General features: G+C 46.4%; 1 protein-coding gene across 1 annotated transcript; it reads left to right on the top strand.

The window, feature by feature from the left end:
- The first annotated feature begins 22,280 nt into the window (after positions 1-22,280).
- On the top strand, positions 22,281-114,319 carry SLC44A3 (solute carrier family 44 member 3). The gene is made up of 17 exons (XM_075002485.1): positions 22,281-22,389; positions 23,296-23,403; positions 34,062-34,204; positions 34,702-34,838; positions 44,372-44,465; positions 46,489-46,658; positions 49,042-49,131; positions 49,815-49,939; positions 51,206-51,392; positions 63,079-63,244; positions 76,067-76,223; positions 81,495-81,578; positions 98,656-98,793; positions 99,397-99,633; positions 102,616-102,714; positions 113,514-113,595; positions 114,267-114,319. Exons 1-16 carry the CDS (start codon positions 22,363-22,365, stop codon positions 113,592-113,594), a joined length of 2,043 nt encoding a protein of 680 aa, XP_074858586.1. The 5' UTR covers positions 22,281-22,362; the 3' UTR covers position 113,595; positions 114,267-114,319.
- The last annotated feature ends 10,107 nt before the right edge of the window (positions 114,320-124,426 follow it).

Raw genomic sequence — 124,426 nt, forward strand, 5'->3', positions numbered from 1 at the left:
CATGTAGATGCACTGCAGGCCCTTATTTTTTGAATGATCAATCCTCGAATCAATCCTGGGGCCTGATTTTAAGATCCCAGGCCCATTCTTTTGAAAGACTGGGGGCTGTGTACATGCTCTTTTGATCTGCTTTTTTGTGTGTGGGTGCACTCTTTTGAAAGAAGTTCTTTTGGAACAGATCTTCCAGAAGGGCTTCTTTCAAAAGATTTTTGTAGTGTAGACATAGCCCTTATGTTTTGAGGGTGACTGTATCCAGGAGTTTATTTACTCTATAACATAGATAGGGGCCAATTTCAAAATTCACATACGGGCCTATATTTGGACTCTAAACCACCTGGAATGTTTGCCCAGAGTCAGATCAGAGTTTTTAGCTTTGGCTTCTCCTCCATCTGAAACATTCCAAAACAGCCTGGGAAAAATACAACATCTGTTAATTTAATTGGAAACTAATCAGTCGGCCTCACAAACCATGAATCATAAATCAACACCAGCCTGGAGGCTAACACAACAACCAACATGTGTGCCTTACAAAGCCAACAGCTGCTGGTTCCCATGATTTGGGGAATTAGAAGTGCTGTAAGTGTATGCCTCTAGACATGTGCATTGCTGCCTTGCTCTCGGTGTCTAGATGCGTACGCCCCTGAACAATATACAAACCAGGAGAAACTAGGCAGAGGAAGTTGCCTGTGGGGCCAATAGGCAGGGCTGTACCTAAGGAGAAATGGATCCAAGGGCAACAGCCCAACCAGTGCCCCACTCATGGAGCCAGGAGCAATCCCCCTGCCTCTGCTCCAACTCCACCCCATGTTCATTCTGCTACTTCCTCTAAGCTCCCCTCCCCTAGCTTGGCAGCGGCCCCCTCCTCCAACTGACAAGAGCTGGGGGTTACCTGGGAGCCTGGAATGGGAAAGCAGTGCTTGTTACCTTCCTTGGCCCCTGCACTCACAGTGTTGGTGGGAACAAAACTGACCTGGCAGCCTACTGTGCCCTGTCCTGATGCCCATGTCCTAGCCCACTGCACTCTGCTTCTCTGTGCCCCAAGACACGGGGCCTGGCGCAACTCCGACCCATTCAATGGATGGGATGGCTCTGACAATAGGTGTGCTGTGCACGTATCTGCTGGATTCGGCCCATTCAGAATCAAGGAGATGATAACTTCTTATAACTGTTAGCTCGGTGGTTATTGGAGCACTTGTCTTTGATATGGAAGGTGTCCCCTCTGCCTGATGGGGAGCAAGAGTTATACCAAGATCTCCCACCTCCCAAGCAAGCACCTTAACTTAATCACCAGGCTAATGTATAGTGTAATTTCTCTCTCTGGCCTAGTGACTAAGTATTTATTCAAAGTACAATAGCCACAATTACCTACTCCTCCATGCCATTAGTGCATGACTCTGCATTGTTCTTGCAGATACAGGCTAACGTGACTAGGCTACACCTGAGTCTTAAGTGTGTAGTTAGATACCTACCTCATTCCTGCACAAAAGAGCTTCTGTACCTGAACTACCTGACTCCAAGAGAAGAGTTCCCAACTCTTGTTCACAGGCAGAGATACGTGCCTTCCTGTCCTGTGGATTTAGGCACCTAACTTCTGTGGGAAGGGCAGAACTTCGTACATACCCCTTTCATTTGTATCTTCCATTGGCTATCTTAGGGGGCTCCTCACATAGTGTGCTGGCTTTGGTGGGTGGCATTCGTAGGCACCTGTCTCTGCATACAATGTGTAGGGAGTCCACATGCCTACTGCCACCAGCTTTGTGGCTCCCAGTGTTGTTTCAGTAATTTCGTAGGCACCTAAAAATTTAGTATTGTAATACTGAGCACTGCCCCATCCAGGTCCCTTTGTGGAGAAGCACATGAGCACATACATCAGCACAGCAAGTAGGGATGCTGAGTCTGCTCTCATTACATCTCTAGAGCTTCTGATTTAAGGTCATAAAACCAAGAATACTTCAGTGAGCCAATGGTGAAGCAGACAGACTTCTCCCAGAATAGCTTAGGACAGGGGTCAGGAACCAAAATAGCAAGAAGAACCATTTTTTTCGAATCCATTAAAAAGTCAATAATTCAACAGCCACAATGCATGTGAATAAGACTTTATTAGCAACACAATCAAAACACTGATCCAGTATCCTATCCCACAATACACTCCGCATATGAAAGGGAGAGTTAGCCAACATTTTGAGATCACATAATTTTTGCTATTTAGATATGAATTGTTCATAGTTGGGCTTTTAGATGTTCATCGTTTATTGAAAATAATCAAGGGTTTTTTTTCTTTGCAATTATAGCATTGAGAGCTATAAAAAAATCCTCAAAGAACCACATGCGGCTCCGGAGCTGCAGGTTGCAGACCCCTGGCTCTGTAGCATCCTGAAGTTAAATAGGTAGAAAAATCTTGAAGAGTCAAAAAAAAATAGTGCATGTCCAAGTGTCAATGCACCTGTAAGATTTTAGGGGGCAAGCAGTCAGATCAGCAAAAGGTTGCATCACTCCTTGCCCTGTAGCCCTGGATACCAATACTCTGCTGCTGTGGCTCACATCCATGATACCAACAGCCAACTATCAAGCATGCAGTTCAGTGAGTGCCTGTGTGCTGTGCAGACCTGGCACAGGGTTCTGATCCCAGCAGCCTATATGCAATACAACAGTTTCAGTCTGTTCTCCACCAGCCAACTTGCTACTTGCATGTTGATTCCAATACAGCTCCAGTCCTTAATTTCCCCCAAATTATCTACCCTGAAATGCCCAGCCCTCTGCTGGAACACTCTGGCTGAATCTACACTTGCCCCCAACTTCAAAGGGGGCATGGTAATCAGGGCCATGGGAGATTACTAATGAAGTGCTGCAGTGAATACGTAGCACTTCATTAGGCTAATTTTCCCCCATGGCATCTTTGAAACATCGAACTTCGAAGTGCCAGCATGCATGTAGCCACAGGGGAATCTCCCATGTAATCTCCGATAGCCCTGTTTACCATGCCCCCTATGAAGTTGGAGGGCAAGTGTAGACAAGCCTTCACAGAAATAACAAAGCTTGCTGCTCCTTTAGGCTACATCTGCAGTAGAGCACTACTTCGAAGTAGCATTTTTCAAAGTAGCGACATCAAAATATGCTACTTCGACACGTAGTGTCTACACTCTTGCTGGGCCTGGTGCCATCAATGTAGCGATGTGGTACATCGAAAGGGGCCACCCTGGACACAGAAAGGGAGCATCTACACATGCAAACGGCTCCTTTCGAAATAAGGGGCCAGGAAAGCCTGAAGATGGGGTCACAGTGTGGACGAGCCCTTCTGGGGCAACAGCTACCCACTCCTTTAAAGGGCCCCTCCCAAATGCACTCGGCCTGCACAGCACGAGTCCTGCATTGGTGACACTAGCCTCGCAGACCCAGTGCCCACAGATATGGATCCCCAGCAGCAGCAGCAGCAGCAGCAGCTGGAAGCCCTTCAAGCTGTCACCTGCAGGGCAGGTGCCCTGCTAGATGCTGCACAGGTGGCTACCCAGCAGCTCCTGGCAGGGGAGCCCTCCCCAGGAGTAGAAGGGGATGCCCCAGACCATTGGACCCTCCTGGTCCCCACCGCCGGGTGCTCCGCCGGCTCTGGAGCTACCTCACCAGCTCTGAGTGGTGGGAGCACCTGCTCATGGGGGAGTGGGATGATGACCAGTGGCTGCAGAACTTCTGCATGTGGCGGAAGACCTTTATGGGGCTCTGCCAGCGGCTGACCCCCCCCCCGGCCTAAGGCACCAGCACACACAGATGCGGCCCACCCTCACCGTCGAGAAGAGGGAAACAAATGCTGTCTGGAAGCTGGCCACTCCAGACAGCTACTGCTCCGTGGGTCACCAATTTGGTGTAGGCAAGGCCACAGTTTGGGCCATCATGATGGAGGTAAGAAGGCCTGGGCATGGACCCACTGGGGGGGGGCTGGGGAGGGAGGAAGTTGGGGCAGGGCTGGGTGCACCCTGCATACACTCACGGGTGCCTGTGTCCCGTCCCTGCAGGTGATCCATGCGCTCAATGCCCTGCTGTTCCAGAGGATCGTCTTGAGTCGGGGACCTGGACATGGCCATTGCAGGCTTCGTCGCAATGGGGTTCCCGAATTGCTTCGGGGCCCTTGATGGGACCCACATCCCTAGCCTCACCCTGGAGCACAGTGGCAGATGCTTTATAAACAGGAAGGGCTACCACTCTGTGGCCCTGCAGGCCATGGTGGACCACCAGGGCTGGTTCCAGGACATGTATGTGGGCTGTCCCGGCTGCATCCATGATGCCTGTGTGTTCCAGAACTCAGGCCTGTGCCATCGGTTGGAGGCAGGGACCTGCATCCCCCAGAGGAAGATCCCACTGGGGAACAGCTCTGTGCCCTCTTCCTCATGGCAGATGCAGCATACCCGCTCCAGCACTGGCTCATGTGTCCCTACACAGGCCACCTCAATGCCAACCAGGAGCGCTACAATGCCCAGCTGAACCACCCCCAGCAGGTGGTTGAGTGGACCTTCGGGTGCCTCAAAGGCTGGTGGCGCTGCCTTCTTACCTGCCTTGATGTGGACCTCCTGAACATCCTCCAGGTTGTGCGTGCCTGCTGCATTCTCCACAACCTGGTGGAAAGCAAGGGGGAGACCTTCATGCAGGGATGGGCGGTCGAGGCTGGAATGAGCTACCTGCAGCCAGCTGCTGCCCCTAGCTACCAGGCCCACCAGGAGGGGGTCCGGGTCTGGGTCTGGGAGGCCCTACAGGCATATTTTGATCAGAGGGCCCAGTGAGTGCCTCCCTGGCCATCCCTGGTGGGCCTCCTGCACACTGCACCCACCACCCGCACACCGCCGTCACCACCTGCACACTGTCCCCCCCAACAAGGACATATCACACAGGGGTGTGGGAAAAATAAAATTTTGAATGATTGATAACTGTTAACTTTTGACTATGATTTCTGCACAACAAATCAGAACCATATACATGGGGGAGATAACTATATACATGGGGATGTATATAGCTATATATGTGAACAGGCTGGTCGTCGGCCCATCACTCCGGGGCGGGGGTGGGTGTGCACAACCCCCACTGGGTCCAGGTCACGAGCCGCCCTGCCCCGCCCCCCATCCAGAATCCCCATCAAGGCCAGCTGGGAGGATGGGGAGGTATGGGTGGGGTGGGTTCTTAGCCCAGCCATCAGCCCCAGCATGCTCCTGCTCTAGGGGGCTGGTGGGAGGGCAGCAGGTGGAGCAGCGGTTGAGACAGCAGGTGGGGCAGTGGTTGGGACAGCAGGTGGGACAGCAAAGAGGGCTGCAGGGGATGGCAGCCAGGCCACCAGCTCCTCAAAGGAGGTGGCCACCTAGTTAAAAGTGGTCAGGAAGTACTGCCAGGCCTCCCGGCACCAGGCGGCCTCCTGCTCCTCAAACCCACCATTGGCTCCATGATGTCCATCTGGCACCAGAGGACGGCAACCACCTCTGGGTCCAGGGTAGTACATGGCTAGCCTCAGCGGAGACAAGCCCATCCTGGCACAAACGGTGCCCTAGACAGTCACAGTCCAGGGATCTGGGGGTGCTGTCTGGGACAACAGATGGTGCCACGCTGTCCTGGCCCTCACATGGTGTGGCTGCGGAAACGGGGGAAGAAAGAGGGAGGCCGTGAGTACTGAACCCTGCCCTGTGGCCCATGGCCCTCATGCCCCCTGGGCATCGAATCCCCATCCCGTCCGTCATCCCTGCATGCAGTCTCCCTTGAGGCAGCCCCTTTCTGTGGCTTGCCCACCCCCACCCCTCATCCTGGGGCTGGGCACGGCACTGTGCATGAGTGGGGTGCTGACGGGCTCGAGCAGCCATGCTGCTGTTCTAGGGCTGTGGTCTGCCCGGGCCCTGGCGAGTTGGGGTCTGCTGGGGATTTGGGGGGCCCCTGGTCACATATGGTGCCCTTGCCCCGGGGGTGTGTACCCTGTGCGGTATGTACCTGACGGTCCAGTGCCAAGGTCGGGAGAGGCCCATTGGGCAGATGCCTGGTTGGAGCTGCAGGAGGAGTTGTCTAGCACCAGCTCCCCCTCCCCACTGGACCACTCGGGTGGTGGCGCGAATGGTCCCAGCTCTGGCCCTGGGGGCACGGGGTTGGCCTCCGGTCCTGACTCTGGCTCCATGTCCTGCTGCAGCTCCTTGGCCATGATGTCGAGGATGACCGGGGGGAGGAGGTGTCCTGGAGTCCCAGGATGGCCCTGAGCTCCTGGTAATAGGGGCAAGCAGTGGGGGCAGCCCCCAAATGGCTGGCTGAGTCCCACGCCTGGACGTAACCCTGCCGCAACTCCTTGACCTTACTCCTGACATGGTCACAGAATCACAGAATCACAGAATCACAGGGCTGGAAGGGACCTCAGGAGGTCATCTAGTTCAGCCCCTTGCTTCAAGCAGGATCAACCCCCACTAAGTCATCCCAGCCAGGACTTAAAAACCTCAAGGGATGGAGAATCCACCACCTCTCTAGGCAACGCATTCTAATGCTTCAGCACCCTCCTGGTGAAGTAGTTTTTCCTAATATCTAACCTACACCTCTCCCTCTTCAACTTCAGACCATTACTCCTTGTTCTGCCATCTGACACCACTGAGAACAGTTTCTCACCCTCCTTTTTAGAGCTCCCCTTCAGGAAGCTGAAGGCTGCTATTAAGTCACCTCTAAGTCTTCTCTTCTGTAAACTAAACAAGCCCAAATCCCTCAGCCTGTCCTCATAGGTCTTGTGCTCCAGACCCTTAATCATTTTGGTTGCCCTTCGCTGAACCTGCTCCAGCAAATCCACATCCTTTTTACACTGGGGGGCCCAAAACTGGACACAGTATTCCAGATGTGGCCTCACCAGTGCCGAACAGAGCGGAATAGCTACTTCTCTAGATCTGCTTGAAGTGCTCCTCCTAATGCACCCTACTATGCCATTAGCCTTCTTGGCTGCAAGGGCACACTGTTTACTCATATCCAGCCTTTCATCCACCATAACCCCTAGGTCCCTTTCCATTGTCCTGCTGCTGAGCCAGTCAGTCCCCAGCCTGTAACCATGCTTGGGAGTCTTCCGCCCCAGGTGCAGGACCCTACACTTCTCCTTACTGAACCGCATCAGATTTCTTTTGGCCCAGTCCTCCAATTTATCCAGGTCCCTCTGGATTCTCTCTCTACCCTCAAACAAATCTACCTCTCCCCCTAGTTTTTTGTCATCTGCAAACTTGCTGAGGCTGCAATCCAGTCCCTCATCCAGGTCATTAATAAAGATGTTGAATAACACAGGGCCCAGAACTCAGGCTTCTGGCACTCTGCTTGAAACAGACCGCCATCCAGATATTGAGCCATTGACTACTACCCATTGGACCCGACCATCAAGCCAGCTTTCTATCCATCTTATAGTCCAAGGATCCAATCCATATTTCCTTAACTTATGGACAAGAATGTTGTGGGAGACCGTATCAAAAGCTTTGCTGAAGTCAAGGTATATCACATCCACTGACTTCCCCATGTCCACAGAGCTTGTTACCTCATCATAGAAGCTAATCAGATTGGTCAGGCAAGACTTGCCCCTGCTGAATCCATGTTGGCTACTTTTGACCACTTTCCCCTCTTCCAAGTGCTCCAAAACAGATTCCTTGAGGATTCCCTCCATTATTTTCCCAGGGATTGAGGTAAGGCTGATGGTTCTATAGTTCCCTGGATTGTCCTTCTTTCCTTTTTTAAAGACGGGCACTACGTTTTCCTTCTTCCAGTCATCTGGTATCTCCCCTAATCTCCAAGAGTCTTCAAGGATAATGGCCAAAGGTTCAGCAATGACCTCTGCCAATTCCCTCAGTACCCTGGGGTGCATTAAATCCAGACTCATGGACTTGTGCACATCTAGTTTTTCTAGATAGCTCAGAACTTGTTTCTTCCCCACAGATGGCTGGCCTCCACCTTCCCATATGGCATTGTCTAGGACCGTCATGTAGAAGTTGACTTTGTTCATGAAGACTGAGGCAAGAAAAGCATTGAGTACTTCAGCTTTTCCTGCATCATCTGTCACTAGGTTACCTCCCTCATCCAGTAATGGCCCCACACCTTCTCTGATAACCTGTTTATTGTTCACATGCCTGTAGAAACCCTTGTTACTCTTCACATCCCTGGCCAGCTGCAGTCCCAATTGTGCTTTCACTTTCCTGATTACTGCCTGGCATTCTCCAGCCGTATGTTTATACTCCTCCTTAGCCAACTGTCCACATTTCCATTTCTTGTATGCATCCTTTTTGAATTTAAGCTGACTAAGAATTTCCCTGTTAAGCCAAGCTGGTTTCCTACCATGTTTGCCTTTCTTACTATGAAGCGGGATTGTTTGTTCCTGTGCCTTCAGTAAGACTTCTTTAAAATACTGCCAATTCTCTTCAATTCTTTTCCCCTTCATCTTCGTTTCCCAAGGGATCCTGCTCATCTGTTCTCTCAGGGAGTCCAAGTCTGCTCTTCTGAAATCAAGGGTCTGTATGTTACTGCTCACCTTTCTTACTTTTGTCCGGATCATGAAATCTACGGTCTCATGGTCGCTGCAGCCCAGGTTCCCTCCCACTTCTATTTCTTCAACTAGTTCTTCCCTGTTTGTGAGCAGTAGGTTAAGTTGCGCACAGCCCCTGGTGGGTTCCTTCTGCGCTTACACCAAGAAGTTATCCCCAACATTCTCCAAAAACTTCCTGGATTGTCTGTGTGCTGATGTATTGGTCTCCCAACAAATGTCCGGATGATTAAAGTCTCCCATGAGAACCAGGACCTGTGATTTGGAAGCTTCACTTAGCTGCCTGAAGAAAGCCTCATCTATCTCATCTCCCTGATCTGGCGGTCTATGACAGACACCAACTACAACATCACGTCTGTTACTTCCACCTCTAAACTTAACCCAAAGACACTCAACTGGATTTTCTCCTTCCTCATACTGGAGCTCTGAGCAATCATACCGCTCCCTCACATAGAGCGCAACTCCTCCTCCTTTTCTCCCGTCTGTCCTTCCTAACCAATTCATAACCTTCCATGACCGTGGTCCAGTTATGTGAATCGTCCCACCAAGTCTCCATTATTCCAACCACCTCATACTTGTTTGATTGTGTCAGGGCCTCTAATTCTTCCTGTTTGTTCCCTAGGCTTCTGGCATTTGTGTACAAGCATCTTAGAGAAGGGGCCGATTGCCCCACTTTCTCCTCTTCACCAAGGAAACCCACTTCATTGTTCCCTCCTCCTTCCCCACTTACCTCAGGGCTTGTGTCACCTTCCCCCGACAAACCTAGTTTAAAGTCCTCCTCACTAGGTTAGCAAGCCTGCCTGCAAAGATGCTCTTTCCTCTTTTAGTGAGGTGGATCCCGTCTCTTCTCAGCAATCCCTGTTCACAAAACAGAATCCCATGGTGAAAGAAACCAAATCCTTCCCTGCTACACCACCTACGCAATCATGCATTTACCTCTGTGATTCAACGACCCCTACGCAGACCCCTTCCTTCCACAGGGAGGATAGATGAGAAGACCACTTGTGCTCTGTATTCCTTGATCTTCTTTCCTAGGGTTACGTAATCTGCCGTGATCTCGTCAAAGTTGTTCTTGGCTGTATCATTGGTTCCTACATGAAGAAGTAGGAAGGGGTAATAGTCTACAGGTTTGAGAATTTTTGGCAGCGCCTCTGTAATATCCTGAATTCTAGCTCCAGGCAAGCAGCAAACTTGCCGGGATTCTAGGTCCAGGCAGCAGATGGATGACTCCGTCCCTCTTAGGAGGGAGTCCCCAACTATCACCACTCGTCTTTTTCTCTTTGGGGTGGTGGTCATAGAACTCCCATCCCTAGGACTGCGTATCCCATGCCTTCTAAACCATGGGGACTCTTTAAGATACTTCACAGGGATTGTATTAGCCCCAATTATGTCTGCTGTATCACCTGTGGAGAGAGGTTGAAAGCGGTTACTTAACTCCGCTGGAATTGGAGAGACTTGAACTGGTTTTCTCCTCCTGTAGGTTACATGCTTCCAGTTCTCCTCCTTGTTTTGAGCAGCCTGCTGTTCCTGCAGTATTATCTGTTGCCTTCTATCCAGAAAGTCTTCACCCTCTCTGATGGACCTGAGGGTTGATATTTGTGCCACAAGTCCTTAACCTTCTCTTCTAAAATGGCTACCAGCTTGCACTTGGTACATAGAAAATCCTTTCTATTGTTCAGGAGGAAGACAAACATGGCACATGACATGCAGGTCACAACAACAGACCTCTCACCAGCCATATCACTCTCCATTTTTTCCCTTTACAGAGATCCCTTATTTGTTTCTAGTGCTGCCTTGAAAGGCACAAGAGAAACACCGTATGAGGAGTGTGGGCATGGTGACCCTGGGCGGTCAGGCCCTCGGCCAGCCAGGTGAATGCATCCACGTTCTGTTGCTTTCTCCCCATTACGTGGAGCACCTCCTCCTCACCCCAGAGCCCCAACAGGTCACAGAGTGGTGTCAGTCCAGGAGGGGCCCTGCTTCCTGTCCCACTGGGTGGAGGCCTGGGAGACATGGGATGGCCCAGAGGGGGAGCCCTGGGGGCGCTCGGGGGATGTCTGGCTGTCATGGCTTGCCTCTGGGCCATGCAGGAGCAGTGCATGGCACAGCTGCTGCCTGCACAGTCTCAGCTTCCTGCTGCAGGGTTTCTGGGTCCGTGCAGCTTTAAGAGCTGCTGGGCGCAGAGATCACAGAGCCCCGCAGGGGCTGGATTGCACGTCTCCGCATCCCAGCTGATTGTCACCATGGCGGACCCCTGCTATTTTGAAGTAGCAGGAAGCAGATTGTCTACACACGTCCTACTTCAACGTTAGGCGTTGAAGTAGGACACTATTCCCATCTTCTCATAGGGATAGTGGTTTCAACATCTCCATGCCTAACGTGATTTCAACTTCAAAGTATCATGCGGCACGTGTACACAAGGCATGTGCTATTTCGACATTGCGCCCACGACTTCGACATTGTGCTCTAACACAGATGCACCTTTAAGCTACGTCTACACGTGAAGCCTACTTCAAAGTAGCCTATTTCGATGTGGAGACATCGAAATAGGCTATTTCGATGAATAACGTCTACATGTCCTCCACAGCTGGCAACGTCGATGGTCAACATCGACATTGCGCAGCACCACATTGAAATAGGCGCTGCGAGGGAACGTCTACACGCCAAAGTAGCACACATCGAAATAGGGATGCCAGACACAGCTGCAGACAGGGTCACAGGGCGGACTAGCGCTTCCGGGGCAACAGCTAGCCGCTCCCTTAAAGGGCCCCTCCCAGACACACTCAGCCTGCACAGCACGTGGTCTAAAGAGCCATAGGCACACAGACCTTGGGCGACGCAGTCATGGACCCCCAGCAGCAGCAGCAGAAGCAGCAGCAGCAGCAGCCGCAGCAGCAGCAGCAGCAGCAGCAGCAGCCAGAGGTCCACCCAGCCCTCCCTGCAGGAGCAGGGCTCGCCCTGATCCATGCCATGCGGGAGGCAGCTGAGCACCTCCTTGCCACACCGGAGGAGGAGTGGCCTGCAGGGGAGCAGGACTCAACCCCCAACCGTGCAGCACCCCAACCCCCCCCCACCTCACACCACGACTGGTGGGAGCGGCTGGTGCTTGAGGAGTGGGACAACGACCGCTGGCTCAGGAATTTTAGGATGAGCTGGCACACATTTATGGAGCTGTGCCAGTGGCTCACCCCCGCACTCAGGCACCAGGACACCGCCATGCGGCGTGCCCTCCCAGTGGAGAAATGGGTCGGCATTGCTGTCTGGAAGCTGGCCACTCCAGACAGCTACCGATCCGTAGGCCAGCAGTTTGGCGTCAGCAAGGCCACCATCGGGGCTGTCCTCATGGAGGTAAGAGGACCGATGCGGGGGGGCAGGGCAGGGCAGGGGAGGGGAGGGCAGGGGGGGCCCGGGCAGGGCAGGGCCATGCACACCCTGCTCACCCCTCATTGGTGCTCTCCCATGTGCTTCCCCTGCAGGTCATGCGCGCCATCAACGCCATGCTCCTCCACAGGCTCGTGAGGCTGGGGGACCCAGATGCCACCATCGCGGGCTTTGCCACACTGGGCTTCCCCAATTGCTTCAGGGCTCTGGATGGGACTCACATCCCCATCCGCGCCCTGCAACACAGTGGAGGACGCTACATAAACCGCAAGGGCTACCACTCAGTGGTCCTCCAGGCCTTGGTGGACAGCCGGGGCCGTTTCCAGGACGTTTATGTGGGCTGGCCTGGCAGCACCCAAGACGCCCGGGTTTTCCGGAACTCGGGCCTGTGCCGCCGGCTGGAGGCGGGGACCTACATCCCCCAGCGGGAGATCCCTGTGGGGGACACCACCATGCCCCTCTGTGTCATCGCAGATGCGGCATACCCCCTCCGGCCCTGGCTCATGCACCCGTACACGGGCCATCTCTCTGCCAGCCAGGAGCGCTTCAACCAGCGCCTGAACCACGTGCGCCAGGTGGTGGAGGGCTCATTTGGCCGCCTCAAAGGGCGCTGGAGATGTCTCCTGACCCGCTTGGATGCGGGCCCCAACAACATCCCCCAGATTGTGGGTGCCTGCTGTGCCCTACACAATCTGGTGGAGAGCAAGGGGGAGGCCTTTTTTCAGGGCTGGGCTGTGGAGGCCGGCAGGGCCGACGTCCAGCCACCTGCTGCCCCCAGTCGCCAGGTGGACCCCGAAGGGACCCGGGTCCGGGAGGCCCTGCGGGCCCACTTCGATGAGGCTGCGGGGTGAACTCTGCCAGGCCCCCCACTGCCTCCCCCCCTTCCTCCACAACACTCCCTGCCCCTACGCCCACACCACGGAGCACCCAACAGCACACCCCACCCCCACTTTTCCTGGACAAATAAAAGCATGCACTTGTTGGTAAAATGAAACTGGTTTTCTCTGAACTGTTTTTTTAACTAATAACAACAAACTATATACAAGACCTTCTAACTAAACTATTATATAAGCGAATAATAAAAAAGTTTGCATATATTATATGTACAAAAAACAGAAAACCAGGGATTACAAGGAAGGGGAGAACTATTTACATGGCGGGGGATGGGGCAAACGGGGGGCACAAATAAATAAGTCCCAAAACTATATACAAGGGGGGGGCCACGTCCTGGGCCCCACACCCCTATAGTCTGGCACTGGGGGTGGGCGGCCGGGAGCCCCGCCTCGTCCGCAGCCCTGTCCGGGGCTGGCTGGGGGCCGGGCGGACCGGAAGATATGTCCGGCGAGTCTCAGCTGGCCCCAGGTGTCCCTCGGCGGTCCGGCCCTCGGTGGCGGGTGACGGGGCGACGGCGGCCGGCACGGCGACGAGCGGAGCAACGGGTGGCGCGGTGGATGGAGCACTCAGGGCGGGCACAGCGGCGGCCGGCGTGGCATGGGGGGCCAGGTAGTCCACGAGGCGGTTGAACGTATCCATGTAGGCCCCCCATGCCTCTTGGCGCCAGGCCAGTGCCCGCTCCTGGAGGTGGAGGCGGCGTTGCTCCACCCGCAGACGCTGCTCCGTGACCCCCAGCTGCCGACGATGGATGGCCAGCAGCTGGGGGTCCATCGCCGGCATGTGGTATTGCTGGGTCCGCTGTCTTGCCCACCGTGGGGCCGGTTGGTCCTCCGCCGAGGGGCTTGCCTGGAGCGATGGCCCCAGAGGGGTTTCCGGGACCACTGAAGCCTCGCCAGTGCTCTCCGGTCCTTCCGATGGTGCAGCTGCGGAACACAGGACGGGGGGAAGAAGAGTGGAGACAGGCGTTAGTGTGGGCCCTGAGCCATGGCCCTTGTCCCCCCACCCCTGTGCTGCAGGTTCCCCATCCCCGTTCCCGGGAGATGCTGCTGTGATGGGGTTCATGGGTCCCCCTGCACTGCACCCCGTCCCCTGGCGGGAGCGACTCTTACTTCACTCAGCAGGGTCTGACAGGAGAGGTTTCTTAGGCCACAGATGCCCAGTTTCTCCCAGGAGTGACAGTACAGCAGTCAGAGACAGTCCTTCCAACCCGTCCTGGGGAGAAGACCCCAAGGGGTGCCCCTCTGGGGTGTAGCTTTCCCCCTCCTCAGGCTGGCTGCCTTCCAGCTCTCCCTTCCCCTAGCCTCTACCTGCGGCGCCCCCATTCAAAGCCAGCTCGGCTCCTCCCTCCTCTTTGTTCAGGGCAGAGGTGTCACCTGCCAGTTGTAGCCCCAGGATCATCCTTTGCCCCTGGCAGCTATTCAGCTTGTTGCTCATATCTAGCCTGAGTCTCGCTTTCGCACTCCCCCCACTCCATCACATGCTGCTGCGGCTGCTGCTGCTGCTGCTGCTGCAGGGTGTCCCACCCCCTACTCCCGGGGGACCCTAGAGGTTCCGCTCCCCCCTGCCCCGGGGATGGGGCATGGCACTGTCGTGCTGTGGGAGAGGGGCAGGGGCTGATGCACTCCTGTGAGGGACATGGCACTGTTGTCCTTGGGGCCATGGCCATCTGGGCATGTGGAGGGCCCTGGCCACATAGCTATTACCCCCGCTCCTCAACCCCAGGGCTGTACACCGGGGGGGGTACATACCTGTAGGTCCACTCCCACAGTCCGGGGTCACCCGGGGGGCAGACGCCCGGCTGCTGCTCCGGGATGGGAGGAGGATGTGCAGCCCCGTCTCAGCGGAGGAGGAGTCCCCCTCCTCCTCCTCCTGCTGCGATGCCCTGGGGGTGGGCTCCGGGGGCGCCCCCGGGGTGCGGGGCTTACCTCCGGGGCGGACTCCGCCTCCGGGGCCTGCTGGGGCTCCTCAGCCGAGGTGTCAAGAGTGGCCGGAGGGGAGGAGGTGTGCCGGGGGCCCAGGATGGCCCTGAGCTCCCTGTAAAAGGGGCAAGTGATGGGGGCGGCCCCAGATCGGCTGGCCGCATCCCGGGCCTGGGCGTAACCCTGCCGCAGCTCTTTGACTTTACTCCGGACATGGTTCGGAGTGCGGGCAGGGTGACCCCGGGCGGCCAGGCCCTCGGCCAGCCGAGCGAACGCATCCGCGTTCCGCCTCTTGCTCCCCATTACCTGGAGCACCTCCTCCTCGCTCCAGAGCCACAGCAGGTCCCGAAGCTCGGCCTCCGTCCAGGAGGGGCCCCGCTGCCGCTTGCCGGCCTGGCTGCCAGCCTGGTTGCCCTGGCTCCCCTTGGGGGGGGTCCCCTGGGGGCGCTGGGGTGGCTGCCGGGCAGCCATCGGTGCACTGGGGGGTTCTTGGGGCTGCTGAAGAGCATGCAGGCTGGCCGCGTGTTACTGCTGCTGCCTGCACGCTCTCTCAGCTTCCTGCACAGAAAGGGAGGGGGCAGGGACCTTTAAGGGGCCGCTCCACGCGGCCACCATTGAGCTGAGGGGCTGTAGAGAGCGTCTCTCAACCCCTCAGCTGATGGCCGCCTTGGAGGACCCCGCAATTTCGATGTTGTGGGACGCGCAACGACTACACGGTCCCTCCTTCGACATTGAACGTCGAAGTAGGGCGCTATTCCTATCCCTTCATGGGGTTAGCGGCTTCGACGTCTCGCCGCCTAACATCGATGTTAACATCAAAATAGCGCCCTACACGTGTAGCCGTGACGGGCGCTATTTTGAAGTTAGTGCTGCTACTTCGAAGTAGCGTGCACATGTAGGCTACGTCTACACATGCAGCCAACATCGAAATAGCTTATTTCGATGTTGCGACATCGAAATAGTCTATTTCGATGAATAACATCTACACGTCCTCCAGGGCCGGCAACGTCGATGTTCAACTTCGACGTTGCTCAGCCCAACATCGAAATAGGCGCTGCGAGGGAACGTCTACACGTCAAAGTAGCACACATCGAAATAGGGATGCCAGGCACAGCTGCAGACAGGGTCACAGGGCGGACTCAACAGCCAGCCGCTCCCTTAAAGGGCCCCTCCCAGACACAGTTGCACTAAACAACACAAGATACACAGAGCTGACAACTGGTTGCAGACCTTGTGCCTGCAGCATAGATCCCCAGCTGCCGCAGAAGCAGCCAGAAGCCCTGGGCTAAGGGCTGCTGCCCACGGTGACCATAGAGCCCCGCAGGGGCTGGAGAGAGAGCATCTCTCAACCCCCCAGCTGATGGCCGCCATGGAGGACCCAGCAATTTCGACGTTGCGGGACGCGGATCGTCTACACGTTCCCTACTTCGACGTTGAACGTCGAAGTAGGGCGCTATTCCTATCTCCTCATGAGGTTAGCAACTTCGACGTCTTGCCGCCTAACGTCGAAGTTGGTGCCGCTACTTCGAAGTAGCGTGCACGTGTAGACGCAGCTGTAGACACGGCTTTAGAGAGATAAAAGCACAGCTTATTATCAGAGGTGGGGAAACCTGTGGGGAAGGGGAGTAAACCCTCACATTTACCAGACTATGGGGAAAAAGGGACAGTCCTTTTACTTCATTAAATGGAGGAATTACAGTACTAGTGGGAGCCAGAACATTGACCAGGGCTGCTGCGCTGTCAGTTTCCTGGGTCCCCCAAGCTGCTGCTCCTGGCTCAGAATGCGGGCAGAGGGAACTATGGGATAGGTTCCCATAATGCACTGCTGCAACAGTCAATGTTTGGTGATTTCAATGTTGAAGCAATGTGTCGAATTTGTTGGGAGCCTGTGGGAAGTGAGGATACTCAAACTTGAATTTAGAAAAAACAGCATTATAAAACTAATTTTAATAAATTCAAATTTATCTTATAGTGTAGACGTAGCCTCAGTCTCCTGTGTCCCTCTGGAGTGCAGGAGCCATATTAATTTTCTGTCATGGGGACTAGGTTGACCACTGCACCTCCCTCGCCCAATGAGCTAGTGGCCCAGAGGGTTGGCCAGCCACAGTGGGGTCCCCGCACAGGTGGTGGGCGATCCAACACCAGCCAGGCCCTCCCTGGGGCCTCCCTGCCCACATACACACAGCCTGCAGCACTGTCCGCAGGGGCGGGTGATGACTGTCACCTGTGGGCATCCCTGGCAGCAGATGGTCACGCTCCTCAGTGGCATGTCTGGGTTTGGCATGCCATCAAATCTGCAGCTGGCCTGTTCCCAGTCGTGTCAGGGCTCCCAGGTTCCTGGGGCTTGTGTGGCCACCGGTGGCACTGGCAGTGGGCTGGTGCCCGTGCCTGGGGGCTGCCTGCTGGGTGGGGGTAGGATGCTCTGCCATGTACTTGAGTGCATGACCCATGCCCATGGCATGGGTTCCCTCCCAAGCCATCCTGGCGAGGCCCACAGCACACCCCATCTGCACCCCCACCCCAGGGTTCACGACCTGTCGGGTACTCACCAGACAGTGCTGCAAATAGATACAGAGAGAGCCATGCCAATGTCGTGGGACTGGAGAGGCCTGAGTACAGGGCTATCATTAGGGTCCCCAGGCTGGACTTGGGGTCTGAGGGTGACTCCTGCAGCAGGTCCAGCAGGGCTCCTGGGTCCTGGGACACCGTGTGCATTGGGTTGAGGGGGGATCCTCCCTGGTGTCCAGGGTCTCGCAGATGGGGTGCCATTGTTGTCCCCTAAGAGCTGCTCCAACTCCTTATAATAGGGGCAGGTGACTGTCCTTGCCCCCAACCTCCTCTGGGCATCTGAGGCATGCGCAGAGCCCAGGAGGAGCTCCTTCACCTCATCCTGCACCTGCTCCAGGGTGTGGGCAGGTAGCCACACTCCACAAGGGCTCTGGCAAGATGGGCGTAGCCCAGCATGGTTCAGCTCTTCCCTGGGGGGAGCACAGCCTCGGCACCCCAGAGGTCCAGCAGGTCCAGGCTAGACCATGACAGGGACCAATTTCTGGACCCCTGGGATGGGTCATGAGTCCCCTCCCCAGTGTCCCACAAGAGGCCAGGAGGTCTTAGGCAGCCTCAGCTATTTTTTGTCACCCTGAGGTGTGGCTGCAGGGGTGTGGTGCTGAACATGTGCTGCCAGCTTGCACGCATGCCCTCAGCTTCCTGCACAGGGTTTCCAGGGCTCCCTGTGCCTATAAAAGCAGCCAGAGGCCCAGATCTTAGAGTTTTGATTGTGGTGGGGAGGGCACCTCCCCGCTCCAGCTGGCTGGCGCCATGGAGGACTCCTCTCATGACAAAAGGGGCCCTGGAACATTTACATGCCTTTTTTGTTGACAGAAAACTGTTCACAAAGGCGTTATACCTGAACACAGAGACACACAACGCTGCTGGCAGATGTCCTGGGTTTTGTTGGCAGTCTGTCAACAAAGCGCATTTTGCGTGTAGACACTCCATGGTTTTTTCCAGAAAAAACCCAGTTCTGTTGGGAAAACCCTCTTGTGTAGATATAGCCATTAATCCTTGGGAAGTATCATTGTGAATTAATTCAAAGTTAGCTCTCCAGAACTGCACTGCATTTCCAATACCCAACCATCAGGCAGCCGGTTAGTTACTTGCACTGAAATAACATAACAAGCTTCTTGCTGTAAACAGCCCTCCAATTTCTAATGGTTACCACATGGACTACTACAGCATATCATATTGAGACTGAATTGTAACTCTGCAACTTTATCAGCATACTTTTAACATAAACTGGTCCAGAATGCTGCAATGAGCTAATTTCTCACATACGGGCTACGTCTACACGTGAAGCCTACATCGAAATAGCTTATTTCGATGTAGCGACATCGAAATAGGCTATTTTGATGAATAACGTCTACACGTCCTCCAGGGCTGGCAACGTCGATGTTCAACTTCGACGTTGCGCAGCACCACATCGAAATAGGCGCTGCGAGGGAACGTCTACATGCCAAAGTGGCACACATTGAAATAAGGGTGCCAGGCACAGCTGCAGACAGGGTCACAGGGTGGACTCAACAGCAAGCCGCTCCCTTAAAGGGCCCCTCCCAGACATAGTTGCACTAAACAACACAAGATACACAGAGCCGACAACTGGTTGCAGACCCTGTGCCTGCAGCATGGATCCCCAGCTGCCGCAGCAGCAGCCAGAAGCCCTGGGCTAAGGGCTGCTGCCCACGGTGACCATAGAGCCCCGCAGGGGCTCAAGAGAGAGCGTCTCTCAACCCCTCAGCTGATGGCTGCCATGGTGGACCCCACTATTTCGATGTTGCGGGACGTGCAATGACTACACGGTCCCTACTTTGACGTTGAACGTCGAAGTAGGGCGCTATCCCCATCTCCTGATGAGGATAGTGACTTCGACGTCTCGCCGCCTAACGTTGAAGTTAACTTCGAAATAGCGCCCGACGCGTGTAGCCGTGACGGGCGCTATTTCGAAGTTAGTGCCGCTACTTCGAAGTAGCGTGCACGTGTAGACACGGCTATGCTGAAATGTCATATTTGAATATCAAATTGGACACTGGATTTGGACACTGTTGAGATAAGGTTGGACTGTGAACCTCCCTTGCTAAATAAATTTTTTAAAGGATTCTTCTCAATGTCTTTTCACTAATCAAAGAAGTAATTTGATTTATTGAGGGTTTGCAAAAGTGAAATATTCCTTTGCTATTCTGAAAGGATTTGGGAAATTGCCCACACTTTTCCTTCTCAAATAGGCATATTTTTCCTTTCATTCCTTTCCTTTCATTTCCTTTCATAATCTGCTTATCCCGACTCCACTTACATGATGCAGTATCATGTGGATATCAGCTCAGTTGCAGCAGTCTCTCTCTTATGAGAAATGAATAGTCAGGCTCTATATTGAATGGCATGTTCTTTGGTATTATAGCTATGCAACAGTTAAAGTGATAGCCATCTCATTGGGGCTGGATATCTTAACTCCTTAGCTATTATTCCTGTTGTTTATTTTGTGAACATCTGTCAATTATATTGATACTTATATAGACAAAACAATGCAAAGGGGATTTTCTGAGGACCTGTTTACATCTTTCTTGTTCCATTACTAGTGAGATCTGCTTTTGCAAACTGGGGAATAGGCTATACAACCTGGCTATTTGCAACAACCTGTGCCTCTGTACAAGCGCTGGTTTGTGTTCCCATAAGACCCTGATGATGTGTGAGTTCTGTGGTAAGAAAATACAATACAGCAATAGCAGTATAATATGAGTAGACAGAATATAATTAAGTTGAATTTTAATCAGGCTGCTGGGACTCCTCATGTGGATGGGTGTTTTCAGGATCAGGCCTTTAAATGTTTTATTGAGGGTACTACATTATGTTGTTAAAAGGATTTATTCATTAGGAGACCCAGGTTAGTTACAGGTTGCTAGGCAATACAAGTCCCATTACCTGAGTTATTTAATCTTGAATCTTATCCTAGTAGTTCTGTGCATATGTGCATTTGACTGTAATATCTGGAAAATACCCTTCCTTGCTCACTTTCCCTCTAACAATACAGTTATAAAATTTAGTTCTAGTTTTACAGACAAAAGGTACAATTTTATTTTAATAACTGAATACTTTTATCATGTAATACCAATGGAAATTGTAAAACAAAGGAATATTATTTAACAAGTGGACAAACTCCATTTATGTGAGAATAGTACAGTGTGGGGCTGACTTCTCACCAGAAAGCAAGTTCATTTCATAATCTTATCCTTAAATATTTTCATCTGTCCATAAATTTGTCAGTTTCCATGCAGCACTGGTAGGTGAAGTAAATCTCTTTAACTATTTCCTTGATAGACTTGTCAGCATTAATCAAGGTTTCTAGGTACACATAAGATTCCCTTCTATGACTTCACTACTACTGCATTTTATCACTTTGTCTATTGTCCTTCTTCCAAGATTTCATCTTTATGGCACTTATTCTGTACAAGTCAACTTCACCAATTCTTCATGATAGCACATAGTATCATTAATTCAGAAAAGTCTGTCAGTTGAACGATGTCATCTGTATAATTTTTTTTTCTGGAGTTAAGTTTGTTTACATTTGGTACCAAAGTAAAAAATTACCAAACCAATGTTTTAACAGATTAGTGTATGGTCTGGGAGTAGCTGCAGTAAATGAAACAAACATCCAAAGGCAGGAGGTGATAGAGATGAAAGTTGTTCAACAGATGGAAAGTTTAAAGGGGAATGACTTTAAGGCAAGTGAAGAAGTTAGAAGAAAAGAAGGATGTGAAATCAGTATGGGATTGGCTACAATCAAAAAATATTGCAGAAGACAAACAGATGTTACAGTGCCAAAGAAAATAGTGCAAACATAGCCAATGTCAGCCTGAGTAAGAGGATGATAGCAGAGACAGCCTAAGGAGGGACATGACTGGGTTTGGCTTAATGGAAGAACAGGTCATGAACCGCTCTTACTGAGGGTGCTGCACTACTCCCCATAACTGCAAAAATGCAGTGAAATGAAGAAAAGAATAATTCTTCAGTGATTTTTCATTTTAAAATTTAACTGATTTTCAGAAATCTTTTACACCTGGCCATACCACCACTTTCGGGCAGACATAGAGAAACATATGAAAACTGACAAATCAATTTTCTATGCCTTTTAAACAAACATGCACATGAAAATAGTCATGCCCCGTCTGACTTCAAAACAGAGGTCGTCCCAATGCACCCAGAGTACCAAGCTGTCTTGTCTAGTTCTACATATCAACTTCTACCTCTTTAAACTGCTTAGTTAAACCATTCGTGCAAACTCCTGTGTTGACACTTATTTCAGCTGAAAAGTGACTTATTTTGGTTTAGTTTTGCCTGAAAGTTTACTAAGGAAAGCTAAACTAATATAAGCCTGCTTTAAACTAGGCTTGTCCAAAGACAGCTTTTACAGTGATGTATCTGTACGGTGTAAGTGACTTTAGAAACCATTATAGTGAAAGAGTTCTGTTATACTGAAGCCAGCACGCACACACACCTCCCCCTTGTGCAGATGCGGTAGTGCTGCTACAGAAGAATTTATAAATTCTAGGTTTGTTTTGATCCGCGGTAAGAGGTTGCACTGCTCTATCGTTTCTAACCGGATTCAACACCACCATGTAGACCGGGCTGGAGAGGTCCTTTGGACCGGTGTAAGTACCCCAATGTAACACCCCTCTCATCTTTGAGTGAGCGCCGCTCCCAGAGGAGCACGCGCGGCTGTACCGGGGTCCTGGTGCAGCTGGACCTCCTGCGCCACTCACACCGCGCGCCAGGGGAGTCAGCGCTGGCCGCCCATGGCCGCGTTCCCGCCCCGCGGGGGCTCGGCACCTGTGCAGCTCGGCTCTGACACGGGGCCCCGGGGTAGGTGCGCGCGCGAACGGCCCGGCTGGGGGTGGGTCCGGCAGCGGCCCTGCTCGAGGCGAGGCCCTGCCGGGCCCGCCCCGCCCCGCCCCGCCCCGCCCCGGGCTCGGAGCGGGGGAAGGGGCCGTACCTGCGTCCCACACCACCGCCGCGGGAGGGAGTTGCAGGCGGGCTGCTGGGCTCTGCACTTCCTGCACCGCTGCGGGCGGGCGGACCGAGCCGGGCTGTGCACGGCACGGCGGGGCCCGGAGCATGGCGTGCTGCTGGGGCGAGTATCAGGTAGGACGGCAGCGGCGGCGGGAACCCAGCGCCTCGGCGGGACGCCCCGGGGGCCTGGGCTTCGCGACCGGCTGCAGCCCCGTGGAGGAGCTGTCGGCTGCGCGGCCGCGGGAGGGAAAGTGTCGCCCCCTGACTTGTCGGGGGAGCGCCACCTCCACGCCGGCCTCCCCTCAGGCGACTGTGGCAGAGGCAGAAGCTCCCGCTCGTGAGGAGCGAGGATGGGACTCGCTTACTCCGTGCACGCGCTGCCTCGCTTGGCTCTGCGGCGGCCCTCGGGACCTCAGGGTCTTGGGGTGGCTTCGCCCCCCAGCGCTCTCACCTCCTCGCCAGCAGCGAGAAACGGGAAAGGCCTGTCAGGAGGAGAGCTTGGTGCGCGCTGCTACAGCCCTGGCTGTCCAGAGTGACTCCATGGGCGCCGCAGCGAGGGAGCTCAAAGGCTGGCCCTAATTCAGGTCCCTCCTGTTGCCACAGGCCTAACCTGACTGATTTGACACTTGAATCCAAAGGGGTAAGAAGCGGCCAAGTTGCCCGTTCTGTCCGGGGCACAACACTTACGAAACGGAGGCGGGAAGGGGCTAGTTCACAGTTGTTTGACTGTTGTTCTTTGCCCAGAAGAGTCACATGCTAGTACTCAGTGAACAAGATCTTGTGCTGGTGTGGGGTCTCCAGATGTTAGGGTCAGTGAATAGCTACTGTTTAGCTGAATGTGCCCCAGTTTCCCTGCACTCATGATTTGGAGGACAATTAGGTTACTTAATATAGTAGTATCGTGCACTATATACATTGTGTTTTTAAAATTACACAAATTAACAAACATCTGACGTGTGCATGCTAAGTTACTCTTTCAGTGCTGTTCAGATCTTGAAGCTATCTTTAACTGCACTTAATATTTATGTTTCATTTTAGGTTTCCGTAGATGGGATTTCTGGACAAAGAGAATGGAGACCTCTACTTTATAGAAGATGTACAGATGTACTCTGGTTGATTTTATTCTTTCTTTTTTGGGCTGGTTTGGTAAGCATGCTATCTATTGAAAGAACTTTAATATTTAGCACTACTGTGGAGGTTAAAGTGAATCCGAATAAAAATTCAGGTGACATCTCAGCAGCAATTGTAGGGCCTCAATGTTGTAGTCAGGTCAGATGATCTTTGTGCCTCCACAAAGCCACACTGAAGTCAGTTTTGTTCCACACAACTGGGTGGGTCTTGTTGCAAGGTTACTATGGCCAGATCATCTTGTACTTAGACTCTGTCCCCAAGATCTTCTTTCTTTTTGTTATGTTTATGTCCAGTGTTTAGGGATGTGGGGGCACTAGTATTACCACAATACAAACTTGTAATCGTAGTCTTGTGTTCAGTTTTTTAATATTTTTATTCAAATTGCAGTTAATGCAAAAGAGCATTGTATAAGCCTCTTGCACACTTTATAAGCTAAACTGACTTGGAAGGCAGGAGGTTTGTACGCTATCGCATGCTTAAAGTCCAGGTACCTATAAGATGTCAGCAGTTTAAACATACCAAACCATGGTGGTTTCCAGCAATTTTTTTCTTTCATTTTTCTTGTTGGTTACTGTCTGATATATTTTATTAATATTTGAATTATGATTTCTTTTTATTTGAAATAAATTTTTGGTGAAGTCACTCTTATTTGTTCACATAGGCACTGGTTTTGTTTCAGGTTGTTTCACTATGCACATTTTTGGTGCATACATGTTGGCACAACCTCTTGTAATTATTTAATGTTTGCAGCCAGCCATTTGCTAGCAGTAGTTTTAGATCACATTCAAAGTGCTGGGTTTTTTTGTCTTAGTTTGCAATCTGTGTGTAAGCAGTATGGACCAACTTAGCAAATAAATTCAGTTGAACTTGTAACTTCCATCTATCTCTGAATTTTTTTTAAAAGGAATTAGGGATGTTAATGGCTAAGTGGTAGGAGCTGGAGCAGGCCCCAACCTGGTGCAAGGATTGGGTTGCTCCAGTCTTGAAGGGCAGCTGCAGGTGGGGAGTGCTCCAGCCTCCTTAGATCTCCCCCTTCCCCCCACCTACACATACACACCTGTTTAATGGTTAATTGGTTAAATCTAGTGTTTCACTGGTTAAATCATTAGACAGGTTTTTACATCCCTAGAAGTTATATGTAGAAGTTAGGTCACAAAATGCTACTGCATCTGTTTTTAGTTCACTGGTAGCTGTCTGCTGGGAATGTATTTACTGTATAAACTGGATCTAAAAACATTTTGATATAGTAACAGAGTTTAGATTCACATATACAGAGCAACCTTAACTATGGTGGCACTACACTGCTATAAGACAAATTAATATATAAAAATTTTGTCCTCACAGTACTCAAGTGGTGTAAATCAGAGATTCTCAGTCATTTTCCTTCTGAATCCTCTTCCCCGCAATATGCTATAAAAATTCTAAGGCCGAGTGAGGGTGGACTTGGGGCTATGAGTTATAGCTGGATGGGGGTGTAACACAACTTGGTACATTAGCCTTGTGGGGCACCATAGCTCTGGATTTGGGCCACTGGGAGTAGTAGGCAGGTCTGGGTAATAGGCATGCTGGTAATTTGACTTCTAGTTTGGGTGAGGGAGCTTGTATCAGCTTTGCATGGCAGGGGTGTGGAGGGAGCACTACCTCCACTCCCTGACTGACCTAAGCAGAGCGTTCAGTCACTTGGTTTGGGAGAGGGGGATGCGACCAAAAAATTATAATTCTTCTTTGAGTGTTCCCATGGGTGCTCCACCTTAGGGCCGTGTCTACACTAGCCCAAAACTTTGCAATGGCCATGCAAATGGCCATTTTGAAGTTTACTAATGAAGTGCTAAAATACGTATTCAGCGCCTCATTAGAATGCTGGCAGCTGTGGCACTTCAAAATTGACATGGCTGGCCACGACGCGGCTCGTCCAGTTGGGACTCCTTTTTGAAAGGACCCCGGCAACTTCAAAATCCCCTTACTCCTATCTGTTGTTAGGAATAAGGGGATTTCGAAGTTGCTGGGGTCCTTTCAAAAAGGAGCCCCATTTGGATGAGCCGCATGGTGGCAAGCTGCGCCAATTTCGAAGTGCCGTGGCTTCCGGCATTCTAACGAGGCGCTGAATATGTATTTCAGCGCTTCATTAGTAAACTTCAAAATGGCCATTTCAAAGTTTTGAGCTAGTGTAGACATAGCCTAGGTGTCAGGCTTGCCCTGGCGCTGCAGCTCAGAGATCTTGAGAGCTGTTTTCGGCTACACCGCGCAGGCTCCGCCATGCCATTTTGTGCTCTTTCTGTCACGTGCATGATCCGGTCTCAGCCAGTTTCTTTCAACCGCCAGCAGCTGCAGAGGGAGCATTTAACTTCTCCTCAGCCTTTACCACTGTTCAACTTATTTCTTCTCCTTTTCTCCTTGTTCAAGACCTGAGATAGAGACTCTTATAGTTAAAGTTGTAGTTTTAAAGTTTTAGAAGTTTTTAAGCGTTACTCTTCATGTTCTTAAGTTTAAGTACTTAAAGCTACCAAGTTAACAGTTGTTTTCAGTTAAGCCTTCTTGACAGACTTCTGTGGAGTGAAGGGACTCCTTATTCTTATCTAAGTGGACTTATTTGCATTTTAAAGAAACTGATAATCAAGCCCAGCACAGCCGGTTTTAAGAAGTGATATTTTTCCAGAGGCGGGCCTCAGATGGCCATTCCAAATATATTCGCTGTCTCGGAGAAGGCCATGTTCCACAGAAGTGCCTGCATTGTTCAAAGGTTACCGCACGGGCCTGGAGAGACAGGGAAATGCAGCTGCACATGATCCTCTTCAAGGAGGCCCTCCAGCCTTCTTCTCTTGAAAGTGCTAGGCCTTCCCAAGATAGCTAGCACAAGCGCAGAGCACTTTCTTCTGCAGCTGCTGCCCACAAGCATCCTAGAGCCTCCCCAGCCTGATCATTGCCTAGTTTACCCAGAGAAATGATGAGGGAGGCTGAAAGCATTGTTGAAATGGTCTCTGGCACGTCTAAAAAGTCCAAGATCAAGGAGACAATTTTGCTGATGGCACCAGCGCACGAAATGGAACCAAGTGGTAGATCAGTGCCAGACCGTCCAAAGATGGCACCAACAGCTTCTGCTCTGCAATGTTCGGTACTGATGGTCCAGAGTTCAGCGGCATTGGAGGCCCTGGCACTGACCTGTGCATCACCAACTCTTGCGGCACTGAGCCCATTGGCACTGAGCATTCCGGCTCTCTGCTGTGTTTCATCAGCACCAACTGCCTTGCACTCTGCCAAGGACCTAATTAAAACTACAGATAAAGACTCTAAGCATGCCAACGCCAAGTCTAAGTCCAAGCACATGCACACTCCCAAGTCTTCACCGCAATGCTTGTCACCGCCTGTTTGTTACCTCGCAAATATCTCCAGGATTGTATTCAATTCCATCACCGTTCCTGTGTCCCTTGTTACCTTATCACAGATCAAGGTTGCCTTCACCATTTCTAAAGCCACAATCTCCTTCCTTGCACGAGGTCGAATCACAGAGGCACCAGGGTAGCCACCCCTCCATATCACCACCTCCCTTGTCCAGGCGCTCACAGTCTTATTCTTCACAAAGGCATGGTTATAGGTACCAGTCTCCCTACAGATGCTGCTCACCTGCAAGGCATCAGCACCATCCCAGCTGTGCTAGATCCTGGGACTATGAGGCACGTTATCGTCAAGAATGAGACGTGCATGAGCGACAGGAGTCACGAGAAAGATAGTCCATAGCATCCTAGTCTCCCAGCCCATCTTCAGTACCTCTGCCATCATCAGAGCCTCAGCCTCCATCTCTGCCACCTCTGTCTGGGGAAGAGGAAGCCCATTTTTCTGATACTGACTCATCTTCCAGGCCATCATGGACAACTGATCTATCCTCATCTTTGCTTGATGAGGCTGTTATCAGTGGTGATACATCTCCCCCAGTGATCTCAGGGAGTTTCAGGACTTGTTCCTTCGGGTAACCAGTATGCAAGGTGTTAAAATGGCAGAAATCCAAGAGAGGAAACAAGCCCTGTTAAGGAACCTTATGCCCCCTGTTTCCTCAAAGATTGCTATCTCCTTGGGTGAGGCCATTGTGGAAGCAGCTGACAACATATGGCAGATGGCAGCCTCTGCTCCTGCTACCAACAAAAGAGTGGATAAGAAATACTTTGTCCCTTCTACAGGTATGGAGTACTTATTCACCCACACCCAGCCAAACTCGCTGGTGGTGTAGTGCTCTCAGCAGAGAGCTAAAGTGCCACAGTACAAATCTACCAATAGGTACTCTAAGCGTGTTGACCTTTTTGGCCAGAAGATTTATTCTTCCTCCACACTTAAGAACGTAAGAATGGCCATTACTGGGTCAGACCAAAGGTCCATCTAGTCCAGCGTCTCGTCTGCCTACAGTGGCCAGTCCCAGGTTCCCTAGAGGGGTGGACCAAAGACAATACTCAGGCAGCTTGTCTCCTGCCATCCGTCTCCAGCCTCTGACAAACAGGCCAGGGACACAATTCCTACCCCCAGGCTAATAGCCTTATGTGGACCTAACCTCCATGAATTTATCTAGCTCTTCTTTGAACTCTCTTATAGTCCTAACCTTCACAATCTCCTCTGGCAAAGAGTTCCAGAGGCTGACTGCGTGCTGTGTGAAAAAGTATGGCCAATTTTGTGGCCCATTTGTTGAACCACAGCTTTGACGATTACTCTAAGTTAACATTGCTAATGGAGTACTTATCTGACTCTAAGAAGCCATTACTGAAAGCGGTGATCCAGGAAGGCTGTGCTGCTACCAGGACCAGCATCCAGATTGCCTTCAAAGTGGCTGACATGGCAGCTTAATCTACGGCCATGACTATAGTTATGAGGAGGGCATCTTGCCTTCAAACTTTGCGCTCCCCCAAAGAGTTCCACAGTAAAGTGGAGGATCTGCCCTTTGACAAACAAAAACTTTTCACCAAATCTATGGATACGTTGCTACAGTCCAGCAAGAATTCCCGTACTACCCTCAGAACTCTGGGTATGTACATGCTGCCATATAGAGGCAGACAGTTCAGCCCGTATCAAAGGAGGTACTACCAGCCATTCCTGAGGCAGTACCAACCGAGACAAAGTGATCAGTCCATGTCTTCCCAGAGACCACTGAAGTGTAGGAGCAACCAGGCTCGTGGCCAACAACAGCAGCAGCAAATGAGGCAGCAAGTTTGACGGTGTGGTCGAGAACTACAGCCCCATCAAGACGATAGTCACGTCCCCTTCCCAAAATTGTTCCAGCACCGCTTGCGACCATACCTCAAACAGTGGTCCAGAGTAACAACAGACAGATGGGTGTTGGAAATAGTATCTTTGGGTTAAGTCATCCCTCTTCAAGCTGTCCCACCCACCACTCCTCCTAGCCCGTCCCTCTTGAGGGACCCCTCTCATGAGACTATGCTTCGACAAGAGGTGGATCACCTCCTCACCATAGGGGCAATGGAACCTGTTCTGGGCAAGTTCAGAGAGAGAGGCTTCTATTCCTGATACATCCTCACCCAAAAGATATCCGGAGATAGATCTTCAATATTTGAACCGCTGCCTCCAAAAACAATGCTTCAAAATGGTGATGTTGACCTCCATGATTCCTGTGCTAGATCATGGGGATTATAGCTCTCAACCTACAGGATGCCTACTTTCTTACAACTATCTGTCCCGCTCACAGGCGATTTCTACGGTTTGTGGTGGGCTAGGAATGTTTCCAGTACCAGTACTGCCCTTTGGCCTTGCCATGGCTCCTAGGGTATTCTCCAAGACCCTCGTGGTGGTTGTGGCACACCTTTGATGGCTAGACATCATCATCTTCCCATATTTGGACAATTTGTCTTATAAAAGAGGCATCTCAGACAGAGGTCAACACTATGATTCAGGTTACATTGGCCACCTTTCTCTCTTTGGGCCTCCTCATAAATGAACAGAAATTGACCCTGGAGCCCACTCAAAACATAGAGTTTATTGGTGCGAGACTAGACTCCGACACTGCTCGTGAGTACCTTCCGCTCCAGCATTATCGTGATATTCAAAACATCATCCACATGGTCTCTACTAGGCTGATGATGCAGATTATAACTTGATTGCAACTCATGGGGGACATGGCTGCCACTTCTTATGTGGTCCAAAATGCACACCTGCAGTTTCAATGCATCCAGCATTGGATAGTGACTGTGTATAGACCCACAAATCATGATCTTCACAAAGGGGTTACAGTGCCAAAAAACATCCTCCAATCCTTGCGGTGGTCAACGATACCAGACAAGCTACTAGCGGGTGTCTCGTTTCATAGGCCACAGCCCACTGTACTCATAACGACGGATGCTTCCCTACTGGGTTGGGGAGCCCACCTCAACAGCCAGTCCATACAAGGCCAATGATCCACCACAGATGTGTCTCTCCACATAAATCTTTTGGCGCTCAGAGCAGTGTGCAACGCTTGTAGATGCTTTCTGCCATGCATTTGCAGCATGCCTGTCAAGATACTCACCACACAACATGGCTGTGATGTATTACATCAATCACCAAGGAGGAGAACACTCCAAGTATCTCTGTGCAGAGGCTATTTGTCTATGGTACTGGTGCATTCGTGAGAACATAACGCTGGTAGCTTCATACTTACCAGGTGTCAACAATACGGAAGCAGATGCCTTGAGCAGTCGCTTCACGCCAGACCACAACTGGGAGATGTGCAGCGACATTCTTCTCCCTCCATTCCAGTGATGGGGATTCCCCATCATAGGCTTATTTTCTATCCATCTGAATTGTCAATGCCAATGATATTGCTCCAGAGCAAGCCTGAGGCCGAATTGCCTGGGTGACGCATTCTTGATCACTTGGATGGGTCCAACACCCTACACGTTTCCCCCAAGAGTGCTAATTCCCAGAGTGCTGGCAAAGTCAACAGGGACAGAGCCAAGCTCATATTGATAGCACCTGCATGGGTACGTCAGTACTGGTTCTCTGTCCTGCACAGGATGTTGTTGCACATGCCACAGCTCCTGCCTGGTCCCATGGATCTGTTGACTCAGAATCAAGGGGTGATCGTGCACCCACAACCTCGCAGTCTTTACCTCATGGCTTGGCTCATTGCTGGTTTGACAGTGCCGAGGACCTCTGCTCAGATCAAGTAAAAGTGGTCCTTATGCAGAGCAGATGGCAAAATACACGTAAGACTTGCCTTTCTAAGTGGAAGTGATTCGTGATCTGGTGCTCCTCCATGCAACTGTCTCCAAGTGAAGCACAGATCCACTCTATTCTGGACTACTTACTAGACTTAAAACAACAAGGTTCAGCACTGGCATCTTTGAAAGTGCACGTGGCTGCCACATCAGCATTCAGGCACACACTAGACGGCACATCAGTCTTTGCTCACCCAGTTACAGCATGTTTTCGTAAAGGGCTGGCTAATCTCTACCCACCAAGGTGGCCTGTTGCACCCCCTTGGAGTTTGGACTTGGCTTAGAGACACTGATGAGAGGCCCGTTTGAGCCTACGGCCACAAGCCCACTCAGGCTGCTAACATTAAAGACTGTGTTCCTCCCGGCAATTATGTCTGCCCAAAGGTGAGCAGGCTGTCTGCCCTCATGGTGACCCTGCCATACACACAATTTTTAACAAGGGTGGAGTGATACTCAGCTTGCATCCTCGATTCATCCCCAAGGTCGCCTCGGAATTCCACATTAACGAGCCAATAGTGCTGCCTGCATTTTATCCTAAACCGGACGCCTCAGCCTGTGGGGTGCAGTTGCAGTCATTGGATGTTAGAAGGGCTCTAGCCTTCTACATTAACAGAACCAAACCCTTTCAGAGGACCAAGAGTCCGATGGTGTCTTTAGCCTGTTGTTCTAAAGGCAAAGTGATATGTTCACAGAGACTGTCTAACCTTATCACATCCTGCATCATGACTTGCTACTCCCTGCGGGGCATGTCCTTACCATGCCAACCAAGGATGCACTCCATCAGAGCGATGGCAGCGTCACTGGAGTTCTTCAGAGGAGTCCCCCTTCACAAAATCTGCAGGACAATGACCTGCGCACCCTATGACACGGTAGACGACATAGTGCCTGATGAACAACAGATGACTGAGGATACCTCCTTGTCCACAGTGGTGGTGTCTGTCCTGGGTAGGACTTGAATCCGGTACCCGCCTTCTTGTTTATTCGTGGGGGAGTACTGCTGCTCAGTCAGCTAAGGTGGCGCACCCACAGGGACGCTCGAAGAAGAAAAAGAAGTTACTCACCTTGGTGCAGCAACTTTGATTCTTCAAGATGTGTCTCCGTTTGTGCTCCACCATCCACTCTTCCTCCTTGCTTCGGATTCTTCTCTGTGCTTTTCTGTTTGACATTCAAAGCTGTTTAGAGGACCTGGCTGAGCCCAGACCTTGCACATGATAGAACGAGTGTGAAACGATGCATCAGAGCCCACATGTGCGTGGTCTGGGTGAAAACAGCTATCAAGATCTCCGAGCTGCAGCACCAGGGCAAGCCTGACACCTAAGGGGGAGCACCCAGAGGGACACACATCGAAGAATCTCCATTACTGCACAAAGGTGAGTAACTTCTTTTTCCAAGGTGTGTATGTGGGGACTGAGAACTGCTCGTGATGCACGCAGGGGATATCTGCGTGTATGTACATTAGTTCAGGGAGATGGGTAGCTAGGAGCTGTGTGTGGGTAGGGGTGTTGCTCAGGATATATAGAGGGAGGTACCTAAGCTCTGTGTGTGTGCAGTAGGGTAGCTCAGGATACAGAGATTGGAGGCAGCCAGGGGCTGTGTGCTGGGAGAGCCGTCCTCCTGCTATTGCTGATTCCCGGGAGCTCTGCCAGCCTGGAGCTGAGTCCATCCACCTAGGCAGCTCTTACTCACTGCACAAGAAGTCAAAGGGGTCTGGAAACCGAGGAGCATAAAGAGGAGACAGGAAAATGCCATGGTTGTCCTCTGCATGGAACTATTCAAAGCCTGAACCATCCCACACTGCCCACTTCTTGACCCTGACCTAGTTAGGGGTAGAGGCTTGGCTTGGAAGGAGAAGAGGTGTGGGGCAGTGTGGAGCTGCCCTTGGGACTGCCCAGCTCTGACACTGAAATTTGGGAGGGGGCAACCCTACCATGCTGTCCATGTAGACCCCCATGGTTGAAAACTGCTGATATAAATCACTGGACTCTGAAGACCAAGGCTATGTCTAGGCTGCAGGCTTCTGTAGACAAAACTTCTGTTTCTGACAAAGTTTTGTCGACAGAGCGTGTCCAGACTGCAGATCTCTCGGAAGAGAACTGCTGGTCTGAAACATTCTGTCGACGTCCGTGAACACCTTGTTCCATGAGGAAGAAGGGCTGTCTCAGCAGGAAGGGGTTTTTACAACATTTGGCCCGCTGTGTATGGGCCAAATGTCGGAAGAGCCTTTCCCAACAGCACTGTTTGCTGCAGTCGAGACATAATTGTAAAATAGAAATTTGATTATTCATATGATTAAAGTAATAAATATACTTAATTCCTGGAGGAGGAGGCTAAATTCTGCACAGGCTTACAACATTTACAAAATCCCCAAAACTACTTAAAAATATATGTTGAAAGTCAAATGCTCAAAAGTTAGGAAATGCCATAATTAAGGTTGCTTGTATGACAATAATTGGGTATTTTTAAGCATATGTATAATGTTACAGCCTTTAATAACATGATCACGTGCTATTTTTAGCATTGGACCCAAGCATCCTTCAGTGAATGGCTAGTTAATCAAAATTTCTTTATCATTCTTGTTCAAGGTGTGCCCCCAAGCCTTATTTATAACACACACCATTCAGCCCCTCTGCTGAACATAAAATTATTAACTTCTTTATGTTTGAGAAACAGCTGACTCTGTGATACTTGTCACCATGCAAGTAACTTACTTATGGACATTGCTGTTGTGCTCTCATTATACTATTCAGTGCTTCATAAATGTTGATTCAACTCATCTTCGCAACACCCTGTGACATCTGTTGATTTTATTCTCATTTTACAATAGAGGAACTGAGATACAGAAATCAAAGCCAAAATTGTTTCCTCATTTTGGGTGTCCAACTTGAAATGCCTAGAGCCTGAATTTTGAGAGTACAGTATTTCATTTTTACATCACTTCGTATATTCCACCACAATTCTGGCTTTAGTTGCTGCTAAGTTCTCAGAGCTTCTAAAAATCTGACCACAGGTGTCTCACATTGGGCACCCAGAAAATGAGGAATACGTAATTAGTAAACACCTGTGAAAAGTTTGTTGGAAGTGACTTGTGCAACATTATAACTCTTTGTTGGCCGACGGGTTGTTCATCTTCTTTAAGTACAAGACTTTTTTTTTTTAATTTTCCTATAGTTCCCCTGCTTCATTAACGGCACACCATTCAACTTTTGTATCAAATTGCAGAAGGATCCTAAAGACAACACTCAGCAGGTCCTAAGTGATCCAAAAGACTTGCTGTGGTCTTCTGTACGTGGGTGAATTTCACTCCAAAATATACACTATAATGTAAAAGGATGTTTGAAAATTCTATACATGGTTTTTCAAGCACCAGACAAAAATTATGTAGGTTAAACAAGGAATGTTAACTGAATGGTGGAAGGAAAAAAGCACAGTACTGTCTGTATCATGAATTCAAAAGAAAAATAATACAATGTATATTTATAATAGATGTTTATAACTGGCTATGCTGTAACAGCTGGAGCTGCAGAAAGACTTATATTTGGGTATGACAGCTATGGAAACATATGTGGTAAGAAGAACACCCATGTTGAAGGTGCACCTCTTTCCGGACGGGATATGACAAATAAAAAGTAAGTACCTCAGATTTTTAATGTAATCAAATACTTGAGATTTCATCACTGTGGATAGGATAAATGATCTGTACTAAATAAAACTTTGGTCCATTTAAATCTTTTCCTGCATGTAGGCACTTTATTAAGAAATACAAATATGAGAGTACAAGAATACTATACAGTAGCAATTGCACATAATTATGGTCCAGGTCCTTTCTTTGTATTCTTGGGTCCCAGGGAACTCCAGGTTGTCGTGGTCTGCCCCCATAGTTTGCTTGCAATTTTGGGGGTCTGTAATATGACTTAAAATCAGGTAAAATACAGTGTACATTGTAGTGTGCTTTAAAATCACTTTTTAGCTTTTAGCATCAAAATACAAGTGTTCCAATAACATATGGAAAAAAACATCACTAGGTATCATGTTTTGTACTGCTTTTAAAGATAGTGAGAAGATTTAAAATTATATGAAAAATTGAAAGCTTGCCTTAAAAGGGAATTTTCTCCTTTCTTCCTAGACATGTGTTCTTTTTGAATTCGTGCAGTCTGGAAATTAAAAACCTTAAAATCAATTCAGTTGCCTTGTGTGTATCTAGCTGTCCGCAAGAGCAACTTAATTCTCTGGAAGACATCCAGCTTTTTGCAAAGAACAATGGTATGTAGTAAAGAATATGGATTCCTTAATGTGTGCATGGAAGAGTTAAGCAGTTTTTAATCCGAAAAAATGTACTCCCGTTTGAAATATGTTGCACTGGATGTTTACTTCTTTACCATTAATTTATTTAATGAGTCTGTGTCAGTGGAAAGCATGTTCTAGTTCATGCTTATTTAAATGTTTTATTTGTCAAAATGTTATGGATCTCTTGGGCAAATAAAATTATTAGATTGTTCAGCAGGAAAGTGGCTACTGAGGACAAACTAATTCAGATTGGAGGTGAAGTTAGCATACAAACAGCCTCTGTTCATTATGGGAGAAATCTGCATCGATGCTCTGAATTGGAGCCTTCAAATTCGACTAAAACTCTAGTGAAAAACTGTTGTTACATTGATGTACCAGATCACATGTACTGAGTTTTTTGTTTTCAGAGCCAAAGTAGAATCATTTTGATTTTATTTGGGTTCTGTTTAAGTAAGGTATAAGTAGCTATTGTACAAAAGCAGTTTTGCATTGCTGTTCAACATTTACAAGTTGCGCCTCTCAAAACCTGAATTCTCTCATCCGGTAACATCTGCTGTCCGGCAGGATCATGAATGTTACTGGATCAGAGAGCCCTAGCAGGGATGTTGCAAGGAAGAGGGCCAGTGGTCAGGAGCCCTGCCAGATGACCAGAGAGCTGGCAGATCTGCGCAGGGGAGGCCAGAGGTTTGAGTCACTGGTACTGGCTCCCCTATAGGGATTGTGCTGGCAGCACGACGGGGGCTGAACCAGCTGCCCAGATCTGAGTTTTCTGTGCACAAGGGCAGGGAAGATCTGATTCTAAATCTGGTTCTTTTTTTTCTTTTTTGAATGATATTGACTACATAAAACTGGCCAGCACTGCTCACTGAATAAAGTGTTTGGCATTTGGCAGGCAGTGACTCTGGGAATTATTCTTTTTTATTTTCCTGGATTGGATGGCAAGAGTAGTAATTTATAATTAGTTTTTTAACTTAATTTTTGTGGTGCTTGATTATTATTTGATTCTTTTTTATGTACTTAAAGAGCTGTGTAACCCAGTAATATTCCTTAAATAAATGTCAGTATAACTGAATTAGCTTACATGAAACCCCATTCATATTTAAAGAATTTGCATGCCTGTCTTTAGAGAGCTGGCAATATTGCATTTTAATGGGTTTGAATATATCTAAGCGTTGCTTTTTCACAAGCTTTGTAGTTACATAGTGTTTTACCGGCAGACAGCCTGAGGATACCAGGTTAAAGTTCTTAGGTCTGTGGCTGGATGACATTTTATTCTATTCTGCATCATTAAGGGTACAATCCTGCTGAAATTTAAATAAATAAGGTTTGTACAGTTGTCTTAATGGGAGCAAATAAGACTCTAAATGCCTAAATACATGTAGGTATTTGTGTAGCTCTACTCTGGAGGATTGGTGATTGATGAGTTAACGAAACATAGAATATAAGCCAAAAATAAAGCTGTTCCCATTTCCCTTAATAAATTCACATAGCTTTGGAATCTAAATCTTTTTGTAAAAGACTCAGTATTAATGAAAATGTGAGTTGGAGCCAAATTCAGAGGTGACCCTACAGAGAGCTAAAGATGTAATTCCACCATCTTCCCAACCTTCCCAGCATGCATATTGTGCCTATTTAAATACTCTGTAGGTACACTTACACTTGATGGATAATTTGCATTCCTACTTACGATGGCCCCCTGAGTCTAAGGCAGTGTAGATGGGTGTAACTTATACACCAAAGGGAGGGATGCATCAAGAAAAAGAAAAATATCATAGCCCATTCTTGAACATACGCATTGATATACCACCCTCTGTCTCCATGGCATTTAACTTGCACCAGTGTAGACTCGATTATATTGTTTTCCACATCAGCTGATGTGCAGTGATGATGTTAGTCACCTTGATTTTCAGAATGACTGTGACCATCAAAGTTTCTACTAATGGGTCTTTGTGTAACTCCATGGACCAATTTGGAAAGAACATTTACCATGCTGGCCACGAGGCCATTTGTCTAGTTATATTGATTGAGCTGCACATTGTTGCTGTGTCTGGAACGCCTTGCCTAATGCCAAGGTGCCGTGTAGTTTGATGTGAGGTAAAGATTCTGTCGTGGTATTTTTAGTAATTAAAAAAAAAAAAAAAGTCACGTACAGCTCACAGGCAATCAAAGAAAAATTCACAGAAGTCCACAACCCATCACTGACTTTTACTACAAATATCCTGCGTGGGGCAGCCTAACAGTAGGAGCATTGTCAGAAGGGCCATTGGCAGCTGTGTGCATGCTGGCTGCTGATCTGGCAGGCCAGGGGTTGACTGTGGCAGCTGTTACAGCCCCGCTGCTGCACCTGCATTAGGGGCTGGTACAACCCACAATTCTCTTTCCCTCTTGTTTCCTGGCTGCTTCAGCCCTGGGATTGTGCCTCTGACACTGCTTACGTCATGGAAGTTCTAGAATGTCACAGAACCCATGATTTCTGTAATTGAGCCAACCTGAGGGCGTGATTCTATCACCAGTTGCTCAGAGCTGAGTCACAATGTCCAGTTTGCACATTTTGTGTCAAGGTGTCTTTTGAAGCATTTCACCTGCCCTTTACACTTAAGATTGCTGGAGCTTACTTTGGCATATAAGACTTGTTTTGATACTTGGATCTCAGGCATACAACTTACGTGACCAGTTCCTCTCAGTTGCACACTGATCAAATGACCCTGGATGCCAACTGAACCGATTTTTTTGCCAAGACTTGAGTGTTGGAAATCTGGTCCTGTCATTTGGTGCATAGCAGTCATTGTAGGTGTCCCAAATGGAAACTGTCAGGATTTTTAGTGTATCATTGTTAAAACATCCATGTTTTGCACCCAGAGAACAATGCTGTAAGGAAAACATTGTAGACTTATTTTTTTGTCTGTTGTCATATTCCACATTGGTTCCAGATTCAGTGGTAGAAGTGACCATATAGAGTGCTGGCTTTCTTAATTTACCCATCCACGTTGTTGTCAGTTGTCACTTTGTTGTTCAGCTTGCTGCAAGATTAGTAAGCTGTTTGATGGCTTGGAGAGTGGTACCTTCCAAGCTTATTGATGGGTAAGGTTGTTACGGAGCTGATTGGTACATAACCTTGTTTTTTATTGGGCAAATGGTGAGGCCAAAGTTATGAGCTGCCTCAGCAAACCACGTTGTACCATTGTTTAGTATAGCATCAGAGCACCAGGGCCCATCATTGTTGCAAAGTAAGTCTTGGATCAAAGCATTTGTTGGTTTGGAGATCACATGTAGATTGGAAAGACTGAAGAGCTTATGATATAAACCTAATAAAGATGTCACTTGAAGAGCCGCAAGAGGCTTTCTCTAGCACTGCAGCAAAGAATATACCGAAAAGGCTGAATGCTAGGGCAAATACTTGCTTCACCATGCTTGCAAAAAGAAATGAATTTGCAGCTGTGCCTTCCAGCTGTGCCTTTGTGGAGCTGTTAAACAATGTTAATAAATTTCCTGGACGTTAAATTTAGAGAGGAATTTACAGGAGGCAGTGCAGTGGACTGTTGTATGTCTTGGCTGGATTAAGACACATGGTTTACAAAGGCTGGGGCTTCTCATGACATTTTTCCTTTAATTGTGAAATGATAAATCATGTTCTGCTGAGCACTAAAGCCACACAATGACTCAGAACATTGTTGCTGATTTGGGTCAGGGAGTTTAGAAAGAGTCTTGCCAGTCACAGAGAGCAAAGATATACTGTTAGTTGCCACAGTTGCTCTTTAATTCATTTATGCTTGAAAGACGGGGATGTTGTTGTTGTTTTATGAATTCTTGATGGTAGAGATGGAGGAATAATTCAAAAACCCTGTCAGTGAGAAGATTTCCTCTGTTAGGAGCAAGAGATTGGTTATTGTTTGTTTGAACAACCTTCAGTGTCTGCTTATGTGCATAGATTGGCAAATGTAATAGATGTGCACAATTTGTAGACATTGTCCAGAAACAGAAAATTACTTCAAAGCTTTATAACTAAATTTCTCACCCCTCTGTTAGTCAGTGGTGGATAGCTGTAGCCTCTGATGGGGCCCATGTGCATTGAGGCCTGTGTAGACGTGCATCACCAATAGAAACACATGCTGCCCAATGTGGGTGCTCTGTTAATCAGCTGAGCGGCACCTGAATCTCTCCTGAGTGGCCACCAAAGTGCTCAGCTTACTGGGAACACTGGCCCTGGCCAATGGAGGGAGGGGCACTGCCCCCTGCTGCTCTTTCCTTCCCTCCGTCTTACTCCTTTGTCTGCTTCTCTTGTCCCTCAGACCCTGCCAATGGCCATGGCAGTGGGTAGGTAGAGCCTGTGCTAGGAGGAGAGCGTATTCCCCCCACCCCCATGCAGAAGTGGCTGAACCTCCTCCCTCTTCCACCCACCCCCCTTGTGGAGCTATCTGAGCTGCCTCTTCTTCCTCCCCTTCCTGCTGCCCCCTGTGAGGAGCTGGCCGAGTCCCTTCTCCCTTGCTTCTCTCCTGACTTGCTGCACAGTCTGGGCCTGAGTACATTCTGCCTTTCCTCCTCCCTTCCCAGCCGACCCCGTATGCAGAACTGGCCCAAACCACCTTTCCTCCCCATGACATGGAGCTGGCTTGAGTCCCCTCTTCTCATCCCCCTAGCTCCCTGCATAGAATTGGCCCAAGCCTCTTTCTCTTCCACTTGGGGCCAGTCTCAGCCATTTGCCCAAGCCCACACCCCCCTCCAGTGTTGGCTTGAGTCCCATATCTCTCCTGAAAGGCCTGGTGCTCTCCCCCTGCCCTGGGCCCCCTTTTAACAAAACTTTGTATTTGTACCATTTGCTCTCGTTGACTGGTGTTCCCCACGAGCTGTGATCAGAGGTGTAAGCACTAGCTGGGGCCGTGCTGGGGCCATGGCTGGGAGTGTGTCCAGGAGCAGAGTCATGGCTGTGGCTCCAGGTGGGGCTGGAGTAGAAGGCTGAACTGGGCCCCACTGCACAGCCCCAAACATTCCTCCAGGCCCTCGCGGGGTGTGCTCTACATCTTAGAGACTCTGTGGTAAGATCCACCCAGGAAGTGCAGGCAGCTGTGTGGAGCCCATGGACCTCCATCTGCCATGGGCTTGGGACCAGTATACTGGAGAGCAGCTGTTGGTCTGTATCCCTGCCACCCTGTGTATGTTGCCGAGGGCAGATTGAGGGCTCCCAGCAGTGGTCTGAGATCCCTGGGCAGCTCTTACCATGGTCTTAGCTTTCTGCTAGACAGAAGGCATGGCCTTGGAACGTGGGGAGGAGAAGGAGGTGGTACTGCATGCCGGTATGGGAGGCAAAGTTCTTTGTGCCCAGGACCCCAGTAAATCTTAATCTTCCTCTGCTGCTGGTAGATTTCAGTGTGATTTGTGATAAGAGATTTATCATCGGTCCCTGCAACGTGAACGCAGTTTGGCTAGGCCTGTACACATCTTTCACCACTTTGTAAAATCTTAGGTCTGATAACCCAGGTCGCCAGCTGAGGTCAATCAATTAGGATGCACTGCAAGAAATGAGAGAGTCAGTCCCCAAGGCTTGTAGTTATTCCAGTATTAGTGTTTACCAATACAGCATGAAACAGCTATGTTACCTTATTGGTCAATGAGTCCAAACAACACAGTTCCCTTAAAGAATCCAGGTTGAGTATTCGACCCAGACACCCCAATCAAGTAAAGTTCTATCAGTCTCAAAGGACCAGACTCATTACCTTTTAGGTCAGTAAATATTGCAGACCTTTTCCCAAGGGCATGTTGTCAGCCTGTTCCTGTTATCTAAACTAAAATAGATTAATGAGAAAAAAGAGAGAGTATTGGTTAAATCACTGATATAGATTTAGGCATGAGTTCAGTTCTCAAGGTTTAGATAAATTACAGAGGGGGTGATCTTGTGCACATTGAACCTCTCTAGTCTGGCACTCTCTCATCCAGCAGCATCCGTAATCCAGCATGATTTTAGTTAGTTGGATGACTGCTTATCATGGGTGTGGCCAAGTTTCCAGTGATTTCATAAAGTTTGTTTACAGTCACCAGTCCTGGCTCTCATTGTTCTGTGCTGTTATTTAGCTGTATTTACCCGTAAATGTCTTCTAACAGCCCAGTAAGCGGCAGAAGTGTTGGCAAAGTTCTAGACAGTATAGACCTCCTCTGGTCTGGCAAATTCTCTCGTGTGGCACCAGTCTGGTCCAGAGGGTGCCTGATGAGAGCTGTTCAACCTGTTGTCATAAACATTTCCTCAAGAATTTAGTCCATGGTTATAGTCCAAAATCCAGGGTCTTTCCAGCCAATGGCTGGGATCTCAAGCCCTATGACTTGGGTTTTCCCTGTATGAAACCTCAAGCAGATCTGAGACAAAAAAGGATCTTGTCCAAAGGGACTTTATACCTTTGCAACAGCCTGTTGACTTGGGAGAACACAAGAGGCTTTTGACATATCCTTCTGTCTTTCAAACATTGTGGCAATTTAGCACAAGGTAATTTGTCTATTTAAACAGTTGCCATACAGTTTACCCTGATTTTCAGAGAGTCGTGTAAACTATAATACTACATCAATCAAGTTCTATCATAAATGTTAATATTCCCTTCTGATCTTGAATCAAACCTATAGTAACAGACAAGGATGGTTTGCTCACATTACAAGACCTGAGCAAACACCTGTCATTCTACTGTTCTAATAACGCACATTTGCATTTCAAAGTTCTTATCTAACCTAAGGTAACAGCCCAACTTTTATGCATCTCTCAGCAAGTCTTTAAAGGTTGACCCTGGGTCATTCGTTCTGTGAGCTGGTTAGCCCTTTCTGGACATATGCCATATTTTACTCAGATGTCTAATATTTGAATCAGATAAAAGCACATTTGGAGTAATGTTTATTCACAAGGTCTTGCCGTTCATCCATTTTAGCCAAACCACATAGGTCTGCACAGGTCCAACTCCCAGCTGCCCCAGCTGGGGGAAGCTGGGCAGCGCTGGCTTCAACCCCACTGTGGCCACGGTTCACCCCCCTGGCTTACACCCCCCCACCCCCCAGCTGCAGCTCCAGCTCCAGCTCTAGCTCCCCCTGGCCCCAGCTCCAGTGGCCACGCTCCAACCCCACTCCCTGGCTCCCACTCCAACTTTCTCAGCCTGGCTTCATGCCCCATGGCTCCAGCTCCATCCCTGCCGGCCCTGGCCCTGGCTCCATCTCCATCTCCATCCCCACCGGCCCCGGCTCCGGCACCTCCACTCCAGCCCCTGGCCCAGGCTCCTGCTTCAACCTCCATGGCCCGGCTCAATCCCCCCGCATCTCTGGCTCCAATCTCCACTCCCGCTCCAAGCCAGGATCCAACCTCACTGAATTCCCGGTTCACCCCCACCACCATAGCTTCCTCTCCAACCCCCTCAGCCCTGCTCAGTTCCAGCCCCCGCTGGAAGCCGGGCAGCAGCTGAGCCGCCTCACAGTCTGGCTCCCAGCTTCTGGCTCCCCCAGGTGGGGGAAGCTGGGTGGTAGCTTGGGGAAGCTGGTGAACCCGGTGAAATATGGGACAGTTAGCTGCTTTTGCAAAATAAATCGGGACACCAGAATGGCACCTGAAATACAGGGCTGTCCTGCTGAAAGCGGGATGGATGATCACCCTAGCATTGGAGCATGTTGCCATATATCTTTCCATTTTCAAGTCAGAGAGTAGGTCAGCTTAACAGCGTAGGATGTGCTTGTCACTTGAGAGCAAGGACAGGAGAAAGCATTATTGTGAACACAGTCTGTGAGACTGTTCTTTCATATATTAACGCAATCCACAATAGTGTTATAGACTGTGTCATTCAGGGATACCCATTTGGCAATGTCATTGCTGATTGTTGGAAGAGTTACTACAACAGTAACTAGCTTTGCTGAAAGTTCTTGGGTGATGGACATCTTTCAGCCAAGCAATATCTAGATGTGTCTGCTGAGCTGGTTTTTATGGCTTTTTGGATGAATAAGGAGGGAAAGCTTTGACTAAATAAGATGGGGCTCAGTTCAATAAATAGTGCTTCATAACACGTGAATTAGATGCACATCTTTTAATTTGCACTGTCACACCAACAGATGTTCATGTCACTGGCATCTGATTGATTGTGTACCTCCAGATAATTTTATGTTTGTAAGGGAGTCAGAAGATAGTGTTTATAAGTAACGAGGTGAGGCTTGACACGTGTCATTAGCAGAAGTAAGCCATCGCTGTTCTCTTGCTGATGCTGTGTTTCCCAAGTACATCCCACCCAACATGAGCACTAAACCAATCAGCTTGTTAGTTACATCACGTCATTTAGTTCAGAATAAAGTTTGGTTTGTCCAGCAAATGGGTATAAAAAAGTCTAATTTACGCCATGTTACACATTGGTTACGGTTACACTTGCGAGCTTTGCTGACAAAACCCTGGTTCTGTCAACAGAACTGGTAGAATGCCCACACACACAATGCATTTTGTCAACAGCTTGTTGACAAAACTCAGCACATTCACTGGCAGCGTTCTGCCTCAAAGCCATAAGGCATAACGCTGCTGTCAGTAAGTTCTGTTGACAAAAAGGCTGTGTGGACAGTGCGGGCGGGAGGCCTTCTCTTGACAGACATATCATCCACAACAATGGGCAGCCCTGTTCACTGTGCTTCCCAGTGACTGTTTTGTCAAGACAGTAGCCGGGCCGTCCGGCTGCTTTGTTGACAGAGTGGAGTGTTCTCTCAATTGGCTTTTGTGTGCGGCTGCACTCTGCCAACAGTTTTGTCAGGAAATTTCTTCTGATAGTGACTTCTTTTGACAGAGCACTGTAGTGTAACCATATCCCCCATTTCTGAATTTGACTCTAACCGGAGGATTCTGGAGTTGTGAGAAATGAGAGAAAAGAAAGTATAATCATCTGAGTTTAGTGAAATTTGCATTTTCGGATGTTTCAGTGGGCTGTATTTACCTCTCTTAAAACAAGTTACAATAATGGGCTTAAATTGCAGCAAGGGAGATTTAGGCTGCTCATTAGAAAAAACTTACTAACTGTCAGGGTGGTTAAACATTGGAGTAAATTGCCATTATTGGAGATATCTAAGAGCAGGTTAGGTAAACATCTATCAGGGATGATCATTCTAGATGGTGCCTGAATCTGCTGTGAGGGCAAGGGACTGTACTTGGTGCCCTAGTATTCTGTGATTCTATAAGTTAGTGATTAAAAGTTGGAAAAACTGAAACTATTACTCTTTCTGTAGAGCATGGGATAGGAGTTTCATCTTGATTTGTGAAACAATTATCTGGGTGGTAGTGTTTACAGAGCAGTGTTTAGCATCCTTCAGGGGGTGGGTGTTTGTGTGTCTTTAGTTTGCAGATTTGCAAACTAATATTTATTATGCTGCCCAAAATATTCAAAGCAATGCTTGATTTCAACAGCCATGCAATTAAGTGCTATTTATGAAGATTTGTAGCATTTTTAAGAAGTGTGTTTTCTGCCCAGAAACAAATGTTGACTAATAACAAGTAACCCTTTGGGGTGTTTTATTTCTCTTAGGTTCTTGCCTTTGTGTTTATAGCTTGAACATTTCCAGTTACACACAAAATCCAGAGGCCGCCAAGCTGTGTCCCACACTGCCAGTTCAACCAAGGTAAGAATTACTGTGTGCCTCACTGTGTTGCTAATTCAAGACAACTTTTCAAAGACTGTCCTTTGCATTTTGTATTTGACTTGAGGCATAACAATCAGAATGTTTTTTCTTTAATATCTTTGATTTTAGATTTTTGATTTACTGTATATGTGCAACCTCCCAAACTCTGTTCACATCCCTGATCAGCAGAGATAGTTAAAGATGATGTAATCAAGTAAAGTCCCATTGCTTTCTGGTGGCACAGCACAGAACTGGATCCTTTATGTTTCCACACTCTCTTTCACAAAGTTAAGTGAAGAAAAGAGAGTGAGATATTTCAGAGCTGAAACGTAAAACGAATTGAAAAGAGGGCACCTCGCACTTATTTCTTTGGAACTCTGGATTTTTTCTCTGCATTTGTGAGATCCTTGTGAGCACTTTCCATTATGTATGCGATACCGCTCCATAAAAGCAAAACTGGTTGAAGCAGTTTCCCTAGTAATAGTCACCGTTTACTTATTAACTAGGGAGGTATACTGTAGTCATTGATTGCTGTTTCGTTTTAGACACACGAGTCGGAAATCTAAAACCCTTCTTGCTGGCTTAATGAAGCAGTGCCACGACTAGAGGGATACTACATTGGGGGAGGGATAGATAGCTCAGTGGTTTGAGCAGGGGTCTGCTAAACCTGGGGTTGTGAGCTCAATCCCTGAGGAGACCATTTAACAAGCGGGGCAAAAAGGTACCAGAGATGATGCTTGGTCCTGCCAAGAGGGCAGGGTACTGGACTAGATGACCTCCCAAGGTCTCTTCTAGTTCTAGGAGATGTGTATCTCAATTATATATATGTAGGACATTTTGCTAACAATGCCAAAGAATGATATTTTTATATGTAAATATTTGACTGAACTAACTTTATGCTAAAGCTGGTCACTCGTAGCTCAGTACACCTTAAAGAACATTGGAATATTGTGAACTCCATGCAAAATTTGTGTATGAAAAATACCGTGAAATAATATTGATGTAGCTTACAGTCGTGCTGCCTTGTGTTTTAATCCCATCCATTCTTGCAAATTAAGCTGGTCAAGCCCAGTTCGTATTTGAATAGGAGCTCACAAAGGAGCAGGAAACGCTATTGGTGATCAGTAGATGGCACTCTTCCGACGGGTCCTGAATCAAAACCCCATCTGGAGGCACCTGGGCAAATTCCAATTTGGCTGGATATGTTCTGCCTTTCTAAATCCCTCCTGCGGTTTTAATCAGATAGATATACTTGCTTTGGGTATGTCTACACTAGCATTCCTCTTTCGAAAGAGGCATGCAAATGAGGGAAATTGAAAACGCAAATGAGGTGCAGATTTACATATCTGGCGCCTCATTTGCATATTCTCCTTTTGAAAGAGCTTTCGAAAGAAGAAAAACAGAGTAGATGTGGCTCTTTCAAAAGTAATCCCCATCTATGAAAGAAGCCTTCTTCCTTAAAAAAAAAAAAAGGGGGGGGGTTCTTTTCAAAAGAGCCAGTCTACACTGCTTTTCTTCGTCGAAATAAGCTCTTTCAAAAGAAGAATATGCAAATGAGGTGTCAGATATGTAAATCTGCACCTCATTTGCATGTTTGATTTCCCTCATTTGCATGCCTTGAATGCTAGTGTAGATGTAGCCTTTTGGTTATAAATTTTTGTGCAGTGGGTAGGGTGAAATGATCTCTGTATATTGGCTTAAGTTCTGAGAAGTTTGTTGAGACAATCTGAAATATTTAAGGGAAACCATAAAGATCCGTCTGAATACACCAATTTAACCATAAACTGCGTACCTTAATTTGGAATTGTCTTTATTTTGGTGGTGGTGATATATGGTGGTATTTTTTATATTTCATATTTACTAAAAAGCAAACAAACATAATTCTGCATATAAACAAAACAAAAGAGCTTGACTGTGAGTTTACACTTGTATTGGAACTGTCGGAATGATCATTGAATGGCTCTGAAACTTTAATCCAGTAATCAACCTCTCCCCCACCTCTCCTTTTTTTTTAACTTTCCAGCAAATCCTTCCCACTGTTCAATCGGTGTGTTCCACAAAACCCTGAGTGCTATTCACAGTTTGCATCCACCTTGATAAATGTGGCTAACAAAGATGACGTTTTTCATCGTATTCTCCGTGGAATTATGGCAGGAAGAGATGCTCTAATAGGACTGAGTGTACTTGCACTAGGTAATGTTGTGAACCAGGAGATGGATTTTAAAAAAAAAAGTGAATAGAATCTTATGTTTTAAGCCTTTGTAGAGAGAAAAATGCAATTTTTAAAAAATATTGACTTTTGGTTTATTTTTATTTAAGTTGAGAGAGAGAACTGCCATTTGCTTTCACAAGACAGACTAGTGAAATTCAGATTTATAGGAAGGAGGCTGAAAGCTTGCTGTGTATCACTTGTTTGTTTTTTGTCTAATTCCATTGGAAACTTAAGGCGGTAAAGTTATAAAATCAGAGGAATGTTTTTAATGATACATTTCCCCATTTCTTGGCATTCTGAGGGGGTCACTGAGGTCTTAGAAATTGCTTTCTTCAAGGGATTGCAGACACATATTCCCCTTGAGTGTCCATGTGCTGAGTGTGTCCAAGCCAAATAACTTTATCTAGCAGTACCTGTAGAGATGGTGGGGTGCCTCCCACCCTTTGGCCTCCCTAAGCTGTTTAAAGGCGGTTCCACCCTAACCCTTCTGTTCCTTCACACCAAACATTAAGAATTTGGGTCTCAGATACAGAAGTGATGGGGTCGGCCGTGGAATATACTTCTGCATCTGCATTTCAAGGAACACCACATCTGTACTGTAACAGTCTTCTGTGAAGTGATTTGCAGGTGTGTAATCCTCTTACGAGGTTCACAAGTAGATTCAGAAGGAAGAGAGGCTCAGTCTGCTCAAAACGGCCTTCCAGAATTCGCATCTGATCTGCAGTCGGTTGTAATAATATACTGGTTAGTCTAAATATGAATGGAAAACTGCAAACATCCAATGTCAAAATGCCACTGAAAAAAGTAATCAGTGCCATTGTGACTTTGTCAGGTAGCTCTGCATGGAAGTGAAGTGAGCTGTCCCATAAGCTTTTGTAATACAGGATGGTCTCCACTTGGAAATGGTCTGCATGGAGACCACTAGATCCTTCATGTATTTTGGAAAAGAAACAAAAATATGAGGTAATGAATGGAATGGTTTTGTTCCCTTCGAGTAAAATGCCAAGCATTGTCTATAATCCAAGGATTGAAAATACTGTTCACTGAATGAAGTTTGGGAAGAATACGGTGAGTAAATGGTCTCATTAGGATGAAATTGTGACACTACCTTAGACAAAAGCTGAAGATGTGGTATCAAAGCAACTTTGTCTTTGACAAAAACAAATATGCAGAAGTTATGGCCGCAAGAAACACTATCTTTTGGCACGGTAGCAACAGAGAATAAGTCACCAAGGGCTCCGATGGAGGACTTGTGGAGGCATCCGAGACAGGGCTAAGGTCTCATTGAGGAATCACTTCCTGCACCGACCAGATTTGACAAGTGATCCCTTTCGGAAGTATGACTACCATGCAGTTTAAGAAGATTGATTCCCCCCACCCACCCCATTGGATGGAGGATGGAGTGCCAGAGTCACTGCCATGTGGATCCTCCATGAACTGAGAGACAGAGGAGAGGACTGGAGGGTGTAACAATTATTCCAGAACATCCTGAATGTGGATTGTATTGAATCCCCTATTGAAGGGATAAGATTGAAAAATATTTCCATTTAGCTAGGACAGGTAGCTCTTGCTAGAATCTGTCAAAGAACTTAGAACAGCTCTCCTATTCCTTGTCTAGGTTTGCAGCACCCATGCTGTGAGGTGCAAGCTGCTTCGCCCTAGGTGCAAAACCTGAGTGCAATACTGAATCCATACATTGGGGCAATGGGGATGAACAGAGGGATTGAGATGATCACTCTTATGTTAGTATCACCCCATTGCTGTACTGTTAGGCAAAGTTCTCTGGCTTTGGAGTCCTCCGCATGGACCCCTGAGTGGACTATACATTGCACTCACACCTTGAAGTGCAACAATTGAATTACAGGTCTTAGTCATATAAATTGAAAAAATTTGGTACTGTCATGATTCTGAAGCTTAATTATTAAAGTCATTAAGTTATTAATAATTAAAGGTAATTTACATTTTCAGAGTAAAAAAAATCAGTTTGGTAGCTTTGATTTCATGTTTCATGAGCAAGTTGAAATTGACAAGAACTGGCTTCAGAATTAGAGAACACATGGCAAATCCATCCAAGAGTAAATAGGTGTCAGAAGGCAAGGGTTATACCAGTAATGAGTTTACCCTAAGCACCTGACTGTGCTATGTAATTGCCAGTTCTGATCATTTTAGGGTGTGATTTTGGAACATACGTCTTCAAAACAGACTCTCCTCCATTTTAAACCTCTTCAATCTCTGCTTTCAAGATCAATATTTACAAATAAAAAAAACCTAGAATGCAGAAAAATGTAACTTTCTGTACAACTGTTAGTTTGATTAAATGGATTACAACAGTCATGAGAAGTTAACTGTTTGTTTGTTTTCCAGCCTTCTCTTTAATAATGGTTTTAACCTTCAGATTCATCACCACTCTTCTGGTCCATATTTTCATAACACTAGTTGTGTTTGGATTGTTATGTAAGTATATTTATTTAAAATAAATGTTTAAGACTTTTTTTTACTGAATTGAAAGAAAAACATAAAGGCAAGACAGAGCAAATGGATTTTTCCTCAAGTATCCTTTAGTAGGCAAAATTGGGTCTCAGTCCTGAAATCAGACCCATGCTGGACCCTTATTTCTATGTGGATGAAAAGATCTGGCTGTGCAGGTCTAGTTGTGAGATTACAGTGTTGGGAGGTTTGGTTTTGGTTTAAGTTTATTTATTTACAGTTGTCTGTAGATTTAATTTCTTTTGACAAATGATGTGAGTCTGGCTAGCGGTAACATTTCCAACACAGTTAAATAAAGAATTTAACAGTACACCATTTATAAAGGGAGAACTATTCAGAAAGATCACATTTCAGGCTTTGACCAATCTTATAAATTATATTTATCTTGTGCAACAATGCTGTAACTTCAGAGCTGCAAGAAAACCAGACTTAATGTTAGCTTTGACCTCAAAATTGCACACAAACTCTACAGTTTTGTTTTATTGTTCATAAATCTGTGCATTTACACCTAATATTTCTCACTTTGCACTATTCCTGAGTTAATCTGAATTCAAGAGGACAGGGTAACAGAGCCATAAAGATGTACATATTAGCTTTCCAGTCACTTGTGATGTACTGTCTATAATTTCATGGATTTGTGTTTGTTCTAGTTGTCTCAGGTGTTCTCTGGTGGTTGTATTATGACTACACCAATGACCCAAGCATAGAACTGGAAACTGAACAAGAAAATGTAAAATATTTACTTGGATTTGCTATCATAGCTACATTGATTACGGTGAGAAATGTTACAGCATGTTTTTTCGGGAGCTTAATGTTAGAGATTTCAATCTTGAATAAAACTATATGACAGCAATGTAGGTGTACGTGCCCCTTCATTTATTTAAATTTGACATTGAAAAGTGGACATTCCATTGTGAAGTGTAACTGAGGTAGTATAGTGAAGTTTCAACAATGACAGAGTTATTTTATCCAGTGGCAGATTGCACTGTGGTGTCTTCTTTCCATTTGCAGCCAGGTAAGATCTGCCTATAATTACATAAGCCTTTTGTTACGCTTTTTTGGTAAAATTCACCTGTGTTATATGAGGTCTGTATAAGACTTTCCACATGTGTTAGGGCTGCAGAACAGAGCCAGCAGAAGAGCTGTGCTGGAGGGCCAATGCCTTGGGTATGCTGCCATAGTGTGAATCTATAGACTCTCTTCATTTAAGCTACTAATGGGGTTGAATGAGTCCAGAGACTCTAGATTCATGTAAATGTGGCTCCTGAGGCTCCAACATACCTTGTAAGAGGAACAAAGGGGAAGCAGCCATTGCAGTGGAATGGAAGCTCAGTGCCACAATTTAGTGTTCTGCCCACAAACTGTGGTGCTGAATTTTTACTTTTCCTGTCATTCACCTCCTGCTCATCACGCACAACCTGATTACTAGGGCTTTATGCTGTTAAAATGAATGTTTTCTTATTTAGCATTGTAGCCCCATATATTGTTGGGAAGCGAGAAACAGCTGCATTAATATTACTTTAAAAGAACATGCCATCTGTACTGTGTTCAAATTACTAATGTACTTGATAGACATTAGTGATTTCTTGTGTATTCTTTGTATGTTGTCAGATAGCAGGAGCTGCACCTCTTTTCATACTCAATAGAAGAATATAAAGGGGTTTCTTTTGGAGCAAATTTGTTTGTGTGAAACTTGCAGATTTGTTCTGGTGCCGTTTGTAGAACTCCAAATAATCTGCTGCTCCTCTAAGAGCATCTGACATCTTTGTGTAGAGCAGGCTAGAAAAGTGGTGTAAAGCTGCTTGTATTGTCAATACTTGTTTTATAGTTTCCAGTGTGCTAAGTCTTTTACGCATTGCTTAATGCTTTTACAGCCTTAAAGATTTAGTGCATAATGGTTTTATGAAAAGACGTGTTCTGCTGCAGCATCTTTGTGAAATCTGTTTCACGCTTTTCCTATGAAATTTGGCAACTTCTGATAATTTAAGAAAGAATCCCTGGTTTACTATCTTTCTGATTTGTTTTTGCTCTCTTTTAATAGATAGTTCTACTTTCCCTCGTATTTGTACTAAGGAAGAAGATTCAGCTTACTCTGCAGCTCTTTCATATTGTTAATAAAATAATTAGCGCAGTCCCTTTCCTATTGTTCCAGCCTCTGTGGACCTTTTTAATTCTCATTTTCTTCTGGGTGTTCTGGGTTGCTGTGCTACTCAGCTTAGGAACTGCAGGTAAGTAGTTGTAATTTATCATGCTCGTGTTTTTACACTATCTTGTTTAAAATTTGGTCTTTAAACACAGAACCTGATGGTATTGGTGTATGATGTATAGTGTATGTTGTAATATAGTTATATTATGGTCTTGTTTTCTGTTTACGTCACCTTCCTAGTTCTGCAGGTAGTTACTGAGGAGAGGATAATATAACATGCTAGAGGAGAGAGACACTTGTGCACACTCATAGTGACTTACTTTGTTCTTTCTTATTTAGTTGTCACAATGTAAAATGTCATTACAGATTCAAAATACATAGTTGTAAGTGGGGAGCATAATAGATATGTGGAGGGCTTTGATTTAGTACAGAAGTTGTGAAGTGACTGTGTTTCTACTACAAGAACAACAGGACGATGCCGTCTCTCTTGCTAGAGATGTAACATTATTCTGGGGAACATTACTGTGAGAAATTTTAAAATGGCATTCAAGCAGAGGACTTGGAAGGAATGACTAGATGGAAGAGGAGGGATAAGAATGGGAGAGGTGGAGCTCATAAATTTTAAACTTTGGCTCTGTTGGGCATAGTTCCTCCTAGGAAAAAAATTAAACGGGGCTCTAGCTCTGGGGCTGAACAGGGCCAAAAACATCCCCAAAACAAAAAAACCTTTCACATGTGAAGAGTGTCCCAAGTTCATTCTATCTTAGTAGTGACTGAAAGGAATTATCAGCATATGGGGGTATATGTATAACGCAAGAATCATGGTCTCTGACTACATAGTGGGCAGGTAACTATCACAGTTGGCATACTTGAGGGCAGTCTCGATTGGGAGGCCACAGAATGAGTAATCTTTCCAGGACAAGAGTGAAGCTTCTATGTATAGTGCCCCTGTGGGCAAAGAGCATAGGGTTCTTATACTATCGGCTTTGTCTACACTGACAGCAGCATGTAGGGCACATGTTGTTACATGTTGCAGTGGAAAACAGATTGCATCAATATTTACTGTTGTGTGGTGTACCCCGGTGCAAAAGCTCTGGGAAAAGGGAAGCAGCAGGGAAAGGCTCCAGCAGTGGAAAGCTGACAAAGCCTTTACTTGCTTCAGGAAGCTGCTGGCATCTTTTTCCACTGCCTCTCCTTGCTAGAGCCTTTCCCTTTTGCTCAGAAAGGCTCTTGCAGCAGGGAGCTTCCAGAGCCTTTCTTTGCAGCCTTTCCATTCCCCTCCCAAAGCCCTTAAGTGCTGCTAGAGCCTTCCTCTGCATGAGGAAAGGTTCTGGTAGTAAGAGACCACTCTGCTTAAAAAAAAGGAGGGGGGGCGTCACTGTAGCTGGAGAAGTATCAGAGGGGTAGCCGTGTTAGTCTGGATCTGTAGCAGCAACGAAGGGTCCTGTGACACCTTATAGACTAACAGAAAAGTTTAGAGCATGAGCTTTCGTGAGTTAACTCACTTCTTCAGATGCTGGTCCTGGAAATCTGCAAGGCCAGGTATAAATAGGCCAGAGCAAGGCTGGGGATAATGAGGTTAGCTCAGTCAGGCAGGCTGAGTTGTATTGTCATCAGTAGATCTGGAGGTGTGAACTCCGAGAGGGGAAGCTTCTAGCTGGAGAAGACATTGCTTTGGCGTGTAGAGAGCCAGGTAGGGTACACAAAGGTTCTGGGTTGGCTGTTCTTGCCTAAGCAGAGCTGCACCATCTAGGTGATTTATATCTACGCTAGGTGGGGCATGTAGTGTGTGTACTCCATATTCGGCTGTAATTGCAGACATGGCCTGAGATTCAATGTCTTCCATGAGCATAGCAGTCAGTAAAATGATGAACAAGTACTTCCATATGCGACGGTCGAACTAGATATCATACAGCTTACTGAAAGCACTTACAGTTCCCATTAAATAGCAAAAATAATTGCAGACTTTTGGGCTCTTGTTTAATTTAGGAATGAAGGAAGGAAATAACTCTTCTGCTTCTAACCTTTGGCTGTGTATCCACTGGTATACACAGTGGGAACAGAGAGAGAGAGAATGATAAACAAAAGAGGCCTATGAAAAGGGTGAATCCAGTTAAACTAGGAAATGGGGATTTTAAGTCTGCTATAGGGGCAGGCCAGATGAACAGGTGGAGAGATGATGTCGGTATGTGTGAGGGATGACACACCTCATGCAAACTGCTTGTATGGTAAATGTTGTGGTTTTGTTGCCTGTTTACTTTAAATATTACGGTACCTACCTTATGCAGAGGTAGCTAGTGTTTTGTGGGATGGAGTTAATGCAGAATGTTACAGAGGACAGATGCATTTTGCTTTGTCATGAACATTTTCCTTTTGTTCTTCATATCTTCACCATTTTCCTTTAATCTCAAAAAATTATTGGGACAATGAGGTATCCGTACTTGCTTGCAGCGTATGGAAAAACAAAACACAACCAAGCTCTGCTACTTCTCATTAAGTGTATGTCATTGTCTCCACCTCTTCCCTTTCCTCCTTCCCTGGGGCCAATAGCTGTGGTAACCTCCCTGTGCAGTCCTGACAGGAAGGGGGCAGGTATACATCAGTAATTTATTTTTGGTAGAGGTGTTTTCAGAATGTTTGTTCCTCTGATAGTCACTAAACGAGCGGTTGACAGAGGTCCCCTCTTCCCAGTGTTTGATGGAAAGCTCTGTAGGTTTGTGGAGAGATTTTCTCTTTCTCCACCCTCTTCCTTTCCATCCCCAACTGTTGAGATATTTCAGAAATACTTGGTGGATGTATTTATTGGGTGGGTGACTTGCTGCTTCCCCAAAGTTGTGAGGCGCCATGGTACCAAATTTTCAGCCCCTGTAGCCTCTTCATGAATCTTTCCTGAATAACTGAACACTGAACATCATTCTTTTTGGGGCAGATTTACTTTGCTTTGATGTGTCATCGATGTCTCTTCAATGCACTCCTCATAGCCTATAGTATTTTTGCCCCTAATCAGTGATGGTTACATGTGGCCTCGGAATACCAGAAGCTACATTATGTGGTTGTTACTGAAAGGGAAGCATCTTTCAAAATCAGCAAAATGATCAGTGCTTTAGTATAGCTCGGTAGGCTATTGCACCTTTAGTTAGTTGACTGCTTTCATCTGGTTCAGGCCTTTTATTAATTTGGGTAAAGGTGACACATTAAAGCCATAAGGGTGTAATACTCAGTTTTAAGAGTTTAGGATTGCTTTTCATGCAGTTTGACAGTAAGTCTAGTAAGACTGGTAGCAGTTAGGTAAAATAAATCAGAATGCACTAAATTTGAAGTACTAATGGCCAGGAATGATAGAGGAGACAACACATTCTTTTATTTAAGCAGAGCTGACAATGAGTGAATGCGCAAAACTCAAAGGAACTTTCACTCTAATTCTCCAGTATGCAACAAAAGCATTTAACAAATGTCCTTGTTTAAATTTGGAAAATGCCAGGTGAGTCCAACATATTCAAAAAAGTTATTAGACTCTTAGGAATATAAAAGCGTGTATTTTCAGTCCTTTGCTTTTGGGTTGTTTTTAGCAGATGTCAATAGCTGTAATTTTCAGCCATTTAGCCAGCTAAAATATTAATTTTTGTTTCCTAAAACAAACTAAAGTGCTAATGAGTTTTCAAGTAGGTGTCAGAGTAGATACAGAAATATCAGCCTGTATATTCGTTTGTTTTTCTAATTGCAAATCAGCTTTAATCCTGGTTCTAAATTACCATTATAGTACATCAAAATTAAACAGAGGCTTTTGTCAATAATTCAAATGATACTTGTTTGTTACTACCTATGCAGTTACAATAATAGTTAATGTAAAAAAAGAAAACTGTAGTAACACCCATAATCCACTAGATGCCATAATACATTTCAATTCATCTTCCATCAGTACTTGAACTGTCTTAATCCTCCTATATTTTATTAAGATGAATGTTATTTTGCACTTATTTACTGTCATCAGAGTCATTCAAAGGGTTTACAGAGAACAACTAAGCCTCTCAAAATTCTTTTTACAAAAGAGGATAGTCAGGGTAAGGAATACAATTGTAATTGACTCCTAGCCCCATGCTCTAACCCGTGGGTGAGCAAACTTTTTAGGTCAGGTCCCACTTTTCACCCCAACAATTAGCAGGGCCTCCACCCCCAACCTGCCTAATGTAATCCAAACCAACAGAAATTTTGGTTATATGCATATGGAAATAAAACAAACCTTTTGGCGTATATAAGAAAATAAGTATGTAGGATGTAAAAGCTTTATTAATTGGTATATAAATGTGAATACACATACATACAAACAGTAACATATTTCAACATTTTTTAATGAGATGGATGAGCCTGAGACCCCACAGCTGATTGTCCTGCCCCTCCTTATGAAATTTCACATACCCCCAAGGGGGCCTGTCCCCCACTTTGCTAACCCCTGCTCTAGCCATTAGGTAACAGTTCAGGTGTTCATATTGGAAAATCATCAAGTTCCAAGTGTCTGAATTGATATGATGCTGTTTAAGAGCCAGTTTCTGACACGTATCAGAGGGGTAGCCGTGTTAGTCTGGATCTGTAGCAGCAACGAAGGGTCCTGTGGCACCTTATAGACTAACAGAAAAGTTTTGAGCATGAGCTTTCGTGAGTTAACTCACGAACGCTCATGCTCTAAACTTTTCTGACACGCTAACTCATGTTAGCCCCAGTCCAGAAACGCACATAGACATGTGCTTAAGTTGCTGGGTTAGGGCCATGTAATAGTTCTTCATAGGTTGTATGGATTTAAATCATGATTTAATCACCAGGTGGAAAGCCTGGATTTAAATAATTTGATTTTAATCAACTATTCCATTTGTAATGTAGCTGTCTTCTAAGGTGCATTCTCATTGCTTTATATTATCATTACATCCTATTTATTTACAATTAACTGGAGCCTTTATGCTAGGTTTGGTACTTTTTTTGCTACACAGTTGGGTAGAGTATAACTATAAATATTTTCTGATTCTTACCAATTGCGTATTTTAGTATGTTTTTAAAATGGTGAATAATGTATTGTTTGTTTATTAAATGATGATTTTTTCTTAATAGTTTGTGTCAGGCTGCAATAGGATAACTGGAGTTTGTTTAAGCACACACTAGCATATAATATTTATTTTTATTAGATAATATTGCACCCAGTAGCACAGCCTCCCCACAGGTCAAGTAGTTTTTATGGTACATGATCTGTTTGTCAAGCTCTGTAAAAATGGCCCCTCAAAAATTAGATGATTTCCTTGTGCTCTTTCTCTATATAGGAAAGCAGCCCTTAGTGCAAGGTTTTGATAGTTGCTTATGGAGTCACTGTATTTGTTTTTATTTAAACAGCCCTAGGCAGGGCTCTACCTTCAGCCCCAGGCCTGTAATCTAAGCCCCACCATGCAGCTCTGAAGCCCTCGGGCTTCAGCTTCCCCTCTGGCTGGTGGGGCTTGGGCTTCAACCCCAAGCTCCAAACAGATTAAGCCAGCCTTGGTGACCACATTAAAATGGGGATAGTGACCCATTTTGGGAGTCGAACCCAAAGGTTGTGAGAACCTCTGCAATAAGGCTTATGGTACTAAATCACATTGATGCCAAAGCAGAATTGATAAATTGAGGAAAATGATTGAGGAAAATTGAGTTACAACCACATAAACTTTGTGATTGCTTGAGACGTCAGCAAAGACCCCCTCTAGTAGTCACATCTGTAGTCTGTATGGCACAATTCAGAAAATATGCTCTCTGATATTGATATTCCACTTCTGTTTGGCTGTGACTGCTGTAAGGCTGTAATACTGAGCTACTGATTGAGATGGAGAAACTTTTCCAAGTCTTACTAGAAATGCTATGGCAGCATCCTGGTATCTGGCTAACTTTTTATGTATTTGCATCAGAGTAACAAATTTAAGAGAAGTTCATGTACATTAGGAGGCTATGGGTCAACAATGCGGATTTTAGTCTCAACTTAACCACTTGGAATTGTCAGATTGCTGCACTGGCAAGACCGATTTTCATTTAATAATCTCTTGCTATGATTAGACTGCTGGAAGAAAAGTATATTGCAGACAAACTAGAACTATATTCTGAAGTTTTGCTCTGTTTTTACTTTTTTTTTCTTTGTGCCTCTATGAAGAGATCTCACTGGAATGGTGAAGAAAGGAGATATATTTTAATAGGATATCAGAGAGATCCTTGCTGTTTGATGCCTGCTATCAATAGTCTCTCATTTTTATATGTGAAACATACTGTAATGCATTATTCTGTCATTGATTTTTATGTGCATGGTTACCGTAGACCAGGGGTCTGCAACCAAAATAGTGAGAAGAGCCATTTTTTCAAGTTCAGTTACAAAATCAATACATCAGGAGCCACAATGCATGTGAATGAGACAGTCCTTAACAAATAATGTCAAAGGCGTGCTTTTTATAACCGCTATTTTAAGAATAGCACACACAATGATTTGTATCAGATAGAAAGTTTGTTACTTTCACCCCCGGATTGGTGAGCAAATGAGGACCAGGAATATGGGATAGGCTCTTAAGCAGGAGGGAGCAATGTTTGCATCAACCCTCCACTTCTCCCCACCCCCATTCCCCGTCTCTACTCCGCTTGGCCCACAAACGTGTCTCCCTATCCCTAGGCTTTACTCCTCTCAGCCCCACTCTACCCCCATCCGCAGGATTAACCCTCCTCAGACGATGAGCTCCTCCAGCTGCACACCCTGTCCCAACCTGTCCACTGAACCCAGATCTTACTTGCCCACCCACTGGTCTCACTGCCCAACTTCTCAGGCCAGAAAGTGCCTGCAACTCTCTGACACTCCCCACCCAGCGACACTGGCGCCAGACTCGCCAGCTTCTGGGGCCCAGCAGGCAGCTGGGCCGGGTCCTAGGGGAGCTGAGATTGCACTGCAGGATGCAGCTCCAGGTTCCAGCAGCTGCCAGTGGAAATAGGGAGGGATACCAATTAAATTTAGTACTATGACTCCAGGAGTGGTAGAGTAGTCAGCAGCGGCAGCACCTGGAACCACAAGTGACTCCATAAAGAGCTGCAGGTCGCTGACCCCTGCTGTAGACATACAGGCTATGCCTACACTAGAGAGTTTTCTAGACAAAACTCACGGAGCGTCTACACAAAATGTCGACAGAAACAATAAAAGCTGTGTAAATGCTCCGTGGGCCCTTCTGTCGACAGAGCAGGTCAAAATATCAATCTACTTTCATGTGTAGACACAGTCTGTCTACAGAAGTTTTGAAGGAACATCTCTTCTGACTGTACTGTCCGTAGATAGATGCTTCTAGTGTAGACATAGCCACAGAGTATAAGTCAATAACGCACATACATCATGCAGGAATACAGCACATGATCTTTGGCTCCTCTCAAATGCTGATATGAGATGACATCCAGCAGAGGGCAGTGATACATTATGGACGCAATACCAGCCCATAACAATTTCTGTTAAGCCAAGTCTATTATTGTTAGTCATTATTTTAAATAGTAATGGCTTGTTAAGTGCAGTGGAATTATAGTGTGTGATGCAGCCATTCAGTAATCATTTTAACCAGTCTGTTGGTGCAGAAGTAAAATATCCAAACAATTTGCATGATAGGGAAGTGTTCATAAGTAAAGGTTTCACATCAAATCCTTTAAATCCCCAGTTCAGCTGCTGAAGGAAAGGACCTCTCTTCAAATGAAATTGAAGGCTGAAGAGATCTATTTCTTTTATCCACTGTGCAGTATTATTTGCACGGTTGCCACTCACAAGGATTACAATTGATGTACGAGCATGTTTGTCTAGTTGGACATGCTGTAAGGACACAGTGGCCTAAAACTGCTGGAAGAGTTAAAGGAGTTGAGAAATGCTCAGAGTATAGAATGAGATGCAAATGTACAGTGCAGCTGATAAAATTTACTTTTGTTGTAAGTGGAAATGTGCTCTATTTTAAATTCTCTGAGGGATAAAATCAGAGCCAGAAGTTTTTTCTTTTCTTCTTTTTCAAAGGGGTGGAAGGAGAGAGATGGCAGTTGTTATGGAGAATCACTGGTATACATGCTTTAAGAAATGTTATAAGAAATTTTGTTCTCCTAGCTTAGCACTAGTCACCAAATTTGTTGAAGCCTTAGGCCCAGGTCAGGCTGACGTGAGCAGAATAATAGGGAGGCGGCTGCAAAACCAGTAGAAACTGGTTCTTGATGAGCAGAAAAGGAGTTTGAAAAGACAGCAATGAGAGAGGAATGCAAGGAGTTTAGATAACAATTGCTTGAAGATGATCGGGCGTCTACAGCAAGATCATCTTCCCAGCACCTGGATCCATCCAATTAGGAAGAGTGAAGACCCCTACTCAAATTAGGGGATTGGACTCTGGGCAGGGGCATGGGCGGTGTTACAAACTGTGGGGGTATAATTGTTAATGGTTTCTGCAAGGCGGGGTCCCTCCCTGGAGGCACCCAGCTCAAGCTGTACTTCTGTACATCAATAAACCTGTGTTTTGGATCAGGCCCTTAATGTAGTATTTGCAGGATCCTAGAGTTGGACCTAGCCCTGTTGTGGTGGCCGGTGAGCAATTCCACAACAGCAGCAGAGATCATGGGCAAAGCATGGGGGGACATGAAGTTCATGCAACCCCAAATGCCGTGGGCAGATTTGCCAAGGGGCTGGCTTGCTGCTAGAGGGAACTAAGGGGAGGGCCTGGTGCCTGCAGTAGGGGTCCCCCCCCAACTCACCAGCAGTGGTGGGCAAAACACAGCAACATAGCCCCAGCTCATTCTTCTCTCCTCGTGCACATCGCTCAGGGGAGGGTTAGAACTGCCCCTCTGACCCCCCACACTCACTGGCAGGAAGAAGTGAGCTGGGGCCTAACAGTTCCACTGCTGGTGGTGGGATGGGGCTGGTGCCCATGTTGGCCCCCTGGCCACCTCAGCTGGGGGAAGAGGCAAGGCAGTGCAGAGCAAGGGTGGAGAGGAGTGGAGCAGGGCCAGGGAGAGAGATGGTCTGGGATGGAGGGGGCAGCTGTCCCAGCTGAAGCTTCCTCAATCTGGGGAGGCTCATGTGGTTGATGGGCCTCTGGGTCCCCTCCTGACCAGTTGCCCATGCTTGAAGTTTTTCACTTGTAAAGTAACTTGAATTTTCACAGATCTAAAAAACAGTAGGATCAATTTTCGGTAGCTGTATTCCACTGAATGGATCTCCTTACCGCAGTGCAGAATCCTAATCTCTCTAAAATGCCTGCAGCTGATGACAGTTTGCCTGTTTAGCTAAAACTGAATACACATTTCTGAACATGAAGTAACCAGTGTATGCATCTATGTTTTCACTTCAATGACGGTTACCTCGTGGCAGCAATTAAATAGACTGGGTTATGACCTGTGAACTTTTTTTAGTAGTCTGCATTATATTGCAGGATGTGACTCATGATCCAGGGAGCAATGAGAATAAGAACTACCCAAATTTGATAGAACCCGTTTGTTTTGACTTCCAGTTCTCAGCTCTATCCTCTAGACCCTAAATCAGAGTTGGGTAACCTGCAGCTCATCAGGGTTTCACGTGTTGCCCACGCACCCTCTACCCACTTCCACCACTTTTCTCATGTACTGGGTGCCCTGCACTTACCTACTCATCCCCAGCACTTCCAGCGTGCCATGAATTGTGGCTGAGTTGTGGCATTCAGACTCTGAGAAGAAGGGGAGGATGGGGTATCAACCAATTCATGGCACTCTGGGGGTGCTGGGAGGGCAGGGGAGGAGCAGGGACAAAAAGCGCTTGGGAGAAGAGGCAGGGAAAAGGCTGGGCAGAAATCTGATACTGTAAAGTAGGCATAAATGGTGACTTTTTAAAATTATTATTTGTAGTTGAATAAAGTGCTACTAAAATATAAATGATTAAAGCATTTCTGGTTGTGAAGTATTCAGCGTGCCGTGTACTGATGTATTTAGTCTTATTCTTGGGATCCTGGTTAATGCACATGACTGATTTCAATCTTGTGACCCACTAAGCCAAAGGAGGGCCACTCATGCGGTTTGCTTATTAGCTGTGGTTGCCCATTGCTGCTATAAAATAAAACATGAATTATGTGGCCACAGAAAATAACTTGTAAAACAAAAATTGATACACCAATAATGTATGGACCCTTGGTGCATACTCTGGGCAGTCTTGAAGAAACAAAGCATAATGTATAAAATTATCCTGCCAACACTAGACAGCATTAATGGACAATTTCTTATCCTGCCTCAGCTCATGTTGACAGCAGGAATGCTGTACTGGAAGTTAGTATCAAGGAACAGCCATAGCTGATCCTTAGGGAATGTCTCTCTTGGGTGAACAGATGTATCCGTAAGGTCAGCAGATTAGAACCCTGGCAAATTGATAAAGAGAGTGAGTTCTGTTGTCTCTTTTTAATGTTGAAAAACCTTATTTTGTCAGAGTTTTAACCTATACTGGGGATGGTAACCTGCGGCTCTTTAAGGAGCCACTTGTGGCTCCAGAGGCTGCTGCCACTTAAACAAAAATGTAAATTCAGTTGCCTGCCATTGAACCAACTGAATCTAGTTCTTTGTTTAAGAGGTGGAAGCTGGAGATGCTCAGCAATCAGCTGTGGCAGGGAGCCCAGAAGAGAGAGCCAGCTGGACGGGAGCGGCCCCACCTGGGCAGAAGTCTAAGCTGTCAGGAGAGCTTGGAGGAGGGCTACCGAGCCTGCCCCTGCTGGAGCCACAACCGCACTGAGAAGTAGTAGGAGACAGCAGGGAGCAGTGGGGGTAGGCAGCAGCTGTAGCCTCTGCAGAACTGCAGGCCTGTAGACGGGGGCGGGGGATAGATTGGGGCTCAGAGGGGTTAACCCTGGGGGCTGGGGAGGAGGGAAGTTTGGGGCTTAGTGGAGTTAATCCTGGGGTAGGAGGAAGGTTTGGGGCTCAGAGGGGTTAAGCCGAGGGGGAGGGATGGGGCTCAGAGGGGTTAATCCTGGGAATGGGGGCCAGGTTTGCGGGATTTTGGGGGTAAAACCTGGGGATAGGGGGCAGATTCAGGAGCTGAGGGTGGTAAAGCCTGGAGATGGGGGTAACAACTTTCTAACCAGCACAAATAATTGTGTGTGTGCTGCCCTTAAAATAGGGGTGATAAAAACCACAGTTTGACATTATTTATTAAGGACTGTCTCGTATTCACGTGCATTGCAGCTCTTGAAAGATTGAGTTTTGTAACTGAATTTGAAAAAATGGCTCTTCTCGCTATTTCAGTTGCAGATTCCTGGCCTATACATTATTCTGCTTTGTTTCAGTGGTACATTTATATCATTAATCCTTTCCAGCAATCTTTCTCTCTCTTCTCTTTTAGTTTAATGCTGTTGTCTGCATAAGTGAAAACTTTACTTTTAGGTATTTCTGTAATTGATCTTAATCAGATTTCATATTTTGATTATGAAGATTTTTCATTTATTTATTTTCATTTTAGAACACATCCTGAAATTCTTACCTCGTTTCTCCTAAATTCTTACTCAGACAAAATTCCCATTTAATTTACTGGCAGCTGTAAAAATGACCTGGCTTAAAATTGAGGCATTAGGCCATATAAGAATATTTTTCTTAAAATTAGTTGTGTGCTTTGGTAAATGTTACAAGAATTAAACTGCTGGATTCTATTTTATAACTTTATTTTCAAAAAATTGAATACATGGGGATATATGGAATGTGTTTTAAGTAGTTTTGTTTATTGAGTTGTGGTTAATATTGTGATATCTTTGACTTCTCAGGTAGTGCACAAGTCATTTCAGGAGGACAAGTAGAATATAAAATTCTGACTGGCATTCGCTACATGTGGTGGTACCATTTAGTTGGCCTTATTTGGACTAGTGAATTCATCCTAGCTTGTCAGCAAATGACAATTGCTGGAGCAGTGGTTACTTACTATTTCAACCGGTATGTGCAAAATTTATCTCCTGATATATTTGGTGTTTTCTTAGTATTTACTTTGTTTGTTTTTAGGAAAACTACTATAAAAGTCCTTGGATTTATTTTTAGGGTGGTATCTTGGAAGCTAAATTATTCTAAGAATGTGAGACTAGAAAGTCAAGCTGTTCATTGCATGACTTTGAATGAGATCTCTTGTGACATTAATATGTGTCACCTCTCTAAATCCTAGAAAATACTGAGCCAAATTAAGCCCTGGTGCAAACAAGTGTAATTCTTCTGACGAAGCCGAGGTTAAATTTTAGCTTTGTCCCAGTAAATGTCAGTAGTTTTAAGTAAAACGTGTAACAGATAGCCCCAGAGTATTCTGAAATAATTCTCCTTTCCATCCCTGAACCAGCCTTTTCATCTGCTGTGGCTGAATAAGCCTCTGAAAAAGTTGCTGTAAAAAACTATTGAAAATCTTGTCATGCAATGGAAATATTTTTACTCAAAGGGTTGTTTACTACAGTAAACTCTTTCATGCCTGGCAGTTTATCATCTGGAACTCTCAAATTACCCCTATTTTAACCACAAATAAATTTTAGTTACGTTTCCATAAGTACAGTATAGTGAAAGTACATATAAATGAATACAGCAGATACAGTGTACAATGCCATTGTTGGTAAATAAAGTACTCTGCGTATATTTTGGTTTAATATCTAATCTTTTTTCTTTAGTGTTTTATGCATTGCCAGATATACCTCTCTCTTATCCAAAATATTTGAATATTCGACAACCTCCGAGTCCTGTGGCTGCTGGATATGAAAGTATTTACTGTATTAAGATTTTAAAAATATATTCAAAACCAGTTTTTGTCTTTGGTAAAACAGCCAAGACACTTCCTTAGCTAGATGTGCAGGAATTGTAAAAATGTCATTTGCTACTTATACTTACTATTTGTCCCATTTTACTTTTTACACTTCCTTCGTACTGGAAGTATAACAATACATGTTTCCTGCAGTAAATCAGTGCTGTTTTTGTTTCCTCTGCTCCATTCCATGCAAATGTGATAACACATTTTCTATTCTGAGAGAGTCTGAGATTTAGGAAAAAAAATCTTGTTCCATAATAAAACAAAAAGTGGATGTGTATGTCGAGGTGAGTGGGTGGAGAAAAGCTGTCTGACCAGTCAAGAGGCTATATCCTTGTGGGTTTGCAGCAGTTGCCACATGAAGAGTCTGGGAGCACAACAGCCTACCTGATCACTGCCCTGGAGCTGGGGCCCCGGGCTGTTTGGCAGAGGGGACACCCAGGGTGTCTCACTCTTGGCCTGACAGGGAGCTGTCAAGAAACCAGCCTGGTTTCCATTGCAATTTCATCCAAATCAAAACAATCCCTTGGAACATTTCGATTTTTAACAAATCAGTGTTTTTTGGTAGAAGAGTGTTCTGGAAGATTCCTGATGAACACCACCGTGTATTCCTACAGGAAAAACAACTTAAACTTTGTCCACAACAGGAATATTCTTTCCAAAATGTTTCCCACTGTTGCTAACACGGATTCTGCTCCATTGGTGTTAGCAATGTTGGGAGCCCTAAATTGAAGGCTGCCAGCTACCATCTCCTTTTAAAGCAATGTTATCTGTCCCTGCTCAAAATAAAGCTAATCAACACAACAGTTAAAATGCTGTCAGAACCACATGTATTGTAGGTCTCTCGATAGGGATGAGGTTGAACTGGTGTTAGCAACAGTGGGATTTTTTAAAATATTACTGGTGGAGACAGAATCTAAAATGCCCTTTTTAAAGGATTTGGGAGAGAGAATCCATCAGCATGCTGGCATACCCTGTTGCTATTTAAACCATTTGTCAGGACTAGAGGTTCACACTTCATACTTAATATTCTTCCTCGGACTGTGCGATCAGCACAGATAACCAGTGCTCCAGATTCTGATGAAGTGGGTCTTGCCAAGGAAAGCTCACAACATTATAAATAAAATTGTTAGTCTTTAAGATGCTACAGGACTGTTTGGGGGGGGGGTTGTTTTTTACAAAGACATAGACTAACACACTGCTACCCCTCTGAGAGAGATAACCTGTGTAGTTCGGTGTCCCTTTACTCCTGAGGGTTCAGCATGGCATCCAGTTCTGTAAAATAAGTGCTCTGTTATTGAAATCTGAATTTCTTAATCTTAAACAATGAAGAGTTATACAAGAGCAGTGGTTCTCAAACAGGAGTGTGTGTACCCCAGGGCGGTGCAGAGGTCTTTCAGAGGGTACCTCATCTCAGCTAGATACTTGCCTAGTTTTAGAACAGACTACATAAAAAAGACTAGCGAGGTCAATGCAAAACAAAATTTTATGCTGACAATGCTAAAATGTAAGTAAAATATTCCAATCGATTCATAATTTTATGGTGAAACTAAGAAAGTAAGCATTTTTTCAGTAATACGGTACTGTTACACTTTTGTTTTTGTCTGATTTTTTTGTAAGCTGGTAGTTTTTAAGTGAGGCATAACTTGGGGGTTTTCAGGCCCAATAAGATTCCTGAAAGGGATATAATAGCCCATAAAGGATGAGAGCTACTGTACTAGAGGGCCAAATCACAAGATGATTTTTTTTTTTTTTTTACTGCATTAATTTTGGATTGCAATAATCATTAGGAGTTTGCCTGAATATGGGTATATTTACAATACAGGAACAATTGATGCTGCCATGGTCGATTTTCTAGAGTTCAGTTTAACGCACTAAGGGGGGTACGCTAAATCAGATTTACACGGTGGCCCTGTTGACCATGGTTTTCCTGCTTCCTCATAGTGTTAAGGGAAATCAACAGATGTGCATGCTCCCGTTAACCTTCCTTAGTGGAGATGGCACGGAACACCAAATTGATACATCGACTTTGGTTATGTAACTAACATTTGATTTTTATTTTATTTATTTATTTATTTTAAAACCTAATTTGACCCTAATTTGACATTCTCCTGTAGTGTCGGCCTGCCCTAAGACACTAAGGATTTAGTTCCAAACCCATGGGTTTAGGAACCAAGAGGAGGATGAATCTTTCCACGTTTTACAGGAGTTTCTGCCCCAGTGCATTCTCTGATTTGACACCTGTACTGAAGCTCATTCATTAGATTATCATTGTTTGCTGTGCATGGGACAGTCTTCTCAGTGCTGTCTAAATCGCTGATGCATATACTGTTGTGCTCCAAGCTACATGTGGAGTAGTTCAGAGGTGAGGCAGGAGAAGGTGGTGATTAGCTGCTTTCATATATTACATACACACGTCTGATCTGTAGAACCTAGATACTCACTTTATATCCACAGATATCTGCATCCATGGATCACTTTTACAGTTTGAATGGAGATACAAATTTTTTATCCATTCAACTCACTTGGGGCCATTAAACTAGTTTCTTGTGTAAAGTATAGTGCAGCCTTAGGGAGCTCTACCCCCAGAGGGTTAGGCAATCTTCAAGAGACCAGACCAGACCCCACAGCTTTCCAGCTACTTTTCACCCTAGTGCAAGCTCTTGGGGCAGACAAATTCTGTGCTCAAAATTCCATTGAAATCTCTTTCTTCCCATGTACTACATTTGCTTGGCAGCTGCCGCTCATTGTGTTTAGAGAGTTGTGCCTGGAAAGGGAAATGCTGTGTATATGTGTTTAATGGTTGTGATCCCTCTTCCTCTCCCTCAGTCTGTCAGCACAGATAAGTAGGTAAACCAAAGCATTGAAGTAAAGAGGATAGAAAGGTGAAGCAGTAATATTACTGTAGTCATAGAAGGCTGGGGGGCGGGGGACACACGACATGACAGTGAACTATCTTAGTTCTAATTGACAGCAATGAATTTGTCACCAGGAATCTGCAATTTAATTTGTTCTGTGATGCAGCTTAATAAATGCTTGTCACAAGTGCTTTGTTTATGATACCCCGTGGAGAGGCTTTCCTTCTATCTAGTGAATGGCTGCAGGAAATGGAACAGCCTTTCCCCGAGGAAACCTGCTTCCTCAGTACACCCAACAACAATTAGCACTTCATGGCCCCTGTCCATAAGCGAGGGCCGAGAATTGTTTCAGCTGGATTAGCTTTACAGGTGACATCTGTTTGACCTGAACTAAGAAATAATACGGCGCGTACACTTTGTTTTCCTTTGTTTCTGACAAAAGATAAATTCCTAAGAGGCTTTGTTAGTTTAATAAAAGAAATAGTGGTGGTTCTCTTTCATAACTTGCAAAAAGAGATTACTTTCCTGTCGGACCATTTTTATGGAGAAACCTTTTTGTAAAAATCTTTAGCTTGATTGGTTTTGTATCAGAGTTTATTTTCATCTTGCTGTGTTGAGAGGTTGAGTGCACAGCTGCTTCCTCCTCACTGGGATCATACCTTCCCGTCACTGATTTAAAGAAAGAGGTTTTGTGGATTTGACTACTTACCCAGAATGATTTACTGAAGGCCAAAGTCTACAAATGCGAATGCGTGTTGAGTAACTGCACTCATGCAGGTTGTCCCATGTTACTCTTGTGAGTAAGTTTACTCACATGCTTAAGCGTTTGTATGTTTGAAGTCCTGAGCCTGCAAACACTTATGTCCATGCTTAAAACTAAAAGTGTGCATAAATGTTCGTAGAGGTGAGGATTTAAGACCGGATTCTAAGGCTACGTCTACACTAGGCAAAGAAAGTAAACCACAGATAAGCAGTTCTAGCTATGGCAATTGCATAGCTAAAATCGACACATCTGCGCTTCGCTCACTTGGTTGTCCGTACTGGGGAGTGTCTATAGGAGAGCTTCTTGTGTCTTGTGAGGCATGCAGCAGTCGGCTGCAACCCCTGAGAGGTCGGTGGACACGCAAAATCAAACCCCAGAAGATTGACCCTGACCATATAGCTATATGTCTATACCTGTGTAGCTTAAGAATATATCTCTGCATGTCTGGCCAGTGCCAGCCAACTTAGCAGGGTTGTTTAAATTTTGTGTAGACTTTTAGGCTCATCCTGGAACCTGGGTGCAGTATTTTTCTGTATTGATCAAGAAGTGCATATGCAATAAAACAAAAGTATTGAGAGTGAATTCAAACTAAAGCCTCAGTCTCACAGTGATTTCTGTGCAGAAAGAGCCTTGTGTCCACTTGGGCTATGTCTAGATTAAAGGGTTTTATTAACAAAATGGCCATTTTGTTGACAAAACCTGCATCACATCCAGATTACCAAGGGCGTTCTGTCCACAGTAAATAGACAGAACGCAGCACTTTTATCAGCTGCTGTACCCCACTCGCCATGAGGAAGAATGCCACTGTCAGCAGAGATCTGTTAGCAAAACTCTGGTGTGGATGTTTCAGGGGGGCCGTCTGTTGACAGAAAAGGCCTCCGAGGCACCATGCAGGTGCACTGGTGGACACCCTGTCCACAGAAATCAGAGCTCTATGGTTCCTGCCTCCAGCCATTCTTAAAGCCGCAGGGAGCCCCCAGAATCCCATGGCAGGAAGCTGAGAACACAGGAGCAGCAGAGCTACGGACTGCAGTACTCCACACCATCCCAGATGCACCTTTCTGGGTAACTGTGAACATAGCTGAGCTGCTGGGAGCCTGAGAAAGACCTGGGGCCTTGAGCAACCAGCCATAGGGGTCCCAGGAGCCACCCTGGGGCTCCAAGAGGCAGGACCCCTCCTGGAGTGTGGGCAAGGTCCCAGGCCCTTTTGGACCTATGGGGGTAGGAGGATACCCTGCAGGACCCCAAGACCAAGAGGCGGAATGCCCCAATCTGTATAAGGATGCAAGGATGATCACTGCCTTGACCCTCCCCTGTCACAGCATGGAGCAGGTCCAGGCCAAACTGAAAGAACTGAGGAAGGTCTATGTCCGGGCCTGGAATGGTGTCCAACACTCCGATGCAGGACCTGCCATCTGCCTCTGCTATAGCGAGCTCTACACTGGCTGGGGTGAGGGAACACATCCCTGAAAGCCACAATGTCAACATGCCCCCCTGCAATCACAGTGGCAGCCCCCACAGGACAGTGAGGAGGAGGCACTGCAGCCTTAACCGCCGCAGGAGTCAGACTCAGAGGCCAGCAGCCTCAGCCTCATCCTGCACCTGATCCATGCCAGACAAGCCACATCCAGGGCATTCGCAGAGCTGGGCAAGGGTTCCTCTGGTGAGTCCCCTGTGCGTTACACATCTCAGGGCATGGGAGGCGGGTGCAGACAGGGCATGCTGCGAGCGTCGCTCGGACAGCCCAGGTGGAACTTTATGCTGCAGTCCCAGCACATGGAACCATATGCAGGGGAGTGTGTGCCACCCAGAGCCGGTGAACAGCCCCCCAGGGCTGGGTGACATCTTGCTGCCAGCTTTGTGGGAGGCTGGGAGGTCTCTCCCAGCACCTGCCATGGCTGGAAGCAGACTAACCCTTCTGTGGCCAGACACCCCCCTTGGCCACTATCTGTTTGAGTGTGGGTGGTGGTGGGCGTCCTGCAGTAGTCAGCATGGTCCTGGAGACACTGTGGAACCCCCATGTGGCAGGGCCCACTGTGCAGGGCACACATGGCTCTGCTTCTGTGACATCCCTGTCCCTTGGGCAGGGGGTGCTGGTCATTGCTCATGGTGGGGGGCATGGCCTCAGAGGCCGCATTGCATGAATGACTCACCGTCTCTCCTCCTTGTCTTTCTTACAGCTGGATGCACACCGACTGAGGGACGAGCTACCCCCACCATGCCATCAGGCTGTGCCCGCAGCCAGAAGAGCCAGTGAAGGGTCTATGAGGACCTCCAGCAGGACTACAGTGCTGCCCTGTGGGCCATGATGGGGATAATAGAGCGGCAGTTCAGAGCTGACATGGAGTGGCAGTCACAGGCTTCGGACCAGCTCATGTCCTGCTTTGATGCCGTCACTGGCAGCTGGCAGATCATGCTGGCCTAGCTGCCCTAGGCTGCTCCACCATCTCCGTTGCTCTGCCTCTGCTGGTCCTCCCACAGGGCATCCTGGACAACCCTTCCTGCTCCCCAGGCTCCTCCTGCCCACCCAGACCCCACTGCAGCCCCTCCTCCTCCAAACCTCCCACTGGTCTCAGTCCCAGCCCACCCCAAGGGAGGCCCTGAATCTGTGGCAGGAGGGGATCCTGAGGCCAACGCCGCTCAGGGTCATGCTTCCTCTCAGGTTCATGGTCCTCCACTGCCTTTCTGTTCTGAGGCCCCCCACATCCCTTCTCCTAAGCCCTCCCCACTGTAAATAGTTCAAAGATGTTTGCACTTTTTTTTTTTGTAAATAGTTTTGTATAAACAGGGTTTCATTTACATGTGTTTTTCCTTGTTTCATTGAAACAGTTATTTATTCACCACATCCTTGTCCTTCTTCAATGTGCAGGGGTCTAGGAGGGGTGAGGAGGTGAAGGGAGAGGTCATGGTGAGGACAGGGTGGACTGTGGGCCTGAGGCCCCCACGGAGTACCCTTGGGAGGATTACTGGGTCCTTGGGAGAAGCTCTGCCTCAGGGCCTCATGGATCTGCAGCCCACCTTGATGGGCCTGTCAGATGGCAGCTGTGTCCAGCTGTTCATAGGCATGCCCCTTGCAGCTGGTGGCACCCCCCTGCCCCAGGACAAAGGCCTCCTCCTTTCTCCCCACAGTGTTGTACAGGGCACAACAAGCTGCCACAACTCGGGGGATGTTGTGCTTCCCCACATCCAGGCATGTGAGCAGGCACCTGAAGCATGCATTGATGTGGCTGAAGGTGCACTCGACCTGGATCCTGGTGTAGTTCAGCCGAATGTTGAATAGTTCTCTGCTGGGGCTGAGCTGGCTCGTACAGGGGTTCATGAGCCATGGCATGAGGGGGTAGGCTGCATCCCACACAATGCAGAGTGGCACCTGCATGTCCCTAACCACCAGCTCATGGTGGGGGACAAATGTGCCTGCCTCCAGCCTTACACAACACACAGATATTGTGCACCCAACCCACCCACCAGACGGAAATGTCCTTGAAGTGTCCGTGGTGGTTAACCAGGGCCTGCAGCACCATTGAATAGTATCCCTTGTGGTTGATGTACTTGGCTGAGTTATGTGCCGAGGCATGGGTTAGGATGTGGGTCCCATCAGTTGCCCCTATGCAGTTCAGGAACCCCAGGGCAGCAAATCTGGCCACAACCTGGTCAAGGTCCCCCAGATGGATGACCCTCTGCAGCAGCATTGTCTTGATGGCCATCATGACTTGCAAAGGGAGATGACAGAACACACATGCCAGGGACTGGGGGGAGCCCCCCCGTGAGACTGCCCCCCCCCAGCAGCAGGGCTGTGTGAGGGCAGGATGGCATGGTTCCCCTGGGGGCGGGACTTCCCCACCCCTTGCATCCCTGGCCCTGCTTCCCAAGTGTCCCCCTTTGGTGGGACACCCTTCCACCCAGCACCCATTTGCAAGGACTGCAGCCCAGAAGTGCATTACCTCTATGAGGAGGGCCCCAGTAGTGGCCTTCCCCACGCCAAACTGTTTGCCCACCGAGCAGTAGCTGTTGGGGGTAGCAAGCTTCCAAAGGGCAATTGCAACTCATTTCTCCATGGGGATGGCAGGCTGCCCTGTCTGAGGAGGACGGGGGTGAGCCAGTCGCAGGGCTCCAGAAAAGTGGTCTTCCACATGCAGAAGTTCTGGAGCCACTGCTGGTCATCCCACTGCCCCATGACCAGCTGATCCCACAGTTTGTGGTGCCTCCAGAGCCACCTGTGCACTGTAGGGGATGGAGTGCGCGGGTGTGAACATCTTGCAGCCAAGGTGCAGTCCTCGCAGGTGGTCTCAGACTCGTCCTCCCTGAGGAAGAGTGTGGCTGTCGGGAGGGTCAGCAGCTGCTGCGGCATCTCTGTGTGGGGCCAGCGCAAGCCGCTGGGGGCAGCTCCAGCAGCATGTTTCCCTGGAACCAGCTGTGTCACCCACCAAGATACAAAGCCCTGCACTAGCTGTGCTGTCTCTTGAGGAGGTAGGCACACCCACAGCAGAGGCAAGAAATGAGTGTCTGGGGGGGTCCCTTTAAGGGCGCATCTTGCTGGGACTCCTGGAATGAACTGGTGACCTGCGACCCTGTCCAACGTTGTTCTGAGCGGCTGTTTTTCTGGTGGTAGAGCAGCGGGGCAGTCTGGCTGTTCTCTGTCGACAGAATGGATCAATCTTTCTATCCTTCTTCCGGTCTGGATGCGATCTGTCTACAGAAGTTTTGTCACAAGGTATCTTCTGACAAACTTGTGCCAACAAATTCTTGTAATCTAGAAATAGCCTTGGAATCCTAACAACTTCAGTGGGCTTCTGGTATGTACAAGGGCCACCTGAACAGAGCTCAGTTGTAGGATGTGGAGCTACGTGTGTGTATAAATCCATAAAGATAAAATTGTTGATTTTGTTGAAAACATGTTTTCAGACACAAATATCATTAGTGGGTTGTTTTTTCCCCTTAATTTAGTCGTTTTCTTACAGTTGGTACTTTCTGCTTTGACCTATGATTAGTAGGAATACCTTTGTTTAATTTCCAGCATACCTGAAACCAAAATGAAATCTAATTAAAGTATGAAATTCTCAGCTAGATGACTGATGTTTAAAACCACTTCCAAATTGGTGGAGTTTTGTGCAAACAAAACTTCACTTATCAGTATTGTTAGAGTATAATTTTCCTTTTCTGCTTTATCTTCAGCAGCAAATGAATTATTAACAGAGTTGTAACCTTTTGCCTTTCTTATTTTTAAACTTGGTTAATATTTTAACTATTTAATTTTCCCAGCTCTTATGTATATGAAATAGCAGTAATACGAAGGGTGAAATTGTCAGCTTATCAATACATATGTATTTCTAACATGTAAAAATGATGTTTTTTAAGGAAAGTACGTATATCATAATACTCGCTCTACATAAAACAGCCAGCATCCCTCAAGCTGCTCTCTGTTCATAAGACCAACACTCTTGCATGCTGGCATTTCCTATGTAAAATAATGTGGTGCACAGGCATATATAAATATGACTTTACAGCTGCAAAGTAGTTATTTTATGAAAGGACTGCAGTGACACATTCAGGATTATTGCAGCACTGTGATAACTGTCTTGATTTAATGCAAGGTTTAAATCTCTGCTGTGGTGAAGATTTAATAAAAACATGTTTGCAGACCTGCCTTTTAAAACCCCACCCAGCTTTGTGCTCTCTCTCTCTGAAAAACACACACTCTGTCTCTTTCTCTCTCTCTTTATGCTTAGATTTTTCTGTAAACTATTCATTTTAACTATTTTAAACTATTTATCTGACAAAGCAGGTCTTTGCCCACGAAAGCTTATGCTCCAAAATATCTGTTAATCTATATGGTTCCACAGGACTTTTTGTTGTATTCATTTTAAAAGCGATAAATGAATCCTTTAAAAGTTTGCTATGGAGATTGAGTATTTTAGTTATGATTTCAGGACTGAGCTTTACTTAATCCCTTAGTCAATGTATTTTTGCTTAAGTAAATATTTCAGGATTGAACCTATAATTTAGGGTTGGCTAGTAAAAAGGGTTTCATTGCCATTTTATGCTAGTGTAACTACAGTGAATAGTAATCAGTGTGATTGAAGTCCCCAAAAACATTATGTGCTGATTTATTGTGCTGAGATGACTGATTTCAGTCTTTCAATGTTTTTTAGTGCTTTTCCTGGTTTTGGAGGGTTATTTTGTATAAATTGTTGAGAGCTATCTCATGTCATTTCTTGTAAATGATTCATGTTAAAGTGTTATTTAAAATGCAAATAGGAAAAAACCCATATGGAATTCTGATACTTATAAGACAATTTTCAATATATGTAGCTGAAAGCTGGATGTTAGTGTATTTATGTTATTACCTCAAAACATCACAGGTAAAATGCAATAGAATTATGTAATTTTGTTCTGAGTAGGCCAGGTAATATCTTAAACACGTTGGACCAACTTCTCTCCTGTACTCCTTTGTAAATCTGAAATAAACCTGTTGGATGTTGTATAAGTCCTCAGGAGTTTAATCAGCAAAATTGAAAGTAAAATTTGGGCCAATCATTACAGTGACACCAGAGAGTAATCTTAGTTTTATATGCCAGACTGCTTATTTATTTTAAATTGATCACTGACTCAGAATAAGTGGACACGTTCCTGCAGACTGAACTCCTGTTGTAACAACATCAAATAAGGAGGGCTAGAAAGATGACAGGATAGGGGCATTCAAAGGAAGTATCCTTCTCTTACACTGTTCATGTTTACTTATAACATTTCCCTCTCACCCCCAGTCAGTTTTCCTGTTTTGATGTCTCTTACTGAGTGCACCAAAATAGTCATTGCCTATGTATTTAATTAATCAAATACAAGATTTAAACTTGTTTTCCTTCATTTGGGTTCAGGGCTTGATCCAGTTGCCAGCAAAAGTCAAAGTTAGGAGTTGAATCAGGCCCTAAAAGAGACACGAGATTATTCACAGATATGTAGGGCTGAAAGGGACACTGAGCAGTCATCAAGTCCAATCTCCTCCCTTGAGTCAGGATGAAGTAAATCTAGAGCAGGGGTCAGCAACCTTTCTGAGGCAGAATGCCAACATTTGACCTTTTGACCTCTGTGTATTATCCAAGTGCTTGTGATACTTTCTAAAGTCACTAATAGTCCTACTCATAGCAGCTTAATTAATTAATAAATTAAGATGCAGAGCTTTACTTTTTAGGTGATGGTTGGTAGCATTAGCTGCTCATTTGTTAATCCGCAGGCAGCATGGCTTTGAGCAAGCTCCCACCTGCATAGAGGAGGAGCGGTGAGGCTGAGCTCCCTCTTCGCATGCTGATGAGAATTGGCTCACGTGCCACTCCTGGAGTTGCTGATCTCGATCTAGATTGTCTGTGACAGGTGTTTGTCCAACTTGTTCTTAAAAACTTACAATGATGCGGATTCCACAAACTCCCTGGAAAGGCTGTTCCAGATCTTGACTGCTCTTATAATTAGAAAAAAAAATCCCTAATATCTAACTGAAATCTCCCTTGATGCACATTAAGCCCATTACTTTTTGTGGTATTGTCTCTGGACATGGAGAACAGTTGATCCCCAACCTCTTTGTAACAGCCCTTAACATATTGGAAAACTGCTACCCGTCTTGTCTCCAGACTGAACATGCCCAGGTTTTTAGCATTTCCTTATAGATCACATTCTCTAAATGTTTGGCAATTTTTGTTACTCTGCTCTGGGCTCTCTCCAATTGTCCACATCATTCCTGAAGCATGGAACTAAGAATTGAACACAGTTCTCCGGATGATGCCTCACCAGCGCTGAGGAGAGCAAGACAGTTATCTCACATGACATATATGACATTCCTGTAAAATGTCACCACAGAATGACATTAGCTTTCTCCGCATCACCTTGTTGATGCATGTACAGTTGGTGACCTGTGATATCTCCCAGATCCTTTTCAGCACTACTACATTGTGGCCACTTATTCCCCATAGTGTATTTGTACATTTGATTTTTTTTTCCTTCATAAGGGGTATTTTCCACTTATCTTTACTCAGTTTCATCTTGTTGATTTCAAAGCAGTTCTCCAAATTGCCAAGATTGTTTTAATTTCAGATCCTGTCCTCCAAAACGGCTCTCAGTTCCTCCCACCGTGGTGTCATCTGCAAACTTTATAAGCAAACCCTTTACTCCATTATCCATATTATTCATGAAAATACCTAATAGCACTAGACTGAGAACTGACCTCTCTGGGATTCCACTAGTTTTGCCCTCCCATTAACACTTCTGTTGCAAGAAAATGAAACAGTAAAAGATATTACTTGTTAAAGAACAGTGCAGTTAGCTGTATTTTCTTTCTGTAACATTTTAAAATTCTGTTTTATTTTCCCTAGAAATAAAATTAGCCTGCCACGACACCTGATCCTGTCTTCCATATCAGTTCTTTTCTGCTATCATCAAGGAACAGTTGTAAAAGGTTCATTTTTAATCCCAATTGTGAGAATTCCAAGAATTATTCTTATGTACCTTTATGATGCCTTAAAAGAAAAGGTGGGTAAATACTTGTGTAACACCATGATAAAATGGAGAAGGGGTGAAGTTCAAGAAAGAAATGTACTGAAAAACTAACCTCTGTGTAAGAAATAGAAATGTGATCTGTTGTGTTTTGGTTTGGTTTTCCCCTTTTGGTTTCTTCATGAAATAGTTCCTTGTTTGCCACAACTTCAAATAAGAAAATGAAAGGTGATTTTATTTTTTTTATTTTTTAATGTAAAATCTTATATGAGGAGGAAGAAACTATTCAGACTTGACAACCTTATTTTTAAAAACTCTCACGTCATAGTAACAGAGAGTAAGCCGTGCTAGTCTATACACTATCAAAACAAGTGCTACTTGACTATCTCACGTCACTGTATTTTTAAGAAAATACAGCTTAACAAGAAAGACTTATTTACAGCATTAAAGCTCTTCTCTCTAGGTTGTTTCAGCTGCCTTATGATGTGAGGCACAGTATATGTAAACAGAACAGGTAAAATCCGAACTATCCCACAGTCTTGTCCAGAGTCCAGCATATATTTTAAAGTATAAATATGTAAGTGTTCTTGTTTTTCTCTCATTAATTTTTGTGCACCCTCTGCATTTCCTGGCTTTTGCTGGAAACCAGAAGTACCACAGTTACACAGGAATGCTAATTGTGGTTATTTCTGGAAATTTTGTGGGAGGAGCTGGTTCTCATGAAGTCAGCAGTTTGTAATAAACAGTGGGTCTGCGTGGTGCTCCACTGACATCACTGGGAGTCCATATGAATATGGGAATCCACTTTCAAGCACCCTGTAACCATGTAAATAAGGAGGACTTGACATTCAGATGTGCTGAGCAATGCTAACATTCTCTGAAGCCAGGAGCTGTGGCTACTCAATATTTAGACTTGGATGTAGTTTGCTTAACTTTAGGCACCTGTTCTTGGAAATTGCTGTCCTTAAATCTTGGATGTTTGGTTCCTTTAAACATCTCGCGGCTTGTCTTTCACCAATAGATATGATAGATAAGAAGGGCTTTGTTACTAGGTACAATATACGTTTTATTTTCCATTTGTGAAGGAGTTCATAAAACCACAAGCATACGAGACCATTCAGTGGAGTCTGTGTAAAAGTAAAAGATAATGTAAAAGAACAAATAGTAAATTATTGATTAATCATGAGGTTAAGCTACCCAGAAACTTTGTAGACTGCTGCTTTTGTTGCACATCTGAAGGGGTTGCTGGAAATTCTGGATAAAATGTTGAATAAGCCCATATTTCTAGCAAGGAGGGTTTCTTTGTACTCTTGGGCTTATCGCCCATATCCTGTTCTCCTTTTCTATCTTCCCTGGTCCTGCTCCCCAGCATCCACCCTTCTAGCTGAAAAGTGCTTGACAGGACGACCTCTGAAGGTAGGCAGTGCTGCTCCTAAACAAGAGGAAGTGCACCTGCTAACAGTGGGCAAGACTGTTGCCCCAAATCCATGGACCCTTCTACAGAGAAGGGACAAGTGCTTCCTGGAATGCCAGAGCGCAATCCACCATCCACCTGGACCCTGCAGAGTCTCCTCCACAAAGGACAGGGGTTGGGGAGTAGGCAGGCTGGACAGGAGGCTGATATCCTCCTGTGGCCTCACAGTCTTACCCAGGCTATATTGCCTTTTCTACAGATGTCCCTGTTCTCTCTAGAAATGGGATCCCTGTCACCATGGCTCCACTGCAGCAGTGCTGTCTGGGAGAGGGGAGGGTACTCTAGAGCAGCGTTTCCTCTAATTTTTTCTATCCATTGGGTGGAATAAATTTGATGTGCACTGAGGCATATGCGGATGTGCACCAAAAGAAACACATGATGCGCACTTTGAGTGAGTGTGGCAGCTCTGCCAATCAGCTAGGTGGCACCTGAATTTTTCCTCCATGCTTGTCAAGCACTCAGTGTACAGGGAACACTCCTCTAGAAGCCTGAGCATCTGCACAGGTGGCCCTATAGTTTGATGGGTTTGGAGAAGGAAATTCTGGCCTTTTCCTTGAGGCAGTTCCCGCCCTCCTGACAGAATTTCGTGGTTGAATCATGGTTTACAGTTTCCTTACTATGGGTTTTCGTGTGGAAGGAAATGAAACTTGTCCATTGTGAAGAAATCAGCATGGTGCTTTTATAACAAACCCAGCTCTCCAGCAATACATGGAAAACTATTGACATTCAGCTGGGTTCAGACTGTTATTCTTCAGTAACATTTTTGAATGCTGGAAAAAATTTGCAAGGATATTAAACGCCAAACTAAAAAAATTCTCACCTACACTGCTTCCATGCACCTCAACAGCAATCAAAACAAAAAGCAGTCAAGTAGCACTTTAAAGACTAGCAAAATAGATCATTAGGTAGGTGAGCTTTCGTGGGACAGACTCACTTCTTCAGACCATAGCCAGACCAGAACAGACTCAATATTTAAGGCACAGAGAACCAAAAACAGTAAGCAAGGAGGACAAATCAGATTATCAGATAAACACCTTGATTATCGTTTTCTGATTTGTCCTCCTTGCTTACTGTTTTTGGTTTTCTGTGCCTTAAATATTGAGTCTGTTCTGGTCTGGCTATGGTCTGAAGAAGTGGGTCTGTCCCACGAAAGCTTACCTAATGATCTATTTTGCTAGTCTTTAAAGTGCTACTTGACTGCTTTTTGTTTTGATAGTGTATAGACTAGCACGGCTTCCTCTCTGTTACTACTCAGCAGCTATGTTTGTGACCTGAAGATTTCACACAGCCTAAGAGCTCTACTAAAAAAACAAACCAAGAAACAAAAAACCCACATAAATCTTTCTGATCCCTAAAGACGGGATAAAAAAGGCTTTTGCTCCAGTATCACCAATTGTAATTTGCCTTTAAATACCACCAGAGGACATTATTATATTTAAAAATATTTTATTCTGTTTTAAAATTGTAGGATTAACAACTTTGGGTTTGAGGTTATGGCCTGTGCTCTTCCCTGTGTATTTATAATTAATATAAACATTTAATATAAAAATAATGTTTAACAAGTCTTTGTAGGAATTCAAACTGTTTCCTGAAAGGAGTGCTTGAATTGAGAATTTCAGCCTGCTGTTTTTGCCTTTCTTAGTAAAATTAAATTACTCTGTGGGCATGTCAACATAGCAACAGCTGTGATAGTGCTTCCCAGCACAGACAGGCAAGACGTGCACTAACTTCACTTGAGACAGCATGCAAAAAATAGCACCATGATCGTGATGGCTTTGGGCTGTGGCTCAGGCTGACCACGTTAGTATGCACCCAAGGTGTCAGGCAGGTTTGTACTTTGGTGGGTAGCCTAGCCACTGCCAGAGCCACCATGGCCACTCCTATTTTTAGCACCCTATCTTCAGCAGAGCTAGCCCATCTCTGTACTTGTGCTAGGAGGCATGCTCCCAGCTGATGTGTAGACATTTCCTATGTGTGTGCATGTGTACTTGTATAAATCTCTTTATTTCTGTCAGACAGGCTTCCATTAATTTGAAAAACTTGAAAAATAGCTCCAAAATAAAACAAACTGGTATAAATTATAAAGAAAACACACTCTCTCTGTGAATGGTAAACAGCCTTATTTTTAAACTAGCAATTTGACCTGGTGTTGCTCAGCTATTTAAGTGAAGTAAGGTTGTTGGTTCCCCCCTCCCACCCCCCCCCCCCCCGCATTTGGAAAATAGAAGGAAAATGTATATTGGTTATGCAAATGATAGCAGCAAAGGTGGAGCTGGCCCATAGCTGCAGAGGGGGTGGGGTAGAGTGTGACTGCACTGGCCAGCTCTGGCATCTCCTTGTGAGAGTCTGGGTCATGGTTCCTGGGCCAGTGTCTCCTGGGGGAGAAGCTGGGGCTGTGCAGGGCCAGCTTCTACAGCCCCAGTTGTAGCTATTGGGGAGGAGGTGCTTTCCCACACTCCAGGGGAGGCTAGGGCTGGGCTCTTTGCTGGGAACTGTGTGGACAGTGGGAGGGGCTGGACTGGCATTGGATCCAGGGATTTTTTTTCCTTGGCCTTGGCCCAGCAGCGGGAGAGCCAGGACTGAGGCCATGGCTTTTTCCCCAGTCTAGTGGCAGCGACAGATCTGGGTCTCTTTCCCATACCTTGACACAGCAGCAGTGGGGGACTGAGGCAGCAACTTTTTCCCCAGCTATAGCCCCTCTGCTCTTGCTGTGGGGTGCCATGCCCTTGGCCTTTTTCCCAGCACCGACTATGACCTGTGGGATGCAGAGGAGAGGGCTGGGGTTATGGCCACATCTTTTTCCCCTGGCCCCAGTCCCAAGCTCGTGGCAGTGGGATGTGGGGAACCAGGTCTGTGACCACAGTTGTTTTCTATGGCACCGGCCCAGCAGTAGCAGGGGGACTGAAGTCAGGGCCATGGCTTTTTGTCTCAGCCCAGCAATAGTGGGGGGTGGGGCTGTAACCGGGGACACGTTTTTTTCCTGGTCCCTGTCAGGTGTGAACTTTGGGGAGGGGATCAGGGCCGGAGTTTGTGGCCATAGCCTCTTGGGGGGCAGGTCTAATTGTGTAGGGAAGTTTTGAGGGGCAGCCAGGCTCCGCATCTACAGCTCAGTGGTCAAGCACCATAGGGGGTGGTGTTAGGGTAAAAGGCAGTTACTTCTCCCAGCAGCATGCCGAGCCCTGTCTCCACATGGTTACTGTTTTCCTGCTCCATCTGCCCCCAGTGGTCAATCTGCAGGATGGCTGTTCCCTGCATTCACTGCTCCTGGTGGTGAGTCAGAAGTATGCCATCCCTTCTCTCCTTGTCCCTCCCTGTCCATGTTCTGAAAAATGCTGGGATTTCAGGCATTTCCCACTTCCCAGCCACAATCAAACCCTGACCTTGGTTTAAATTAGAGTAAGAGGAAGCTGCATGCTACATTTTATGGCCATAGCTCTTACAGTTTAAGAGGAGTTCTTGAACAAAAGTAGCACAGACACACGCTAAAATATATACTAAGCTCTGTTCCTCACTGATCCGTACACTAAGGGTTACTGATTTGCCTGCATGCTTTATGCTACATGCAGCTGTTAGCAAACCAAAGCTGCTTACAGCAGATATTTTCCTTCCAGAGTAGAGTCTCCCATCCAAAAGAAAAAAAAAATCTTCAGCTCATCAATCATTAATACTGTCGGATCTGAATTAAAAACAATTCCCATCAGCAGGAAGGAACTCTCTGCTGTTTGAAGGAAAGTTTTGTGAGAGCTACAGTGTCCTGTTAAGTAAGTTTTTGTAAAATGTCAGGTTTATATAAAAATCTGTCCGCACTAACCAGTTACTTCATTTCCTTGCAGGAGAGTGCATGTGCAAGATACATGTTCAAATGCTGTTTCTGCTGCTTTTGGTGCCTAGAAAGGTGCCTAAGGTACTTTAACCAGGTACAGTACATTATTTCAGGTGTATACCTAAAGTGCCCTGTAAGTAAAGGTGGATTCAGTATAGCAAACACGGTATAAAAATGAATTGTCCTATGTCCTAGAGCTCATTTCAGGCTGAATCTTTGTCCGCATTGTGTCTGTATTAATTCAAATGTTATAGAATATTGCCTACGGTATGAGAGAATCCTGGCATCCACATGCACACTGTAAGTATGTAAAATCAGGAAGATTAATGTAGACTAGCCAGGTTAGCGATAAGACTGTTTTTGTCCTAATTAATTGATTGCTGATTAATTTGGGTTACCGAACAGGTGTGTCCATGCAAGTCAGCACGTCTGTGAGATGTCCAGACAAGTATGTACAGTTGTGCCAGCTAACCTCAGTCAATCATCAATTGGCTAAATTTTTTAAGTATGAAATTGTATAGGTAAACCGAAGATGGGTGTGGGCCACTTTATCTAGATTTGAGGATTTTTGTGAGTTGTTGGTTTCATTAACATATTCAGAGGTGCCTAGGGCAAAGCGACAGACAGATCACAGACATCTGTAAGTGGCTGGGTGCAAAGGGTGGTACAGCATATCTGATAATTTAGAGAAAGATCTTGTTAGAAAAAGTACAGTGGGCCATTCCCTTCTTCAAAGGTTAGAAAGCCAGGTGGCTCTGTGAGGCAGGTGTCAGGCAATTGAGATGCAGGGGGCCCAAATGGAGGTTCTCAAGGCAGCAAGAAGTCTAATTGAATATGATGCCCAGCTTCCTGCTGGGTTATGGAAACTGTGTGGCTTCTTTCTTCTTATTGTGCCTGTATGACAAACAATATCTAGAGGCCTTATTTTCAGTATTACTATGTCTGGATTATAAACCAAAATGGACAACGACAAAATACAGCATTCCGTTGCTAGGATGGGCAGCTGTAACTGTTATTTTCCAAAGTGATTTTATTGGAAATTACTGACCTCCTACATAATATCAGTGTTCAAATACTCGACTCACAATCTTTCCGTCTTGATCCCTTTTCCACATTTTTTTCCAGTTTCATCTCCATCCTTGTCATACCTTTTTTCTTCAATTTTTTTACAATATCCCTTCATCATATGTGAAGGCTCTGACATCCTTTGCCATTAGAGTGGAAACAGTAAGAAGATTTTCACCCTACAGGTTATGTCTGGTTTTCTTCAGGGTTCTAGTTTCATTTCAGTTCTCTCTGCTACTTGGTGTGATACAGTTCTGCCGAAGCCATTGGACAGTACAAATTAAGTTTTGATCATTCTTAAATGAGATTCTTGTAGAGCTGCACTTTACAGTTTTAAAGCGTCTGCATAAGTGAAAATGGATGCTGAATGGCTTGAAAGAAACAAGATATGTTTCAATCCAGACCACGTTAAATTCTTTCAACAAAATCATTATTTCCGTGGGATGAACTTTCCCAGATTACATTCTGGGATGGATCTCATGGTCACTGACTTGGTTAAGAAACTTGGAGTTAGTTTGGACTCCAAGCATGTTATTGTCACCCTTCACCTTGGCTTCCTGCCCTTCAAAGAAGATAGCCAACATAAAAATGTTTGCTTTCTCCAGCTGCTGTTGTATGTTGTTTATGTATTTGCTACAAGAATACCTAATTATTGTAATGCTTGTTGTTGGGTCAAAGGCTTGGGTTTTTAGTTCCTACTTTGTTAGAAGATTTCCTGTTGTTTTCTTTGGCAACTGTAGTAAAAACAGATATTTTAGGGGGGAAAAAAAGGATAAATTCAAGATAATAATACTGGGCCTGTTAAATAAATGCTTGGAAAGGTTTTTGGCAAAAATTACCATGGTTCCAGCCCTGTGAGCCAGAGCAGTAGCATAGGGGAGAAGGCTAGAGAAGAAAGCAAAAGGTTTATGGCAGGGGTGGGGAACCCCTGGCCCGTGTTTTGAATCTGGCCCCTGGCTTGGCTGTATCTGGCCCCTGAGGCTCATGTCTCCACTCACGAGCATCTGCCCACAGCAGGGTAAGAGGGTGTGGAGACCTGAGCCTTGTAGACTAGAATCAGGCAAGCCATGGCCAGAACTGGCCCGTGGGCTCCGACTGGAGGCGGGAGAAGACAGGAAGCAGCTGCACATGCTGCTGCTCCTCCCTCTGTCCTCCCTCCCTCTGGTTTCCCCAGCCACGCCGATTGGCCAGGTGGCTTCTGGGGCGTGTCAGGGGAGCTGTGTGGGATAAGCACCCCAACCGCATCACCCACACCCTCAGCCTACTCCCACCCAGCCCTCCCACCTTCGGTCTGCTTCTGCATCCCTTCCACCCTCAGCTTCTTCATGCACCCTCACTCCTTCAGACCCCAAACACCCACCCCATCCCTCTCCTGCACCCTTCGTTCCTGCCCAGGTCCTAAAGCTGACTCCTCCCACATGCTGGACCCTGAACACCCCATTTTTGGTCCCACCCAAGTCCCTCCTTCTCTGTCCCCTGCATCTGGGGCTGGAATGTGAGGGGAGTGAGGTGTTTCATTTGGGGGCCAAGTCAATGAAGATGGTTAGGGTCTTTTTCTTCTGACTTTTACGTAGCCCCCAACCTGAAAAAGATTCCCCATCCCTGATTCATGGTTTATTTATGTATAATACACAAATCTATTTGTCTGATCCCTACCTCACGTCCAAGGACATACGATGCTTTTGGGTGGTGGATAAGTAAATATGAACCAGGCTTCAGGTTTGCAAAATCTGTGACAGATTTTCAAAAATACAAGCTCATATTTAGCCACCTGAATAAGTGACTTGATTTTTCCAGAGTGCCGAGCATTACATTTTTCTGATAGAAATCGGTGGGAGTTGCAGACTGCTCTTCACTTCTGAAAAGGAGGTCTCCTGTCTAGTTCTTGAACTCAGTCTTAGGTTAAACGCATTTTGAAAAAATTGACCGGGATGTATATTCCCTTAAGGCTTTTAATATTTTTCAGAATTTTGTTTTCCAAGTAGTAAGTTACTCAAATGTAGGATAGTTGTCATTGGTCCTAGAGCACTGGTTCTCAAACTGCCCCATTAGTGGTTGGTGGCTGCTTTGCAGGTGGGCCACAAGGCTCAGGGCTCCTGCCTCCCCCCACCCCCCAAAGCAGGGAGCCCATGCTGGAACTCTGGCCAGACGCTGCCTCTGCCCCCTGCAAAGTTCTTGCCCAGCATCAGCTTCCTGCTGCAGGTATGGGGGCTTGAGCCCTGCAGGCTGGTTCTGTTGTGCAGGCGGGAGAAGTGTGGCTCTGTGTGCTGCCATCCCCTGCCCCCACCCCCGCATCTGGGGGAACACAGCACCAGAAATCGCTTGTGGGAGGGTTTTTCTGCTGCTTCCATTGTCCAGATTTCGGCCAATGGGAGCAGCAGAGAGCAGTGCCTAGAAGCAGTGTGGAGCGCAGAACCAAGGTAAGTGCTCCCCACCCTCCTCATGGCCAGCCCCTGCACCCCCATGACATGCCCCCCATGCCCCAGCCTGTTTCTGCAACCCTTCCACTTGGCTCTCCCATCCTCAGTTTGTTCCTGCGCGCCCCTTCTCACCCAGCTTTCTCACCTCCAGTCCACTTCTGCATCCTCCTCCCATGCAGCTCTCCCACCCACATCCTGCTTCTGCACCTCCCTCCTACCCAGCTCTCCCACTTCCACTCTGCTCTTGCACCCTCTTTGCACTCAGACCCCCACATCCCGTCCTCTTCTGCACCTCCCTGTTGCTCAGACCCTCACCCCCAGGCTGCTCCTGTATGCCCCCCCTGCCCAGCTGTATCTCACCCTCGGTCTGCTGTCACACCCTGCTCCCGCTCAGCTCTCCCACCCCCAGACCACTTCTACACCCTCCTTTCTCTCAGACCCCTACCCCACTTTGTTCCTCCACCCTTCTCCTGCCCAGACCCCTCACCCATCTGCAGTCTGCTCCTGCACCCTCTCGCTATGGCATCCCCCTTCCACTCCTCCATCCCCCAGCCCTGGCCAAATATCCAGCCCCAGCTCATTCTTGAATCCTCCCTCCCTTCCAGACACCCGACACTCAGCCTGCTTCTGCACCCTTCCAGCCAGACCTCAGCTCATTCTTGAATCCTCCCTCCCTTCCAGACACCCGACACTCAACCTGCTTCTGCACCCTTCCAGCCAGACCTCAGCTCCCAGCCTGCTGCAGCAACCTACCTCCCACCTAAACCCCCATGCTCACCACCTCCCTAGCCCACTCCCTAGTATCCCTCTCCTGCATATTGAACCCCTCATTTTTGGCCTCAGCCCAGATTATGGGTGGTTTACAAAATCTACTGACCCTGGGACTCCCAAAAAGTTAATCTGGACAATGGGAAACCCTGAGTCTTGGTCCTTCCTGCTTCCTCTCACTCCCCTCTCTCTCGCTTCCTCTGCTGTGGAGCTGGAGTGCCAGGGGAGTGAGGTATTATAGCTGCGGGACACGTCACTAAGGGTTGTTTTTTGAGGGGGTTGCCTCTCACTTGTGTGGCCTCAATCCAAAAAAGGTTCCCCAGCCTGCCATAAATAAAGACAAGGTTGAAAACTTTTTTGGGGAGCATAAATTAATATTTTTCTTTTATTTAAAACGAAGTTTGGTAAACTAATGTGTTAAAGAGTTTAATCTTTTTATTTTGTTTTCTTACCTATTCTATGCACTCACTTATATTATAGTTCCGGTAGCCTTCTATGAATAATTTAGGGTTTAAAGTATTTAGAGATAAACAAAGGCATTTAGTCATCATGGGTGTTTGGCTGGTGGTCCACAGAGTGGAGTGGGCCACAGGCCAAAAAGGTTGAGAACCACTTTTCTAGAATTATTGTGTGTACTGATATTTTCCAATCTGTGTTGTCCGTTGTACCAATGTTGTTCATCAGTGATTAATATTCCCTTAGTAAGTGCATCATTACGTGAGAATTCTGGAAAGAAATCCATTAAGAACTCTGATAGTTGGGAAGAGACCACATTTAAAAATGTGATTAGGAATCTCTCTCCAATATTCTAACACTGATATTTTCTTCTTCTTCCTGTCTTTGAGTCATTCAGATTCAATTCCTCCTCAGATTCTGACCTCACAGGCTAATCAGGGTTGAACGTGTCAGTTCTTGGACTGGAAACTTGCAGTATTACAGGAGGTAATCTTGGGGATTGAGATTGTAGTACTCGAATCTGTGAGACAGTATTAACCCAGTGGCACGTTGTGTTATCACAGGCCAATGTGCCACTAGATACACTGTCTATGAGATCAGATTTTAAACTTGGGCCCTGATTGTCTTGTGCATCTTTTTGAGGTGGAGAATTAGCCCATTGCTAACAGTGGGGTATTTTATTGTGTTATTTTAACTGTCTTGATGCATGGTGATCCCCCTTAATAATCTGTTACAACGTGGTGTTCAAGCATGGATCCATTTAGGCTTCTTACTCTGTTTTTCTTTCCTTTTTACTTATATAGTATAGTCCAAAACCTTTTATACTAGTGGTGAGCAAACTGCAGCTCATTGGAGTTCTGTGTATGGCCCACAACACATTTTGTTTAGCGATGCACATGCACAGGATTGCCAAGTTCTGATGTGCTTTGCCTGCATATTTTTTTCTTACCAGTATTACAAAAGTGACACACACCTAAAGCAAGAGCATGTGAAATGAGGTGTGTGCTGATTGCATATGAGTGTGAGAATCATGTGCTCCTTCTGCATCCAGTCAAAGTGTTGCTACAGTTCAGTCAGTACATCCGATAAAGCCTAGGTATGCAAGCGCAGTTAGCAAATCTGCTCTATCCCAGGAGACCATCTTGGTTACAACAATCTTGCGGGCCACTTGGATGAAGTAAGGCCACTCATGCAGCCCACTCGCTAGCTTGGGTTGTCCCTCGCTGCCTTAAACTTTCTCTTTAAGGTCTGTTCACTGTGTAAATGTTCCATCTGTGAATTTCCAGCATGGTCTGCACTGCTTTGTCTCCACTCTTCTGCCTGTAGTTTACTAACTCAAAATATCAGGTTCTAGGCTTGAAAACAGCTGGTATATGGTTATGTCTGTCCATCCCCACCTGGCTCAGTTCGAACACAGCTTCCTTCAGGTAAATCGTAATCTGAAATCACTCAGCTGAGTCCTATTCAGATCTCAAATGATCTGGGTCAAGAGATGCTTAAGGAGATGTGTACACTGCAATTAAAATCCTGTTGGTGGTCCACACTAGCTGACTTGGGTTCATGGGGTTCAACCTACAGGCCTGTTTAATTGCAACGTACTGTAGTCCCTCGAGTTACGGATGAGTTGCGTTCCCACGCATCTTCACTCGAACTTCACGTAAAGTTGGGAGGGGCAACTTTTTCCCTGGCAGAACACGTTCTGCAGCCAGGGATCTCCTTTTGAGAGGTAAGTCCTGGGTTGGGGGGGGCAGTTGGGGAGGGTTAAGCCTGGTGGTAGGTTGGGGAGGGGGGCAGAGGGGTTAAGCCTAGGGTGGGTTAGGGCTGCAGGGGGTGGAGTTGAGCTGGAGCCAGACACATGGGGTTGGGGGGGAGGAGAGGCGATCTGGGGTCATGCATGGGGGGTTGAACTGGATCGGGGGATTGAGCCAGAGCAACGTGCGGGGAGGGGGTAAGCGGGTGCTGTGCCGCTGGGGGGTGGGGGGCTTGGGCCGAGGGTTGTTTAAACTGGGGCCGGGGGGGTGGGGGAGAGGTTGAGCCAGGGCCTGGGGGAACAAGATTCTGAGTTGTGCTTAAATGTGAGTTAAACACAACTCGCAATTGCGCATTTCAAGGGTTTGCTGTACTTGTTCAGGCTCTCATACCCTGCGTGGTGGGAGGGTCCACGAGCAGAGGCAGCAGATTGTGCCTGAATATCTGCACCACAGTTAAACAGCCCCTTGGTCCAGCAGTAGGTTTTACTTGCAGTGTAGACATACCGTAAAAGACATCCTGCCATTACCTGGGTTGCGTCTTAGTCACCAATAGTTATAACATGTGCCGACTGTGGAGTTCTGTTGCAGTGGTTGATGATAGTTACGAAGGATATGACACTTTCTGCACAAGCAGGAGTGTTAGCCCAACATCCCGTTTGAAGTGCACTTTGGGTAATTACATTTGCCTGCCTAAATTCTCTCCATACTTTTAGCTGGATCCTGTCCTGTGGCATAGTGCTACTATTTTAAACAGTTCACCCCTAAACTGCTGTATTTCGGTCATGGGCAAAGTGATTTGTGTGTGTTCCATTAGTAAAGTTCTCTGGGATCTATCTGGATGAAAGGTATATTATGAATACAAAATCATGATCCTTCTGTTTGTCAATGTTACTTAGACTTGTCTTAGTTTTTTTATCATCTTGCATTTATGGTTTCAGTAAGGCCCAGCTACTCCTATCCATATTGTCTCAAGTAAAATCTGGTGGACTGAAATTTCTCTTCCTTAAAAATAATCCCCATTTTTGGTTTGATAGTCACAATTTCTGTCTCCTCTTTTAAATTGTTGTGTCAGAGCCTGAACTTTGGTTATTTAAAGATATCTCTCCTTCCTTAGTCTTGTTCCAGTATATTTATTTTACAGTAAATCATCAGACATATAATTTTGCTTTTCTGTGTCCAGTTTGAGTTGATCTTCAGCCAACTGGCAAGCACCCATTCCAAAGGGCAGCACATAGATTTCTGTAGGAATTGCTGAGAAGAATGTGGTTTCTTTGTTCCGAGTGGCACCATGAATTTGAGGCTGCAAAAGCATGCAGAACTGAGCGGTGGCCATTAGTGATAATAGCTAAGGTTATGGCTCAGTATTTATTGGTACTGAAATTCACCAAAGTTATGAAATTATTTTAACTGTCTTATACTGTGTCTACATGTGCACGCTACTTCGAAGTAGCGGCACTAACTTCGAAATAGCGCCCGTCACGGCTACACGTGTTGGGCGCTATTTTGATGTTAACATCAACGTTAAGCAGCGAGACGTCGAAGCCGCTAACCCCATGAGGGGACAGGAATAGCGCCCTACTTCGATGTTCAACGTTGAAGTAGGGACCGTGTAGTTGTTGCGCGTCCCGCAACATCGAAATTGCGGGGTCCTCCATGGCGGCCATCAGCTGAGGGGTTGAGAGACTCTCTCTCTCCAGCCCCTGCGGGGCTCTACGGTCACCGTGTGCAGCAGCCCTTAGCCCAGGGCTTCTGGCTGCTGCTGCTGCAGCTGGGGATCCATGCTGCATGCACAGGGTCTGCAACCAGTTGTCGGCTCTGTGGATCTTGTGTTGTTTAGTGCAACTGTGTCTGGGAGGAGCCCTTTAAGGGAGCGGCTTGCTGTTGAGTCCGCCCTGTGACCTTGTCTGCAGCTGTGCCTGGCACCTTTATTTCGATGTGTGCTACTTTGGCTTGTAGACGTTCCCTCGCAGTGCCTATTTCGATGTGGTGCTGCGCAACGTTGATGTTGAACGTCGACATTGCCAGCCCTGGAGGACGTGTAGACATTATTCATCGAAATAGCCTATTTCGATGTAGCGTTCACGTGTAGATGTAGCCTTAGTGTACACATATAAAAGTAATAGTAGCCCTGATTAACAATCAGATTCATGTCTACTTGTAGGCTTTTTTCTGTAATTTAAACTTTTGGATTTGTCTGTCAACAGCTTTGTGGTCATGGGATTAAAATACCATGTGCAAAAGTGATGTGGATGCAAACAAAATCCAGAAACAGTAATGTAAATACATTCTCTCGTGCAGACTGCCAAACATTCTTACTATTGTACCCTATCAAACACCTCTTCCTGTCCTCCCTCCAGAAATACTGTTTAAATGTTAGTCAGATTTGTCACTAGATGGTAGGCTAGATTTTTCAGGCGTCTCAGTCAACTGAGAAAATGAATTTCAATTTAAAAATTTTGCTTTTCCTGAGGTCCTTTATGAATGCCTCAATACGAAATAAAAATTCCTTCAGTCTTCATATATTCTATTATATGGTTTACCACGTATGGAACAGAGAACAATTGTACTGTGTTGGTCTATGTTTCCATTGATGCAGGTTAAACTAAATTTTTGACCTCCTAAAAAACTGTCTGTTACTAGCCAGTGTAGTGCATAGGCTTGACCCTGTGTTGGACTGTGGTCTGTGAATGGCCCTTAGTGCCTGCCAAATGGAACTTCCTTTTTAAAACAAGGAAGCAGGTGCCAAACAATTCAGAAACAGTGCTTTTCAGAAGGGTAATTCCTGAGCTGTGCTCAGAGTAGGGTTATTCGAGAACATTCCAATGAAAATCAGTGTAACACTAACTACAGAAAACTGGTCAGTAAGTAATATAGAAATATATTATGGCTACGGGGATTGATAGAGGTAGGATCCTTATGATTAGATCCCATGGCTGAAAGGAAACTCAGATGCAGCGGTGAGTTGCTGAAGGAGACAGGTGTGTGCGCTGCTAGTACCAGTGTCTTGTTGATAGCCAGGGGGTGACTAGAATGCATGCATGGAAAAGAAGAAGGTGACAATGGATGAGCATGAGCAGTTCCTTTACCAGGGCAAGGATTCAAAGATGGAAAGAGTTTGAAGATCAAGGAGTTGAGAAAGGTGTGGCTGTGACGAGCACATTAGGGAAGTTTTTGGAAGGCTGCAATATTGGGTGGCCTGGTGTTGTTTTAATACAGCCCTTTGGATGAGTAGCTCTTTTTAACTTCTTGAGACCTTGAGATGACATTTTCCTGTTCACTGAAGAAGTCCATCATTTCCTCCTTGTTGCAGTTCTTATAGGTCTTGTGTTGCTCTGTTCCCTCCTTCTATTCCAGGGTTTCCCAGCTTATGAGTCGGGACGCAAACATGGGTCGCCATTACATTTCCAAAGGGTTGCTGGCTGGGCTGGGCAGCTCCACATGTGGCTATTAAGAAGCCATTTACACTCCTGAAGTGGTTCTCAAATTAATTTGATTAGCAGCTGTCAGGCAGTTAAACCAATCAATTAAATTGAAAACTATTTCAGCTGCAGGGCAGAGAATTGCGTACCTGAGGAGCAGCACCCAGCTTAGGTAAAGGGGGCAGGCCTGAGTCCGAGATTGGAAGGGAGGGCAGAGCTGATCAGCTCCCTGGCTTTCAGCCTCTGCAGGAGATGGGGTCCCCACAGACTCCAGAAGGGTTCCTGTAGCTGGTGCTGCCAGCTGGGGCTCTGCGCCCCAACCAACTTCCAGCTGTGGGGGTTGGGGTTCCCCCTGTACTCAGGTGACTGGCACAGCCACGGGGGCCCCTGTGCCTCCCCTAACTTCCTCCAGCCTGTGAGTGACTCCTAGCCCAGGAGTGTGACACCTTTAGCCCCCTTGCAGCCCCTGAGCGTGACTCCTCTTGCCCCTGAGTGAGAGACCCTTAGCCCCTGGAGCCTCTGAATGTGACTCTCCTATCCCGAGTGTGGCTCTTAGGCCCTTACAGCTACTGTGTGTCTCTCCCCTTGTGCCCAAGTGACTCCTAGCCCCTGAGTGAGACAACCTTAGCCCCCTCCAGCCTGTGTGACTCTCATAGCCCCCTGCAGCCCCTGAGTGACTCCTAGCCCCTGAGTGTGACTCCCCATGCCCCTGATTGTGGGGTTTAAGACGACAGGAGCAGTTTGGGGATGTGTCTTTCCACCACCAAAACTCTGACTAACTATAGTAAATGTAGTGTTATTGTTTTATTAATGTATTTCCCCTTTTCTATGAAATAACTATTATGAACATAAACATGAGGGGGCACAATTTTATATTCTTGCCTCAGGCACAAAATTAGCTAGTTATGGCTCTGCTCCCCTCCCCTCCGCCATTTATGAATCGCTGTGGGTCACCAAGTCTTCCTAAATTGTCAAAATGGGTCCCCATCTGGAAAAGGTTGGGAACCACTGCTCTGTTCAAAGGCAGCATGACATGGCATCATCTTAGGGTGACCATCCATCCCATTTTCCCCAGGAGAGTCCCTTATTTAAGCTGTCTCACAGGCGTCATGACTAAGGAAATGGGCTAATTGTCCTGTGTTTTGTGGGACTCCTGTTGATTGGCACCTGATGTCTTGAAGTGTCCCGCTGCCAGGGAGCTCCTCTGCTGGGCAGCTGCCCCATTCCCTGGCACCCCACAGAGGCAGCCCCCACTGCTGGTGAGCTCTGCCATGGGGCAGCCTCTTCATTCCCTGGTGCCCCACTGCTGGGAGGTTATGCCACCCCCATACTCCACTCCCACTCATCAGGAAGCTGTGGAGCCCCCATCCCTGGTGCCTCAACCCTTCTCCAGCTTTCATTCTCTGAGTGTGTCCCTATGGCACATTGCAGGCCAGCCTTCTAGAGTCTGCGTCTCCATTGCAGGGAGTAAAAGAGCTGGTCATTCTGGGCAGAAGCTGAAGTGGGATATCTGACTAGCTTGGTTTTGGCTTCTTTTCTTCAGATGTCTCTGTTGCCATAGCAATTCTTTTTCACTGAGCTCATTTTGTTATAGCCAGTCCTTCAATGGAGGACTGCGTTCAGCTGTTATACAAAGTAGCGATTATTCTCAACAAATAGGAATTTACGGCCTGGATCTCTGCCACATTGCTTTTCTCATGAAGCTAGCAGGTCAATTTTTCCAAGACCCTTGACATTCTGTGTTGTGAAGTACAGAAGGATGTTTTTTTCTAAATAGTTTTCTAGCTGAGTGTGGTATTAGAAAATATGTAAACATTCACATTCCTTGTTTATCTGTCTTGGTACTAAGAAATATGTCTGGTTCCCAGGCTTCAAAGAAGAGAGGGCTGTGTTCTTCATGAAGGTGGTAGTGGTACATAAACTCTTTTAAGTGCAGGCAAGAAGTTGTATCTTATCTAGTGCATCCCAGGCTTTCTGACTTAAGGTAAAGCTCTAATATCATAACTACTTGCTTATAGCTTTGGGAAGGATTGTGCGAATGGAAAAATCACTGTGTGTTAAACAGAATCTAGTGACTATGGTAAAAGTTTAAAATGTATTGAAAAATGTATTTAAATTGTCTGTTTCCAAATGAAAGCATGGTCTGAATTAACTTGGGTTTACTGTTTCTTACTCAGCAAATACATCTTTCCCTGAAAGAAAATGAGTTGGTCCATACTCCTGATAACTAGGAAACATGGAACATTTTAAACTTTGTAACATGTTAGAATTGTTCCTTTTGACTTAGGATCTAGGCTGTTCTTTCCAAATAGGTGTGAGACTGAGCATTGTATGGATGTCCCAAAAGAGCATGTCTGGTTTGCAGATATAGTGACTGCTCAGTTTGAGGTCACTGATTTAGCTCTTGTCTCTCTGTGTTGGTTGCTAGTGGCTGTTGCAGATCCTAGCAAGTGCTCCTTTTTAGCCATTCACTAGTACTGTTGTGAGGGAAATCCCAGCCTCTTTTGCACTAGATTCCTGTGCATGTGTTAAGCCACTGGAGTATGACTGGAATCTAGCCACTTCTCCATTTCTGGATCCCTAGACACATTCTCGGGGCTCAGACCTTCCATCTGGCACCTCTTTGTGATCTGTAGCTTGCTGTCCTGCTGCCTGACCCCTCCGGGTGCAGTGGCGATCCCTCAAGCTACCTTGAGTTTAACATTCCTCCTCCGTCCCAAAGGGTTAAACTGCTGGTTCATATTTTAAGCTTCTAAGGACGATGTCGCAGCTGTGAAGCAGTTCACATGCATACAGAGTCTGCACTTCTAACCCATTGATTCTCTTTTATACTTAATTATGTAAGTAGTAGAGGGGAGCTTATACAAAACAATAAAAACTAAATTCTTGCCCCTCTCTGTTTCCCCACCACTCCAGAGCATTTTTGCCCCACTGGAGTCAGAGCATTCTTTTGGACTGGTGTCAGAGTGTCCTATGGGCTTTTAGAGGCTTTGAGGCCAACAGGGCTCAGGAAAATGGTCAGAACACCTTGCCCCAGGAGGCTGTTGTATGCTGGGTGACCTCGTGCTCTTGTTGGAATAAAGTCTGGATACTGTATGTGAAGCAACAGAGGTTTATTACAACCAGCTGGCGGAGTGATTCTGAACTTGGTTGAGTTTCAGAATGCACTGACAGGCATCAAGTTGTGATTGGTTATATTGAGATCTGATAGACAGGAAAGGATAGGAGCAGACAGTAAGGAAATGAGCATAATCAATGAGCAATCCATGTGAATTAACACACAATCTGGGAGTTACAAAGAGTTTGTGTGCACAATTTACAGAACATTTTATCTACAAACAACAAGTCCTTTAAGAATGCAGTCCCCAATATCGATGTGTAAAGTGATATCTCGTCTGTAATACACGGATGTGTAGAGCAGTGATGTCTCGTCTGGCATCCTGATGTCATCTTCATAGGGACATGATCATTCGTGTTATCTCTACAGAATCAAAGCAAGTGGGCGATACAGGATCAAAACAGAAGTTAGTGAAGGAATCGTGTCAGTCGCCCTTTAACTATAGTCCAATTAAGCTCCCCACAGGGTCCCTTCCTGGAATGTGGCTACCTAGGGAGTTGTACATCAACTGCGAATGCCCTCCCCAGATGGCTGGGGTTGGGGGGAGTTTACCAGATTCCATTTTGGAACAGTGGCTCTTAGCAAATATTATGGCCTACTTCAAATTTTTATCCTATACTCTCCACCCCCTCGCTCTTCTTCCGTTTGGCTCCACTACTACTGTGTGGATTGCTCTTTAAATGCTGCTGGCTTCCTTTGTTCTACCTTTTAAGTAACTTTCCTTCTTCCCCTTTTTAGGGGATTGAGCCAAAATTGTTTTTCTCAATGTGCAGCTTACTCGTTTTATCCAGGTTTCAGAATGGTAGCCATGTTAGTCTGTTTCAGCAAAAACAAGGAGTCAGGTGGCACTTTAAAGACAATGGAATTTATTAGGGCATAAGCTTCCATGAGATACAGCTCACTTCCTCAGATGCTAAAGAGAAAAGGAAGGGATTCAGAGATGGGAGTGTGACATCATTACTCATTAAATCAGCGTGGATGTGCCTCATCTCCCAGAGTGATGAGAGAGTGAGGATAAATTTGTACCTTACTGAGGGTCACTGAGTCCTAAAAGCCACCACTGTAACAATCTGGTGTGTACCTGCTACGACAGGGTTTGCAGCTCCCGGCAGGGGTGCCAAGAGTGGCACATGAGCTGGTTTTCATTGGTATGCAGGGCTGGAGCTCAGCCCTACCTTTCCTCCCCCCATTCAGCTGGGAGCATGGTCAAAGCCATGCCCCCTGTGGATTCACAAAGGACTAGCTAATGCTACCAACCACCAGCTAAATGGTAAAGTTCTGCATCTTTATTTATTAATGAAGCTATTGTAAGTAGGACTATTAGTGACTTTAAAAGGTATCACCAGCACTGGAACCATACATAGAGGTGAGAGAGTCAAATTTCAGCACTCTTGCCTCCAAAAGGTTGCTGACCCTGTCCTACAGGATTTGTCAGCATTGCTGGATCCACATATGTATAGACACATGTGATAAGCAGTTTTTCTTAAATCACCTTCACAGTACCAATCAGAACTCAAGTTGTACAGGCATGAGTGCAGTTGTCACAGTGGCCACCCTCCAACAAAAGCCCTCCAGCAGTGTGCTTAACTTCAAGCATGTAGGTAGTCCTGTTTAGTTCCTTGAGATTTTTCATATTCTTAAAATTAGGCAAGTGAATAAGTAGTTTAATGGATTAAGACCATAGCAACTTGAAGTGAGAGACTGAGGTTTTGTATGTGACCAATGCGTTAGTTCGTTGTTTGTATAATAAACTAGAGAAATGTGATTAAAGTGCATGGAATTTCTCTTTAAATCAAATATTTATCTCCTAGCTATATAAATTTGTTCAAACCATGGAGATTTAGTCTGCATGGTGAAAGCCAGGAACCTCAGCATTCTAGTCCTGCTTCTGTCACTGTCTGCTTTTGTGACTTTGAACGACTCAGTCTCTCTGTGCCTTTTTACTGCTGTAATGTTACGTTATTACTTACGTGCCTGGTTTGCTGGGTGTTGTGGTGATTTAGTTAATGTTTACATGGTCTGTTTCTACTTTGTTTACTAGTAGTACCACAAATCTTCATCCAGGTAGTACTCACAACCCAACGGAGCTGACAAGTGTTTTGTCATTTGAATGATGGAAATAGTATTTGTACAATGAAAAGTGCACAGTGCTCTTTAAATATTCAAGAGAAGAGACTGTGCCAGTTACATAAATAGCGTCCAATCCTGCTTTCACTGAAGTTAATGGCAAAACTTATATCCATTTCAGTGGAGCAGGATCAAGTACATAGCCTTTATGCTTGGCATACTTGAAGAGAAGTAGTGTCAAAGAGAGAGATAAATCATCAAAGTTTGTCAAGTGCATTGAGATCTTTTGATGGAAAATATGCCATGCCAGCAGCATTACAAATGATTAACAGATACGTTAGCCAATACCCTGCGTAGACATTGTTAGGGAAAGGAGCACCTAGAGTAGAAATGAAACCATCTAATAAAGAGTCTGTTTTTCTAACCTGCTTATTTAAATAACAGAAACAAGCAGATATCCAGGCAAGCGTTCTACATAGTGGTCTGTATCCATTCTGCTGTCTTGTATATGTATTAGCCTGTGCAGTGGAAATCAGTCTTGATATTATTTTTAAACTCTGTGGAACCACTTGGAACACAGTTGTTGCTAATTATTCAGTGAAAGAGCATCATTGTTTGCATGTTCTCCAGTGCTTCAGGAACTGAAACGATATCCTTTGACTCATATAAAACAAATATTCTGCTACTATGTTTAAACCAAACATCTTAATTAGCTTTTGTGAATTCCCTGTTAAGATATGTTATTGTACAGTCATGTCATATCTCATATTATAGCAGGACGTGGTGCCTAGATGTTAGTGATCAAGTTATGGAACATAATGGGGCATCACAGGAATATATAAGGTCGATACAAGCTATGCTGGGCAATTCTGTATTTTCTTTTATAATAAAAAAAAATGGAAAGTTGAATTAAAAATCCTGTCCTTCAGTGATGCTGCAAATTTTTTTTCACTCACAAGCAAAGCAGAAGGCATTCTAATTCTTAAATAAAATTTGGGCCTACAAATACCTCTTTCACAAAGGCTCTTGTATACTGTTAATCTTAGGGAGAATAACAAGTTTAACTAATAGTAACAGAGAGTAAGCTGTGCTAGTCTATACACTATCAAGTGCTATACACTATCAAGTGCTATACACTATCAAGTGCTACTTGACTGCCTTTTGTTTTGAAAGTTTAACTAATGTTTTTAATACAGTATAATCTGTCTTTTCTCAAAAAAGTACTATAACATAACTTTAATGCATCCACAGTGATATTTTTCCTTCTTTTTGTTCAGACACTAATTAAACTCTGCATTAATGGTTTCTGTTAGACTGCTGTAACCTATTTTGAAAAGATGCTGGAAGAATCCTATTGAAGTAGCTCATAAGCCTCTTCTTTTCAGGACTCCACCTGAAGACAATTAATACTAATCTTGCAAAATTCTTGGTACCTACTTAAAAATCCTGAGTTCCCTTAATTTTGACCAAAATCAATATGTTTTGACACATAAGACCAAGTGATATAATCCTGATGCTCCTTGTCATTCTTTCTTTTTTTTTTTTTTGTTTTTCTGTGAAGCTTTTTTTTTTTCCCTCTTCAATTCTTATGGAGCCAGGAAAATTCAAAGGATCAATAATAAGTGAAAGGGTTGCATATAAAACTTGTTTAATCATTGATTTTTAGAGTGCAAAGTTTAATATATTTTTGTTTCATTTATAGAGTTTACCAAATACAAGACTCTACTGGAATGTACTTAGAAAAGGCCGCCAGCATGGCATATGTCTAGATAGGAGTTTCATTGTAATTTACGTGTTATATCAGTTAATCATTAACAAAGGACTGGCTGTAGCTCTTCAGCATCCCAAAAGAAATTTGAAAGAGAGTGGTAAAAATACAACTTTTGCTATTGTCCGTTGTAGAAGCTATGTGAAAAGTCAGTTTGAAATTTACTGGCATAGTTATTATACTTGCTTAAAGTTAAACTGCAAGACTATGCAAAATAATGTGCAAGCACCAACCACATCAACAGTTCCAAAGATATGTTAAAACTTCTCTTTTCTCATAGTAAACTCCAGAGTAAAAGATTTCTAACTTTCTCCAATTACATTTATCCTCTCATTTCAGCATGTATACACGACTACTGCCATAAATGGGACAGATTTTTGTACCTCAGCAAAGGATGCTCTCTCTATTTTAGCAAAGAATTCAACTAATACAGCATTCATTAATTCCTTTGGAGACTTCATCATTTTTCTCGGAAAGGTAAGAGACTGTAATTTACAAAGTCCATTGATAAACTTTTAATTACAGAGTAATAGACCCAATCCTGTAATAATAAAAAAAGATTCAGTGCCTAATCTTTAATCTTCACATACTCTGAGGAAATCAGGAGCATGACTTACTGAAGTCATGGGGCTCCACTGATGTCAAATAGGCTTGAGGAGAGTAGAATTGGGTCTTGGCATTTTTTTGTTGGAGGACTTTAGTTCACTGCTTATTACATTTATTTCATTATCGTAATTTAGAATACAGAAGCACCCCGAGGCCTCATTGCACTAAGTGCTGTGCAGACTCATAGAGACCGTAAATGCCCCTTAGAACTTAGTCTAATTTAAGACAAGGCATGACAAATAGGTATAACAAACATATATGAAAGGGATGTGCCTATGAGGACAGGAATAACTATAGTAAAACAGTTTATGCACGTGTCCTGTGTGAACAGCTAGAAGACTTCAAATTGATTCATCTCAAGCCTTCTCCTTTATAAATAAATCAATTTTAAAACATCAACTAGTAAAAATATTTGCTTTAGCTTTGGTGCATCTTGTAATACAGCTGCTGCTTTTTTTTCCCTCCTTTGTACAGGTGTTTGTTGTATGTTTTACAGTTTTTGGAGGCTTAATGGCATTTAACTACCATCGTGAGTTCCACGTATGGGTAGTTCCTCTGTTGCTAGTTGCACTTTTTGCCTGCCTGGTAGCCCACAGCTTTTTGTCGGTATTTGAAGTGGTCATGGATGCCCTATTCTTTTGTTGTGCTATTGATATGACAACAAATGATGGATCTCTGCAGAAGCCATACTTCATGGATCAAGAATTATTGGTAAACTTTTTTTGACAGTAATGGAAACACATTACCAGGCAGATAAATTCAGTAATGTGTTTTAATCGTGTATTATTGATGAAGCAATGTCCTAGTGCTTAAGATTTGCTTTCTCTCCTTCTATGCCCTACCTGTAAAAACTAACCCACAATAAATGCTTCTGCAGCAGCTTACAAATTGTGGACTAAAGGATACAAAGTATCTCATAAGTTAACACTTCCCACTCTTGTCTCCCAGTGCATCTGCTTCAGTCTTTTAGACCCAGGATATGTGGATAAAGACCCTCTTTGTGTTGTATAAAAATATAATTGGGAAGGTCAACAAAGAATTTGAAGAACAGCTAGGCAAAGACTCAAAAAGTACTAGCAAATTTTTGCAACTGTATCAGAAGCAGAAAGCATGCTAAACAGCCAGTGGGGCACTGAAAGATCGGGTTGCTAAATGAACACTCTAGGATTATCTGACCGTATTAGAAAAACTACATGATTTTTTTTGCATCTGTCATCATGACTGAAGTTGTGAGGGAAATGCCCAAGCTTGACTCATTCTTTTTAGGTGACAAATCTGAGGGACAGTACCAGATTGAGGTGCAATAAGAGATGGTTTTGGAACAAACTGTTAAACTTAAAGAGTACTAAGTCTCCAGAACCAGATGGTATTCACCCAAGAGTTCTGAAGGAACTCAGATGTGAAATTGTAGAATTACTAACTAATTTGCAACCTGTCATTTAGATCAGCTTCTTTACCAATAACAGGAGGACTCAATTTTTTAAAAGGGTTTTAGAGCTGATCCCAGTAATTACAAGCCAGCGAGCCTGACTTCCATGCTAAGCAAACCGATTGAAATGATAGAACAAAATTGTCACAATAGATGACCATAATTATTTGGGGAAAAAGTCACTGTGTTTTTGTAAAGGGAAATAGTGCCTCACCAATCTACTAGAATTCTTTGAGGTGGGTCAGCAGGCATGTGAGCAAAATAGATGCGGTGGATGTAGTGCACTTAGATTTTCAGAAAGCCTTTGACAAATCCCTCACCAAAAGCTCTTCAGCAGAGTAAGCTGTCATTGGATAAGAGGGAAGGTTCTTGCATGGATGTTAACTGATTAAAAGATAGCAAACAAAGAGTAGAAATGAATGGTCAGTTTTCAGATTTGATAGTGTCCCCCAGGGGTCTGTACTGGACCCGTCCTATTTAACATATTCATAAATGATCTAGAAAAAGGATAAACAGGGAGGTGACAACATTTTGCAGATGATACAAACTATTCAAGATAGTTAAGTCCAACGCAGACTGCAAAGAGCTACAAAAGGATGTCGCAAAACTGGGCAGTAAAATGGCAGATGAAATTCAATATTGATAAATGCAAGTAAACATTGGGAAACATACTCCCAACTACACGCACAAAATGTTGAGGTCACAATTAGCTGTCACCTTTCAAAAAATAGATTTTGGAGTCATTGTTGATAGCTCTCTGAAAACATCCACTTAAGGTGCAGTGGTGGTCAGAAAAGCAAACGATGGGAATCATTAAAAAGGTGATAAATAATGAGACAGAAATTATTATATTGCATCTGTATAAATCCATGCTATGCCCTCTTCTTAAATAGTGTATGCAGATGTGATCATTCCATCTCAAAGCTTCCATGGACTGGAAAAGGTTCAGAAAAGGGAATAAAAATTAAGGAAATAGATGGCTGCCATATGGAGAGAGATTAATATGACTGGGACTTTTCAGCTTGGAAAAGAGATGACTAATGAGGGATATGATTGAGGTCTGTAAAATCATGACTAGTGTGCACTGGGCATTCCCGTTTGCTGAGTTTCCAGTTGGCCATTCTGTTGAGAGAGTGGCCTGGCAGTCTGGCTGTTCTCTGTCGATGGAGTGGATTGCTTTTTGATCCACTTTTGTGTGTGGACAGGATCTTTGGACAGAAGTTTTGCCAGATCTCTTCCAACAGAAACTTCCGTTGACAGATGGCTCTAGTGTAGCCAAAGCCTGCAGGTTTCTCCACTGAGTGGTTGTCCCCTGGGCTGGATTGCAGGTTTCAGCCTTCCCCCCCATTACTCTCATTGGGCTGGGAAGCCTGGCCAATGGGAGCAGCAGGGGGCAATGCCACCCAGTGCTGCAGGGCAGCGCAGAGTCACCTGCACCCCTTCTGGGAACTCTGCCAGTTAGGTATCCAATCCCCAGCTTTGTCTCGCAGCCTCCCTCTTGCCCAGACTTCGTACCTCAAGCCTAATCCCACATCTTCATCCTGTCTCTAGACCAGACCCCGCACCTTCTCCGCTCCTGGACCCTACTTCTTGCCCCCCAGCCCATTCCTGTACCCTCCCTCCCACACCCCGCACCCACCTCTGCTCCTCCATCCTAGCTCTTCCTGCCCAGTCCATTCCTGCACCGTTTCCCACCCAGACCCCATACCTCCACTGCTCCTGCACCCTGCTTCGTGCCCCACCCGTTGTCCATTTCTGAACCCTACCTTCTTCCCAGATCCCACTCCTGTACCCTACTACCTGCCCAGGCCCTGCACTCCCACCCCCAGCTTGCTCCCCTCCCACAAACCCTCATTTTGGCCTCTCTCTAGAGCCTGGTGGGGGGGCACAAAAATTAATAGCCCTTGGCACCCAGAAGGGTTACTCCAGCCTGGTGGGGTGTGCGGGGGGGGGAGCTCTGAGCCTTGGTGCCCCTGCACAGAGCTGGAATGCTGGGGGACCCTGGCATCCTGAGCTGCATGAGTGCAGTGAGGGTTTGTGGTTTTTCCCGGCTTATCAGGGTTTGTTTGTTTTTTTCTTTTTTTCATTTCTTACTTGCAATGCATTAGATGTGAGCCAGTTTCCAGTGTCTTCCACCTGGGAACCAGCTAGTTTAAGGGTTTAAAGTGCCATTGTAAATGTTCTCCTTTTCACTGCGTCACCAGTTGGTTGATTAATATAAGTGAATGTTTCTGGATGACCTTGTTATTTATTTTGCTTTGTAGAGCTTTGTGAATTGCAGCACCAAGCTAACAGAGAGGGAAAAAAACAGAAACCAAAAGATCCCCCAAAACAGCGAAGATGGAACAGAACTACAGCCTATGGTGAGATGGGAACAAAGGCGAAGTGATGAGGACATCAAGTAACATGTTTCCCACCTGTATTACCAGAAGGGGGATAGACTATATAAATATTTTCTACTTTGTCATTTCTTGCAGTAGGCAAATTGTTGAGCCGCAGGTTTTTCATCCCTTCAAACTAATCATTGTTATTGACTCTAAGAGCACAGGGCCACATTCTAGCCATGAATGGCCAGTGGTGAACTTTGCTAGAATAAAGCAGGAGGCATAGCTGGCTTTTGGTGCCAACCACCTTTCCCACCCCCCAGCATAGAGAGGATGAAGAGGTGCAGAGAGGGCCTGTGCTAGTGTTTGCACACAGCCACGTTGATCTGTCATTAGCATAAAAGCTCAAAAGGCCTCGTGTAGTGCTAGGTTGGTTTAACTCACACTGGGTCTGGTATAGATTTCCCAATTCCCTGCACTGACCAGTGCTCAGATGCAGTGGATAATCTGGCACATATTTTTAAGATGACGTTTGGTTTGATTGTGCTTTATGCTGTTTTAAAAATTATGAGGCAAAAGAAGGGAGATGTGTGTCTTCACAGCACAGTTAACTCGTTATAATTTCACTGTTACCCCAGACTCCCACCCACTCTCCCACCCCAGATCTATACCTTCAGTTAGATCATGTCTGCACTACATAGTTTTGTCAACATACAGCCTAACTGCAGAATCATAGAATGCTAGGACTGGAAGGGACCTTGAGAGGTCATTGAGTCCAGCCCCCTGCCCTAATGGCAGGACCAAGTACTGTTAGACACTTATCTAACCTGTTCTTAAATACCTCCAGTGATGGAGATTCCACAATCTCCCTTGGCAATTTATTCCAGTGTTTGAACACCCTGACCATTAGGAATTTCTTCCTAATGTCCAACCTAAACCTCCCTTGCTGCAGGTTAAGACCATTGCCTCTTGTTCTACCCTCAGAGGCCAAGAAGAACAAGTTTTCTCCCTCCTCCTTATGACACTCTTTTAGATACCTGAAAACCGTATCATGTCCCCCTTCAATCTTCTTTTTCCAAACTAAACAAGCCCAGTTCTTTCAGCCTTTCTTCATAGGTCATGTTCTCTAAACCTTTGATCATTCTTGTTGCTCTTTTCTGGACCCTTTCCAATTTCTCCATGTCTTTCTTGAAATGCAGCGCCCAGAATTGGACGCAACACTCCAACTAGTATTGAACTCCAGTACTCTAACCAGTGTAGAGTAGAGCGGAAGAATGACTTCTTGTCTTGTTCACAGAAGTGTACACAATCGTGCTCCTCCCACTGCTTTAACTTGTCTGCTTCACTGACATCATAAAGCCACCTTAGAGCAACAAAGTGTCAGTGTAAACACTCCATTGCTTATGGCACCCTAAGTGGCCTCAAGGAGGTATCCCACAGTTCCCCCTGTGACTGCTCTGGTTACTTTGCTCAACTGCACTGCCTTACAATCAGTGATACAAGTGAATGCACCTCAACTGTTAAAGCCCTGGGGAAATTTTGAACTTGTTCTTCTTCTTCGAGTGTCCCCGTGGGTGCTCCACCATAGGTGACGGCTTGGCCGGCGCTGCAGATCGGATCTTCCAAGCAGTTTCTGCCGGACCGCGCATGCGCCGGTACGCGCCGCTCCCTGGCGCGCTCCTGGCCATGTGCGCGATCCGGTCCCCGCCAGTTCCTCTCAACCGCCGTCGGCTGCAGACGGAATCCGACTAGGCTAAAGCCACATAGCGTATTCAACGACTTTATTTGTTTTTCTCTTTAAAGTTTTTCAGTTCTTAGGATACCATAAGTAACCGGTTGTTATTTTGCAAAAAAAAAAAAAAAAAAACAAACAACAAACAAGCTACGGAGGGACAGCTCAAGCCAGTCCCAGTAACCAGCGCCGGAGGCCGGGAGCTAGGGCCATCAGCCCTCCTGCGGAGGCAGGCCATCGGACGGGGAAACAGCACAAAGAAGTGCTAAGTACCCACAAGCAAACTCAAAGACTCACCAACAATGTCCGCCTCAGGCTTTAAAAAATGTGAGTCCTGCCGAGAGGCGATGCCAGTGTCCGATGGGCACAGTCTATGCATAAGGTGCCTGGGGGAGTCCCATGTGGCACAAAAATGCGCCTTCTGTGCAAAGTTAACGACCAGAGCACGGAGAGACAGGGAGATGAGAATTAAACTGCTGCTTCTTGACAAGGCCCTCCAGCCAGACGTGCCGGAGCGGCCGCAGCAGGAGGGACCCTCCGGGGCCCTTAGAAGGAAAGCTGCCTCCCTCACTCCATCTGCGCAAAAACGGAGGAAAGTTTCTCCAACCCGATCCCTGCCGGCAGTAACAGTGAGCGGGACGGGAGGAGCGAGCAGCCCCCAGCCGCAGCAACAGCTGATCGGCGGCGGCACGGAGAGCCACGTGGAAGCGGCTCAGCCTCCGATGATCAGCCAGCCGCCCCGCACCGCAGGCAGGGCGGCGGCTAAGCAAGCGCCGGTACCAGCGGCACCGCAGACAGCGGCACCGATCCCCGGGGAACCGGCGGTGCAGGGCGCGCAGGCACGTAGCCTGCAGGCGCACAAGGACTCCGCACGTGTGGCACCGCCCTCGAGCGTGCCTAGCACGGTGCCGACGGGGCCGGGATCCCCCGCCCATCAGGGGGCGGAGTTACCTCCTCAAGGGAGGGGGAAGGCTGCACACAAGAGGAGGCATTGCAGCCCCTCTCCAGACAGGGCTGTGGAGCTCTTCTCTCACAGCCCTCCGCTCATGTTGCAGACTCCAACCAGAAGGCAGGGGCCCCCCCTAGCCTACCCGGAGCCCCCTTCTCCTTTCCTGCAATCAGCCTCCCCATGGCTGGCACCCCCCTCGCCCTTCCTGGGATTTGAATCGCTGGACTATTATGCAAAATCGCTCTCTCCAGTGTCTCGACAATCCCCCTCTCCCAGACACACAGGGTACGTCCAAAGGGAATGGTCAAGGTCACCTTCCCAGGAACAGTGCCTATACTACCATGGTCGTCCCTTCCACGCGGGGCATGGACACCATCGGCAATCTACCAGGGGGAGATCCCCACATATTACCTCGTACCCCCGAGGGCAATCGCGATCGGGGACGGAGACTCAAGCATCCCAGGGGGGGCTGGCCGTGGACCCACGAGATTTTCCCTCGCAAACCTCCAGCGAGAGGGCGCACCATCACCATCAAGAACCGGAAGGGTCCAAAGAAATGTACCCCAGCGGTTCCTCGTTTTCCTCCCCGGATGAGGCCACGGCCTTAGGGGACGTCCATCCCAAGGACGATCTCAAACAGTTTCAGGAGCTGTTTAAGAGGGTAGCTTTCACGCAAGGCATCCAGACAGCACAAGTGCAAGAGAAACATCATAAGCTCCTTAAAAATTTGAGCTCCCCGGCCTCCTCCAGAGTAGCAATCCCGCTTGATGAAGCGATCTTGGAGTCCGCCACTACCATATGGCAGACCCCGGCAACTATTCCGCCTGTCCAAAAGAGAGCGGATAAGAAATACTTCGTGCCGGCGAAGGGCATGGAGTTCTTGTTTAGCCACCCCCAGCCAAACTCCTTGGTGGTGGAGTCCTCGCAGCAAAGATTAAAAACATCTCAATTTAAAACAGGGGGAATGGACAGAGATGCCAAGAAGCTAGAGCTGTTCGGCAGAAAGGTCTACTCCTCCTCCACTTTAACCTTGCGAATGGCAAATTATGCAGCGCACTTGGCGAACCATAATTTCGACAACTATGCCAGATTAACTTCCCTCATGGACTCGCTTCCAGAGGACAAAAAGCCGGTCCTCAAGGCCATAGTGCAAGAGGGCTACGCGGCTGCGAGGATGGAAGTTCAGATTGCTTTGGACGTTGCGGACACGGCAGCACGTTCCACAGCAACTGCAGTGGTGATGCGACGGGAGTCCTGGCTCCAGACCTCGGGCATACCGAGAGATCTGCAGGCGAAGATAATCGACCTTCCCTTCGACTTGCAGAAGCTGTTTGCTGAATCAACTGACTCGGTCCTTCATTCCAGTAAAGACTCAAGAGCCACACTCAGGACCCTGGGGATTTACACCCCTCCATACTCAAAGAAAAGGTACTACCCACAGCAAAGGCGGTACCAATACCAGCAACAGCGCCCCCAGTATCACAGGGGTTACGAGCAAGGGCGGCATCAGCAGCACCAGCAGTACAGAACCCCCAGGCGACGCTCACAACAGGGCCGTACGTCCTCGGGGCGGGGCCAAAGGCCACAAGTTTGACATACAAATCCAGGGCTGCGCCATCACCACCATTGCACAAGATCATCCGAAACGACTTTTTCACCATCGCCTCCGACCATTCTACGACCAGTGGCAAAGGATCACCACAGACAAATGGGTGCTGGAGATCATAGCCACGGGGTACGCCATCCCCTTCCAGTCGCTCCCGCCGCCGCGACCCCCGCCCAAGCCCCACCCCCAGGAGGCCTCCCATGTAGCCAGGCTCAGGCAGGAGGTGGCCCACCTAGAGTTCATAGGGGCGGTGGAAAAGGTGCCGGAGCAACTGCAAGGGAAAGGGTTCTACTCTCGGTATTTCCTGACGGAGAAAAAAACAGGAGGCTGGAGGCCCATCTTAGACCTTCGTGGCCTCAACAGGTATCTGCGCAAGCAACGTTTTCGGATGATCACTATTGCCTCCATCCTTACAGCACTGGACGATGGAGACTGGTTCGCAGCCCTCGATCTACAAGACGCGTACTTCCACATAACCATTCATCCGGCTCACCGACGTTTTCTCCGGTTCATGGTGGGCAACGAACACTTCCAATACAAGGTCCTGCCGTTTGGCCTTTCCTCGGCCCCCAGAGTCTTCACCAAGACCTTGGCAGTGGTGTCAGCCTACCTGCACAGACAGGGGGTGTTTATTTTCCCGTATCTGGACGACTGCCTGCTCAAAGGGACCTCGAAAAGGGAGGTTCTCCGCATGATACGCGTCACAGCAAACACGTTCTCCGCACTTGGCCTGGTTATCAATATGGCAAAATCAAAGATAGACCCCTCACAGGACATAGAGTTCATAGGGGCTCGCATAAACTCAGTCTCGGCGAGAGTATACCTTCCAGAGGCTCGCTTTCGAGCCATCGGTTCCCTCATGCAGGTCATCACCTTCAGCCCTACGGTGCCGGTCTTGACGTGCTTGCAGCTGCTGGGCCACATGGCAGCGGCTACGTTTGTGGTACAGAACGCCAGGTTGCACATGCGCGGCATGCAACATTGGCTGGCAAGTGTATACAAGCCGGCAGTACACACCGTTCACAGGGTGGTGTCGCCCCCACCTGGGGTGCGCGAATCCCTGCAATGGTGGGTAAACCCCGGGAACTTGCTAACAGGGGTACCCTTCCATCAGCCGCAAATATCGGTTTTCCTCACTACGGATGCCTCTCTCATAGGGTGGGGAGCGCACATGGGCGAAGAGGTGGCTCAAGGACTGTGGTCACCCACGGAACAGTCTCTGCATATCAATGTTTTAGAGCTCAGAGCAGTGTTCAACGCCTGCAAACACTTTCGAGACCGTATACAAGGCAAAGTCGTCGGGATCAGTACAGACAATACCTCCACCATGTTTTACATAAACAGGCAAGGAGGAGCTCGATCCCGTACCTTATGCGCGGAAGCAATCCGCCTATGGAACTGGTGCATCGCCCACGATATAATCCTGAGAGCCTCCTACTTGCCGGGCACGCACAACGTGAAGGCAGACCAGTTGAGCAGACGTTTTGCGCTCACCCACGAGTGGCAGATCCGTCCCGATCTACTACGGCCTATTTTCCACGCATGGGGGTTTCCCCAAATAGATCTGTTTGCCACTCAGCACAACAAACAGTGCCCACGATTCTCCTCCAGAGCAGGGCTGGGCCGGGGGTCCCTGGGGGACGCGTTCGCGATCCCATGGGGAGGCCCCCTGCTTTACGCGTTTCCCCCCGCAGTGCTGATCCACAAGGTTCTGCAAAAAGCCAGGAGAGACAAGGCTCGGATGATCCTGATAGTCCCAACATGGGATCGCCAACCATGGTTCCCCCTACTCCTGCGCCTGTCGGACCGCCCACCGATGCCTCTTCCGGTGGCGCCGGACCTGCTCACGCAAGCCCAGGGGTCCATAGTGCATCCGCACCCCCAAAGCCTGCGACTGCAAGCGTGGCTAATCCATGGCTCAGCTCCCTAGAGAGCACATGCACAGTGGAAGTACAGCAAGTCCTAGAAAGTAGCAGGAGGACTTCCACTAGGAAAACCTACAAACAAAAATGGACTCGCTTCATGGCTTGGTGTTCTACCAAGCAGCTGGCCCCCCTTTCGGTGCCTATACCTACAATTCTAGAGTATTTACTGGACCTCAAGAGAGCAGGACTCTCGCTATCCTCGTTAAAGGTCCACCTGGCCGCCATCTCGGCGTTCAGACATGAGGAGGGAGGGCACACGGTGTTCGCCCACCCTATGGTTACCAGGTTCCTCAAAGGGTTGGTAAACCTATACCTCCCTCGGAAACCGATTCCACCTTCGTGGAGCTTGGACCTGGTGCTTACCACACTCATGGGACCACCGTTCGAGCCCTTGGCCACGGTTCCCCTTCGCCTCCTTACAGTAAAGACGACCTTTCTTCTTGCAATTACGTCAGCCCGTCGGGTGAGCGAGCTTGCGGCAGTCATGGCAACGCCACCCTGCACTGTCTTTTCCAAGGAGGCGGTAACCATACGGCTGCATCCAGCCTTTGTTCCCAAAGTTTCTTCCGAGTTTCACATCAATGAACCTATTGTTCTACCCTCGTTCTATCCAAAGCCTCATAACTCCAGCGAAGAGGCGCGCCTACACCTCCTGGATGTGAGGAGGGCGCTAGCCTTCTACGTAGACAGGACCAAGTCCTTCCGAAAATCGGATAGACTCCTGGTCTCCCTCGCTCCCAAATCTAAAGGAGAAGGTCTCTCATCGCAGAGAATCTCAAAGCACATTGTATCCTGCATAAAAATGTGCTACGAGCTCAGAAAGACTCCTTTGTCGGCCACTCCCAGGGCTCATTCCACCAGGGCGGTGGCAGCATCAACAGCCTTTTTCAAGGGCGTTGCATTGAAAGACATTTGCAGAGCGGCGACTTGGTCATCCTACGACACGTTCGCCAAACATTACGCCCTTCACAGGGTATTCCAAGAGGATACCCGTCTCTCTGCAGCGGTCCTCTCGGGGACCAGCTGCACATAATCCGATTACCCACCACCTATCTGGGTTACTGCTGGGTAGTCACCTATGGTGGAGCACCCACGGGGACACTCGAAGAAGAAAGAGAAGTTACTCACCGTAGTAACGGTGGTTCTTCGAGATGTGTCCCCGTGGGTGCTCCACTTCCCGCCCATCCTCCCCGCTTCGGATCTCTGTTAGTGTTTTGCAGGGGCAACCGAGGCGGTTGGTCGAGGAACTGGCGGGGACCGGATCGCGCACATGGCCAGGAGCGCGCCAGGGAGCGGCGCGTACCGGCGCATGCGCGGTCCGGCAGAAACTGCTTGGAAGATCCGATCTGCGGCGCCGGCCAAGCCGTCACCTATGGTGGAGCACCCACGGGGACACATCTCGAAGAACCACCGTTACTACGGTGAGTAACTTCTCTTTCTTGTTTACTCCTGGTAGAGAACTCCCATAGCAATTAGCAGCTGAGCATGCCAGCTCCATGCAGCACCCTGCCTTGAGTGCACAGGAGGGGATGGATCTCATTGATCTGTGTGCAGGCACAGCTCTGCTCCAGCCCCAAATCTTGCTTGGGACGTGGAGAAGAAGGGCTGCATAATGGACAGCACCATACTGAAGATCAGAGTAGGATCCATGTTTTCTGATACAGGTGACTAGCTTTCAGGTTACCAGGGTAGTTGAAAACCAGCTGAAAGTCTAGTCTAGTATGATGCCATGGACTGATGGGATGAGAAACCTGCACTGTGTGACATTGAACATGCACCCCCCATGAATCACTGCAAACCCTTTCCAGAACTCCCTGCGACCAGTTGCACAGTGGGATAGTTACCCACAGTGCATTGCTCTATGTCAATGCTGGAGCTGCTACTGTGGATGCACTCTGGTGGCAAAAGGAGCATCGTGTGGGTATGCAACAGCAGTTTAATTACAGAGTTGGCTGTACACTGTCTTAAGTTGTCTACACTTTGTATTGTAAGCATTGCTTTAACGGCTGGTTTATGCTTGAGCCTGTTTTGGGCAGGAGAGTGATGAAATTGTTTGAGACTGGAGTAATGCTGTGGGGTATAATAGCCAGAGTTACAACTCACTAGCAGCTAATCCAATTGTTCTGTAAACCCAGTTACTTTGTACTGCTAATCACTTTGTAACTCCATGGAGGTTTGTTTTTTTTTTGGGCAGTGTGGTAGCTCTCATTTGAGGTAGACTAGCTCAAAAGCTCATCACCTAAGAGATAATATTGTTAGTCTTTAAGGTTCTGCAGGACTGCTATTTTGTTTAGCTCAAACCTGTACTAACTGGATCTAATTGCTGCTGAGAAATAAAGCTCTCAGAGGGAAAAAATGTTTTCACTTGACATACCTTAATGAATCTATGCCAATTTACATGGGTTGAAGATCTGAACCAGTGTCCTTAGAATTCAGCATGATTGTCACCAGAGCTCAAAATAGAACCAAGGTTGGTGGATAAATGTTCTGCAGTTGCTATTCCATGTGCTGCTGCATTCTGTCATGTACAAAAATAAAGTTTGTATTGTATCCCATTTTTGACCCAAGTGACTAGTCAAAGTTTGGGGGCCTGGTGAGTGTTCCAAGTGGGAGTACAAATTGTTGGTAGTCAGGTTTAGTTTTAGTTATTTACAACTAATGTACCAAGTCCTGTTTTTCAGAACACGTACAAAACAAGCTGTTTCCTGCTGTTTGATTGTGTAACAACATGAATAGCAGTCTCTTCAGTCTCCCTCCGACCCAAAAACCTCTCTTGAGATGTCTTCCAGGGTGAGCCACCAGTTGTCATCAGCTTCTTTAGCATGTCAGTATCACTCACTTAGGCTATGGTTAGAGAGTTTATGCCAGCACCACTGTATCAGTGCAGCAGCGGCATTGTAAGAGCCCTAGTGGAGCCACTGCAAGACAACAGAAGAGAGCTCCTTTGGCAACTATATTAAGCCACACCCAGTGAGTGTTGAGGGCTATGTGAGCAGGAGCTTTGTCACTCGATGGCCGTGTCTACACTAGCCAAAAACTTCGAAATGGCCATGCAAATGGCCATTTCGAAGTTTACTAATGAAGCGCTGAAATACATATTCAGCACCTCATTAGCATGTGGGCAGCCGCGGTGCTTCAAAATTAACACGGCTCACCGCCGCACGGCTTGTCCAGACAGGGCTCCTTTTCGAAAGGATCCCGGCTACTTCGAAGTCCCCTTATTCCTATGAGCAGATGGGAATAAGGGAACTTCGAAGTAGGCGGGGTCCTTTTGAAAACGAGCCCTGTCTGGACAAGCTGTGCAGCGGCAGGGAGCCGTGTCAATTTCGAAGTGCTGCGGCCACCCGCATGCTAATGAGGCGTTGAATATGTATTTCAGCACTTTACTAGTAAACTTCGAAATGGCCATTTGCATGGCCATTTTGAAGTTTTTGGCTAGTGTAGACATAGCCAATGAGTGGCTTATTCACACCTGAACAATATATCAACCTAAGTGATAGTGTAGACATAGCCTCACTCTGTTCTCAGTTTGCGTGTGCTCTGCTGCCTCTCATTTACTTGGGTTATTTATGGCACTACAGTAGTATTGTAGGCACTACAGTGATGGAAAGGGATTTTTTATCACAGTCATAAGTCATCCTTTCAAAAAATGGTACCTAAGTTGATGGTAAAATTCATCCCTTCATTTAGATACATCTGTAGTAAGGGTTAGGTTAACATAACCACACACACAGCATATGAAATTTTTCACAACCCTGAGCAATGTGGCTAGGTCAGTGTGAGTTTTAAGTGGAGACCAGGCCTCAGGGCACTTAATTTTTTTCATAGCAATATTATATAGAGATAAGCTCTTATGTTAGCATCCATGGTTTTAAATTTATTATTCTGAGTAAGGAATGGCTGTGTTTGGTGTTTTCATTACTTGTAGCATTGGTGAATTTAATCAAAAGTTACTGAAAAGCAGAATACAAAATAGGGTTCTTTGTACTCTTACTTCCTGCACCAAAGAAAACATTGCATGCTCAGCTACAATTGTGAACATCCTCCCCCTTTATGTTGTGGAAGAACACATTTTACAAATATTTTGATGAAGATGACAGGGCCACTGCTACATATTTGACTTCCCCCCGCCCCCGGGTGTAGACTTGAATTTGATATTGACCGTGAAAGGATGCAGCCTAACCAGTAATAACAGAAACGCAGACAAAACAAAGAGAAAGTTGCTGATATATTAAAACAAAGTAATTTTGAGATGTGTAAACCCTGGTTTGTACCTCTTGTGCTGAAGAAATAGAGATTTAATTTTTTATATATATTAATGCATTCTTTCCAGCATAGCTGACTTTGTAAAGGTATAAGTGTTTTATAAAAGTTGAATAAATCAATTCCTTGTAAACTTTGTGGTTCTGCTTGAAAACAGTAAGAGGAAAAAAGTCCAAGCACTATCCTTTTCATATCAGACCCTCTTGATGAGTCAGCAGACATGACCCTACAGTCATTAATTCTCTGTGCACCTATATGGAAAATATTGGCCAGGAGTCCCTGAGTCATTTGATGCACAGAACTATAGAGAAAATGCTTTTACATTATTCCCCCTTTGCACTGTTTACTATACCTTAATAACAGCTACATCTAATTAAGGAGCAACACGAGCACCATTGGAAGGAAATCATCTCCAGGTTCTCTCAGCCAAGCCAATGGTTCTGAGGTATGTGGGGGTTTGAGGTGGGGCTTGTTTTGGGGAAAATGGTCTTTTGGGGGGGGCGGGGACAGTTTTAAACATAGGAAAAATTATGAACAGCTCTTTGGTTTCTCTGATGGCAGATGAGGGATAAATCCTACAGATATACTAAATGTTTGTAAATAGAAATGAGCAAATATTTTGTGTGTGACAAAAAGCAGGGAACTGGGGCATGTGAGGTGGATCCGAAATCATAGGATGAAATGTCAGAAGCAGACGTGATTGGACAGAGGTTGAGCTGTTGGTGAAGAGTAGATGTGGGGATGTGAAGTAAATTTACCTAATGGGGGGGGAGAGTGTGAAGAAATGACAGAGGGTGGAGTCCTAAGATAACTTGGGGAAGAGATGATGTTGACAAGAAGTTTAACAAACTCCAGAACATCAGGGAACGTCTGTTTATGCACAGGTAAAGCTTTGCTGAGCTCTGGGGTTGTATTTGGATCCTGTATGTCATAAATTTTCATGGTCAGAATTGTTCTCTCTTTCTGTGAGAGAAATGTGCCCCTATTTCTCTTTTTGGAGGGAACAGGAAAAGATTTCAAAATGTCAGGCTATTATAGTGAATTTTCTGGATTTGCCCAGATTTAGATCTGATGGTTTCTTTTTACTCAGTGCTACAGAATCTTTTTTCCATCCAGAATTGTTTTGACTTCCTGGTGGAAGACAGGAATTAGTGGGAGACCAGAAGATATTTCTAGGAGAAATGTACAGATAGTTTGTCTGGAAACAAACAATTCTGGAGGTAAGTGAAAATTCCTGTCCTGTTTGCTGCCCTAAAAACAAACTCACAGGTTGAAGAAGACAGTTTCCTTAGTATCTGACAAAATATGAGATAGCAAAGGTAATTAGTGGGCAATTCTCTTGTCCTAATAAAAAATGATTAGACATTGGATTGAGCCAAGTCCTCCCTCCCACCTGAAAAGGAAGCTTAGGCTATGTCTATACTAGACTACGAAGGTTGACCAGATATGCAGTTCTAGCTATGCCAATTGTATAGCTAAAACGGATGCATCTGTGCTTGGCTAACTTAGCTGTCTGTATAGGGGAAGACTGATGGGAGAGTTTCTCCCATCGACCTCCATTACTCCTCACATCTTGCAAGGAATACACAGGTCAACTGACCACTGAGAGGTCGATTTCACATGTGTCTATTAGACATGCAAAAGTGAACTGCACAAGGTAGACCATGAGCAGTCAATCTTCCAGGATGTGAATATTCTCTCACCTTTTCAGCCAGATGTTAATACTTTGTAGGTCTGGAGACCCATACAGGGGAGGGAAGCAGGCAACAGGTGGGATCATCTGCAGAAGGTTGTATTTAAGGGATTGCAGGGAAATGCTACTGCTGGGGTAGCAGCACTGAGAGAATTTAATTCAGTAAAAAGAGAAGTTACTCACCGTAGTAACGATGGTTCTTCGAGATGTGTCCCCGGGGGTGCTCCACGATAGGTGTCGGGCTCGCCCCGGCGCCGCAGATCGGATCTTTCCAGCAGTTTCTGCCGGACCGCGCATGCGCCGGCACGTGCTGCTCCCTTATGCACTCCCGGCCATGTGCGCGATACGGTCCCCGCCAGTTCCTTGACCAACCACCTCGGATGCTCCTGAAAAACACTAAACAGAGATCCGAAGCGGGGAGGATGGGCGGGTGGTGGAGCACCCACGGGGACACATCTCAAAGAACCATCGTTACTACAGTGAGTAACTTCTCTTTCTTCATCCAGTGTCCCCATGGGTGCTCCACGATAGGTGACTACCCAGCAGTAACCCAAGAAAGGAGGTGGGTAATCGGGTTATGTGCAGCTTGCCCCCGAAAGGACCACTGTCGAGAGACGGGTATCCTCTTGGAATACCCTGTGTAGGGCATAATGCTTGGCAAAGGTGTCATAGGATGACCATGTCGCCGCTCTGCAGATGTCTTTTAGCGCAATGCCCTTGAAAAAGGCTGTTGATGCCACCACTGCCCTGGTGGAGTGAGCCCTAGGCAGGGCCAGTAAAGGAGTCTTTCTAAGCTCGTAGCACATTTTTATACAGGATACAATGTGCTTCGAGATTCTCTGCGAAGAGAGACCTTCTCCTTTTGATCTGGGAGTGAGAGAGACTAGGGGTCTATCCGTTTTTCGGAAGGACTTAGTCCTGTCTGTATAAAAAGCCAGCGCCCTCCTCACATCCAGGAGGTGTAGGCGCGCCCCTTTGTTGGAGTTATGAGGTTTTGGATAAAACGAGGGTAAGACTATTAGTTCGTTAATATGAAACTCTGAAGAAACTTTCGGAAAAAAGGCTGGATGCAGCCGTAAGGTTACTGCCTCCTTCGAAAATACTGTGCAGGGTGGCATTGCCATAACTGCTGCGAGCTCCCTCACCCTGCGAGCTGATGTGATTGCAAGAAGGAAGGTCGTCTTTAGCGTAAGGAGACGGAGGGAAACCGTGGCTAAGGGTTCAAACGGTGGTCCCGTTAGCGCGTTAAGCACCAGGTCCAAGCTCCACGAAGGTGGAAGTGGTTTCTGAGGGGGGTACAGGTTTACTAGCCCCTTCAGGAACCTGGTAACCATGGGATGGGCAAACACCGTGGGCCCTTCCTCTTCGTGTCGGAAAGCTGATATAGCGGCAAGGTGGACCTTCAACGAGGATAGGGAGAGTCCGCCTCTCTTGAGGTCCAGTAAGTATTCTAATATTACAGGTATAGGCACGGCAAGGGGAGCTAATTGCTTGGTAGAACACCATGCAGTGAATCGAGTCCATTTCTGTTTGTAAGTGTTCCTGGTGGAAGTCCTTCTGCTACTTTCTAGGACTTGTTGCACTCCCTCCATCCATGTGCTCTCTTGGGAGCTGAGCCATGGATTAACCATGCTTGCAGTCGCAGGCCTCGGGGGTGTGGGTGCACTATAGACCCCTGAGCTTGCGTGAGCAGGTCTGGCGCCACAGGAAGGGGCATCGGTGGGCAGTCCGACATGCGCAGGAGTAAGGGGAACCATTGCTGTCGATCCCAAGTTGGGACTACTAGGATCATGCGGGCTCTCTCTCCCCTGGCTTTCTGCAAGACCTTGTGGATGAGCACTGTGGGAGGATATGCGTAGAGCAGGGGGCCCTTCCACGAGAGCGTGAATGCGTCCCCCAGGGACCCCCATCCCCGTCCTGCCCTGGAGCAGTATTGTGGGCACTTCTTGTTGTGATGAGTGGCAAACAGGTCTATCTGGGGAAACCCCCATGCATGAAAAATCGGTCATAGCAGATCGGAACGGATCTGCCACTCATGTGTGAGTGTGAAGTGCCTGCTCAACTGGTCTGCCTGCACGTTGTGAATACCTGGTAAATACGAGGCTTTCAAAGTTATATTGTTGGCGATGCACCAGTTCCACAGGCGGACTGCTTCCGCACATAAGGCACGGGACTGAGCTCCTCCTCGTCGATTTATATAAAACATGGTGGAGGTATTGTCTGTATTGATCCCGACTACTTTGCCTTGTATATGGTCTCAAAAGTGTTTCCAGGCGTTGAACACCGCTCTGAGCTCCAGTATATTTATGTGCAGCAACTGTTCCATAGGGGACCACAGTCCCTGTGTCACCTTTTCGCCCATGTGTGCTCCCCATCCTATGTGGGAGGCGTTGGTGGTGAGAAAGATAGATATTTGTGGTTGATGAAAGGGTACCCCTGTTAGCATGTTCTTGGGGTTTACCCACCATTGCAGGGATCTGCGCACCTCTGTCGTGGGCGACACCACCCTGCGGACGGTGTGTGCTGCCGGTTTGTAGACGCTCGCCAGCCAGTGCTGCATGCTGCGCATATGCAGTCTGGCGTTCTCTACTACGAACATTGCTGCTGCCATATGGCCTAGCAGCTGTAAGCATGTTAGAACTGGCACCGTGGGGCTGAAGGTGATGACTTGTACAAGGGAACCAATGGCGTGAAAACGGGCATCTGGTAGATAAACCCTTGCTGTGATGGAGTTTATGCGTACCCCTATGAACTCTATGTCCTGTGTGGGGTCGATCTTTGACTTCGCCAGGTTGATGATCAGGCCCAACGAAGAGAACGTGCCTGCTGTAACTTGTATCCTGCATAGTACCTCGTCTTTCGAGGCCCCTTTCAGTAGGCAGTCGTCCAGATATGGGAATATAAACACCCCCTGTCTGTGCAGGTAGGCTGACACCACTGCCAGGGTCTTGGTAAATACTCTGGGGGCCGAGGAGTGGCAGAACGGCAGAACCTTGTATTGGAAATGTTCTTTGCCGACCATAAACCGTAGAAAATGTCTGTGGGCCGGGTGGATTGTTATGTGGAAATACGCGTCTTGTAAGTCAAGGGCTGCGAACCAATCCCCATCGTCCAGTGCCGTAAGTATAGAGGCGACTGATCATCCGAAAGCGTTGTTTGCGCAAGTACCGATTGAGGCCTCGAAGATCTAGGATAGGCCTCCAGCCTCCTGTTTCCTTCTCTGTAAGGAAGTATCTTGAATAGAACCCTTTCCCTTGGAGTTGCTCCGGCACTCTTTCCACTGCCCCATAAGCATAAGATGGTCCACCTCCTGCTTGAGTTTCGCTTCGTGGGAGGCGTCCTTTAGATGGGGCCTGGGTGGAGGTCATGGCGGTGGGAACGACTGGAAGGGGATCACGTAACCCATGGCTATGATCTCCAGTACCCATTTGTCTGTGGTGATCTTTTGCCACTGGGTGTAGAATGGTCAGAGGCAATGATGGAACATTAGCTTTGGATGACATTGCGGGATGGTGGTGATAGTGCAGCCCTTGATCTGTCCGTCAAACTTGTTGCCTTTGGCCTTGCCCCGAGGAGACACACGGCTCTGTTGGGAACGTCGCCTGGGAGTTCTGTGCTGTTGATGCCGCCCTTGCTCATAGCCCCTTTGGTAGTGAGCACGCTGGGGTTGATACGGGTATCGTCTTTGCTGAGGGTAATACTTTTTCTTCCTGTATGGAGGGATATAAATCCCCAAGGTTCTGAGAGTAGCCCTTGAGTCCTCACTGGAATGAAGGACCGAATCAGTTGATTCAGCAAACAACTTCTGTGTGTCAAAGGGGAGACCAACGATCTTTGCCTGTAGATCCCTCAGGATACCCGATGTCTGAAGCCAGGATTCCCTGCGCATGACCACTGCCGTAGCTGCTACGTCGAGGGCGATCTGAACTCCTGTCCTCGAGGCTGCGTAGCCTTCCTGCACAATGGCCTTCAGCACCGGCTTCTTATCCTCTGGAAGTGAGTCCATGAGGGAAGTCAGCCTGGAGTAATTGTCAAAGTTATGGTTCGCTAAATGTGCTGCATAATTTGCCATTCTCAACAGTAGGGTAGAGGAGGAGCAGACCTTTCTGCCGAATAACTCTAGCTTCTTGGTATCTTTGTCCGTTCCCCCAGTCTCGTACTGAGAAGTTTTCGACCTCTGTTGAGACGATTCCACCACCAGAGAATTTGGTTGTGGGTGACTGAACAGGAACTCCATGCCCTTCGCCGGGACGAAGTATTTCTTATCCGGTCTCTTGCTTATAGGTGGAGCGGACTCAGGGGTCTGCCATATCGTGGTAGCAGACTCCATAATTGCTTCGTCGAGCGGAATAGCTATTTTGGAAGAGGCTAGAGGTCTCAGGTTTTTGAGGAGCTTATGGTGCTGCTCCTGCACCTCTGCTGTTTGGATGCCTTGCGTAAAGGCCACCCTTTTCAACAGCTCTTGAAACTGTTTGAGATCGTCTGGGGAGTGGACGTCCCCTGGTGCCGTAGCCTCGTCGGGGGAGGATAGAGAGGAACCACTAGGGTAAGCCTCTCTGGATCCCTCTGGGTCTTGTTGACGGTGATACATCATCTCGCTGGAGGCTTGCAAGGGGAAATCTCGGGGTTCCAGAATCGACTCCCCGTGAGATATTTGCGTTTCCGTCCCCGTCCGCGATTGCCCTCGAGGATAGTGAACTGTCTGAGGGGACCTGTCCCTGGGGGTATGCCTATGGTGTCTATGCCCCGCATGATAGGGGTGACCATGGCAACACGGGCACGGTTCCTGGGATGGAGACTTGGACCATTCTCGAGGCGCATACCCCCGGCGTCTGGGGGAGCGAGATCGCCTGGGTGATTGAGACAAATGGTGAGACTGATTTGTGATAGTACTCCAGGGGGTCAAATCCCAGAAAAGACGTGGGTGGCCCGAGCCATGGTGAGGCTGGCTGGAGGAACAGGGAAGGAGGCTCAGGGTAGACTGGGGGAGACCCCTCCCTCCTTGTTGGAGTTCGCAGCATAAGGGGAGGGGCTTAGGGAGAGCAGCCCTGCAGCCCTGTCTGGAGAAGGGCTGCGGTGCTGGGTTTTTTCTGCTGCCTTTCCCCTCCCCAGTGGGACTGACTCTGCCCCTTTCCGCACTGGGGATCTCGGCCCTGCTGTCGGCGCCGCGCTCGGTACGCTTCGCTGCGGTGCCGCGTGGGTGGTCTCCCCCAGTGCCTGCAGGCCGTGTGCCTGTGAGCTCTGCACCGTCGGCACCCTGGGGGTCTGTGCCTCTAGCTGCAGTGCCACTGGTTCCGGCGCTTGCCTGGCCGCTGCTCTGCCCGCGGTGCGGGCCGGCTGTTTGATTATTGGAGGCTCAGCCTCTGCCACGTGCGCTTCTGCGCTGCCGCCGCTTGTCTGTGATTGCGGCTGGGGGCTATGTGCTGCACCCGTCCCGCTCACTGTGGCTGCCGGCAGGGATCGGGTTGGCGAGATTTTCCTCTGTTTCTGCACTGATGGGGTGAGGGAAGCTGCCTTTCTTTTATGGCCCCCTGCGGGTCCCTCTTGTTGGGGCCCCTCCGGCACGTCTGGCTGGAGGGCCTTGTCAAAGAGCAGCATTTTTAGCCGCATTTCTCTGTCCTTCCTTGCTCTAGCCATGAGCTTTGCGCAGAAGGGGCATTTTTGGGTGACGTGAGATTCCCCCAGGTACCTAATACACTGACTGTGCCCATTGGAGGCCGGCATAGCTTCGTGGCATGACTCACACTTCTTGAATCCTGAAGAGGACATTGCGGTGAGTCTTTGAGTTGTTAATAGGGTACTTAGCACCTTTTCTGTGTGTGTTCCCCTCTCGGACCCAGCCTGCTGCGGCAGGAGGCCTAATGGCCTTATGTCCCCGTGCCTCCGCTGCTCCTCTTGTATATAAAAGCCTTAGTAACTTTTTTTTTTTTTTTTTGCAATAAGAAAAATAACAAGCTAACTTAGACTGAAAAGAAATTCTAAAAACACTTAAAACATTAAATACGCTGACTGTGGCCGCAGCCTGAGCAGATTCCAGCTGCAGCCGATGGCGGTTAAGAAGGAACTGGTGGGGACCGGATCGTGCACATGGCCGGGAGTGCACAAGGGAGCGGTGCGTGCCGGCACATGCGCGGTCTGGCAGAAACTGCTGGAAAGATCCGATCTGCGGCGCTGGGGTGAGCCCAACACCTACCGTGGAGCACCCATGGGGACACTCGAGGAAGAACCTCAGTTACAGACACCTTAGGAATGGAAGTTGTCCGCAGCTCTGAACCAAACTTTGATTACTATGGCAAACATTTACAATGGAGCATTAAGTTAATCCAACATTGAAACTTTACCATGAAAAGAAAAATACTGATTTTTTTTTTTAGTTTCTCAGTACTGTACTACAACTATTTTGGGGGGGGGGGGGGGGTGTATGTGTCACTGCTGCCTGAGTGTGCACTTTTTCCAAAGGATGTGTAAGGTTGATTGTTCAATTTGTAACATGGGAGTTTATAATTGATCAGTGCTATTGTAAAAGGAATGAGCCCAGTGACCCACAGCTCAGCTAGACGCAAAGCTGCTCCAGTCATGTTTCTATCTCAGTTCAGAAGAAACGTGTCAAACTGTTTTGTGAGGGGAACTAAAATTAGTCAGTGTTTCTCTTCTGGCTCCCAAAAGTCAATTACTATTGTGAGAGCCCCAACCTTCAAATAGGAGTTCTATCCCATTGGCAAAAACAAAGGTGAGAGTCTGTTATCCTATCTTTGATGTAATTAATAAGTGCTTTGTTTTCATTCTTTGCCTCTTTAGTAACTCTCTGTTCTTTGAACAGTTTCAGGACAACATGTAGTGTGCATCTTCTGACCCCATGGCCTCCCTCTTAATCAGTAGCCTTCAAACCAAACAGAAGACAGCCTGTAAAATACTTCACCCCTTAAGTCTTTCCTGATTAAATGAACATCAGACTTATTTTAAAAACAGTCATCTTGAAAATAGTCCTTGACTGAAAATTTAGTGGCCATGATAAATACAACTGCACTTCAGTGTCACTGAAACTCAGAGGTGCATTTTTCCCTGTTATGTAATTTTTGTTGTGCATTTGATAGCATGTTAATGTACAGCCAGTTTCTGTTACTGAATAGACTTATCACAAATGCATGGAGAAGGTCTTTGGGTGATCTTCAGAATTTGAAGAGCTCTCTGAAGCTTGCAACTTCCACCAATATAAGTTGGTCCAATAAAAGATACCATCTTACCTTGCACTTTTTTTAAAAAAAAAACAAACAAACAAACAACACACAACTTAAGACTTCAGAAACCTGATACAGGGCCATTCATTAACATAACATTCCTTCCAGAGCTCCTGGATTTACAGTTCACATTTGAAGAATGATACACATGATCATAAAATGTATAGTATCAGAAGGTTTTTCCCTTAGCCTGAAGAACTAGAATATGTTAAAATTCTATGGTTACATGTGCTAGAAGTGGGAAAGGAAGGACATCTCCTGCGAACAAGCATTTAAAATAGAACACATTAGCAAAATAGACACATCCCAAATATATGTTTAAAAGATTTAAAGAATGACTGATGTTAAAAGGCTCTGTAGACTACTTGGCCATCAAATTTCTCAGATGCAACTGCCAGCGTAATGACTTTAGTCTTCAGCTGCACTATATTCAGTTGCCTTTACTTTACCATTTATGCTATTTGCAGGTTGCACATCCTCTTAATTCAGTCTACAAAGCATAATGGACTTGGATTTTTTTTTTCTAGTGAGGAGATCAAGTAACTCCTGAAGACTCACTTTTTCCTCAGTGAAAGGTCAGTACGATAGTACAGTGTTAACGACATGTCTGAAATATACTGAAATTGATTAGTACACAAATTCAATGGCAAATTCACGTACTCCGAAATGAAGTTAAACAGTACATGAAGTCTTAAAACAAGCAATGGGCATACATCACTATATATTCAACAGGTTAGTATGTGAAATATACAGAAGTGTATTTCTAAGCATTGTGGATTTTCCCTTGTGCTCATAGTTTGGACTATCTACTAAATTTAGAGTCATGATTTCTTAAATGAAAACTTGCATTTATAGATTGAGGAAGGTAATTTGCACTAAATGCTAATTATTGTTCCCCGTTGCTTATGTATTTACACAAACTTCATTTGGACCAGGATGGGGGGAAGGAGCCTAATGACAATGCTAAGTTTATTTTTTAAAAGTTGCAAGTGCAGGAAAATAGTTTAATCAGTGTGACACACATACTAATCCTAACACTGCTTAAGCATTTTGCTTATCCCATGTACATTAATTACCCTGATAGGGATTGGACTCTTATCCCATACAGGAGCAAGTGCAGTAAATACAGTTCACAGGTGTGATCTACAGTACCTTTCCCCTCTTGATATCTGAAATGTTTATTAATTCTGGTGACAGATATCAGGATCACATATTCATAAAAAAAAACTAAGCTGGAGGCAGCAGGTCAGCTGAAAATGCCTGATACCAACAGTGGGCAGCACAAAGTAAACAGCTAATAGATTTATATTCACTAACCCAGGTTGCCTTACTTCAGTATTTAGAGTCCCCTTACAATGCTAGTGTTGGGGTGGCCTTGTTACCTTAACACTAGGGCTCTCCTGAAAGATGCTATTGTTAATGTAGTTAGAGAAGACAAATAAGGTAGACCTGGTCTACAGCCAGCTACCTTGTTCAGGTGGTTGAAAAATCCACAGCTCAGAGCAAGTTTGTCTAACTTAACTTTGGTGAATTCCTACACCAAACACAAACTCTATCAGCCTAGATAAGCTGCTACACTGAAATGCTAGTGATGACAATAGTGTTGTAAATGTAGACAAACCTTCAGTGGTGCTGTTCATCAGTCCATGCAGAAAGTATGTTCTTAGTTTTGTGGTATTTGCTATTTCTGAATGCTACACTTGCAGCTCTGGGAACTTCAGCAAAATGCCATTTGAGTAGCAGATGTATACACCATCAAAACAAAAACCAGACAAGTAGCACTTTTAAGACTAGCAAAATAGTTTATTAGGTGAGCTTTTGTGGGACAGACCCACTTCAGACCATAGCCAGACCAGAACAGACTCAATATTTAAGGCACAGAGAACCAAAAACAAGTAAGCAAGGAGGACAAATCAGAAAAAGATAATCAAGGTGAGCAAATCAGAGGGTGGGGGGGAAGGTCAAGAATTAGATTGAGCCAAGTATGCAGACATAAGTAGTTACTGTATCAGGGTAAGTAAGTATTGCCTTAAATATTGAGTCTGTTCGGGTCTGGCTATGGTCTGAAGAAGTGGGTCTGTCCCACAAAAGCTCACCTAACAAACTATTTTGCTAGTCTTTAAAGTGCTACTTGACTGATTTTTGTTTTGATACTATATAGACTAGCACAGCTTCCTCTATGTTACTATTCATATATACACCATGAATGACTACACCTTTGATGGGGCCAGTGTGTTCTAAAGCAAAGAATACTCTCTCCAATCCCAAAAGAGATCTACCCAACCTGGGAGGGCAATATTATCTAACTATACATTTTACTAGAATCTGGGGGATGAGAAAGGGTT

The sequence above is a fragment of the Carettochelys insculpta genome, chromosome 9 (assembly GCF_033958435.1).
Source record: "Carettochelys insculpta isolate YL-2023 chromosome 9, ASM3395843v1, whole genome shotgun sequence".
Classification (NCBI taxonomy): Eukaryota; Metazoa; Chordata; order Testudines; family Carettochelyidae; genus Carettochelys; species Carettochelys insculpta.

Coding starts and splice junctions, on each gene's coding strand:
- SLC44A3 (XM_075002485.1), top strand. CDS start 22,363: ATGGCGTGCTGCTGGGGCGAGTATCAG. Junction 22,390..23,295: donor GCTGCTGGGGCGAGTATCAG/GTAGGACGGCAG, acceptor GTTTCATTTTAG/GTTTCCGTAGATGGGATTTC. Junction 99,634..102,615: donor TCATGGATCAAGAATTATTG/GTAAACTTTTTT, acceptor TTTGCTTTGTAG/AGCTTTGTGAATTGCAGCAC.